The following is a 144,179-nucleotide window of genomic DNA, read 5'->3' on the forward strand; positions in this document are numbered from 1 at the left end:
GTTTTATAAGAGCTGTGGATGGCACATAAATAAATGTGTGTGTTCGGAGAGCGGGGATAGTTTCTCTGAATTTCCCCCAGAGTTCCAGTTGTGTGCGGTTGTTTCCAAAGTGAAACCAATGAAGCAGAAATACTACATTATCCAGGTTTTTTAAAAAAATTAAAATTGTTTACGGATTTCTGCACATGCACCATTTGCCACATGGTTCCCCCTTATGTCTTAACAATGCGTGTTTGTGTTAATAAAACACCTCAAGAAAGTAATCTTGGTGCTTGGGGAAAGGGCCATAGCCCAGTGATAGAGCATCTGCCTTGTATGAAGGTCCCAGGTTTGTTCCTCAGGTAGGATTGAAAAGACTCCTTCTCAGAATGCTGGATAACTTCTGCCTGTCAGTGTGGACACTACTGGGGTAAATGGGCTGATGGTCCTGACTCAACATAAGGCAGCTTCCTATGTGCATGCAGGGATTTCTTAGCCATAGAGGCTAGTGGCGCAGGGAACCACGGCACCACATTCTGGAGGGTACCAGGGAAGAGGTCCGGGGCCCACGTTGGCGGCTCAGTAGGGGTGGTAGCCTGCCCACCGCCAGGGGGAAGGCAGGAGGAGGCGATTGGTGACAGCAAGCTGGACATGCAGTGATCAGCCCTCCATCCCTCCCTCCCTCCCTCTCCAGCTGGTGTGTGCGCCCCACCCGGGAGGCGAGTGTGATCTCCAGCAGCCGCCCCTCCTCTCTGCACAGCAATTGGTCGCCGGAGTGCTTCTCCAGCCTGCCACTGTGCAGGACTGGAGGAGGGCGTGGGGCAGCCGGGAAGGAGCCCGAGGGATCCCCGTGGAAGGGATCCATGCGGAACGCGAGCCGAGATCAGTCCCAACACCTATTCTCCATGCCCAGCGCACGCCTAGCCTTACACCTGGAACGGGATCCTGTGTGGAGAGAGGGGGGCGTGGGGGGCGCCGGAGGGATCCTTGCACCATGGCGCCAGATAGGCTTAAGACGGCCCTGTGTGCATAGAGAATTGTTTCTGTGAGAGGCTTTCCCACTGAAGCTTATATGCTGCAAAACACAGCACAAAGGAGAATTGGGGTGCAATATAATGTCTGATTACACCAATATCACCTTTTTTTGGATGGACTTATTAATGCTCTTGTGTTCCTTTGAAATATAGGGAGGGGGGAATAGGCAAAGAAGCGGAAGAAACCAAGTGCTGTAGCAAACTGCATATTCTTATATTCTAAAATTCAGGTGAAGCAAAACACAGAGTAGAATGAATGCATAGAATTCTGAAGGAATGGCAGAGGGAACTGACTTACACCAAATCAAAGCATTGGCTTATCTAATTCAGTGGTTTTTTTTATTTAAATATATTTTATTAAATTTCCACCATTTCCACATAAAATTCCAACATATTATAACTTTTTTATTGACTTCCCATCCCATTTTCTGCAGGTTTTCGTTCTCGTTTTTTGTTTTTGTTTTTACTACACCTTTGCTGTACTCTATCTTCCCTCCTATATGTCATAACCATAGTACAATAATCTCCAGGGCTTTTTTTCAGCCGTTCTGGCACCTCTCAGGTGGCTTCCGGAATCTCTGAATTGCCAAGGGAGGTGCGCGTGGTGAGTTCTGACACCTCTTTTTCTAGAAAAAATAACACTGATAATCTCTATTTTTTCCCCTGTTGCTCATAGTTGTAATCCTGCTTGCAAATTCAGCATATTATAATTATTTATTTAAATAGTCCAAAGAAAGCTTCTGTTCTTCCATAAAGCAGTCATTGTTAAGTTCTCTTATTTTAGCCGTTAGCTTTGCTGATTAACTCCATGGTATGTATACCAGGGGAACCAACATGATTCCTTCCAATTGCTGCTAGACTCTAACTCCCATCAGCCCCAACCTCTAGCCAGCAGGGATAAAAGGAGTTATAATCCCACAACATCTGGGTGGGAACTCATTGGCTACCTCTGGTCCTTATTGCCTAGAGATGGCTCTCTGAGATTTTATGCAGGAGTCTTAAACAGCCCTACCTGGCAAAGATGGAAACGGGGACTTTTTGCATGCAGAACGTAACTTGGTTGGCACCCTCTACCACTGAGTTACACAGTCTTTGCACCCATGACAATCTGCTCATCTGCCGTGTGTAAGCAATGTACGAAACAGGCACCCTCTCCAGTGAACCACAGCCCAGGTAACATAAATATGCGCAAAGAACAGTCAGAGCTGACAAATCCATTCAGAAACTTTACATGGGAAATTTATTTTCACTTGCTTAATCTGTTTCTTGTGGGTATTCTTCTCGAAATTCCATAGAGACATTCTAGACATATTAGATGCTAATACAGGCCTGGAATAGGAATTAACAGGAAAGAAAGAATAAATATGCATTTAAATAGAACATAATACAGTGTGTATGCTTTTATACAGAATTAATATACGGTATAAACAGCAAAAGTTTGTCATGTCGAAACAGCTTACTGAGACAAGAAAGGGAGAAGTTCGTTGTTGGTCTGAACATCTTTGGAATGTGAATAGCACCTCTAGTGAAAGAAAAAAATCATGGTTGTCAAAAGGTATCCAGCCAATATGTTGAAATAAACAACTTCATCAACAACAGAACAACAATGTGCTGGCATTCAAATTAAAAATAGAACAGTAAATATAGCTACCATGTGTCTTCATATTGCTTTGAAAATATCAAATAGGAATGAGACTATGTTTACAAAGCAGAGTGTGAAAGGAGAGATGATCAAGGTGATTAATTCAGATGAATATCAGGGGCCATAATCCAGAGAATTGCACAACTTAATCTGTGCAAATAGATTTTCATTTTCTTTCTTGAAAAACACACACACACATGTTTTCAAGTAGCAGCCCCCTGCCACTCCCATACGCACCACATACCCAAAGGTTTTGGAGATCCAGGGTGTTTTCAAGGGGAAGTGTTTCTATAAAATATAAATAAAAATGGCAGAATTTCAGGTCTGCACTTGAAAGCCCTAGACAATCTTAAAGCACCCGCCTCTGGACTGTGGTAATGGACTTTCTTTGCATCTTAGAAGCAAGCAGCCATTAATCCATACAGAAATCTGCATACAGATTTGGAAACGCATGGCAGTAACATGAAATATATGGGGGGTGGGACAAACTGCAATCCTGCTATTTAGCTTGGACATTCATGAATATTAAACACTGGAAGCCACATTACTAACCCAGACCAGAACCAACCAAGCCATGATAATGGAATTCAGACAAATCCAGTTGCACTATATTGAACAAGATTAACTTGAATCCAATAGTAACTTCTCTTTCATTTATTTCCTTCCTTCCTTCCTTCCTTCCTTCCTTCCTTCCTTCCTTCCTCCTCAAAGGGGTTACTAAAACACATTTATTTATTTAAGCCGTGCATGAAAAGGGGCTTTTCTCTGCACCCAGCCTGGGTCATCAAGTTATCTAGAGCATGTGTTGATTCACAGAACCATATCTGAGGATCAATCTCCTTTACCCCTTGCTTTCCAGGACAGTGAAACATGTGTGACATTAATCTAATGCTCTCTACCTTATGCCCTGATTCCTAAATTAGCACATCATCACAAAGATCTTTGCATAGTAAGGTATGGAAGCCTATGAAAGTGGCAGGATTCAAGTCCACTGGATGAAAGTTTGGATTGTAGCTTCACCACCTCCACAGTAAGTCTTCACTGCCAAGAATCCAACCCTGAAGCTCTAATGTAGTTCATTTCATCTTTTCAGGAAAGTTAAAGATAGTTCTTCAGTGTATTCCACCCCAGCGGCTGCTAATTTGCAAATCAACCTATCTCTGAGTCTTTGATTAGAACGGAGGCAGGGCAACTTTATGGCTACAGAACATCACATATCCTTGCCTTTTCTGTCCTCATTCTTTTTAGAGGTCACTTTGTTCGGTGATGGTAGCATGGAATTGCTATGAAGGAAGTCCTGCAGCACTGGATTGTGTTTACTGCAATTCAGTTTATCTGTGGACAGCTCCTCAGTGATATGCTGAGATTACTGACATAATGTAGTACTAAAGGAACTCTCTTTGAAAGTTTTTCATCATTACTCTATATGCAATCTATAGTGCTTGTTGAGCTGATGTGGTATAAGGACACAGAATGCTCACAAGCACTCCAAGTGCTCAGAGAACAGACAGGTAGAATATCTGTAGTCTTAGCATTTTAAAGAATTTTTTTTTTTGACTGGGGTTAACATTTCTCATAGGACCTAGGGACAGGGCCAGCTTTTGGGGGTAGGATGAAGACTGGAAAGCCCAAGGTGTCTAAAGAAAAGCTTCAGAATAGGCAACTGTGGCGATCACACAGAGTCCCCGGACCTTTCACAGTCTATTGATCCCTATGCCACCACAGCACTTCGCTGCCACCAACCAGGATCCCCCCCCCCCTGGTAATCACTGTCACAGTCAGGGTTTGGATTTGGACAAAATAATAAGTGTTTATTTTAAACATCAACAAACTTAAAATATTAGTTACATTGGTATATATTTATTCTTATCTCAGCCCTGTCTTGATCCTACACTCACCACTCTACCTCACCACCAACCCTCACAATCACCAACCACCCACCAACCGTCTCTGTCAACTGCCCTTAACCAACTGCCTAACACCAACTGACTAACTCCAACTGCCTTTTTTCAGCTGCCCCTAGCTCCTCCTCCCTCTGTTTATTGGTCTGCCTAGGGTCAGCCACTTAACCCTTTACTTACTCCTGCACATTCATATATTCTCCAGGAAGGGCAAACGCCACAGCAACAAACTGAGAAACAGTTAAGAGAAGGATAAAAGGGCTTGAAGGAAAAGGCAGAAGAGACAGCCAACATGGTGCTCTGCAGATAAGTGTTGCACTCCCAACTTACATCAGTCCCAACTGGCAATGCCAATGATGAGGGATGATGGGAGTTGTAGTCCAACCACTTCACTCATCCCTGTATTTTGGAGAACCACAGGTGTCTACCCACCATCCCAGAGTCACCAGGCCTTATTGCTCCTTCTCCTTGCTGTTACTACCTGTTCACATCCCTTCATTTAGCAAGCAAACAATATGAATGAAATGAAGGCGCAGTAACCGGAGTACACTTTGTTCTTTCTTCAGAGAGGTGGTGTGGATTGAACCCAAAGGGACAGGCAAGTGAATGGGCGCCAGTGATGATGTTAAAGTGTATGAGATGGGCCCGCTTCAGGGGTCAAATTGTGAGTATCTTTTCATACCCCTCAAAAAAAAAAAGTCTAGTACATGACTGCAAACTTCTAGTCTAAATGCTTTACAGTACACTGTTCATTTTTTATTTGCCTGCACATTAGATGCAGAACCACATACGAAATCAGGCTTGTTATTTTCTGTTCAACAAAAACTGCCTTTTCCTAGCGAGACTTCCTGGTGTGCTACCAAACTGGAAGGGCCTGCAGAAAATAACAGGTGCTCTTGAAGCCAAGTAACTACTGAGTAAACACCTGAGTAAGATGTAGGGCTGTTGCAAGGGGACAGACTCCAGACAAATGTGAGCATTTAAAAATAAATTTCAGTGGAATCAACAAGACTTGAAAATGCTTCATGTAGGATTGTCTTGACAATGATATTACTCACTCATCACTGTCATACCACAACTATAAAGAAGGCTATGGGTGAGATCTAATATCCTTACACTCATGGAATGATTTTGATCTAGTGTGTGCCTTCATTAATGGAAGGAAAGAGGAATTTTTTTTTCCTGGCTTGCCCTAATTCCCCACAGCAATTTCCACATCTCCAGCCTTTAGTGGAGGCATTGACTGGATCCCAAGTTCTTCTGTGATTCCATCCTGTGGCATCAGGCTGAAATAGTTTGTGGATTCGGTTTTCATGCTTTCAAAATCCTAATATGCATATGTTTTCATGGCTAAGGCATCCTTCCTTACCCTGAACTTCCAAGAAGCAAGATGGCAAACTCTTGGACCCAGCACAGGCTTATGGTTTGTGGCTGTCACCAAGGGGTCACCAAGCTTTTTGAGCCAGTGGGCACATTTGGAATATTGCGAAAGTACTGTTGGTGGCAGTCACAAAATGGCTGCCACAGGAGCATCACGTAAAATGCCTACCACATCCCAAAGAACAAACAAGAGAGAGGAGACCACAAAATGGTATGGCCTGCCACCTCATCCATTGGGGGAAAAGCACCAACACACACATACACACAGAGGTCTTTATACTCCTCCTCTGTTCAGAACAGAAAGGAGAGTGAGTGTCCACTCCTGGCATCCAATGAAATGTGGGCAAGTTTAAGGGTGTGTGCTCAATGTGAGGCTGAACCAGTGAAACAGGAAATGAGCAGACAAAACAAGCAGTCTCATGTGAGTTGTGTTTTTTGGAGGAGATGTTTAATGTTTTTTAAAGGAAATATTTTGTGGGTGCCGTAGGAGGTGCTGGAAAGCACACTAGTGCCCATGGATGCCATGTTGGCAAACCGATGCAAGACCTCAGGGGCTTGTTTGTTTTCAAAGACAACCCAGAGTACGGTTTGTTCAGAGATAATCTATACAACATATACACACACATTTTTAAAAAGGCAATTCCTTACACTCTGACAGCAGTGAAAATATGCAGCAGTATTTCAGGCCACATTGAATTGTTGAGGCTGGGTAGTACAGCAATGTTATAAAATATTGCAATTCTCTCTTTTAATAAATACTTGAAGTTAAGACTGAAGATGAGAATAATCAAGTAGTGCGTTGCAGAAAAATAATAATTTGTTGAAGTATTTTTCATCTGTTACAAATAAATTTTATTTACCAAACACAATTTTAAAAAAAACATTCCCAGCAGATATGAATGGTAAAGATTACATTCTGATAAAGGAAGGTTTGCAAAGAACCAGGCAACTTTGATTCTTTTGGACTAAGGATTTGTTCTGGTATTCATGTACATTCATGTTAATGTCATTATTTACACATTCCAGTAAAACTAGACATATTGGCTGAGATCCATAGCAGGAAGATATGTGCATGGAACAGAATTGTGCGCAGTGAGGATTTTGCTTACTGTTTTGGCCATAACGTATTCCACTGCAGAAGAGGCAAGCTGTTTTTTTATATGGACCAATGGATTGGCTCTTTAGCAGCGGGAAATGCTGTGGTTAATAATAAAAAAGCAAGCACCAATAGGGCTGCACATGGAGTTTACTTTTGGATCCCAGCCACTGTGTGTAAATTTAGGGGTTGATTCATTAAGAAAATTATGCAGGCATTGTGCTGGTTGCCACAAAATATTCAGACTTGGTCTGTACATGTAGGACCCTGCTTCCATTCCAACTATCTCCTAACAAGGGCTGATGTTAGGACAACAGAGAAACACCTCTTTCTCTGACGATGTAAAGTTGGATATATGGTATCACTTACAGCTAAAAAATTAATAATCAGGCTGGGTGGGCTACTGTTCTTATTTACACAGTTACAGTACACAAAATGGCTGCATATTGTGGACGGAGGTTGGTTGATGACTGCATTGGAAATATATGTTATAGGTTTGAGGTTTTGTACTCATCTTCAGACTTAGAAATAGCAAGAAAGGAGACTCTAGCAGGAAAGAACAGTCACTATGACATAAAAGAAGGGGATGGTGGAAGAAAATGCTTCCAATAGTTCATGACAAAGACAATCCAAGCACCAAAGGGTATGCCATTTTTATCCTACAATGGAGCTCAAGAGAAATACTCAGCTGAGCTCTTTGGGTATTACTAGCAAGAAACTCTCAAAGTTGTGTGGCTCATTCTGCCCTCACCATCAGTGCTGAGACATCTGTGCGTGATTTAGATCTGTGGTCACCCAGGGTCATGTCATGTGGGTTTGCCCAAGTCATGTGGGTTTGCCTCCACCTATAGAGCAGGCCCTTTGCTTCCGAGGTTTTATGTCTCAGCTCTGCGATAGCAAGAAGAATGGCACAAGGATGGGAATTGGTCCAAATATGTGGTCCTTTCACCTTTCATCTAGCATAAGATCTAGGAACCACAAAAAGTTCAGAGCACCCTGAAAGAAGGAAATGTCCATAAATTAAATTGACATAAATGCCCATAAAATAAATTGACAGGAACCAAATATGGAATTTCCCAGAGCTCAAGAATATTCAGAACTTGAATTTGGCTCATGCATGTCTCTAGTTTACAGGAGGAGATGTATTGCATTCTAAGAGAACCAGGGAGGTGTTCATGGCTATTTTTTTCTAGAAAAATAGCACTGATAGGGATCACTTAATCTTAAAATGTTGCTTTAATAGGACTGAACTACACAATGGTCAACTTCATGGCCAGCCTAAACCTTAGGGAAAGTGAGGCAAGTGCCTCAGGCAGCAAATACTGGGGGCAGTTGCCGCTCTTGGCTGTTCCTGCTGAGCTCTCCCAGCTTCTCTGATGTCACATGACCTTTCCTGAGCCCCCTAATCTGGCCTGCTTTCTCAGGTGTGGTTGAGGATGCTATCCCATCGCCAGTGTTGCAATACAATTCAATTGCCATCCAGTACATGGAATGGAGTGGAGGCACCATCTTTCCTTAACCTCAGGTGGAAAAAATCTGTTGGGCCAGCCCTGGCTAACTTACATAAATTAAGTTCTTTTTAAAGAACCACAATATTGTTGTTCTCTAGGAGATCCACATAGTTATCCAGATCCTGGACTACGAGTTCAGCTCTGAGCAGACTGAGATACATGTGCTTTAAGTGCCTTAGGTCTCAAAAAAGGCAGTGGTGCTATGGATCAGCTTTGCATTCTCCCTTTACAGTACGTACAATACCAATGTAAATAAAGACAAGCAAAACAAACATAATGAAATTATTCCAAAACAACAAATAAGATATGCAAAGAAGAGAGCTGGGGCAAATGTGTCACCTTGTTCTCCCCTCATTTTTTTTTAAAACAAAAAACAACCCTTGAGGTGTTAGCATATTTAATATGCTTGAGAATCTGCCAAATAGTCATCTTTTTAGAGGTAAAAAAAGAGAAAGATCTTCAATGAATTTGAAAACATTCCTACTTTTCTGAAAGGAGTGCTGCATAAACAGTGCATACATATTTTATGAATCAAACCCTGAATTTTCACTTCTAAAACATTTGTTCTAAAATATCCACCAGAGAGCTTTGCACCTTCTCTTCCTCATATATTAAACAAACATTGTCTTGAACTACATTCATTGTGAGATTCGTGTGTGGTTTTTAAAAAACAAAACAAAACAAAAAAACAAATTACCATTTTCCTTGCAGGCAGGTAATGTTAAACAACAATGCACTTAATTTATACCATGTGTGTTTAACTATGAATAATGGCTTAATATGGCGAAAAAAGTGGCAAACATCTATAGATATTTATGTGTCACATCAAGCAAAGGAACCCAAGGTATATATGTAAGTAGGTGATGGGTTGGGCTATGCAGATAAGGTTTGGCTTGGTTTTCAAAGGCTGCTAATTGAGTTCTATGGGATAAAATAAATGGCTTACAGCAGGGGTAGGCAAACTAAGGCCTGGGGGCCGGATCCAGACCAATCACCCTCTAAATCTGGCCCGTGGACAGTCCGGGAACCAGCGTGTTTTTACATGAGTAGAATGTGTGCTTTTATTTAAAATGCATCTCTGGGTTATTTGTTGGGCATAGGAATTCATTCTTCTTCTTTTTTTCAACATACAGTCTAGCCCCCGACAAGGTCTGAGGGACAGTGGACCAGCCCCCTGCTGAAAAAGTTTGCCGACCCCTGGCCTACAGCACAGCAGAGTGGAGAGGTGAAACCGGTCCCTCATCCCAAAATCTGGGATCAACAAGGATCATATTGAACCCTTGTCCAAATTATGTCCTTGAAGACACCACTACAATTTTTCTTATGTAAGTGAGTGACTCCTATTCACTCATCTAGGGGGGAAATAAAGCTTTGCATTTTGGGGAAAATATTCCGGTCAAATAAAATCATGGCCGCCAGCTCTGAGAGTGGTTGGCCTATTCACATCTGATAGGGAGTCCATGGATGGTGGTAAAAGATTCATTGTAATCCCAAATAGGACCCCTGCAATACACAACCCTTCACCCTAGTTCCATCTGTCAGAATGAAGAGCATTTTCCTAGTATGGGACTGAAGTCATCCTTGCTTTAAAAAGAAGTCTCATTGGATGTGTAGGATAGTCTGCTGTTCAGTTACGTTGCTGGTATAGCAGATTACAGGTGGAGAGGGGGTATACCATAGGACAACCCCCCCCACACACCTTTGCTCCATCCTGCCTAGTCATTCAAAGGCCCCCAGATTTGTGAACTGATGTTTGCGTGTGATCGGCACTATTTTTCTAGAAAAAAAGGTGCCAGAACTCACCATCAACACCTCCCTCATTCTCTTAGGATGGCAATGGCAACCACCTGAGAGGTGCCATAACTGAGTTCTGGAAAGTTCCAGCTGGGGGGGGGAACCCTGAGTGTGATCCATATTAAAAACAGGGTTGGGTGCTGTTGCTTCCACGGAGCAAAACAAGTTTCTCTTTGTTCCACCCCTCTCCTGGACATATAGGTTAAACTCAATACTAAAGGGGCACAGAATGGAGAGGGCACCCTACTTTTTAGGTTCTTGGTTTAAGCAGCTTGTATTGCATATCTCAAGCACAAGGATTACAGTTCATCTTGTCCATCTTTGAAAGAATGGCTGTCTTTTGCAGGCATAATGGAGGGGGGGAAAGCATACTGTAAATTGGTGGCTCATTTTCTTTTTCTATGGAAAATGTAACAGCATGTCTATATGCAGATCAAATACTGGGTTTCATAGGACCTTATAGATCAGGCATGTCCAACCGGTTGACCACAATCTACCGGTTGATCGTGGGGGCATTACAGGTCGATCATGATCCCCCCCCCAAAAAAAGCTAAACAACTTTGTAGAATCCTCCATCCTCCCCTAAAAAAAGGTCAACAGCTCTTGGCAATGACAATGGTTAGATCACTGCCAGTTTTGTTACACTGGGAGTAGATCGCAGTCTCCTGGGGGTTGGACGTGCCTGTTATAGATGAAAGACTGAAATACAGTTAAAGTGGTGTTCTGCAGGACATAACACTTGACCCCACTATAGTACATAACACACATTTCACCTCATACTCTGCACGAACGCAACATTGACAGTCTTGCTTTGCATTGCCATCATGGTCTTAGAAATGGTGGAAGGATCTGGCCAAATGCACTGTTGACCTGAAAGGGGCTTATGGAAGGGGGTGCATTTGCCAGGCTGAGTTCGGAAATGCAGCTGGGATGAGGCTGAAGACTTCCTTTGCAAAGATTGGCCAACACACCAGCTGCAATACATACTATTTTGACCTGATCTGGTGCTACTTCAATTTCATCAATGCTGGGAAATGTTCTGCATGACCAATAGGTACATTTCTGTGGATGCTGGGCTGAAACAACTGACTAGCTTTGACTCTCCGGACCAAGTTGGTTCATAAGGAACTGATAACCGCCAGAAGATTTATTTGGCCTTCAAATAATTTGATCTACCTACAGAGACGAAAAAGCTTACTGTCTCTGATATTGACAGTGGGGAGAAATCCAGGATGGCTAACTAGGCTGTATGCAGCTCCCACATTTATTTTATCTGGTCCCTGTTAGCCCTATGAATGCCTGAGCACACATGGTCTATAGTAGTAAAGGACTCAGGCTGGATCTACACTGATCCGAAAAATGCTATTAAACACTATAAAGAAGTTACATAGCTCTCAATGCAATTTCCAACTGCCAATGGATCGCTGCTCTGCAGCACCATCTGGTGTCACATTTTTATAACGTATTTTTAACATTATAACCAACCAGTGTAGATTTGCCCTAACTCCTACTTGGCAGGAATTTTGTTAGCGGGGGTCAGTTTTGTGTATCTAAATACACTTTTGAGTCCAGAGTCTCAAGGAAAGAGGTAACTGGGTAAAGTGGCAGTGACAACTACAAATGTAAAACAGATTTCAAACGCGTCTGGAATACAGTGATGAGCACAAGGCAACATGTTGTTCAAAAGTTATACCCTGATCCTAAACGTCTGTGACAGCATATCTATGTATTTGTGATATTGCAACAATGCAGCAGTTGGACACAACCCATCCCAAGTATTATTTTGCAAGTCTTAGGATCAGGCTGTAAATATTTCAGTGTCAAATCTATTACAGCAGAGGGAAATGACCCTTTATTTGCCACAATTAAAACACTTATTGCGCTTAGCAATAAAACCCACCAGTTCTTGCATCTGATTTCGTTTGTCCTTCAAATTCCACATAGTAAAATTTGATCAGAAAGAAAACAGCTTTTGATCCACTGAAAGTTCCCCATGAAAGAGTAATTGGCTTTGTGCGCTTTTTGCTCAGGTAGCTGTTAACAGTAACCTTTCATTTTTAAAATAATGTTTTGACATTGTTTCCTCCTTCTGGCCCAAAACATACCATGCGAAGAGGTCAATAGGCATTGATCAATATCTGAAGGATTAAGACCTTTGTTTTCCATTCCTAGACAACCACCTATTTTTGCATTAGACACAAGTTTGAAGCAGGAATTGTTTGGTTTTTTTTGGAAGACCTTGCCATCCAAGTTCTACCCTGATTCGAGTCAGCATTTGAACGGACTCACTCACACTAAGTTAAAAACAGGAGACCTAATACTTTTGACACCAAAACAAAACACAATATAATGCCTCAATCGTATTCCATCCCTGCACGGAGAACAGAATGGGATCTGGGTCCCCAGAGGACTATAGCATAACCTATTTCCTTGCTGCACTGTGCTACTTCTGCACTGCTGGTGGATACAGACTTTGCATCTGAGGAGCTTCAAGGTGCTAGATGCTTTAGGCAAGGTGCAGAAAGGCTTCATTTAGCTGTGAGTGGTTGGCCATGTTACAGACATCGAAACTGTGAGGGCCAGGCTTTGGCCTTCGTGAATACCAATGAGCAGGAGGGGTCCCAAATGCAGCAGATCTAGCTTACCACTTTTCGAAGCATTCCCTTCTAAAGAGCTCCCCCCAACCCCCCTAGATACAAGAGTTTCACATAATCTAAATGCACCACGGTTACCTTTTCCTGGGGCAGCACAGTGGGAGAGAGAGAAATTATGATGCTGTTCTACGGCAAATCCCTCTGCACCTTCTCTCTCTCTCTCTCTCTCTCCATGGAAGGGGAAGGATTGGGATCTAAGCGACAGATTTTATTTTACGTTCTGCAAACTCCTCCCCCCTTCAGAATTGCGACTGATTATTATTTCTATAAAACCTGGCCTGTACTTTGAAGAAATACTTCTAATGGAAGTTATAAATATGAGTATTTGAACCACATCTTTTTTTTGTGTGTGTGTGTGCGCGCATTAAATATTAGTTTCTCTTTCTGATGGGTTGTCTTGCAGTTTGCTCGATCTGCTGACCGTCTCTTCGCTCTCTTTGTGGGTCAAGGGCTCCACTTCCTTGGAATCTGCATGCTTGAGGGCTCTCTGCCTCTCCTCTTCTGCTCTCTTCTCCTTTGCCAAAAGTCTGTAGTTGATCGCGTTCCCAATAAATAGCCAGATGCTTGCAACGATGACAATGACACCGCAGACAAAATACATATATTTGTAATCTTTCGTTATGTCCACAAGCATACCTGGAAGATAAAAAGAGAATCCCTGCAAATAATACTGGAGATGACACAAATCATTCTCTCATGGCAGACAGAAAGGAAGGTCCGAACGCAACTTTTGCAAGTAGAAATAGTGTTACTTGGCTCAACAGTGCCAGGATTTCTGTGCTAGCACTGACTGTTTCTTGCGAATGGTTCAAGAGTTAAGGCAATCATCATCAATCTGCTGCTCTTATATGTTAAATTTAACATATATTTAAACTCTGCTCATCACTGACTGTAATTTTTGCATTGCATTGCCATTTGACTCTCACCTCATAATGTTCTCCTTTGCATACTTGTTAACTAGGATTTCACTTTAGGCATTTAATGAAGTGAGCCTGAGTACACAATACTAGAATAAATTTTGACAGATTTTTAGGTGTCCCAAGACTCTCTTGTTCCAAGAGGCTAACATAACTACCTCTCTGGAAATGCTTCACTGGTGTAAGGCCCCTTACTTCGAGAACTGCAAGGTTGGAGGTGTGAGTGTGCATGCAGTGAACGAGGAAGAGAACTCACATTAGGAAAGGTGCTGTCTGTTTGCTGAAAAATGACCAATCCAGAACAACACAACTTATTGATTATGAGCTGCTATGAATTGTCCTTTTGACTGTGCATTGGTGTAAAAAGTTCAGAATAAGTAAACTATATAATGGGAGATGGGATCCTTCCCATCTATGGACTGTCAAGGGATTCAACAGAAAGTAATGCTATGTTTGCCACCATTAAATAAAAGTAAATGGCAAGACGGGTGTAAGAGAAGAAGGGCAGAAACTCTGAAAGCGTATATGCCAAAATAAGTTCGGGAATCTTCAATGAGAAACTCGCAGTCTAAGCAGGACGGATCATTACTAACCCAGGAGGTAAATACACCACTAGGTGGCATACTGAGAGCTACAGTAGCCAGTTTCTAATTGAAGAAAGCTCTTTTCGCATGGCAATTAAAGGTCGTGATTCATTTCAATTGCGATAATTCAGTGTTCTGTTCAATGGGTTTTTTTTTAATTTAGACCAGGGCAAGTTAAAATTATATCAATGTGTACACACCTAACTTTGAAAGAAAATAAAAGCCATAAGAATATCTGGTGATCCATTGCTCTTCCTTATACCCATTGAAGGAAATTCAGACAGGACTACCATTGCATTAAAGGACAACAGCATCTCGTGGGATTGCCCACAATAGCATCCTCCGCGTTTGTGATTCCCAGGAACCAGGCATGTACACTGCCTTGGTCTTCATGGTGGAAATGCAGGATAGACCTGTAATACCAACAATAATATTGTAGGGTACAGTAGGAAATGGTAGAAGGAAGGATCTTTGCATATGCTGTGTGGAAGAGAAAGAGAGGCGAGGAAAGGGGAGCCTGTGGAGAAAGTTCACCATGTCCGATAAGACTGTGTGCTGTTTGAAGAAAGCCAGTGGAGAATGGAGGGAGGGGAGAAATCTGTTTGGGATGACAGGTGACCAGAATATATGGATTGCTTGATCGAGAGGTGGGAACTTATGGAAACATGGAAGGAAGCGGGAGGGCGGGTGCAGGGAACCAAAGGGCCAAGGAGAAAGGAATTTTAAAAAACCAAACATTTTCACACAGGATTTAAGGATAGAAGGAAATGTGTGGACAAGGAAACATTAGGTTCCAGAAGGGTAGGATTAGGAAAGCAAATAAATCTGAATGAGGTGGGCATGGAGTTAAATTTCATATATTGACTTGCACCAACCAGCCAAGCTGCTTCTTGCAGGTCTCTTAACAGTTCAAATGCATACATGCCATTTTCTTATTCATGACCATCATCGATATACTCACCTCCCAAAGGAGGGCCTAAAAGAACAGGGCAGCACTCCACAATGGTGACGAGTCCAACAGCGCTGGAAAACCTGCTAGCGCCAACCAAATCCATGAGGGTCTCAAAAAGGACACTGCTCACCATGCCGAAGGCAAGTCCAAAAAGTACTGCGTACACAACCAAGCCTGTGTAGTCTTCGGCCAGAGGGCACATGATGTGGCAGATGCCATTGTACAAAACGGCAAAACTAAAGAAGTACTGGATTTTGGGCCGTATGTATTTGGAGTTTGCGAGCAAGCCCATGGACGGCCTGGCAAACATATCAACAAAAGCCAGGATGGAGAGGAGAAATGCAGCAGAATATTCATCGATCCCCTTGTGCTTGGCATAAGGAGCTAAGAATACAATGGGGGCAAAAAATCCAAGGAACATGATGACGTTTCCAGAGAGATAAATCAGAAACCCTCTGTGTTTGAAGAGGGAGAGATCTAAGTATGTGTTGATGGTTTGCCAAAAGGATTTCTTGTCGTTCTTGTGCAAGGCCGAATCTCCTTTCCCCTTTTCTACGTCTTTTTTGACCGCAGGTGCTGGTGTGGGTCCCACGGGCCTCATAAGAGACCCGGCCACGCAACAGTTCAAAAGGAGCCCTCCCAAAATGAGGAAGCTTCCCTTCCAGCCAAAAGCATTGAAGAGAAACTGATTGAGAGGTGCCAGAGTACTTAGAAACACTGGACTCCCGGCCATGGCCAGTCCGTTAGCAATGGGCCGTTTTTTGTAAAAATACTTGCCAATCATTGTCAAAGCTGGCTGCAAGTTGAATGCCAAGCCCAAACCTGAAAGAAAGAAAGAAAACACACACACACACAAACAAACATGAAAAATAGAGCATTCCCCTAGAATAGTACCAAATTGTCACCTCCCAGGCACCCCATATAGACAACAAGCAGCCAAAATGCCAGCTAGTAATTCTCCAGAAATATTAAAAAGCTGTTGGCGCTGGAAACTGAACGTGAGCATTCATTGCTTCCCATGTGCTTTAATGTCACTGATATGCCACACAAAATTTCTCTCGTTTCCCTCAAATTGCAGTGCAATAAAAGCGAGAGCTCTGTGACGCACGATTCATGTTGCAGACAACGGAGTGACAGAGGAACAATGATATCAAGACCTTGAGCACACTGTTTCTGTATTTTACTAAGCTATAATCCAATTTGCTCCTGGTTCATTTCACAGAAGTTATTAAATGTCACCTTCCCGACGAAAACGGCAAGAGTTTAGAAGGATAAATCCTCTGCCTTTAGCTTTATCCTTTACTTAGGTTTGAATAGGTACACATAAAAACAAGGCTTAAAATGCTTAATGGACATGGGCCGTTACACAGAAAATGACGCCCTCCCACATCATTGCAGGGCCCCGAGGTTTCCCATGGAGGAGAGACTCACGCAAGCATTTCAAATTCCTTGTTTGGTGCTGTGACTTGGAACCTTACAGGAAGAATACAGTGGAATAGGCCTAGCATTACCATCTGCCAATCTGCCTTTAGCAATCTTACAGCTGGGTTACGTTAGTGACCAGAAGGAAGAGTAGCCCTGAATGCATTCACGTCATATTCTCTGAGAAAAGATGTCTTTCCTCTATAGATGTTACTCATCCTATGCGGATAACACTCTTTCTCAGTCTACATCCTGATTCTAAGTCCTCACATACCGGTAGCACAGTGGCTAGCGGGTTTGATTTGAGCTGGAGAGACCTGGGTTCAAATCTCTATATAGTCATGAAACTTGATGGAATGGCTTGAAGAGACCTACTTTCTCTTTGGCTGACCTACCTCACAAAGCTATTGGGAGAATAAGGTGAATGGATTTACCATATTTTTTACGTGCATTAGATGAGGATTTTTGACTCAAAAATCATGTCAAAAAGCTGGATAGTGGTATGGGGCTCAGGGAAGCTGCGAGCTGCCAGCCAGTAGGTTGGCAGGCATGCAACTCACCCCCATGCTGCTGTGGGAGGTGTGCGCTCTAGGGAGTGTTTCCTGCAGTGATGTAGAGGGGAAGCTGCGCGTGCCAGCCAGCTGGTTAGTGGCCCGTGCTGTAGGGACCTTCCCGCCAGGGTGGGGGGGGAAGCAGCTGCCCACTTTGCCAACCCCCAGCAACGGCCCTGCTGGGGTGATGGCACGAGTGCAATTCCCCCCTTAAAAAAAGCTCAACAACTTTGGACCATCTCCTCTCATTTTCATTAAATTTAGTCCCCCAAAATAGAGGGCATCTTATACATCGGGGCGTCTTATACACGGAAAAATGCGGTAAGTCTAGTGGCTGGAATGGTGAAGCTATTCCAAGATGCTCAAGCACAGGCCAGTATCATCGTGACCTGCCAGTTCCTGAATCAGTCTCTGTCTTCAGAAGTCCACTTGTCATGTCTACTCAGTGTATGGCTACTGCTACAGATTTTTATTTTTTTATTTTTTTTTACAGCATACAGGATTGCCTGTCATAACTTGATCCGTGCATCTTTCAGTGAACTTTGCACAGCCAGGTCAGCATGCTGCATCTTTGTGACTCAAGGCTGAAAGAACTGACAGGACATGACAAACGTCAGCCTCAACTTCAGCCTATAGGTTGGTAACAGCATCGTGTTTGAGAGACAACAATTCTATGTGCCGTTTTTTATCTGTGTGTGGTGTCTCATTCACAAATGCAGACCATCGCTTGAGCGTGCAGTCACCATGTGTGCACCAGCCTTAGGCGGTATAACGAAGTCTAGAAAACAAGCCATCTAGAGGCTCTGTTAGGGAGGGTGCTGAACAGCAAACTGTCCGCTGGCTGCATGCGTATGTCTCCAATGCCATCAATACTCTGAACAGGAGTTTAATAGAATGGGCATTCTATTAATAGGGCTTTTGCTGATGTCACAGCATACAAACCAGATCATCATGCTCTTGTAACTGAAGCCCATTTTTGGAAACATTGCATTTAGAGCTTCCTCCTACATTATAGAATTTCCACATAAAACACTACTACACCGTGAATAAACTCATAACGTGGCAAGGGGGAACTGGGGCATTTTGGGTACAGTTGGATTTGTGTTCCTTGCTGTGTACGGTGACATGATTAAAGGCTAAAAGAACCTGTAGAAAAATGGAGTACTGATGACTATAATAAGTGCTGCCATGAGCTAAACAATGCCTGGGCTGTAACTGCAGTGTGGCACAGTAAGAATGGTGCAAAGAATATGTACCACAAGTGGAATTATCATTTAAAAAACTGAAACCCAAGGGCTTTGTCTGGGATAGCAGGTTAATACTTACCTCCAATGACACCTATGCAGATATAAAGCTCTAGGACACTGTTGCAGAATGAAGAGCTAATCATTCCAAATGAAGCCAGGACCCCTCCCGCCATCATGACTGGCCGGCTGCCATATTTGTTCACCAAGATGCTGCTTATGGGGCCTAAATAAAGGGGGAGGGGGAAGAGAAAAATTACTTTCTGAAAGCACAAATGCAATGGAAATAAGGAGCACTTCCCGCGAGGGACAGAAGACCTCACACTCAGCTCGGAAAATATGAAGAAACCTGGTTATTCACATCGGTGCATTTGCAGCAGCCTTCCACTGAATCAGACCAGTTTTAATCCTTACAGAGGTGAACGTGAGAGGTCCAACTGCCCATGTATAACCTATTCAGGGCTGGGCCTGCTGTGCAGTGGAGTGAAGCCACCTACTTCAGCTGCTGTCATAACATGGGCTGGGGAGGAGTGGATAGATGAAAGGAGCAATTGGTGTCCGATGAGCAGGGATGGGAGCAGGTGGATTTTGGAATCAGTTCCTGTTTAAGGGTGGACCTGTCTGATCGGCGCTTTCCAAAACAGTATGTTGAAAACTTTTCTGTCCTGTCTTTCCATAATAGTTAGCTGATTATGGATTTTTAATTTTTTTATATGGGTTTTTTTTTTAACGTGTGGTTTCAGATACAAAATTGTTGAAAACCACTCTGGTATTTTTGTACGACTGGAACAGCAGTGTATGATTGTTTTAATAAACAAATAAATTTGCAAACTAGAACACAGCCACTTTGAAATCCGCACTTCTCTGAATTTTGTGATACAGTTCTCCAGATGAGTGACATGTGTTAAAATGCATAGGCTATAGTAAAGTGCGTGTGCAAACACCTCTGTTAGTGAAAATAACAGAGCAAATGCATGGTATTGGTGAAATGCATGATATTGGTGAAATCACCAATATCATGGGGCCAGAGACAAAAGGGGGCAAGGATTTTATTTCTGTGTAGTATGCAGGTTTCTACACCCATCCAAGGACACATTCCAGCCAGGCAAAATTACCAAAGGAAGGTGCAAAGCATGTGCTGTAGGCTTTGGGTGAGTCTTGTGGGCCAGATGGAGAGGCTGGGGGGGGGGGGCTGCTACACTTTGCCCTTGGGGCTGAAGTTTCCCACTTGAAATATAGGCTGGCAAATGACTCAGCCAATAATACTGCATTCCTTCCACTATTTCTCTTCCTAGTAGGGATGGAAGAAAATTTTGTTTTTTCAACATTCACCACCAAACTGACCTCATTTGCAGCTCCCTGATTAATTCATGGACAAAAATGTAATTATTCTTTGCATTTCATACTTCTCTGAATTGCAGAAGTTCATGTCTCAAAAAATATACCAACATGCATAAAATTGCATATTTTAGGACAAAATATGTTTATAACGTACATGTTGTGATAAAATGGCGAGAACCAACCAAGTCCAATTACCGTATTTTTTGCTCCATAAGACGCACTTTTTTCCTCCTAAAAAGTAAGGGGAAATGCCTGTGCGTCTTATGGAGCGAATGGTGGTCCCTGGAGCTGAATTGCCCAGGGGCCAAAAGAGGATCATGCTTTTTATTTTACAAAGAGAAAAGGGAGTGTTGAAAGGACCCCGCTCAGCAGCTGATCAGCAAGAGATCGGGAGAGAGATAAGAGTCCCTGCTCCCTTTCAGCCCCGCCCTCCTTTGTTGAATGTGCTGCAGAGGGAGGTTGTTTGTTTCCCCAGGACATGTGACTGGCTGATTAGATTATCTGTCTGGAAACTGTAGAAATGGCTCCCTTTCCTCAAGATTTTTCAGAAATGTGAGTTAAACCTCATAAAAATGGGGCTTTTCCTCTTTGCTTTTCCCCCTTTGCAAAAGGAGCTTTGCTTTTCCCCCTTTGCAAAAAAAGCTGCAAAACCTAGCTGATCCTTGGGAAAAAAAACCAGGGCTTTTCCCTTTGCAAAAAAAGCTGCAAAACTTTTAGCTGATCCTAAAAAAAGCCTTTTGCCTTTGCAAAAACAGCTGCAAAACTTTTAGCTGATCCTCAAAAAAAAAAAAAAACCACAAAAAGGGCTTTTAGAGGAGGAAAACCAGAAAAATATTTTTTTTTCTTGTTTCCTCCTCTAAAAATGAGGTGCGCCCTATGGTCCGGTGCGTTCTATGGAGCGAAAAATACGGTACCCATTGATTTCAATGGGTCAACTCTGAGTATGGCTAGTATGCATTTTAAAATGCTTGGGGTGGAAATGCATGGATTAAACTGGAAACCAGATGGAAGGGATTTAAGAATGAACACGTGTGAAAGTGACACAGACTGGAAATAGACTGCTCTGTCCAGCATCTCTTTATATGCTGCTTCACTAAGGTGTATATCATAAACGAAATAATTCTATTTTCATTTATGAACTCTGAAGCTACATAGGCCAATGTAGTACTATTCTGTTGAGATAAGGCTTTTTATGCAGTGGTGTAGACCCACAAATTGTGAAAATCTGTAGTCATAAATCATATTTCTAAGGAAATTCAGTTGCGAGACTTATTTCAGTCTGTTATGCATTGTGATTTTGCTATGTTAAACCATTGTTTCTCACATGAGCAATATACTGTATAGTTTTGAAGGGTTTAAAAATGGAATGTATGTATTAAATCTCAAGACTGAAGGGATGTCAGACACATTTGGGGAATTTTCCCCCACCCCCAAATACGTTCCTTCAGGATCTCACCTGTCTTAGTTTTGTAGGTACTAAATTACCATCCTTAAAGGAAAAAGGAATAAAAAGGAAGCCAAAGCAGCCTAACATTTAAAGCCAGTGCTAAAAACGACTCTGCAATAAAGTGAAATGTCAAGCACCGTATTTGGTTTTTACTGAAAATCTATCTGTATGTTGTCCAAGGTATAAGCTTTCCATTAAAAAAAAACAACCCAATAAAAGAACAAACTTTGCATTTCCAGTGTGAGAAGTTAAGTAAAATATGCTGTAACCTACAGGCGTTTATGGAGGTCTCAGTTTGACAATCTTTAACTTACAGGCCTATCCCGTATGGCAAAAAAGGTATGTTTTAGTCAAATATTCTCCCCTTGTTACTGGAATGCTGTGCTAATAAGGAATCAGTTGCATCTCAAACCCTATGACTTCTTTTTCAGAGTCCAGCACCAAGGGCCTTCTGGCAGTTCCCTCACTGCGAGAAGCAAAGCTACAGGAACCAGACAGAGGGCCTTCTCGGTAGTGGCGCCCGCCCTGTGGAACACCCTCCCATCAGATGTCAAACAGATGAACAACTACCTGACATTTAGAAAACATCTGCAGGCAGCCCTGTTTAGGGAAGTTTTTAATGTGTGACATTTTACTGTTTTTTAATCTTTGTTGAAAGCTGCCCAGAGTGGCTGGGGAAACCCAGATGGATGTGTGGGGTACAAATAATAAATTATTATTATTATTATTATTATTATTATTATTATTATTAAAAATATTTCAAGCATGAGAATATTGGAAGGCAACCTAGCTTTCGAGATGTTGGCCTCTTGTTGAGCAAGAAATGAGTTGGATCCAGCCATGTTAATAGACCCACCGAAGTCAATGGACCCAAGTTAGACATGTCCATTAATTTCAATGGGTCTCCCTTGAGTATGACAAACATTGGACACAACCCAATATTAATCAAGGGTGGAAATAACTTTTTGGTAGTTTTTCACTCTTGACCTCCCCTGCCCCCAATTTCTCCACCATCCCTACATGAAATTTGACAGGCCGCCCACCCCTGTTACAGAACCTGACAAAATCTAGTCGGAACACCTTCCTTAGTCAGCTCGCAGCTGCACCATTCATTTCAAGCAGCTTATACCACTTTAACAGTCATGGCTTTCAGCAAAGAATCCTGGGAACTGTAGTTTGTTAAAGCTGTTGGGAGTTGTTAAGAGAACCCTATTCCCTCACAGAAATAGAATTCCCAGAGCTCCCTAGGAAGAGGGAACGATTGTTAAGCTACTCTGGGAATTGTAACTCCCTGAGGGGGAAAGGGGGTTCCAACTCTCCACAGTCCACACCCTTAACAAACTACGTTGCCCAGGAGTCTTTGAGGGGAAACCATGACTATTGAAGTGCTATAATTGAGCTTGAAGTGTATAATGTAGATATGGTCTCAGTCAACATATTAATCTTCCATTGGGAATTCATCACATAGTCAGATGAGAGGTGGCAGCACCTTCAAAAGGCGAAATGAGTCTTCCCACACTTTTAAACACTATAATAAAATATACAGTAACTTTGGTGGTGGGATACACAAAGGGTTACAAAAACAATAATATTTCACTAAATAAGAAAATGTGGAAAATGTTACCTGCCATATCAAGCCTAATGCTAAAGTTAGCCAGTGAATGAATTACTTAAATGCACTCAGTTTCCATATGTCCTTAAGTGGACTCCCCAGCCACCCACCCTGAAGGAATCTGTGCCTACTTTTTACTTTAAGAGTCTAATATAATGCTACAGCCTCTTGCCTAGATGCCAAGGATATAAATCCAAATACATTGTAGCTACGAGCATGTAATCAAGCCTTTAATGGCCATGCACAAATGCAATTGCACATTTAACATTTTTTTATTATTTGTTAAGTGGTGTCTGCTACATAGCAGCCTGTCTCTTTAATCAACCCCATTTTTCTTTTTTTCTGCAGTCACTGGCATGATGTTCATGCTATTCTCCAAGATATGTCTTTGACGGACCAAGTGAAAAAAGACAACTCTGAAACAAGATGAAGGCTTGCTGCTCTTCAGCTAGGGAAATCTGTTTTAACAGAAGCTAAAGAGAAAATCCTATGCATATCTCTTTTAAAATATATATAGCCTGATTGAACTCCATGGGGTTTACTCCCTGATAGGTAGGTGTTACACTGCAGGCTAAATCAATTTCATGCATATCCTTCATCAGAGTCCTCTCCAGGAAGTGAATGTGTGACAAGGGCAGTAGGGTCATGTGCACAAGACCCACTCCCATTGCTCTCATTCCCACATGGCGCACACTGAACACAAAGGTCTGAAGCGGGCTTCTAACCACATTCCTCTCAACATGGTTAGATGCCTCCACATGATTGGAATGTTGCACTACAGGGTTATTGGTCATGCAGAGACATCTAAGTTCATTCATCCAAACATGCTTAGAAGCCTCCTTCCCACTTAATGCATGGTTGGGGCTGGCATGCGTGGCCTCATACCTCTTATGCCAGATATGAGGAACTTGTGGCCCTCCAGATATCATTGGACTTCAGCTCCCATCAAGCCCAGCCAGCATGGCTAATGATCAAGCATGACAGGAGTTGTAAGCCATCATCCTGAGGCCCTTTTTTGTGCCTCCTCCATGAGAGGTCCAGAGGGCGGCAACATGAGAACAGGCCCTTTCTGTGGTGGCTCCCCACTTGTGGAATGCTCACCCCCGGTAGGCTCTCCTGGTGCCTTCATTACATACCATACGTTTAGGTGCCAGGCGAAAACACTCCCCTTCTCCCAGCCTTTGCCTAAGTAAACAATTTTTCAAACTGTGGGAGGGGGCTATTGTTTGTTACTATGGTATGGATTTTTGTGTTGTTATATTGTAAACTGCTCTGTGGTCCTCAAATGAATAGAAATTTTATTATTATTAACAATAACTGTAGTTCAACAAGATATGGTGGCCACAGGTTCCCCATTCTTGTACTACTCCCTCTCTCTTCTGTTTCATTATGCACCCAAGGAGGACTTAGATTTTCGTGTTTTGTATTTGCAGAGGAAGGACTTTAGGCTCTCAAATTTCAGGGGCGACCTGTGCGATGCTAAAATTTGGTGCCCTCCACTTCTTTCACTCTGTTCTACAGCGCTGTTGTGGCGTCCCCTGCAGCATGGCACCCACTGCAGCTGAACTGGTCGCACAACCTTAAAACCATATTTTTGGGTTGATAGAGATCATCACCTTTGATGTAGAAAAGAGGGTAGTTAATGGTCCATGTGCAGGAAAGCATTTGGAAGAAGAGAAAAGAGAGGGGGGACTGCAACATTTCAATATGATGAGTAGTGCTCATATCTGTTGTGTGTATCTAGTGAATTGAAGGCTTGGGCATGATATGATGCATTTTAAGTCAAGCACAGACAGATATAGGATAAGCAATACAGATTTCTTAAACAATATAAATAAGAATACAGGAAAAAGCAGTACACTTTTTATGTTTTCAGAAGCACAGTTGACATAGAGCATTTCCTTTTCTCCTTGTTTCCCCAAACTACGTAAGATTATGGTAGTGGCAGATAAATTTAAAGAACCCAGAAAGGAATGAAGATTTGTTTGGCATAAAATCCATATCCTGCTGTGCTCTCAGGCAGAAGAACATTTATCAGTACAAAGGTATTAGGTAATAGGTATACTCCATTCATTTGCGAGTCAAAGAGAAGCCAGGATACAAGAACAATTACATACCTACATTTGTCCTATGCATCTCAAAGGCTAAAATCAAACATGTTTAAGTAAGTAAAACGTATCTGTACTTCTCCCAAATAAGCAATACCTTTGAGGGCTGACAGAAAAATTGACACATGCTGAGATGCAGGGCTAGCAATGTAATGTAATAGGCAATATAGGAACAAGTTAGATCATTTGGTCGACATTGGCCAAGATAGTCTATATGTATTGGCAGCAGTTCTGCAGGTACTCAAGTAACACTTGGTGGAGACCTGAGGGATGGAACCTGAGACCTGTAACTGTGTGTCAACAACAGCAGCTTGATGGTAGATGATCCCACCTGCAAAATTCTCTGACATATCAAAGCAGCACAACATCAATAAAGCCGTAAAATGGAACATAATGTTAAAATAACAGTTACAATAAAAAAATATAAAAAGCCAGCAGGCACGAATATCCGCAGAACCACATGCAGGAAATCAATGTGCTTTGTGATCTGAAAGCCGGCATAAATAAAAATGTAATCAGTTGTTGCCTGAAAGGTTTGACTGTGCAGGCCAAGCAGATGGGGGCAGAGGGTGGCACTGAGAATGCCCTGTCTTGTGTCATTACTTTCCTAGTCTCTTCCACAGATGGGGAACATTGCCTGCAGGTTGTAACTCAAGTGCTAGGATCCCAAGTCACTGATAGCTTTTTATGTTATTAGCAAGACCTAGAGTTGGACTTAGCAGCTTTCTGGCAGCCAGGGTAGTACTTCCTGGACTGGAACGATATAATCCTTGCTTGCTACTCCTGGACTACAGCATTCTACACCACCAGCAGCTTCCAAACTATCTTCAGGGGTAGCTCAACACAGAGTGAATTGCACTACTCTATCTGAATTGCACTATTCTATCTGGGATGCTTCAGGCATTGGTTCCTAAAGCCGAGTTAAATTGAGGCAAGCAGTAGGAGTTAGCTCCTTTCTGGTGCCACCTTCTTTGCCTTGATGTTGATTTAATTCTGTGGTGTGCTATAAGGGTAACACACTTATGATTCCAAACAGACTGATAAGTCTATGGATGCACGTATAGCTATATCTATGCTTAATTCAGGCAACTGCTTTATCTCTCCAATATTATTGAGTGCTGCTTTGTGTTCTGGATTGCTTCCAGCACCACTGCCTGCTCAGAGAGGCCCTGATCACCTCTGCTCATTGTTTCCACTGTTTATACAATGGCACTGGAAACACTGAGTGACTATGGATGTTGAAAACACTCACCTGTGCAGTGCCTCCCAGAGGTGGCAACAGGCACCTTTTGTGACATCAAAAGGGGCGGCGTAAATCAAAAACTTAGACGCAAGGAAGGCTGTGCAGCTTTTTGATGTAAGCTCCACTTTGGACAGTGGCTGACTACAGAAACATCAATGCAATCAAGGTGCTGCCCTTGTTTACAATGTTCAAATTGTTCACAGGGTACAGGATGGGAGGCTGCATAGATTTTGGATACACTGTGGGAAAAAATCGTTCCTCTTGCCAATGCACACAGCCCTCTCACTTCTCATTTCAGCCAGTATAAAAGGGAAGGTCCATAGCTCAGTGGCAGAGCATCTGCTTTGCACACAAAAGATTCCTGGTGCAATCTGCAGCATCTCCAGGAAGGACTGGAAGAGTCCCCTTCCAGAAACCCCAGAAAGCCAGTGCTAGTCAGTGCAGATAGTAGTGAGCTAAATAAACCAATGGTCTAACTCAGTATTCAGTACCTTCCTGTGTTCCTTAGAGTTAGGTTTGGGACTTCCACTACCAAGCCTCCATTCAAACTGGCTCCATCAACATTCTTGAAATCCCAAGGGGAGAACTTCTAATTGCACATTATGAATAGTGCCATGACTCTTGCCTCCATATTCTTTTTAATCCCAAACCCAAAGCAGGCTGCAAATATGAGTTAAGGCAGGGACAAACTGCTTTCTCCCACACTCATGGATGGATGTTGGGTCTGTATGGGAAACACATGACAATCCAGATTTTGTGAATTCTAACTTCCAGCCTGGTAGAGGGCCTTCTCGGTAGTGGCGCCCTGCCTGTGGAATGCCCTCCCTTCAGATGTCAAGGTGAAAGAAAAAAATAGACAACTTTTAGAAGGCATCTGAAGGCAGCCCTGTATCAGGTTTTTAATGCTTGATGTTTCATGTTTTTAGATATGCTGTAAGCCACCAGGAGTGGCTGGGGAAACCCAGACAGGTGGGCAGGATAACAACAACAACAACAACAACAATTCCCACTCAGCATGGCCAGTGCTGAGGGATGATGGGAGATGTCAGTCCAACATCTGGAGGCATCAGATGTTGGATCAACATCTGTAGCTTGTCTTTCATGGATGGGCAGAGAGTTTAGAGAAAGATTTATCCAAAAGTCCTCTCTGCCAGTCTCCCCTAACCCTCATCAGCTTCTTTGCTGATTAGAGACATAAACTCAGGTTCTCTGTGCTCCTCTCCAAATCTGTCTACCCATGGATCTCTTTTTCTAACTGAAATATTCTTCCTGAGAAGCAGAAATAGAATCTTCATGCAATATACAACTTTCAAATAGCCTCCTCTACAATGTTTTGGGAAGTGCTAGTTTGTTATTTAAGTGTTAAAATGTGTTGGGGTGAGCATTAAGAAACTCAGTTGCAAATGTAAGGTGCCTGGTGGAATTAATAAATGTTTCCTGTTCAGGAATAGACAGGCTGATTCCCGCCCTCACCGTGCTTAGCATTTAACAGTGATTAATTCAATCCCCCAAGGGCTTCTGTGCTTCTGTGAATCTGAGCGCCATGCAGCCATTCCTGCACTAAAAACGTTCCAGAGGTTTCACCTAAACATTATTGCAGGTGACCCGCACAGTGCAATGCTGCCACAAAAGATTACTCCTTCCGCAAATGAGATGCCAAACCGAGAACGGCTAAGCCCAATCCTTCTCCCCAGTGAAGTGAGAAATGATATAAATTTTTTTAACAATGGAGCCGATAAAAATTTATGCACTTTTCCCGCGCTTAATGAGAGATTCGAGGGGGGCCTTGTCGCTTGCTATACAAATGCCCTTAGTGAAACATTTAAAACTTCCTGCTGAGACCAAGCTTTTGGAAATATTACCCATTAATCTCAGTGGGTGCTCCCTTCCTCTCTGCCATGGATGGTTACTCGTGAAAACCTGAGCTACAATCTGGAAGCATCTTTGGCCGGGTAGTTATGCTGAAGGAAGCAATTTTTTACATTATTTTTTTTTAAAAAAAAGAAATTAACATAAGAATTTGTAGGCTTCTAGATACTGTATCTGAAGAAGTGTGCATGCACACGAAAGCTCATACCAAGAACAAACTCAGTTGGTCTCTAAGGTGCTACTGGAAAGAATTTCCTATTTTGTTTAGGCTTCTAGAGTATGAAGTGGGGGTGGGGAGACCCTAACATTCTTCTCATTCTAAAGAAAGCCTATATCTAATCCCTAGGGAGGACGGTCCATTAGTGGCAATGGGGCACTGCCCCACCTACCTCAGTCTGCCCAGGACTTGCCACTTTGCTTCTACCTTCCATTGGCTCGGCCTCCTCCTCCTCCTGACCTTCCTGTCTTATGCTCCACTGGCCCCAATTGGTACCAACCACTGCTGTGGTTTTTAATGCACCCCCATAAAAAATTTATCCACTGCTTGATTGTGGAAAAACACACACCCTCGGAGTGGTTTACAAAAGGAGTATGTGACATGCCTGAATCCTTGACTTAAGGATTAAATTAAATGCAGCTGGCTCATCGTTCTGTGGCTATTTTTTGAAATGCTAAATAGTGAGCATGGAGGCTGGAAATCAGGTTCAGGACTGCGGCATGCTAGAGTTTCCCTCCCTGCCGTGGTCCTAATGAACATCCCCTTATTATGCTCTTATTAGTTCCCTTAGGGAAGCTTCTATTGGCATCAGTAGGGTTGTTCACACATGACACTAAGCGCAGGTACACTTTGTCTCTACATGTGAACAAATGTTTGTGTGAAGGAGTGAATACACTCACCCACCCAACCATGCATGCATGTACGTACACACACACACACACACTCCTAATGTGTCAGTGTAGAGAACTGAGCTTAATACTGGTGAAATGATAAACTGACAGAAACATATATTGACAAGATTCACCCATGCTTACCTAAGATAAATGAGTACTTCATGATGTGCCTTGAGGGTGAAGCTATTGCTTAAAAGCTACTAAAGCTGGGGCGAAGCTTTCCTGGCTTAGCTATTTCATAGTAGGCCTCCTCAGACATTAGTATTCATATTAAGCCAGAGGTAGGGCACCTCAGGCCCAGAGGTTAGATGAGGACCTCCAAGTTTCTCTCTCAGGTCCTCATGATACTGTCTCCCAAGACACAAGTCCTGCTTTGCACTCTCCCTCCATGTTTTGGCCCAGCTGGAATGTGTGTCTCCAAGTGAATATATATTTTTTAAATGTGCAAACATTATATAGGAATATAGGTGATCCAAAGAGGAGAAAAGAAGCACAGAACAATGTTGTTCTTGTGCCAGCCTAACAATCTTTGTTTTCAAATAGGTTAGAAACGAGACAACAGGGACTGCTGCAGTTCCTTTCATAACTCGATGACATCTAAAGGTTAGCCTTTATTTTTCCTTATTGATAAAAATGACTGGAGGCAAAGCAATAGATAAATGCTTAGGAACACTTGAGAGCTAAAATGGGGGGGGGGGGATAAAGTCCACATGGGCCCAGCCTTCCTGTTTAGAAAGTGGTAACAATAATACGGTGACAGCATTCTTTGCATCCACTCACAAAACAGAACAAAGCAATATTCTGGCATAAACCAGTTTGAAATTAATGTGCATTTACCAGTTCCTATTTTCATTTTGAAAACCTGCAGAAATGGGAGATATGCTTAAGGTATTTGGTGGTGGTGGTGCGTTGTTACAGCGCAATGAGCTTTTATAAGGCCACATCTGTACAGTAGCCTCACATGCTACTGGTTGCACACAGGAATGCAGCACCCCAGGATTTCAAAGTTCTGGACAACTGGAATCTGCCCTAAAATGTTACAATGTAGAGTGCTCCTGTTCCAGTCAGTCATCCCCTCCATTCCATTCCCAATTCTGACATATAAAAGAATATAAGAAACAAGATGCACTTCAGTGATGTGGAACCAGGGGCGGGGGAAGGGGTGCGTGGCAGGGTGTCACCACTGAGGGGGGTGACAAAATTCCAGGCGGCACTCATCGCAGGGTCTGCAGCACGCCCAAGCCATGCATCTGTCCTGGGGGAGACGCAGTGGCTTGGGTGCACGCAGGCTCCGCGCCCAGACAGCCCAGACTGCCTCCCCCCACAGCTGTAGGGCGGCTGAGTGTGAGGAGGCAGGCAGACTCTGGAGGCCCCGCGGTGCACCCTGCCCCTATGGGTGGCTCGCCCCGCCTTTGCCCCACCCCTATGGGTGGCGCACCCCACCCCAGGTGCACAAGTGGCTTCCTCCGCCGCTGTGTGGAACTACCAAAGTTGTGGAGCCAGCACTGAAAAGGCACTTCTGCTGCCCTCCATACTTCATTTCTGCATGCCTTTTTTGGTGGGCGGTGTTGTGGCTGGGCATTGGGCCCTGCAGTGAACTGGCTGGGGGCGGAGACTGACACCCTCCTCATAGCTGGCCAGCTGCTTCACTGGCACTAGGTGGGGCTCCACCCATGGTCGGCCCTGCTGTCCAATCAGCACTGGTAGGAGGTATGTCCGCGGTAACCTTAAACTGTGGCACAGGCGGGGACCATCCTCTCACACCCTTCTGCTGCCCTCCATACTCCATTTAACAAGTGAAACACCAGGAGAACCTCCTCTACTGATCTTAATGCAGAGGCAGGTCCACCCAGATATTTGGGCCCCAGATCGCTCATGGTTCATGTCAACATAAACACCTTGAAGGAACTGGCAACCAGAGCATCTCTTTCAGAATAGAAGTTATATGCAACCCACCCACTACTCCTGCCAACACCTTGGCTATTTTTCTGCTTACAAATAGGATGGATAATTTTTGAGAGTTGATATGCACACAGCTCTAGTATATACAAACTACAGGATTATCAAACGAGGACAACGATCTGGCAAGTTTCAGTTCAGTCGTTGTTCCTTTGTTTCTAATATAGTCTTTGCTGCTACCACATTCAGGAGGGGGAGAACTGTAACTATGGACAAGGACCTTTTGCATTTTTCATTATTAAGGTCAAGTAATTTATTAGTTTCCCATTATCACCAGGCCGTAGCTCCACATACTATGCGGTTGCTTCAGTGCCTGAATTCAGTTAAGCTAAGGGAAGACATGAGATTGCTGGCAACTGTACCCTTGTTTTGCAGCTGCATAATTCTCTCAACTACAGAGGAGTTGTTGCATGTCGATATCCCGATCCCTCCCGTGAAATAAAGACACAAGACACCGTAAAGTAAGGTTGAATGGAGAATAAAGGGCCACAACTTTATTGGTTCCGGATGTTGAGCGGTATTGGCTTTAGGCATTGGATCTAACTAGACTATATCCGACTCCAGTACGTCGTGCTGGCAGTCCAGGAAGGGATAACCACTGTTGGGGTGAGCCCTTGCTGCTGCACATCAGCTAAGGACACACCCCGTGATCACCGATCTGGGGCGTGCCTTAGGCCCTCACCACCCACAGCTTCGGACACGGACACGCCCCCCGGACTCCTTTACGAAGTACCCTTCAGCGCTTGGGGGGAGGTGCTGGCCCGTCCCCCCCCCCCACATCCTGACCTTCCTGACCTTATCCAATGCCTAACCGCCAAACCAAAGTTGTGACGAGTTGCTACGAGGTAGGCGAAAAAACCACAAGGCGGAGCCAATTTGCCAGGTGGAAAAATTCCTACCTGGCCCCTCAACGGCGACCAATCGTGATCCATAGCAAGGTCAATAAAAACCTAACCTAATAAAAAGGGAGGGTGGGAAGGGGAAGCTGGAGAGTCGGGAGCCCAGGAGAAAGAGGACGAGCTCTGGCTGCGTGCCCACTTAAATGGGGTGGGCACGCCCTAGCCGGCTGCGCCGGTTGGCCAGCCAGCTGGGCACCGCACCCAGAGCTCGCCCAATAGTGCCAGGGGATGCTGGCATCCCCTGAGCACGTGTAGGGCTCGTGATTCACTGCAACCCCCCCTCCTCTCTAAGGGCGGAAGGGGCTTTTTCAGGTGACACCTGCAAAACAGAGAAAGCTCACAAGTTTTAGTCCCGATCAGCCCAGTGTCCTGAGGTTGCTGTTTTAAATCTCCAGGATGCTTTATTATATGACCCCTGACTCCAAGGTTAGGGATAATACGGATTCCCTGCAACTGTTAATCAGGTGAGCAGCATTTCTGTATTTAACTATCTCCATAAGAAGGAAGCTTGCACTGCATCCTGCAAATGTAAAGATGGTTTTGCTTTTGACAAAAGGTTCTTGCAAGCTGTGCTCTCATTTTTCCATCCCAGATTTTATGAGACGATAATATTCTTCCTGGTCACCCCCCCTTTTTCCCCCCAGTGGGATAATCTGTGTTGCAATAGAACCACAGGAAGGTGAAAGGAAAATGCAATGTGGAACACTCCCAGGAGATAATAAGGAAGATTTTGGTTTTCTGAAAATACAATTTACATGCAAAAGATAACAGCCATTCCTAGCTTAAGTCTCTCATAAGTGAGCAGGAACTAAGAAGCAGAGATAAGTTTAGCAGCAAATAAGTATTAAAGTGGAGAGCTTAAGCAAGTAGTTATCTAAATAAAGCATTCAGCTCTATCATTGTTCCCTTATTTCTGGTTCCTCGCACTTCCTATTTGGTTTATTTATATTTTCGCCAAGAAGGACAAGATAAAACAATTCAATGTCGCTTCATTTCATTTGTTTGTTTGTTTGTTTGTTTGTTTAAAAGGAAGGATAAATAAAGATTGAGAAGGGGTCCATCAACATTGTTTGAAAGGATTTTAAGCATATGGCTGACAGGGGTATTACTAACTCAGCCAATCAGGTTCTGACAGCTTGATGTACTCAGGCTGTGCAATTGCCGATAATGACAGTAGGCCCAGGAGTCCTGTTAACTTACAGTATTTCCTTACTAGAAAAGCCTGGCATTGTAGCCTAGGCTTTTCTAGTAAGGAAATACATTTATGCCATGCCACCACTGGCAGCCATTTTGTAACTGGTACCCACAGCACACTCTCAAAACCCAAAATGAGCCCACTGATCCGGAAAGGTGGGCAACTCCAGCCTTAAAATTGAATAGTAAACAAGTGGCTTCACAGGTGCTCTTTGGAGCTACCTCCACAAGGATGCCTAAAAGTAAGGGAGATCCAAGGCATGGGTGTCCCTGAACTTCTGGTCTCTGAAGAGCAGAAAGGGCGATTTTGCTTGCCCTCTTATGCAGTGAGGAGGAACAGCCCCTTTGCTGTTCTGCTGATTGGCACAAATTGGCAGAGAAGCTGCTGGGGTTGTGTGTCTCCCTCTTCTTCTTCTTCTTCTCTCTCTGTGTGGTGCATTACTGTGTGTGTGTTTTTGGATGAAGAGAGGCGAAGAGCAAGACTATTGCCTGTTGAGTTTGCATGTGAGGTATTATGCGTATGAGTGTGTGGTCTCTATCTGCGTTGCGGCTTCAGTTGTATACACCGTCTGCCAGTGATTTATATTTGTAGGAAAAATGTAAGCTAGAATCCAGAATGCCATGTGATTCACCTGCCCTACAGTGCCACTCCCCAAAACAAGCAAGCCGTACAGCGGATGGTGCTCATGATTGCTGGCACTCCAATTACATCCAGCGAGTCTTCATTGCAATCACTCCATTGCATTAGAAATGTAAATCTCCATCTGCTTTTAATCAGTGGGCCCCTATAAATGGGTTCTTGTTTATGGCTTGCCTACAAAAATAGCACAATCTGCACATATATTTGTGGAGGATGATTCCACACCCCCCCCCCCACCAAACAATAAATGTCACTTAGCTGACAGATGAAATGTCCTCAACAACAACCAAAGAAGCCCACCCTTATTATGGTACTGTAGCTTCCATTTAATTTACAATTTAATTAATCAATGTGCTGCTTGAAAACAAGGCAATTAGTTAACCTACAAACAAACCTTTAATTAACTGACAGCTTTAGAAGCAGCAATATATATGGCAGTGCAAATACCTTTAACTGCAATTCTGCGCAACCAAAGCAAATGCAAGTCATGCTCTTTTCCGTGTCTGGTTCCAGTGATTATTGGTGCAAGTACTAAACACATGCATGTGGAATTGGCCCTATCACAACCACCTCCCTCTCCCAAGGCCATGCCTCTTACTAGTCATGCTTCAGATCCTCCCGGAGTCTTTATACCTCACTGGGATGTGTGTATGCACCTATGGTGATGCCTCTTGCTCACCTGGAAGATGGTATGGGTGTGTAGAAGCTAACCTAGGGCACAGAAGTAAACTTTACATTTGTCCCACCAACTTCTGCTGCTGGACCGAACTGCCTGCTATGGGGCCACTGGAAAGCTGCCAGAAGGGAATGTGACCCATTGACACTTTGCCACCCTTGGCTCCTTTAGAAGGAAAGGCAGGATATGAATCTAATCAAATAAAAAAAGATACGGTACATTTTTAAAAATGTTCCCAACTGTTGAATTCAATGTCTTTCTGGAATGTACATGGGGTATGATTTTCTTGGCTTTTCCCAAACCATGTAATGTCAGAAGTGTGACCTAGAATGAGTAATAGCCAGCCTTCAACATCATGTTACTTTAATTGAGTTATTTTATGAAGTTTGTTTCAGTATAAAGATATCGAAGCCACAGACAGGACGCAGCCACATGCCTACGCCCTTCTTCAAATACTTGCTTTCGGCACCAAGCAAAGTTCTCGTGGCAAGTTGCTTCTTTCAGCCCTTTGATGTTTGTCATGATTACCTGGCAGTTTTATTTTATTTTTTAACAACTTTTGAAAATTTGTGGTAAAGCACCTTTGGATCTCAATCAAAAGTCCCAATTGGATTCCTGGGTAAATGTGGGGTGATTTCAAGGCACATAAAAAGCAATGGTAGCTGTGTTGGTCTGTAGAAAAACTCCAAAAGGCACAGTGGAACAATGCCTTTATTAGGCTCAAGCAAAATATCACAAAAGCATGGCAGGTTTTTGAGTTTTCCGGAAGTCTACATTAGGCAAGCTGTTCTGCACCAGCACAGAGATCTCTGTTTTTCATGTGCCTTGATGAATACCAAACCTAGCAGTTCAAGGCACAGTCTAAACCTAGAGGACAATGATTTCTCATCAGTTGAAGAGCGACTTCAGATTTTGTGGGCTACATTCCCTCCAGCTATTAGATAACACTACACAATTTGGTTTCAATTGATTCTTTCTACCAGGTACACTATTCAAAATTAATTCCTGGATTCACTAAATTAAAGACTGCCATGTTTACTTCTCTTAACTCTTGTTCTCTTCCTACCATGGGATGAAATGGAGAAGAGAGGAACCATGTACACCACCTTAAGTTACCTGGAAGATAAAGGTGGTCTGTAGATGTGATAATGATAGATAGATAGATGATAGATAGATAGATAGATAGATAGATAGATAGATAGATAGATAGATTCATATATATACACACACACACACAAAGGTAAAGGACCCCTGGATGGTTAAGTCCAGTCAAAGGCAACTTTGGGGTTGTGGCGCTCATCTTGCTTTCAGGCCGAGGCAGCCGGTGTTTGTCCACAGACAGCTTTCTGGGTCATGTGGCCAGCATGACTAAACTGCTTCTGGCACAATGGTCCCTAGTGTGCTTTTGAACTGCTAGGTTGGCAGGAGCTGGGACAGAGCAATGGGAGCTTATTCCGCCGCAGGCATTTGAACTGCCAATCTTCTGATCAGCAAGCCCAAGAGGCTCCGTGGTTTAGACTACAGCACCACATACTTACATACATCATACATAAATTATAATAATAAATTATAAATAATATTACATGGTGTGGAGAAGGTGAATAGTTAAGCATTTCTCCCCTTTAATAATACGGGAATATGGGGCCCTCCAATGAAGCTGAATGGTGGGATATTCAGAACAGACAAATGTACAGCACATAGGCGTATGGAGTTAACTCACACAAAATGTAGCGGCGGTAATCAAATTGATGGCTTTAAAAGAATATTAGACAAGTACATGGAAAACGATGCTCTCACTGGCTTCAAGTCATGGTCACTGTGCTATCTTCAGAATTTGAGGCAGCATGCCTTGAAAGGCCAGTTGCTTTGAAACAGCAGGGGGAGAGGAGAGGGCTATTGTGCTTATGTCCTGCTTGTGTCTACTGGAGAGGGGTGTGGAAGCTGTGACTCTCCAGATGTTGCTGGACTCCACTCCCATCATCCACAACTACTGGCCATGCTGGATGAGACTGACAGCAGTTGGAGTCCAACTACATCTGGAGGATGACAGGTTCTTCATTCCTGCTATAGGCATCTCATTGGCCATTGTGGAAAAACAGGGTGCTGGACTAAATAGTCTGAAATCCTCTTATGCTCTTTGGCAGCTGCGTGAGTGCCTTGTGCATCCCAAACCACAGAAGAAGTCTGTGAATCAGGGTTTAAATTTTTTATTATATAAGGAAACGGGATCAGAGTTAATAACACTTGTGGTTGTTTTTATACTTAGAAGCTAACAGATGCAAGGACAGCTGAAATTAGATGAATAAAACATGTTTTCTCACCATAAAAATAATTCCAAGTTTATTACATCTTGTGAGTGCAAGATCTGGCTGCCAACAGTAGGCTAGCTTAGAGCACCATTCCCTTATCTAAATTAACCATCCAATCATTTAGAACAAATGCTTTAGTAATTTGGATGCACACACACAAAAGTCAGAAAAGAAGATATGACAGGGAGCAGGCAGCACAGCTTGCCAAGCTGTGCTAGAGAGAGAGAAACTGAGGCGCAGATTTTCTTCTAAAAATATGTGCATGGAAAATGAACATTGGGTCAAACAAGTTGTGAACTGCTAATGCCCTGCAAATGACAAAGGATTATGCTTTCCCCCATAAATATATTAATTGCACATGTTGATCACCAAAGGGAACTTGGAAAAGATTAAAAGCCTGATTCTAGCTTCTGTTGAACATTAAGAAGATAAGAACAGCCTGCTGGATCCAGCATCTAGCCCCAGCATTCTGTCCTAACAGTACCAAATAGATGCCAGTCGGAAAATCACAAGGAGGAGCTGAATGCAACAGTATTCTCTCCAGCTGTGGTCCCCAGAAACTGGCATTCAGAGGCATACTGATGGTGGAGGTAGAACACAGCCATCATGGCTAGTAGCCATTGAACACCTTATCCTCCATGAATTTGTCTATCCCCCTTTTAAAGATATTCTGCTGAAAACCTAAGCTAAGGACCAGGGCCTCTGCACAAATACAGTGGTGCCCCGCTAGACGAAAATAATTTGTTCTGCGAGTATTTTCGTCTAGCGGGTTTTTTGTCTAGCGAAGCGGCAATGTAAACCACGGTTTTCGCTAGACAAAAAAAAAGACGGAAAAATTCGTCTTGCGAGGCAGCTCCATAGACTTTTTCGTCTTGCGGGGCAGCCTCCCGCTAGACGAATCTCTTCGTCTAGCGAGTTTTTCGTCTAGCGAGGCATTCGTCTAGCGGGGCACCACTGTACACCACAAGAAGGCCTTTGTATCAAAATAGGAATCAGTGCCACCAGTGGAAGAACATTTCATAAAGGAGATATCTGGGGCACGCAGGGTGAAAAGAAGCCAGGGCTAATACAACAGAGGTATAGCACCAAACTGACCAAACTGTGGGAGGCAGTGGAAGACAGGAGTGTCTGGCATGCTCTGGTTCATGGGGTCACGAAGAGTCAGACACGACTAAACGACTAAACCACAACAACAACATGACACTCTAGACTGACAGCTCCCAGAAGCAAATAGTGAAGCCTTGTAACTGTTGAGAGATATACCAAGGAAGTTTTGAAGGGATAGTGGAAAGAGCTACCAATACTTCACTGTTGTACAAAATGCAACACTAGCAGTTGCCATAAGTAAAGGCCAACCAAAGGCCTATCTAGTCGGGCACCCACCAGTTTCTCCACAATGTTCCACCAGATGCCAACCGAGAGGCAGGACATGAGGGCAATATTCCTTTCCCCCTATGCTCTAGTGTTCAGGAACATGCTGTCTCTGATCCTGGAGGCAGCATGCAGTTGTTCTGTCTAGGAGCCACTGGCAGCCTTATCTTCCATGGATTTCTCTATAAATGAAGCTTCTGCTTGCACGACAACAGCCACATCCCACAAAAGGATCAGGCTGTTAAGAAAGCAACTTTTCCTTCAGTAATACATCTGAAGGTTCACTGAAGATCTACTGTTTGCTCATAAGACCAGGATTCTAGCTACACCAACAGTTCTGCACTGCTTATCTATGCTCAGTGTTGGCATAACATTGGTGCAATGGTGATACAGTTTCATTCTCTGTACATCATTTGGTACAACCGTCAATGCGCTCTGTTCTTATGAGCCAAATAGTAGCTCATACTGTGACTCAGCACTATCATGTTTCCCCAATAGTAGCCATTGACCCTTGGCCTGAAAACAGCTAGCCTATGATTGCTTCAATACACTTTTAAAAACAAACAAGTGGATATTTCATAACTGAGAAACAGTGGCAGATTTCAGCTTCCCAGCACAGCATTCTTGGCACATACCACACAGGCTGTTTCAGTTTAAGATACGTACAACACATTTTACAGAGAGTATTGACAATTTGGAGGAGGGCAACCAGAATGGTGTGGGGTTCTGGAAACCAAGTCCAAAGAGGAATGGCTGGAAAAGCTGGATCTGGAGAAGAGAGCCTAGAGAGGAGAAATTTAAGGGGAGACATGGCAGCTGCCTTCAACTAGCTGATGAGCTGCCACATAGATCCTGCACTGAGCAGGGATGGACTAAATGCCATTGAAGATGCCTTAAAAACCCTAAAATGCTATGCTTTTATAATGTGAGTCTCTCCCAAGATGGTTGCATATATACCTTATGCTGACAATGATGTCTCACAGTCCCTAGCAGTAATTCAACCCTTTCATAAGTACTGTAGGCCAGTGTTTTTCAACCTTTTTTGGGCAAAGGCACACTTGTTTCATGAAAAAAATCATGAGGCACACCACCATTAGAAAATGTTAAAAATTTTAACTCTGTGCCTATATTGACTATATATAAAGTAATTCTCTTGAATTTTTCAATTTTTCCCACGGCACACCAGGCAACATCTCGCGGCACACTAATGTGCTGCGGAACAGTGGTTGAAAAACACTGCTGTAGGCTCCATTTTTTTGGTGTCACATTTTATGGGAACACATCCCGAGTTAGTTTACACACTTTCAAAACGCCCTTAAAACTAATGCAAATGTCAAAGAACAGAGCTTAAACAAATTAAAGGCATGAATACTTTATACAGTGTTTTAAAGAAGCTCCTTCTTATTTATTACTGCCTTTCACAACCTTTTGACATTTATAATAAACTCTCCTTTTCCTGCTTATCATATTTTTTCTTTGAAAATGATATTTATTTATTGAGAAAGCTTTTGACACAATATTGACAATTGAACTTATCTACATTGGTCCTGCAACTTCAGTATTTTAGATTTGTAAAAATGCAGAAGCATCACTTTATAATTTTGGAAGGATAATTTAGCTGTCAGCTTCAGTGCTTCCATTCTACTTCTTTTCCTGAACAATTCTGATCTCTCTCTCTCTCTCTCTCTCTCTCTCTCTCTCTCTCTCTCACACACACACACACACACACACACCATTAAACTAGTTCTGGTGTTTTTGTCTAGGTTTGGCAGCAAAAGTCGCAATTCCTACTTCTTTGTCACCTCCGCCAGCAAATATCAAATTAATTCAGCATGATGTAAAAATGTCTGTCTCTCTGTGTGTAAAAAAAAACAAACCCCAAAAACTTCCAAATGTGAAGTATTCCCTCACGCCCAGGAGACATTTGGAAATTGGGAAGTTGTGTTTTCAAGGGCACACTAAATGAGGTTCTTAAAATTCAAGGCTGTACATATCCTAATAGAGAGTAGAAGTTTGTCCCACACAGCAAAGGACACAAAGGTCACACCAACCAATTTCCCAGTCATTGCCCATTTTGTTTTCTCAAAACCAATGTCTTAACTGAGAAGATACTAGGGAAATAATTTCTGGAGTCTTAGTTAACCATATGAAAAAAAAAAAAAACCTTTTTGTTTTGTTTGTCTTTGTCTTTTCTTTTTTTAAAGGCAGCCATCTGGTGTTTGTGTTACATGGATTTTGCAACTGTCATTTTTGCAGTGCATACCATTTTATCTTCACAGTAATGTTGCTAAAAATGTCTGAATTGCCTTGTTGGATTTGGACCACATAGTTCAGCACTCTGTGTCCAACAATGGCCGCCCCTTGCAGCTTACAATAAAGGGAGAACAGAGGATGGAAATAATTCTCTTCTGCTGTTTGTTCCCAGCATATGTTAACAAAACGTGCGCTGACCTTGAATATGGAAGTTCTGCCACTTCAGTTTGATAAGCCTAGCCTTCTAGAATTGTCTAAAAACATTTTAAAGAACCACTCACGCTAGTGATATCACAATATCCTTTGACAATATGTTCCATAAACTGATAATGCGTTGCTTGTTCGGAACCTGCTGCCAATCACTAGTCTGAGTGCTCATGTTTTGAAGGGCAGGCAATTCCCCTTTATTCATTTTCGCTGCACCATTACTTGCGTTATTATGTGATATTTCCCTTCTCTCTTCTTTTGCAAACTAAACTTTCAACACAGCCTCCCCTCATTATGTACCGAGAGCCTACTGAGTAACATTAGCAAATATTCTGAACACACCAAATGAAATGTTCTTTTTCCAATTAACCTTCAAAATAAACCACAAGAGCTTATCATTGAACTATTTTTTTAGTTGTCCTATGAACAAAACATCAGGAGCTTGCTGCAGTTAGGTAACCATAAAAGGCAGATATTTGTGACAAAGCTGCAACGGTTTCCACTGTAAAATGCAATATGGTATCCAAAGGACATATCAAAGAAGGAAAACTGAATTCTGCAGAAAAGCAGACCACGTAAATCCGCAGGTACTTCCTGTTTGTTTGCAATGTGTTCTGCTTCCAAAAAACATACCATTTAGAATTTTTGGGCTGTGAGATGGCTAATAGAAGGAGAGATGGAAAGGCATGAACTGAAAGGAAGTCCAGAGGTTGGGGGAGAATGAAGATGAAATTCTATCTCTGTCTTCCTTTGGTTCTTGGAACGATCACACACAATCCAGGTGTTCTAGTCGTGAGAACTAGAGGCATGTGACTTTCTTTTCAAATATAGATAAGCTGCATTTCCACAATGGCAATTTGTACCCAAGTTACAGATAGTACAGTACATCTGTGCAACGAATGTATGAATATGGGCAAACAGCTGTGGGCTTTATTTATTTCCCAGTGTTCATACAAATTGAAAAGCAATTCATTCCCATGAAATGATGGGAGATTTAAGTATAAAATTAAAAGCAATATATATATAAAGGTGCACTGATTGTCCTGTGCCATCCCATTGTATATCCAAATCCTGATGATAGCATGCTATTTATTTATTTTTTTACGGGGGAAAGGTACTATTTAGCCCACCATATGAATGAAGGTTTGGAAAGTGTCTGAACTTAATGAGGGAGAAAATGGCAGCAAAATGGCTTTACTTCCTACTTGTCGTTAGACTAATGTTGTGGTCAGGCATGCCTGAGATGACCGAGCTGCCATACTATACCTTTAGTTCAGGGCAACACCCAACAGATAGTAATTGACGATCTTTGTACTGACTTTACTGAGAAAGTCTTGTGGCTTAAAAAAAATAAAAAAGCCCTGGAAACATATATTAAAAACAAGGAAGCTTCCTTCCTTGTTCCACAGAGGAGCGAATCCACAGTGTGCCTAAGGGGCAAAGTGAAATTTTTTATACAAAACTTGATTCATTCAACTTTGCGCATCTTTCCTCTGCTTTCTTTAAGGAGGGGGGCGGGGGCGGGAATGAACACTGTGCTTGACCTAACTGTTGGAATTAACCACGAATCCAGGAGACCATATGGATTTGCCAGATGGCCTGCTATAATTTCATGACATTTATTCGAAGTATGAAGTTAAGTGATAAACATAATTAACATTCCTTTAGCTCCTTCCTGGATGTCTTTTATTAGTTTCATTTTTTCCCCATATATTGAAAGGTAAGTTAATACCTTGTTACCGAAACACAGATGCCTGCTAATTACCTCAGGAGGCTGAAGGCTCCGAAGCAGAGATCCTCAGTCTTAGACTCTCACTTACCCAATGACCCCGCTGTGAAGATTAATAGGCAGAGCGCTAAATCATAATGAGTGTGTCAGATCTCAAATGTTTTTCAGGTTCTTCCTAATTAGCATTAAGAGATACACAGTGTGCCCACAACATTTTCAAGATATCTTCCAGCCTTCGCCATAAACAAGGTACCTGACACGCTATGTTTTTCCTGCTTTCATTCAAGCAATAGTACAACAAATGTTAAAAATCAAACAATCAAATTCGATAGGAAAAGCAACAACCCAAAGGGATAACTCCCTTCTAAACATTATTATAACTCTTTGCCTTTTTTTTCATCCTCTGCCAGTGATTGTTCAATGCTTTATTTATTGGGAAGCTATTTTGTGATGGCTGTGGCTTCAAAGAATGTTTAGCTTTGGCTAGGCTACCTGCTGCTAGCACATTAAAGCCATACAGCAAGATAAGAAAATAACCGCTTCACCGTTTAACTTGTTACTTTTGCTATAGAATGTGGAGCTTGCTCAAAATCCATTTTTATTTTTATTTTTATGCTTGATATTTGTTCTGGACAGGGAGAGAACATTTCTGGGTTTTCTATGTATAGGTTGGAACGAAGTGCTACAAAAAAGACGAATTGTTCTGAAGTTCTCAAGATGTTCTCCTATCCTAAGAGACAGCAACACCAATGGCAAACTGGTCGACCCCAGTGCTAAACCGAGAGGCAGCATGAAATTTATCCATTAGCATCAAGGGTGGTTGCAAGCAAAGTGACCAAGAAGACAGACAGGAAATCAACAGGGTGAAGAGTCAGGGTTCTCGGTCAACCAGAAAAGACGATGCTGATGAAAAATGGAATCAAATTACAGTATTTCTTGAGTTGTTCGATAATGCTATATTTTCCAATAAGGGGGGAAAGTTAAGGTACCCCATGAAACTTAGCAAAGTAGCAAACTGCTAAGTAGCAAATGAATTGGTCATATTTTAAATCAGCCTTCCACAATCTAGTGCACCTCCTAAGTTTTGAACTACAACTCCCATCATCCCCAGCCAGCATGCCAAAACATCCTGAGGACTTCAGGCAGAGTAAGGCTGTTTCAAATCCTAATCATCTTTCATTTTGTTCATTAAAAAAAGCAAAACAAACAGTTGCTCCTATTTTTTGCTACTATTTCAACAGCTGAGGGTCCAAGTCAGTTGCCTGCTCTGTTACTTTATGAAATGCCTTCTATTATCCATTACTTTCTGTTTCAGTGTGACATGTCTATCAGCAGTAAACTTTCCAGGATCACTGTTCCTATTGTTTTTATCAATCCATAAAACTTGATACCCTGTTCCATCTATTGGTTCATGATTGTGCTTTGCTTGATTCATTGATCTCAGCATCTGCTTACAGAAAGCTTTTTGGTAGTCCACCTAGCTCCCCTTTCTTAACTTCTCCATCTCTTACATCAGGGATGGGCAGACTTAACACTTCTGGAATCTATTTTGGGGTTGTTGTTGTTTTCCTAAAACCCTAGGATCTGCCAGGCAGAGTACAAAATACACTTAGATTTTTTTTTAAAAAACTATGACACCAGAAATTATATTAAAGTACTAGATCTAAACTGAGTTCCACAGCCGCTCCAAAGAAAAATCCATACCATATCCTGGCAATTTCCCCTTATTTCCTTGATGTCATTTTGTTCTTACCTCTGTCACACACTAGGGAATCAGAAATCCTTGCTGATCTACTTTAAATCACCCAGCTAACCACTAGTAGATCCTAGTGGGCCTTCTGCCCTCACTTCTGCACTATACCAAGCAGCAAAACCAATTGCACCATTGTTTGAAATGAACACTCATGCATTCAGAGAGTGATAGTTATTGGAAGAGTTTAGGAGAGGAAGCAGAAGAAAACAATATGCGGTTCTTTATGAAAACACATGTGGAGAAGCCATGAACTGCAAAATCATGGAGCAGAACTTTGATTAATATTGTAAGACCATCTGGCAGGCAAAAAAGAAGAAAAGTTAGGTTCTCATATACCTCCTGCATACATGACAGCCAACATGATCGATGATATCCAAGCTATCTGGCTATATGATGTGCCGAAGATCTCCTGTATCTCCTTGAAGAAGACTGTGATGGCTTTAGGGAATGCATAGGAAAATCCAATGGAGATGAAACTGCCAAACACCACGACCCAACCCCATCCACCGTCCGGGGGAGCGTACTGTGTCGTTGTTGCGGGCGGCATTTTTTAATCTTTACAACCAGGCTGCAGCGGGGAATAAAAAAAGAAAGAAAGTTGAAAAGGTTATTGAAATAGCTTCCTCTTTCTTCAGCACACTGTCCATATGTAGTAGCCAATTCAATGCAATAATACAAAACTATTATCCAATGCTTTAGCCAGCAGCAGATTCTCAAGTAAGACTGTCAGTGGATGATGTAGTGCAATTACTCATCTATAAAAGCCAAGGTAGCCTTCAGGGAGGGTGAAAACCTTGGCAAGGGTTACTGGAAAAACCTTATTAGGTATACTGTAGTTTTTCCAGGTCACTGATCCAAGCCACTGAGGTTGTATTTAGCAATTAATCACAGATGGTAAAGTGACATTTTGGGTCTTCTAGTATCAATCTACCCAGCTTCACCATCTTCAGTGAAGTGTGGTTGATTTGCACCATATGTGGGCCTGGCCTATATCTAGCACTTCTATTAAAATGCAAAATAATGCTTGATCTCAGCCTTAAGGGAGCATCACATTTTTAATAGTTATTTTTTAGGTAACATTTTCATGAAAAATAATACTCAAAGTGACTTGCATAGGTAGTAAAACCCCAAGATTAAAACCATTTAAAAGGCATACTGTATATACATACATGCATGCATGCATGCATGCAAAACTGTAAAAGCATTTCCAATATACTGTAAACCAAAGTTCCAAACTTCATTCAGAACTGGCTTGAATTAGACTATATGAAACAACATTTTTGGAAACCCGAAAGGCTTGATGGAAACATTGTTATTTCATTATGTGAATGTGGAAAGTGACCTTTAGTGCTATTAAATCTGAAAATAAAGATCGGTTATATAATGAGTAACAAAACTGGGATAAAAAAGAACTCAATTACACAGCTCCCAATTCCCCATCTGAGTTGCCCACCTCCTTCCCAGCTGCCCTTCCCCCAGAAAACAGTCCCCCTTCCCACTTCCCTCCTTCCACATTCCAGCTGCAACCTTGATATCTGTCCCATAAAGAAGCGATAATCCCAACAAGGGAAGAATGGCAGGCCAAGATGTTGGATTATGCTGAAATGGCAAAACTAATGGGAAGACTCGGGAATCAAGAAGACAAGGGGAAATTTTTATAACTTACTTAGGAGACCATTGTAAGGAAATTAGAACCCTAGCTGGACTACAAGAAACACTTGTAAAGTGATTATAGATAATTTGGGAAAAAATGAAAATTGTGGAGAATGTACTGATATGTAGCTTTAATTTTTGTTTCAAGGACCCGTGTAGGGGAAGGGGGGAAGTCATGAGTTTCAGAGAATCTCATAAAATGATTGCACAAATTGTTTGAGCGTAAACTTGTAATGATAAAAACTAATTCGAAAAAGAGAGATATCTGTCTTCTGCCCTTCCTGCATGCCCATGTCCTTAGGCCTCTTCCTGAGTCTTCCTTAGTGTGGCGGCTCCTCCGCCATCCCTCTCGCAGCTGCTATCACCATCCTACTAACTCGCATGCCTGTCTATCTGCCACCATCACTGCACATTATGACTCCCCACCCACAGACATACACAAGGAACCATCGAGAGGGAAAATGGAAGGTGGAGTGGTGAGCCAGCTTCAGTGTCTGGACACCGCCATGTTGACCGATAGTAAGGAGTGGAAGCCTTTGTTGCTATTGGCAATGTCTGGGGTATTCCGGGAGTGGCTTGTGTAAATCCGGAATGTACCGGTCAAAAGGGGGCAGCTGTGGGGTATGTATTTGTACAGTAAGTGCTTCCTGTTTTAGATATAAGAGGCCAAGGAGGTTAGGGCTGCCTCACCCATGAGGCAAGGTGAGGTGACCTCATTGGCCGGCAGGATCCACAGTGGCAGCAGATCCTGCCTCCAAGGAAAGTATTTCATGCTGTTGTTTCTGAGGTGGCAATGATGGTTGCGGTGCAATCCTTGGAGGCTGAATCTGCCTCCTCCTCGCAGTCCCACCCCCATCGTTTCTTGGAGAATAGGGGGCACTGCTATTCTCCTCCCACCCCTAGGGAGGAATCTTTTTAAAATATAGTTTTATTGATTTCCAATGTATAACTTACAAAAAAGGAGAGAAAATGATACAAAAGCAAAATCCCAACTTGCCCCCTTCCAGGGCGGATCAATCTAGTTAAGTTTGCTGAAGTCCAATCTGTGATTTTGGTAGTTGCCATTCTTCAGATTAGCCAGTAAAGTGTTTTAGAAAAGGAAGCCATATTTCAGCAAAATTGAAATTATGGTGGCTGCCCTCTGGGGTCTTCTAGGGTCTGCATCCACATGGAGTGATTCAGAGCTGGCCCCTTCCTCCTACCCCCCCCCCCCAGGATGGCCTTTGATTCCCCCACTTCAACTGTCGGGTAAGGGTGATTTGCCCCCCCCCCCCAACATTCCCAATGTTGATTTTCACTCCTCACTTGTCCCGCATGGGGTGGGATGGGGGCATTTTGTGCTTCACCTCGGGTGTCTAAGTATCTTGGGCCAGACCTAGAGGAGGTAATGTAAGTGTAGGTCCTTATTTCAGAATGTGCCCCACTTGAATACTCCTGAAAAAGAAAACTAAATGTCAGAAATGGGGGCTCAGTCCTAACCTTCTCCCCACTAAGTTAGTTTTCTATGTTCAGGAGTAGCTCCTCACGTGAGCATCTGGCTGTAGTCTAAAATGGGACCAATTGAGAAAACTAGTCCTTACACACAGCATAGCTATGACAGAGATTCTTAAAAGCATCAGGCTGTTTCTCTCCCCATTGTTGGTGTCCAGATGACTATTAATTTACTCTTGTTTAATCTGTGCTGACAGATACTGTCCATACCTGTCCACACACACACACAAAAGTGTAATGTGGAGTATCATCATGGGTTGAACATGTCCGAAGACCATTGACACGATAATTGCAATTGTTGAGAAAATAACACCATGTAAATCAGTGCACTGGAGCATTCATAGGAACAGAGCCTTCCATCACCAAAGCCTTCTGCAGACTAATGAAGAGATTCTTTTCCCAGTGTATCAACTAGAAAACATGATGAGTCCTGTTTAGTGATATATCAGAGACTCCTTGCCTAATGAGAAAATCACTACCCCAATAACAAACAACAAATAAAGAAGTATAGCTGCTAAATTTCAATATTCTCAATTGAATTATTCTATTTGCAATGGGACTGGAAAGCTCTGATGCAACAGAATACATACAGACAAATCAAGGCTGGGTGTACAATATAATAATAATAATAATAATTATTATTATTATTATTATTATTATTATTATTATTTAAAAGTTGAAAGTCCTACAGAACCTGTTTGATAGAGAAAGTAAAGTGGTTGGGACTGATTCCATCTCCTACTTCCTCTCCCAAACAGCTAGGTAGTATCATTTGGCTTTTTGAAAAGCATTGCATGCACAGATCAGGAAGAGGAAGGGTGCATATAGCACCCTTGGGTATGTGTTGTACCTGATAGCGGCCAGTGAGGTGGTGCAGGTTGGGCTCTATTACTTTTCTGGCTTCCCAACACAGCAGGTTGCTGTTTCATTCTCCTGGTGCTTCATCTGCACCACACCAAGCTCCCACTGACTTGACCTTCTCCCTTGCACTCTTGGTAAGCACCAATGACCTGTTGTGTTGGCAAGCCAGGGGAGCAACAGAGCCCCTTCCACATCAACTCACTGGCCACTACAGGTGGTACCCCATCCAGCTGTAAATAGTCATTCTGATTTCTGCACACATCCTATTGCCCCCTAGCTTGGATTGGCATGAATGGGTGGGTAGATGCAATGGAGTCCAGCTGGATCGGGCCGATAGGTATAACTGAGATCCATATTGAAAATGAGCAAATATGTTTGAACCACAGCAATAGGATTGGTTGACAAAGACAGGCAGCAATGAATACCATACAAAACATTTTAAAAGGATGAAAACTGAAATAACAAGGTCAGAGAAACAGCCATGACAAATAATTCATCTTGATATCATGCACTGTAGATTCTAGTCAATCATGATCAACCTGTTTAGACTGCTTGTCTGCAAATGCTTCATTAATATTCCTCTGCTTGCCAACTGACAAAATCAACTCTCAATACAATAAATAGCTTGTCAGGAGAAACTCTGAAAATACTCGACTCTCTCCCATTTTTTATTTTTATTTTTACAAATTCTCAGTATTTATTGTAGGATAGGCTACAATTCTGATAATATCAAGGGATGGCTCCCCCCCCCCCCGTTTATGTTTAGCAGGGTGCAACTTCTGCAGTTTCTCACCAGCTGATAGAGCTGCAAGAATCACAGTGACTTAAGAATCTATTGAATAAACTTGTTCGACGTGCTTCCAAAGACATGGCAACAATGTACAATGGAGAAAACTGGTGACTGAATCGACTTGAACCCCACTTATCTGAATGCAGGCTCTATCTTGCTTTGTATTTCAAACTGCACATACAACTAGTCCCAGAACCAGGAACCTTTGGTTTTGCATGCAGCTGTCCTATGCGGTCAGCTAAACAAACTGCATCCAGGAACATTTTCCTGGCAAGGACGTAATCTCTGAACTGGCTCTGTACTCAGGTGTACAGGTATTCCTCAGCTCCCTTTCCCCGACTCGGATCACCTCCAACAGCTGCCCATGGCTCAGCCTTGATAACCTCAAGCAAGGGAAACAACCACATGGGGGCGCACTGAAATGAATGAGACTTGAAAGAGCACATCTCCCATTCATTTAGCTGCCCGGAGGATCAGTGATTAAGGGAGCTAAAATAAGCTGAGAAGATGATATGGACACCAATAGCATGGGGACTACTCCTTAAGTTGGCAGAAATGGTTAATATAAGAATAAAGCTGATCAAATGCCATTTTGCTGTTTGACAATTCCCTGGTCCTGCCTACCCGCAAATAAAATAATACAAACCCAAAACTGTCCAGAGTCTTTCCGCCACACTTGCTTTAATAGGGTCAGCTAACCTTTCTCTTTACAGTTCAAACTGCTGGCTTGTCACTACAGTAGAAATCCTGATCCACTTATCAGTCTATTTTAATCATTCTTACTATTCCTTAAATCCCTGTGCCTCACCAGCATTAAGTACACCAAGTTGTATTACAGCAGCTAAGGGCAGTTTATAAGGACTGCCGTCAACATTTAAAGAAAGTAGGGTGTTTAACAAATATTAGCTTGGAATCCCCTTGGGATTTAACAACAGTTTTAAGGCACCAGGAAGTCCTCCAACAGAACTGAATGGGATTTGTGCGACAGACCAAACCATGTAGCTAGCCTGGAAAGGCACAAGAGATCACTAAGCATGTATTGAGTGGTGGGGTGTTTTACCTCAGCATGGCAAACTAAACAAAGTGGCATTTACGTAGTCAAAAAAAATGTGTTTTTTATCCACCTGAAAGTCGGACAATATAAAGAATTCATTTGAAGTACGCAGGGGAAAAAACACCCCTAAAATTACTGGGGCAAAGGAAAATATAAATGCACGGAAGGAAAAAACGTCAGTCTGTACTTTATTTCTGGGGAGGGTGGGGGAAAGGATGTTGAATTGCAAACTTACTATGTGTTTGGTTTGAGAACTAAAGAACTACCTACTAATATATACACACAAATTGCTTTCAACTCCCAAGATGCCTTAATCTTTCACTGTAAAGCCATTGTATGAAACTTTTTTTTAAAAGGCCCCCTTCCTTCTCTTTAACCAAGGAGATTTTTCCTTACGTAGGCCGTATGCAGTCTGAGCAACCACAGTGGGAGAAGGCGGAAGATAAACATTAATCTGGTATTGGGGCATGTGGGACTCTTCTTATGTTCTTATTGAATCCATAGTGTCGCACTTCCAGTCTAGCATCCCTAGAAATTATTAGCATCTTTCTGTGTATGCAGAACATACTTAGCCCATTTTTATTTCAACAAGTATGTCTACCTCCCTGCTTCCTATGCCTTAATACACACACCAGTGGGTCTCTCAGGCCAACTTCACACAAAGAATGAGAGGTATGGGTGATGTTTCATACATGGTTACCTTGTGAATGCCCCCACATGGCCTAATAATAATAATAATAATAATAATAATAATAATAATAATAATAATAGGCTTCTTGGGGCAGCATTGGGAGGAAAATGTAGGAGAGGCTGCTCTTGTATTCTGTTCTCACAATGGCCAACCAGATACCTGTAGGAAGCAGAACATGAGGGCAATAGCCCTCTCCCTCCAATCACTGAAAATTCAAAAGGCTTTGCCCACAACTCATTGTTTGCATGCAGTAGGGGTCACACACTACTCAAAGAACTCTGACAATAAGCATGGGAAATAAACTGTTTCTTAGAATGCACAAGATGCCAGGGCTTAGTTTACTAAATCTAGACCTACTGAAATCTATGGGAGATTTGTCATTGGCAAAAATGGGACCACCATGCACTGGCATCGTCTGAGTTGTAGAGAGGAAGAGGAGTGTAGTGCTCAGCTTTCATACTAGGGCTATGGACCCACTGCCATTTTATTCTGCATCTGGCATGCTGCCGCAGCTGGAAAACTGTGTAAACACAATGTTATCACAATCTGTAACTGTATCTACTATGCCGCTCCTTAGGAAATACTGCATTTTGATACATTTCTCACCCAACGACTTTTGATTCAAATTAATATGAGCACAGTCTGGACCAGGAAGATCCAATTTCAAATCCCCACTCGAGTAAAACTATGGGTGGCTGCAGATCAGTCACTGTGAGGATAATATGGTGTGTGTGTGTGTGTGTGTGTGTGTGTGCGTGCTGCTTTGAGCTCCTTAAAGTAAAACCTGGGTTTAACTTTAATTTTAAAAATATACTTAATAAAATACCTATTGTCATCAAATCACATATGAAACAGTAAGAACAGCTTGATCTACATGTCTTTAAGAAATATTCTGCTGTGAATTTTTTTGAATTTCTTATCATGTCATTAATTGATGCAGTGTTGGTACAAATAAAATTTGCCCTATATACATTTTCTGAGACTATACAGAAAGAATATGTTACCGGTATCGAAACAGGCTCCTTTCTAAGGATATACTCAGTGAGAAAATTACATTCCAGAAAACAGCTGGATGGATGTTGCTAATCTTCTTCTGGCAGTTAACAGTATTATTGCCTAAATTGTTGAATTTCAAATTAATACTGTGCAGAGCTGGTAACTTTGTCAATCCCACTCATCACTTGCCGTGTTTCTGTTTTGGAAGGCGTTAGTCGTTTGGCACATAATAGCATAAATGAGAGCAAATGCTTTTAGATAGTATCACTGCAAGTAATACATTCCACACATCCCTTACTGAAGATCCATTTTCCCCCTCTGAAGATGTAACTTTCATTTTATTAGCTCAAACCACAGCCAACTTGTGCTTGGATTTAATGGGATTTACTCCCATCAAATGTGAATATACTCTCACGTTTTCTTAAAAAAACCAATCCGTTAGCAGTTTCACATTCCCCCACCACCATAAACATGTTGTTGTATAAACCAGCATTTGTGGCCAGGTAAAACAAATGGAGATTGAAAGACTGAAATAACTTAGCATCAATACAGGCTGTTCTACAAAACATCCATAAATAAAAACTCCCCAGCGTTAAGGGCACGACCCAGCCAAAGTTAAGCACCACTGGTTTCGGTGTGAGTGCCAAGGATAAATGCTTAACTGAATTATGGCCAACATTTTTAACTTCAACATTATCAGAGGAGCAGGGGCTAGTTGTAAACAGAAGTGAAGTCTCCCAAACTCCTCCTCACAGCAAGAGGATGGCAAATCTGTCAATGTTGGTTTCCTTCAGTTTCCCATTTCCCCCCAGCATTCAGTTCTCTACATTTCCACATCAGCTTGCAGTTGTTTTTAAAAAGACCTCCTAAAAATTCAACAGCATTTTGTGCAAGCTCCTCCTAATATGCATGCCTTTGTATGCAATTTTGCATAACGTGTGCAATTTCCCTTAAACCTGCCCATTTTTGCAAAGCCAATTATCTGAATATAATGCATGCTTGTATGTTATTTACACAAACAGGTGCATTTTATGCAACGTTCATCCCAGTGCATGTTCACGTCACACACCTGGAGGGAGAACTGCATTGCAAAATTCAGAGACGTGCAAATTTGGAAGGATGGTGTGTTTCAATTCATGTATTGTTTTGCAGAATGAAATCAGAGAATTGTAAGAGACCCAGCAGGTCACCTAGTCCAACCCCCTGCAATGTTAACTGTCATGCTAATTAAATAGATTCTGCTTTAAATGCACACTGAACTGAATTTCAGCCCCAACCTTACTCACAGCCACACGGGAGGATGAGACGGAAGGGGGAGTGCATGAGTCCAAGCCACACGGTTTGTGTCATGTGTGAATGTAAGTTTAGTCATGCTCTGGACACTGATGTCAGAAAAATGAATGTGAAAAGTGAAACTCTGGCCTTAACCAGTTACTTTCAAATTAGCAGAGGAGCAGCAAGGAAAGCAGTTGCAGGACAAACCAGGTGAGTCATATGTTGCAGAAGCATAATAAATTGAAAAGCAAATTCTTTTGGAAAGTGGGACACAGTGAACATCAATCTGTACAATGACTTTGGTGTCAGTTTCAGGAGAGAAATTTAATCAGATCTGTAAGGGAAAGGCATGAGTCATGTTTTTCTCTAGTGACACTCAGATACCTGTTTATCTAACCAGACTACAGCTATCATAGATTTCTTTTAAAATTTCCACTAGAGGTCAATCTATACAGAATATAAAAAATGCCTGCATGTTCTTTCCACCTTATCCCTGGGAACCATGGCATGCTGTATCTTCCCAACAACTCTGTGAAGCAGACTGAATGGAAGGCTAATGATGATTTACACAAGGCTTTCCAGTGAATTTCACGGCTGAGCAAATATTTGATTGAGGTCCTTTCATACCCAAATCTAGCACTGTAACAGTGTTCTGCATTGACTCTCTTAGGCTGAATTCATTTCAGCTGTGCATGTACATCATTTGATTTTGCTACACCTGATTATTGTACTCAATTATAGTCTTATGCAGATTACTGCAATAGTAATAATCAGTGCACATAAAATATTGCAAGATCATGTCTGCTGACCCTGCTACTGATGCGCACAAACTGATTGGGTTTTCTGGACAGAGCTTAAAGAGGGATAAAATGTGTGCACATAGACTCTCCCCACACAAACTCCCCTGAATCCATGCACAAAAATTCATTGGTATGTCTTCCATATGGGTAGGTTCTATGCAAAGGACCTGACCAATCTTTGGAGGTCAGGCAAGAATTATTATCCCACTCTTCAAAGTGATAATCCCCAGACTGTCTGCACTGGAGTGGGCTTGCACTGGAATGAGAACTGAAAGTTGGGTTCACAAACTGCTCCTACTGAAAAAATGTGTTCGTTGTTATGTAAGGCAGAAGGAAAGTTATGCATGGGATGGTTTTGTTATTCCTAGAATCTTCAGAGATGATGAACATGAACTTTTACAAGGATGCTGACCCACACTTTTTCTGTGTACACACACACAAATATAATGGATGTTTTTTTCTCCATTTCTTTTCAACAATGGTAAGGTAGTCAAAATAATTTGTCAAAATTTTTAAAATCCAGGTATTTATGTGCACCACACACAATAGCATGTGCATTAGTGGATAACGGTAGGGGTCTTTTAATACGTAATCCTCAACCCCCTTACTTGCTTAGGAGCAAGCTCCTTTGAAATCAATTGACTTTTTCCTGAGTAGACCTGTATAGGATTGAACTGTCGATTCTGCAGTTGTTTATTTCGACAATGGGGACTATGGCTATGAATAGGTGGAAGATATGTGGTTTTTACTTTCACATATAGTTGCACCCTTGAAAACTGCAGTTTTTAGATCAAAAGCCCAATGCCTTGAAAACTCAGGACTATGCTATGCATAATTGTATAAGCATGAACTGTGCATACACTGTAGTCTGCAACTCCTGCAGCCAACCTGGTGCCAAATGTATTCTCTGTTTTCCTTTGGACCACATCAGTGAGGCCAAGGAGGGGTCTGGTTGCCTGGGCAGCCCAGGACCTCCATATTCACTGTCCAGGCTTGCACCCTGGGAAGGTCACTACAAACACAGCGGTTTGACTTCACCCCCTGGAGGTGTACTCCATTGTCTTTCAAGACACATGGATGCCAACAACAATTGTACTGTATAGGATGTGTAGGGGCAAAAACGACAAAATACATTTCTAACAAAAAGCTATTGTCTTTGGAAAAGTGCATCAGTGTACCATGTATCAATCCCACTGACAAACATATGCAAATATATTTGTAGTTAGTTGTATATATACCTGTGTGCATGTGTATTTAGTTTCTTGGTTTAATTGCTCTGTGGGATTAAACCATAAACTTAGATATAGGAAGCCTACATTATCAACAACAACAAAACTTATCCCCCCCCCCCACAATTAGCATCATGGGTTTATGCTGACCCATTTATTTTATGCAACTGTCAGTAGGAGACTGGAAAGGAAAGAGGATGCAGAAAGTACTTCCATTACAATCCAATTCCAGGGGGGAAAGATAGGCTAAGTGAATAAACACATTCATTTCATTTCCTTGCTGATGATCACAAAAATGTCTTCAAATAACCCAGGATCAGACCATGGTTTATGATCCTGGTCTTATTAATAAGCCATAGATAATACTAACTATGGTTTGTCTGAGTCGGGACTTAACAAAAAACAACAACCCAGCAGTTTGTTGAACACCAAAGGAAAAGCTTCCAATTTCCTCTATACCTTTACACCAGGAAAGGGGACAGGGAGAACACATAAGCCAAAGGATTGGGCACACTGCACTGAATTTACACACGGCACGACATCGAATGAATGATTTCCTCAGGTGTTCTTAAAGTGCAAAACAACTGGCAGAGAATGCAATTTAAATAAATAAACTTGGAAATGTTTTTATTTTTTTTATTTTTTTGAGAGCCATCTTTCTTATCAAAACCACTTCCCCAAGATGCGTTTTGCTGCATGCAGGAAATGTGATGTGTGTCTGCAATGCCATCATGATTTTCCTGCAAAAATTCATTTAGTCTGTGCATTGACCATAATACTTTCCTATTGTTGCACAAATTACCTAGAGTGCCACCTGGAAAGCCTGACATTGTTTTGAAAATGCATGTGGCAATTGTGCTCCCTATAATTAACCAGAGAACTAATAACTAGAGACAATTATCATCATTTGCTATAAATAACTCCTCTGTTAAGCAAAGATAGACACTGACTCCTGCAGTGGTATCGATATCTAACTGCCTCTGCCACTGAGGAAGATGCCAGGCTGGACAGATGGTTTCACTGATTATTTTTCAGATTTGCCAGAATATCTGACGACTTGCATAAATGTTTGATCACATGACCCCAGTCAAACGTTGCGTGTCCATCTGTGTTAATTTCCCCAACACAAACATTAGCATTTTCTTAATGATAAGCATTTGGATGTGGTTGAATTTAGATTTCCAAAGCAATGGATTTTAAATTGTTAGCTGGACCCAAGACCATTCCTTGAAATTGGAAATGCACTGGCAGAGTACTTTAGGGTTTTGAATATTAGTACACGTAGGAGCAGAAGAAGGTGTAACATCAGAAGTGGCTTAACAAGGGTGAGCCACGATGCTCACTTCTTATTAGGTATGCTACTATTGCTTACCAGGAAGGAGCAGGGCGGGGGGGGTGAGGATGCCAGTGTGGTGCAAACACACCAGCAGAGCCAATCCAGCACTCTGTGCAGTGCATTCACCCAGCACCCAGCTGCCTCTCCCCTCCACCTCTTGGTAAACAACAGTGACCCATCTTCCAAGAGCATAGCTTAGCAGCTCCTCCTCGATAAATAGCATAGGGATGTATCCCATGGTGCAGTCCCATGGATGAAACAGACTGCCACTTGAACATCAGAATTTCCTCTCCTCTTCCTTGCAGCAGCACCCACACCCACCATACACCCTCATAATCTGCTCCAGAGTTGGTGGTGGCTTCCCTCAGGCTTATGGTCTAAAATAGGACTGGCCAAAGTGTTGTTGGAGTCCCAGTTTCCATCAGCTCCAGCCAGCACAGCCAATGAGTTGTGGGAATTGTAATCTAGCATCATCTAGAGGGCTACCCCAATTCCAAAAGACATGGGGGCGGGGGAACTGATTGGGAGGGAGGAGTAAGTAAGCAAAGCAAGGTTCTATGGTTATGTACCATTCGAGCAACTTGGATGAAGGATCAGTAAAAGTGAAATATGTGGTTTAACTGGTTAATAAAACCTCTTCATAGTGCTTCATTGTGTAATAAGAAACCATCTGCAGCTCATGAAGTGGTTATGACAACAACTAGTCATATAACTCATTGCTTTGTGGACGAGGGCCAAGATGAAAAACACCAGAGTCATCCAAAGGCTGTCCAGTCTCTAAAAGCCTTTTGGCAAGTGTGAAGCATTCATCCACACTAAACTGTATTATAGCAAGCAATATAAAACCCCTGACCCATCAAAATTCCCCACTAATCTGTGGATACTTCCTAAGAGCTCTTGAATTTCACTCTTGGCACTCAAGTGAACCTCCAAGTTTCAGAGTCAAGGGCACGAAGGGAACTTATTTGAATGCCCTCCATTTCTTTCACAGAAGGGGCAGCAAGCCTTCGCCACCTATCCTTTCCTTCTAACTTTTCCCCTTCCCCTGATGTGTGCACTGACCATGTTCTTGCTGGCTAGGTGTTCTGTGTCAGGGTGAAGGGGCCTACCATGAGTACAATGAATGTTTGTAGAGGCTGTTCCTGGCTGGTAGGAGCCCTGATCTGCTAGTGTGCAGGAACTCCTATGCACATGCTTCCACATACATACCTTATTTTTCTGTGTATAACATTCCCCCACGTATAAGACGACCCCTATTTTTTGGGACCACAACAAAAAAAAATGGGGGGAGACTGCCCAGAGTTATTGAACTTTTTTGGGGGGCACTGCCACAATAGCCCTACAGCCTGCCCACCACTGCAAACTGGTGGCCACCAAACGTCTGCATGCTCGCTGCCAAAAGCCCACCTGCCCACTTGACCAACCACAGCCAATTGCACACACGCCTCGCCGCTGCCATCAACGTCCAATTGCCGCAGCCGCAGCCAATCGTCAGCAGGCCTTGCTGCAGCAACCAATCCTATGCCCAAACACCGCCACCAATCTCCTGCTGGCTGCTGCCCCCAATTTCCTGTCCCCCTCTGCTATCCGTGTATAAGACGACCCGCAATTTTTGCCTATTATTTCTATGGAAAAAGTATTGTCTTATACACGGAAAAATACGGTAATCTATGAAAATCCCTTCACTTAATTGCTGAATTGGCCGTGATTCCTGAACTGCGGGGGGCTGGGCTGGATGACCTGTTAGGACCCTTCCAACTCTGCAATCCCATGATTCCATTACAGTGCAGCCACTGGGGATGTGTGTGTTTAATGTCTGGTGTGCATGTTGGAGTGTAGAGACCATCAAGTGCCATCCTCTCAATGGCATTCAGTGAAAATGCATGAGTGTGGGCCATGTGAACATCCCTGCAGGGTTGCAAAAAGATGTGTTCAGATATGTTCAGGGGTATATGGGTAGGAAAGATAGGTCCAATTTCAGGGCACGTGTGAAGAAAGGGAAAAATGAAGGCTAAATATCCACTCAAATACTTACTCTACTTCAATTTCTATTCCACCCACCCCTAGGGCTCTTCAAGCTCATAACGGCAGTTTAAAGACACCACACAATCAAGACAGCACAATGAAATACCAAATAAAAAGAGATGAAACGCTATATTAAAATGGATCACCCTTACTCCACACCTGCTTAAGCCTGGCTGTGAAAAAATAAAACAAAACTTGCATAAGCAAGATCATTTTGTCTTTGGTGTGTGGCAATGGATGTAGATGAGGCAAGGCTTTACAGCTTGCTCAAACACGACAGATTCGAACAATCCCAAATTGCACATCTCTGCTTGTATGCCTTTGGCCAAACATTCACTTCTTTGAGGGAAGAGAATGGATATACAGGGTTCCCAGCATTAGGAAGGAAGATCTGTTTATATGTTGCACCCACTTCAGGCAGGGTGATCTAAAATTCTGCTACTGCTGTTAGCAAAGCTGCTTCAATAAAGGAGACCAGAGAGTCCAGAGGGAAGAGAAATTCTGGGAGCACTTCACTAAGGAAACTGAACAAAGCACGGTGTGTAGCTTGAGGAGAAAGGCACAGAAGGATTTTGCCTTCTTTAACTCTGGCCTTGTACATACACAGTAGGAAGACATTCAACTAAACACACAAAGGAAAACACCCTCTGAATGACCCAGCTAATCAGGGAACATGCTCCCTCTTCAAATATTAGGCCTCACTGCCTGGTTGCTAAGCAACACCTCCAACACCCCTCTTGTCCAGCTGAATTACTGATAACAGAATTAACCTTTAGGTTACAAACTGAATGATCTCTGCTGTTGCACTTCCAGCCATTTCTTCCAGTCCTGAGCTTCATAGTTAGCATCTCTGGGGTTTCTTTTAATTGCCCTCTCTGCAGTAAAGTTTTAAGACCTACATATTTTTAAGGTTCTTCTTCTTCTTCTTCTTCTTCTTCTTCTTCTTCTTCTTCTTCTTCTTCTTCTTCTTCTTCTTCTTCTTCTTCTTCTTCATGCAGCTTAACACAGATCTATCAACTTTTCCTTGCCTCAATACCTAAATGGAATTTCCGTGTTTAGAGAGAGAGATCGAGCTGACTACCAGTTGCTGAGGGGCAAAAACAGCAGGGAAGGGAAGCATCTGGCTGGTCGCTGTGAGAAACAGGATATTGGACTAGATGGACCTTTGGTCTGACTCAGCAGGGCTCTTTTTATGTACTTCATAGACATGCTTTAATGTGAACAAATTTATTAAGTCTCCCCAGGCCAAGAGAAACATTGGCTTGAGGTGAAAATGGAGCAGCATGCAGCCATTTGCTCATTTGCTAAGCTAAAGCGTACTAAAACATTTCTGAGTATGTCAACCACTTACGGATACGTAAGGATAATTCTAGCCCTTTAAAATTCCAACACTCAGAATGGGGATGTGTTTATCTGAATTCTGCGCAGCTATATAGCGAAGGACACCTCTGTAATTCCCCGTTCTAATGATAATGACATAAATATGAGTGGCTTATCAAAAGCCAGTGGGTTGCTTGATGAAGCTGGCATTTGAATCCAGCCAAAGCAAAGTGCTTTTAAGTCACTTCTATGTCAACGACGCATTTTAAAACATGTCTTTAACTCTTCCATTTACTTCTCTTTCGGCAGACCCACACTCAAGGTTCATGAATTCAATTCCCCCCCCCCCCAAAAAAAATGTACTGGAATACAGAAAGGCCCATTAGACAAGGATTTAGCTAGGAAGTGGTCCTCGCTCCCACATGCCACCACAGTATGAAAACAGAAGCCATTTCTATTATAGTATTTCAAAGCAATGCTAATTCAATAAGGAGAAGGAGCAAAAGAGTGGCACTCTGGCCTCAAAGGAAAATAGGAAGTCCTGCAGCTGGTCATACAGTGGTGTGCAGTGAATTTTTTTGTAGGGGAACAGGGCCAGAGGCTGCAGCTTGCAAGGGTGATTTGGGGCTATATGGATGCGAGGTTGCAATGTTGTGTGTGTGAGCATCGTGCCTCCCTTCCTGAACTAGGCAGAAGCTTCCCAAGGTTTGGGAAGGAGGCACCAGGCGAACATTTATGGGACTAGCCTAGTCCCCCTTGTCCACTGACTGCACACCACTGCCAATAAACTACCAGCGTTGAAAGGCTATGAAACCAGTAGCTGATCTATTTCCAAACTAATTGAAGGTTCAATGTTCTCAGCTGTGTGGCTGCTTCTGATATGGCCCAAATACCGGTATATCTGAGGACGGGATCCTCGTCTCTGACTCATGCTGCATCCTAAGTGAATGCACAGTCTTCTGATTTACTAAAGCTCCTGGTGACTATCCTTGAGCCAGACCTTTTACCAGGGAAACTGAGCTAAATTTGGGACATCAATAGCGTCCCTAGGCCATTGTGGAGTTACACGGAGCCCAGAGGAGGATGGTGTAAAGCAGAAATTTCCAAACTGTGTGTCGTGACACATTACTGTGTGTGCTGCAGTGTGTAGGTGTGTTGCATGAACGTTCCCTGCACTCCTACCGAAGATGGAAAGGGGTTATTTTAACCTCCAGGTGGCTAGTAAAATAGAATTATGATGCATGTCTAAAAGTGTGTCACCAACATGAAAAGTTTGGAACGCGCTGGACTTGATATTTCCTAAAGGCCTGAAGTTTTACCCTGCTAATTGAAGCATTTTTATTTTTATTTTATTTTTTAAAAAGGACATCATAACGGAAAGATGCATCTGCATTAAATGTAGGGAAGGAAATGAGAATAGAGTCTGTTTTGAATGACAGGATGAACTGTCGCTATTTTTTACGAAGGGGGGGGGGGAAGGCATCACCTATACAGGCAAAAGTGACATATCAGGATGCTACCTGCATAAATATTTCTCAGGGCCTTTAATTGCATCTCCCATCCACAGAATCCAGTGTTCTCGACATGCTTCCCTTATTTATAAGAGGTTCTTTATATTTAATATCTGTGCTTCCAACTCAGGGATGCAGCTAGGGGACTCATTGGAAGACACAGATAAAATATCTGACGCCACAGCTGAGCAAGGTCACCTTCATATCCTTGTGACTAAGCGTCACTCGGCCTCATCGACCCTGCAGCCACTTGAGTTCAGTGTGTTAAGTCAGGCAAGGTTCAGGGTTGTATTTAAACAAGATTGGCTAAGCTATGCTATGATAAGAAATAGTAATTGTGGCTTACGGGGGGGGGGGTTAATACTTTAACCAAAAAATCTGTGCTTTTGATATGCAGTTGTTCTGCTCTGCTGTTTTAACTCACAGAAAGATTGCTTTTTTAATGTAACCAAGAAGATGCATGAACATTTCAAAACCTCTGCTGCAGAACTATATACTGTACATTAACAAAAGAAGCTACAGTATGTGATCTGGGTGAACTTTTAAGGAAATAAGCAATGTTTATGGCAGACAGTCCTCAAGTCTCAGTGTTGAAAAGGAAGAATGATATCAGATGCTCAAGGAATAATAGGGTTTCCCCTTTATAAAGGAGGAGAAAGAAAGCATAAAATAAACATCAAATAGGAGAGAGAGAGAGAGAGAGAGAGAGAGAGAGAGAGAGAGAGAGAGAGAGAGAGCAGATTTTATGTTTATGTCAAAGGATAGCAAGTCCTGAGACGAACACGTCCAGTTCTTTTAAATCCATGGAAATATTAAAATCAAATCCATCCTTATTGCATAGTAACCAATTGTATTATTTAATATATATGATGAACCAGATTCACAGGGATACAATGTGATGTGATACGTGGATGTCACATTTGAATCTGTCATAAGGAAATATTCCATTTAAGATTATGAGATGATGCATTTAGATGACATTAATTCTGTCTGATTCAAGCTGTTTGAAATGCTGGAAATGGATAGCGGTCTACAAGGACCTACAGAAATCATACAGTTGCCTCAACTTCAGAACTCTGGTGAAAGATTTTGCTCCTGCTTCAGAGGTAACATGCCTAGAACCATGTCATGGTGGAAGGGCTTTACAACAGCCTGTGTTGCACATGTTGTGTATGCGGTATTTGTGTATATAGAGTTATCCCATCACACCCCATCTTCCCATATGAACCTAGCCAGTCCCTGAGATCATCTTCTGAGGCCCTCCTTCATGTGCCTCCACCTCGATAGGTCCTGAGGGTGGCAACACAAGAACGGGCCTTCTCTGCAGTGGCTCCCCGTCTATGGAATGCTCTCCCCAGGGAAGTTCACCTGGAGCCTTCATTATACACCTTTAGGCGCCAGGCAAAAACATTCTTCTTTAACCAGGCCTTTGGTTGGTCTTATTGACATACAGCACCCTTTTACAGTGTGGCTCTTTTTTGAGGGGGTTATTGGGTTACTGCTTTTGGTTTGATTTTATATGTTGTGGTCTTGTTGTGAACCGCCCTGAGACCTCCGGGTATAGGGCGGTGTATAAGCTGAATAAATAATAATAAATCGCACTTCCACAAGAGTGGGCATGATGTCGAAATGGAATCCCCTTGTCCTGAAGCTGCAGGTTGCCAACAAGGCATGGAGATGGGACAGGGTGTTGGAGGTTATAAGACAAGAAGGAACATTACACCTGCAACTGATGGATCTGATGCCATTGTTCTGTTCTGTTGCAGTCTACTATTCTGACCCTCTCACTTAGTCAGCTGTGAAGCAGAACTGGTCCTCAATCCCCAAAAGGCTCAAAAGCTCATCAATACTTGTTACTTTCCAGGTGCTTTTCAAAATCTTTTGGCTTTAAACCATTTCATTGTTTACTGCAACTCTAAAACCTTGAACATCCATCAATAATCTCTGTCTGTGAAGGCTTGTTAAACTTGATGCTGTTGTTAAAGCTGATAGCATTTTTTAAAAAATGAGGTTAAGGTGTGATATTGTAAAGCAGTATCCAAGGCGGCTAATGACTAGCACCAAAGTCCCACTACTTGCCCAAAGAAAGAACCTGCCCCTTTGTGCAAGTGTTACGGCACAACACTGGTCCCACCACCTTGCATGATGCTTCCCTTGCTTAGCAAAATTAAATGCACAAGAGCCTGCTGCACACAAGCAGTTGTTTTACTTGTTTGTGTGTATAATCTAGAATATTATCTGTTTCACTGCTATGTCTGCATGCCTGATGACAGACTTCTTAAGTATCCCAAAATGTAGAAAAAATAAACTCAGTAGGCAGAGTATTAAATTCTTAATCACAAGGTCATGACCATCACATTGGGTGAAACATTCCTGCATTGCAGGGGATTGGACTAGATGATCCTCATGACCCCATCCAACTCTACAATTCTATGCTTCTATAATTCTGTCAAGAAATAAACAACAGTGTGTTGCTCCATCAGGATGATGATGGCGTCTTCTTTCAGGCACAGGGCTGTGATGGAATTGCAGCAGCAGGTAAACTAGCTTCTTTCATATGTAAACCTGAAGCTGATAAACAGCTACAAGATAAAAAATAATCATAAGAAAATGGTCTACAATGTGTGTGTGTGTACACACACACACACACTATTCAAATTACATGAGGACTGCATTACACTCATTTCCCCTGCTTTCCATCTTTCCCTTTCCTCTACTAATCAGTGTGAAAGTGGAACGGATAACTTCAGCTGATTTTGCAAAGGGCTGGGGCTGAATCTGTGCCAAACAGATGCCCTTTATTTCACAGAAATTCCAACAAAAAATTATAAACAGCAACAACATGTGTGTTCTAGATGGGCTGTTATTCTTCCCAGTTCTTAAGGGACTGTACTGTTTTTAAACCTGACTGTTTCTTTCATGCATGAGATGAAATTTCATAGGCTTTTCCATAAAAAGATGTTTTCTTGTTAGTTTATTCCTACACAACCCTCCTTTAAAGAAAATGTGTGCCTTCAACACTCGTATCAGTACCGAAGTGGAAGAGAAAGAAGAAGCAACAATAGAGATAGGTTCAATTTATCTACTTGGAGGGAACGACATAAAGGGCAAATTGCAAAAAACTACTTCTCAGAAGGTTGCAAAATGACTCCCAAACTTGTCACGACACGTCAGCAATTCGTACAGCATTTGCACATGATGTCAGCATGCCCTGTGGCCTGCGCACATGGCATCCACACATTGCATGGCCCTGGCCCCATCAATCACTGGGGCAAGACGATGTGCTTGGGGTCGAGTATCCTTCTAGATGTGTCGCAGGGGCATAGCAAGTGGGGCGTAGGGGGCAAACCGCCCCATGTTCCATAATGGAGGGGGTCACAAATTATCAAGGAAAAATTACTGCCCTCCTAGGGCAGTTCATAAAAAACTTTTTTTTAAACCTGCTCCAAAGGTGTTATCTTACTATACTAGGGATTATATAGTTATATATGAAATTTCATGAATATCGGTTAATATCTTGACCCTCCTCCACCAAAATAGCTGTTTACTTGGCTGTTTTCCTATGTCGTGAAGGCTGAAATTTCAGTTCAGTGGAGCACTTACTGTTCCCAACCCTAACCCCGTGGAAAGCCATCTAATTAGACTTTAATTTGATTTGGAGATTTTTTAGGAGGTAATTTAATTATTGTTTGATTTTATACCAATGTTACGCATCTGATGTTAGCCACCCTGAGCCCGACTTCAGCTGGGGAGAGCGGGGTATAAATAAAAGTTTTATTATTATTATTATTATTATTATTATTATTATTATTATTATTATTACTTGTTATTATTCCGTTGTAAGAAAATATGAAATAACGTAAAACCATTTTTGCAGGGGGGGGGTCAATGGGGGGGGTGACAAGAAATTTTTCGCACTGGGTACCACCTGACCTTCCTACGCCTCTGATGTGTCGTCAACAACGTAAGAGAAAGAGAAGGTGATTGCCAGGAAATCTGTGCCCCGGAACTGCTTGCATGAGGGCCAAACTACCCTATGAGTTGTTTATTTAAAATAACTATTTAAGCATGTTCTCGAAGCTACTAACATGAGTTTGGCCAAACTGCAAGAGGCAGTGAAGGATAGGCGTGCCTGGCGTGCTCTGGTCCATGGGGTCACGAAGAGTCGGACACGACTGAACGACTGAACAACAATTTAAGCATGCTTTTTATGTGGAAAAAGAAGAAGCCACACAACTCCAATCTAGATGGGGACCCAGCCCTTGTCTCCTACCCAAAATTTCTCCCTTCTACTTGGTCAGGAAACCGGCATAGGCCCCTGGTCTGGATCAGAGAGAGCACATTCCAGATCAGGGCCCCACAAGTGCCGCCCCTTTAGAATAAAAGTGGCTAGTTTCAGTATACTTTTTTTAAAAGCATCCTAATTGTAAAATTTAGTTTTGAATTGAGACTAGACGATGTGTGAAATTGAGCAGAAAGCAGAAGTATAGCTTTTGAAACATTAATGTTGTGTGCCTTTAAAAAAAAAATATGTGTTGGAAAATTCACTTTAGCATGGGAAAATTACAAAGAGGTTGTTTTTGATTCAAAAGCTCACCAGCGCACATTAGACATGTGGGAATGAGACCAAGAAGGCAAGAAATAAAAGATTCAAAACTTGAGAAAGTACAGCTTCTCTTGTGCCTCGGCACATATATTTGATGCAACTCAGTAAAAAGAACCGAGACCACCAAAATTCTGCGTTAACAAACCGAAACAACTTAAGGGGGGGGGGGGAATTCTTCCAAGTTTGACGTGGGAATGGCATTTCACTTTGAAATTAATGTCATAGGGCAATATTAAGAGCGAAAATGCCTCCAAGGCCAAGGCACAATTGGATTTGAATGGCAAAACTGCAGGAGCAGCTCAAACTTATTATTGCAAGATACCTGCAGTGTAGCTGGGTTCTTCTTTATTTATTTCTTTCTTTTTCTTCCTTGGAAACTATCACATGCCTCCCTGTTAGTTCCTGTGATCAAATCCAAAACACTTGGGTAACTGCTTGTAATAAGTAAGCTAATGGCCCCATTTAAATAATAATTTTTTAAAAAAAACAACAACAAGGAAGAAAAGTATGTTAGTTGAATACCTGGCTGAACCACTCTCAGCCAGTTACATCCAGATAAAGGATGGGTGTCATGTGATACTATGCGAAAGCAGAGGAACATTTTCTTTCCTACTTGAAAGCATGTGACAAATACAGCTTCGGGTTTCCAGCACACACACGTTTTTATAGCAACTGTAAAGGACATTGAAAGATTCCCTGTGAAAGTCACAGATGACAAAAGGTGCATACGTTTAAGGGCTTGGCTTGCCCTTCTCTTTTTTTGGGTGGGGGAGGTCACATGATTCAGAAAATGCGTCAGACAAGCAGAGGCATGTGATATGGGACAAAATCCACCTGCCTCTCAAATCCTTTCGAATGTAACAGTCCAGTGTAAATGTGCACCCATGCTGTACGCGAGGCTGCTTTCACAGCCCTTCCTACAGCCTCTCCACACACCCAGAGTCTCTCTTCACCAGCCTGGGCTCAGCAGACCCAATGAAGGCTACTTCCATGGAACACAGGAATCTGCCTTATACAGATTCAGACCCATGTCGACCAGTATCATGTTGACCAGGGGTGGGGGAACCTATGAACCTCCAGATGTTGTTGGATTATAACTTCCAGCAACCCTGCTCACTGGGCCAAGATAGGAGGGGCTGATGGAAGTTAGAGTCAAATCAAATTAAATCAAATACCTTTATTGGCATCGCAATATAAAACGCTTCAAATCACTGGGATGATTAAAAGGACAAGGGGGAAGCTGTCAAGGGTTATAGAGTCACACTGTGGTCGTGTGCACTTAGATATTCTGCTGCACCCAGTCTATCTCCCAAAGGGATGGTTCATTGGGAACCCTTTCAGGTAAAATTGTGGCTAAAAAGGTAGCTACTAGAGCAGTGGTATCTTTGTCCCGATCTGCCAGGAGAAACCTCATTTGATTTCTTCTCGGGGTTGTGGGCTGGAGATCCAACATTTTACTCAGCATCGGTTGGCGAGGTCTGCCATGTAAAGGGCAATCTAAGAGGATGTGGTCCACTGAATCTGGTACTTCTTGGTTGCAGGCACACAAACGGGCTTGATATGGAGTGTGTGAGAAGCTGCCTTTAGTCACTGCAGAAGGGAAGGCATTTAATCTTGTGAGCATAAAGGCTTTTCAGTGGGAAGGGTGTAGTGAATCCTTTAGGTATTTGACACAGGTTCCGTAGGGGGTTGTAATACCTAAGACCTCCGGAGAACAAGACCTTGAAGTATGAGGTAACAAGTGCTGTCTTTTGTGTTCATAGAGCCACTGCTTGATTAATCAGAATACCTATATACTTGAGTATAAGCCGAGTTTTTCAGCACATTTTTTGTGCTGAAAAAGCCACCCTTGGCTTATACTCAAGTGAGGTGGGCGGCAGCGGCGAGAAAGGAGCCCTTTCGGGCTGCTGGTCTCGCCACCACCACCCGCCTCTCACAACAGCAGGGATCGGAGCCGTGGTTGGGAGAGGCGCTCCCTTCTCTTGCGAGTGGCGGCGGGAGGTAGTAGCCCGAAAGGAGCCGTTTCCGGCTGCTCCCTCCTCCTCCTCCGCTGCCGCTGACACACACACATGCACACGCGGCTTATACTCGAGTCAATAAGGTTTCCTGGTTTTTGTAGTAAAATTAGGTGCCTTGGCTTATATTCGGGTCGGCTTATACTCGAGTATATACGGTATGTGATTTTCGCCACATGCTTCAAGGCTCTCGAAAGCAATGCCCAAACTACGCATTTTGTATTGAATTGCTCTATACCATCTGGATGAGAAGCAGTCTTCAAGCATAGAGGTAATGCATAATGCTTCCATTGCAATACATGCACCCACCTCACCACAAACTCTGTAGCTTACATGTTCCAGCTACCCCAAAGGTGTTTGTTTGTTTTTTGCCTTGCATATATATTTTCCCCCCTGCAGAACAAATGTAGTCCTCGTTTTATTGTATCGTTCTTCTTCAGTCACAGCAGCGACTTACAGTACAAGGCTGCAGCTTTTCAAAATAACAGAGGAAGCAACTCAAGAGATTCTTTCTAAAATGCACTTGAGTGGCGGTATTAACTTCTGGGGAGGAAACACAACAGGAAGTCTGTCTGGTTTTATTTTGTTGATTTGTACTGAGGTCCATGTGTGTGTTAAGTTTATATTTATTTTTTCTCTTTTTACAGTGGCTCTATTCTTCCTGGGAGTGCAGGGAAAGCTTCCTCCTTTCTTCATAGCAATCCTATGATAGAGGATAGGACAGACACAGATTATCCCATGGCTGAAGACAATCGGAGCTGGAGTTCAACAATATCTGGAATACCTTCTCTGCTCCTGCTCTAACCAGTATCCCAAACTGCCTCTCTTACGAAGCAGATGTTTGGGCAGAATAAAGTCCAAGCAACGGCACTGGGCCACGATTTACACATGGAACCAGACATTGATTCTCTTTGCCTGGAGGTCACGGTGGTAAGTCTGGACCACTGGGCACAGACTTAAGACCCCACAGTCCCTTCCTTTCCCCAAAAAATATGGTACCACAATGGACAACAGTGCTGGGGGGGGAGAGACAAAAAAAGAAAAGCATTTTAAAGAGTGGACATGGGTCTCCCTCAAGTGTCTCTGAGTTCTCTGTGAGACCAGAGGCAATCTGAAAACTGAAGATGAAATGTTTGGAGCTTTGCTCTGTCTGACCGAAGTACACCCTATTGTAAAAAAGTTATAAAATATTGTGGTGAGGACTGACACTGACTAGTTGGGGGGGGGGGGAATGACTGAACAGAATGAGCAGGGGAAAGGCTTTACTTTTGATATCCGTTGTTCGAAACCCCTGTCAGGTATGACGCAGGCAGCCTACCAACAACCATCATAAAAGGTTTGGGAAGAAAGATTAGAGACAGGAAAAAGTCGCTTCCCCTCAGCCTGGTACAGAAGCATGACATCAAAGGCCAAATTGGGAGGCCTAGCTGACCTTATGAGGCCCCTAGGCCAGATGTTCCCAACGCTGCCTTACTATGTATTGTGGGGAAAGGTGAATCCCCATTCCCACCATTTAAAAGATGCTCAACAGAAGGTGGCTGACTATACCCATGAGTGAATCTGTGCTATGGAAAGGAAGACATCAGAAGATAAATGACAACATGCCTGGATGGAGGAGGAGAAAGCCATGTTTATTGTGAGATGTTGGATCTAGAGGAGGGAAATTGTGCTTTCTGCTTTATTATTTCACTACTGTTGAAAGCATAACGTTTGTTAACTTGATATCCTAAAAATGGAACACAGCTGCCTTCCCTTGATGGCATACTAAGATATCCCTCTGAGATTGTTTGCTCTTATTTTTAAGCCTAATCTTTCATATGCGAAGTTTCTTTCGCTGCGAAGAGTTACCTGCCCCCTTCGCTCTACAAGAGCGGCCTTTCAGAATTACTTTTCGAAAGTTGAGATGGCTCAGCAGTGTACCTCTCTTACCTCCTGGCATCTACTGCCTGTGCCATAAGTGAAGCTCCTGAATTGCCTTTAAAGCGTAGGTGTACCACTGGGCAAAGCTGTCATTGCTAGTAAAGTACTGTTCGAGTCTGTACAGTTTGATTAAATGGGAAATGACTGTTGTCTTCCAACAGCATCTGCCCATTGTTTGAATTAGTCTAACTTAAAATTGGGAGCTGATTATATTTGCCCACATTAACATGTCTCAAGCTGGCACTATTTTTTTTTTGTCAGATCTGCCTAGCCAGATTTGCTCAGGAAAAAAACTGGGCCCTTGAGCCCCAAATTATGTACACTAGCTTGCCATTTCCATTTCATGCCTCTACTGCACAAAGTTATTCAGCTACCCTTCCCAACCAGATGTTACGTACATGCTGCTCATGTAAATCATCCCCTGCCAAGTTCGAAGGGGGATAACGTGGGATCATTTGGGCCAAATGCAATGCTTAAATGGGAATGGCATTTGATGCTTCAGGAAGGAGAGAGATGTACCAGCAGGCAAGCTTTTGTTTTGCTTTGCAAGTCATTCATCTTAGTAGCTTTCACAGGGAAGCAGAAGAAATGGAAAGATGTATCATGGCTGTAGCCTTAAGCACATTGCTCGATTGGGAGCAAGCCTTTTGGACTTAATTCTGAGTAAACATACATAGGATTGCATGGTACAACTGCAATCCTGTACACATGGGAGTAAGTCCCATGGAACAAAATGGGGCTTGTTTATAAAATGTTTAGGATCGCATTGTGAATAATAGTATCTCCATTGCTTAATCTATAGAATATAAATAAACTATAGAACTCGCTCCCGCAGGAGGTAGTAATGACCACTAACTTGGATAGCTTTTAAAGAGACTTAGCCAATTTCACTGAGAATAGGTGATCAATGGCTACTAGCCATTATGGCTATGCTCTGCCTTAGTGGACAGAGGCAGCAAATGCTTCTGAAAACCAGTTGCCGGGGTCCACAAACAGAGAAAGTACTGTACCTCTGTGATCAGGTACTGCTTGTGTTTCCCACGGGCATCTGGTTGGCTACTGTGACAACAGGATGTTTCACTAGATGAGCCGTTAGCATGACCCAGCAGGCTCTTATTATGTTCTTAATTGAACGCAAAATTTTATCTGATGCAATAAAATGTTAAAACTTGTCGTTTCTCAATTTAAAGCTGAGTATATAATCTATCTTGCATAATATACAATTTAAGACACCATGACTCACAAAATGGTGTGTTTTTCCCACTTGTTTAAGGTATACTTGTTTGAGTCACCCGAGCTAGTTATCCATGGACAACCCAGTCTTGTAAATGCATTTACGATGCATTTGGACCAATGGACTTGCCATATGACCAATTTGGGGTTTGCCCAAATTCTGTGTATGTCATGTAGTAAGCATGTGGGCCACTATTTGACCAGGACTCCCAGCCTTTTTAAAAGAGAGAGAGTGTGTGTGTGAGAATCAGAGTCAACTGTAGCCCTTGTAGATCCAAAAATACAAAGCAGTATGTTCAGGTAGTATTCTGTCTAGTCACTAAGCAAGGAGCAAGCTCAATCCTACCTTCCATTATTCTAATGAAGGATGCCACATGTAAGGGAAGCAAAGATGCCAGTGAAGTTTTCCTAAGCCAAGCTTGGAAATAAACAATGTGTCTTGTTAAAAGTCCACTTCCAAACTTGTACTTCACAAGCTCCAAAATTCTACCCTGACTAATATTTTCAAAATCCCCAGACACATCTCTCGTCACTATTCCCTAATCCCCAAAGCTGTTATCAAGCACAATGGGGTGACAGAGAGGGAAGGAAGAGGAGATTCTGTCCCCCACTACTCCCATCACTGCTGTGTTAAGCAAAGGGTGGAGTAATATTAGGGTCTAGCAGGGAGTTGTGTAGATGAGCAAGGTATATCTGACATCCTTGGATTGGCTCTGCAATATTTTCCCAGGTTGTCCTGATTTCTTGGAAGTCCAGAATAATCTTAAATCAAAAGAGAAGTCCTGGAAGGTTCCAAGAGCTTGATAATATCACTAGGAAATATCACTAGTTTTCCTCTTTCATGTGACACTGAGAAGAAGAACTTCCTTCAGCTCACCTGAGTTTTTGGTGGTAAGTGGGAATAACTGCTTAGTGACAATATTCTATAAGTCAGGGATTTATAGACAAGGTCAGGGATAGGCAATGTGTGGCCCTTCAGATGTTGTTGGACTCCAACTTCCATCAGCCCCAGTCAGCAAGATAATGGGAATTGTAGTTCTAGGTGGTTAAGGTTGAGACAGTATATACACTCACTTAGAGATAAGAGCCATTGCAACAGTGCTTAACTCTGTGTGTTACAACTGAACTCTAAGGCTGCAACCCTATACTACTTAACTGAGTGTAAGGCTACACTTCTATGCATGCCTACCTGAGAGTAAAATCCTTAAAATTCAGTGGGATTCATGTTTACTTCTGAAAGGAAAAAGAACATGCTTAAGATTGTGCTGTAAGCCTTATGGAAATCAAACATGGAAATCAACAGATACATGTATGTATGCATAGGACAGCAACTGAAACTTAATTCAGGTGGTGAAGATGACTTTCCATTTCCTTTGGATGAAGGCTAAGCTCTACATGCTAAGGGTAGGCGTTTTGCTTTAGTATTCAACTGGTTATTATTCAAGACTTGGGGGGAAACAAAGACTTCACGCCCTTTGAAACTCTACTTGATTGTTAACTGAGCCAAGAGAAGCTTGTTACATTTCCACTGGACATGTTTCTCTACTGTAGAAATAGATCCTGGTACAGTACGGGCAAATGGTCAACTTCCTCTGCTTGTTTTTGGTGGTTGTCAGGAGCATACGACAACGCAACAGTAAATGTACTTCATGTGAACAATTAACAAACAACATGCCCAATGCATCTTCTTAAATTGAGAAAATTGGCTGGAAGATATAAGGGTGATCAGGCACATAGTATGGCATGGCAGAGGTCAGGCAGCTAAGGGTCAGGACCATGGAGAGCTCTCTGTAGAACAGGAGTCAGGATTGGGCTGGATGCGACTCAGCAGGAAAGGATGAGTGTTGCTCCAGCACTGGTCTACAGCCCTCTGAAGTTTTAGATATTCCTGCAGAGAGAGATGTGGGTGTGCCTTTGCCATCATGGGGAAGCCTACTAGGTAGTTAAAGGGACTGCATTCTAATATGCAGGAGTGTACCCTGGTGAAGATGAAATGCCTTCTGTGGAGTCATAGTTGGAGGAAGAAGCCTCTTTGGACCTGCAGGGAGTTAAAGTGAAGAGTCATCCAAATTTGAGGAGGGGCATAGCTACCGTATCCTGAACCAGAGATAGAAGCTTTATTGTCTGCTGGGGCTCCTCTTACATGGAAGCTTCGATTAATCACTCATCTCCAGTCTTGGAGTTTTCAGTACTCTCCTTTGGGTGAGAGGTATCAGGTTCCTGAACCATGACAAGATCGTAGAGATGGAAAGAATCCCCAAGGTCATCCAAACCAACACCTGCTGGTGCATCCTGATAGCTGATCATCCAGCTTCTACTTAAAAACTTCAAATTAAGGGGAGTCTACCACCTTCCAGAGCAGTCTGTTCCACTGCCAAACATGGTAGCATCAGGTGATCCTAAGGCTTAGTCTAAATCCTTTTGAAATAAAACAATCAAGTTACCCTACATGGCATTTGCCACATCTCCTATGGCATGCATAAGCAAACTTGGCCCTCCAGATGTTTTGGGACTACAACTCCTATCATCCCTAGCTAACAGGATCAGTGGTCAGGGATGATGGGAGTTGTAGTCCCAAAACATCTGGAGGGCCGAGTTTGCCTATGCCTGTTCTATGGTAAGAAAAACTTGATTCCAGGTGAATAGGAAGGAAGGATTTTGTAAACTGGAAGAGAGTTGGTTTCTTTTGATTAGACTATTGTTGCACCACAGGGGACTAAGGAGGCAATCCTATTACCTGGGAGTAAGCCCCATTTAACTCAGTGACAAAATATATATGGATTCAGTTATAAGACAAGTATACATGTGCAACAGGCTTTTATTTCAGTAATAACTGCTTTTTGAAAAAGTTTTGGTGCACTCGTAAACTGTGTACATATATTTATTGGCTGTATTTGAGACCTGCCTCTGGTAAACTCCCTCTTTGCAAATATTTGCTCTAAGGTTCTAGCTGCTGTTCTTGAAAAAAATAAAATAATCTTTTATTGTTTATTTCATACTTACAACATAAAGCTCCCTCCCATACCACCAAATCCAGAACAAATAATTTCATTCCAAACTACTAAAGGTCTGAACTATATTGAGGTTAAGTCAATCATGTGAAGAGCAATTAAAAAGGGTGGGGTAGAAGACCACTGGGGATGGAACTTGTTCTTTGGTGATCTGCCATCATACCCTATACTAATAGGCACTTGGGTTTCCCATCTCTACTCAGAAGTCATACGGAATTCAATGGGGCTTGCTCCCAGGTAAGGATACCCTTAAGGTATCTTTTAAACATCGTCCATTTCTCTCCTTTTTAAAAAACAAAACAAAAACAAAAACATAGTTTCAAATGGATCTTAGTGTTCTTCCACACTACTTTTATTATAATATTTGTAATATAAATAATATTTTGATAATCATTATTCCTTAAGTAATCAGGTAAAAGCCAGGGTCGGGGGTGGGTGGAGGTTCTCCAACATGACAGTCTGGTCCCAAGCAATTGTGTTTATTATGAACACGCACACTGGACCTTGTTTTCTTGGATCTGGTCAGTTCTGTACTCATTGCTGACTTCTCTGCCAAGCCAGCATTAAAATATCAGCTGTACTGAACAAGGTGTCTGGTGAAAACATTTTCCCTGCCTCCCCTATCATGGCACGCACCCTTCCTCATGATTTGCACAGTCTGCTTTTATCTGACCCTTAACCCTAGACATTCCCGTCAGCCAGGCACTCTGCCTCTCTCCTTCAAGCTGGAGGACACAGTCACTCACAAGCAGCCACTGCCAAAGTTCCTTCCACACTCCTCTGGGTTATTGTCAGGTCACAGCTTGACATTGTGGCATGAGGAAACTGCATTGCAACATCTTATGCTTGTGTTAAAAGTGCTTGTTCTCACTGCTTCTCTAATTAAACTCCTTCTAAGTTATCATTCTAAATAACTCTGTTCTCTCTCTTTCCGTTGTTCTTTTAATCTCTTCCATTTGGCATCTTTGTTGTAACTTGCTACCTCATTTCCCCCGCCATTGGACAATGAACAAAAGCTATATAACTTTGCTCAGAGCTGTTCACTTCTGTTATCTGTAGCATCACAGAAACCATTCTAATATTTGTTTGCCATTGTACTAGTGAACCCCTGAAGGGAATGGCATCCTGTATTTTTAATTTTTTGGGCTGGGTTCCCTACTGTTACCCCCTTTAACTGCATCTGCGGCTTCTTCTCCAGTGCTGCTATGGGTTAACATAAGCTTGTAGAGATGTAACACAGGATAAGTTACTGTTGACATCTCTTCTGACACTTCAGATGCTAATCACTCCAAGTATCACCTACACGCAGTGACAAATCACATTGTTGGGTTGTGCATGCACTCTACACCAAAATGGCACACTGCAAATTGTGTGGGTCAGTTATACATCAGGGTATGTCTGCTGTGCTAGTGTAAACACAGCCTTAACATAACTCTACTTGAACTGTAACAATAGCACTCTTCTCTCTCTCTCGCTCTTGCTCTCTCATATTTCCTCTAATCCAGGCATAGGCAAATTTGGCCCTCCAGATGTTTTGGGACTACAACTCCCATCATCCCTAGCTAACAGGACCAGTGGTCAGCGATGATGGGAATTGTAGTCTCAAAACATCTGGAGGGCCAGGTTTGCCTATGCCTGCTCTAATCTTTGCCGTTTTCATCTTGACTTTTTTCTAGCTGTGCAATCAAATATGAGCCCCTGATTGTTGGTCTGAATGTTAGGCCAAGATCTAGAAAGTGTTGAATGGATAGCCAATCCCAAAGAGAATCTTAGCTCCAAAACCTTATGCTATTTGATCCCTTTGACACCCTTCTGATTTAATCATTTCAGCCCTAATGGAAACTGCCGCTTGGATGCGCATTAATGTGCATCCAGGGAATTTCGGTGAGACTTAGGGCAAAACTAAAAGTGACAATGAATGTGAGCTTACTGCCAAGAATATGAACTCCATGAGGAGTTCCACATCATTAGCTTTCTTGCATCTCCCCACAAAAGTCAATGGTATGGAGGAAGGATGGAGAAATGCAGATCATGATGGTATTCCATATTTCCATAACTAGAGGAGAAAGAATGGGGAACTTGATAAAGGTTTGCCATTTTCTGCAGCAACCCCCTGCCCCAGCACATGTACATGATCAAACTTCACACAGTCTTAGTATACACTTGAAGACAAATTCCACAGCCTATATTATACTACTCTTATATGACTGGGACAACTCCAAACAAATTGATTGTGGACTGCAGATTATCGTCCCAGTCCAGATGTGGATGCAGCTCTCAGGTGGCATGTGCATTCCAATCAAAACTGTTGATCTGCTCACATTAAAAATATGTATATACAGGTGAAACTAAAAAAATTAGAATATTGTGGAAAAGTCCATTTATGTAAGCAATTGTTTTCATTAGGTACTGGCGTTTAATATATGAGATAGACTCATGACATGCAAAGCGAGATATGTCAAGCCTTTGCTTGTTATAATTGTGATGATTATGGTGTACAGCTGATGAAAACCCCAAAGTTGAAAATGTTAATTTGGGGTTCTCATCAGCTGTACACCATAATCATCACAATTATAACAAATAAAAGCTTGACATATCTCGCTTTGTATGTCATGAGTTTATCTCACATATTAGTTTCACCTTTTAAGTTGAATTCCTGAAAGGAATGAACCTTTCCATGATATTCTAATTTTTTGAGTTTCACCTGTACGGGTCTTCATCACCCACTGGAATCAATGGGGAAGCCCACCATAGTCTGGGAAACTGGGTCCAGATCAGAGCTCAGTGGCCTATACAAATTCACTGGATTAGGGAGCAACATGTTGCACAAAGAGAAATAACTTACAGGGGAAACATTGTTAACTTCACAGGCATTACTTAGACTTTTGTATTATTAAAATAAGTGTCTCACAGACAAATGAAAGTCACAGTGCCCGCCTTGGAGAATTTACAATGTAATGAGTCTTGAATTTCCAGTCAGATGACCTAACACCAAAAACTGAGGGAGAGGCAAAATTTACACAAAATAATACAATCAAGTGGTCTGTTGTGATTCTACTTAGTATGTGTGTCATGTTGGGTATACATATTCATAGAGCCTGCTGCATTTCTATTTGCCATTCTCCTGGCTTTAGATAATATGCAGCACAACAGACCCTAATAACTTTATTAACACTTTCAGAATGTTACTTTACTCTTCTCCAGCTTTCCCCCACATCAATCAGTCTCAGCTTCCTATAAACTCTAAAGTTTTGCCTGTCAGCTCTCAGGCATTTCCATTCCCATGATCCTGTCTAGGACTATGCATGATGGCAGAAGGCTTGCTTCTTCAAACTCAGGGCCAAACTGCACACTACACTGAATGGTTTGGCCTTGTGTGTTTCTTTTATTTTGCTTTAAAACGATGTAATATAGCAACTGTCAGGATTGAGAGGGTTAAACAGGATCGGGCCTGTGATAGAAAGTTTAAAAACCCTTCCTTCATGGTTCCCCACCCATCCAAACCCCCCCCTCCAAATCTGCTACTTAACCCAGAAGTCAAGCTGCCATAGAAAGAAGTGTAGCTTTGCCGTGGATGCAAATAACAGCTTCAGAAATAGACCATGGTGTGTGAAGGTAAAAGGATGAGCCTGTCACCACCACCAAAATCATGCTGCAATGGGTCCCTCCAGTTACCATTTATCAACTGAAAACAAGCTGGGACAAACTATGAGTTTTAGTGTTATCTGTAGTTTGGTCCTCAGGTCACCATCAAACACTTGAAAAAACAGGGTGTGGATCTTAGTGATAGGCAGCATGTTGAACCTTCATCTGCTCATCACTTCCCACTGTGACATCCTTCCCTCCTGACCCGACCCCAGCATTCAAAGACCAGGAGAAAAGCAGTTTGGGCCTGGAGTTGCTAGAAGAAAGTCAAAGGCTCTAGGCTTTCTAGGGCCTCCATTTGAAACCACCCCATCTTACTTTACCAGTATTTTGCAGCACCCCATGTTGGAAGACGGTGGTCAGCTGCCATCATGTACATTTCCAGTCACAATCATCATCTTAAAGGCCTGGGAGATCTTTTCATGGGCTTGTTGATCATCGTCATTACCCAAATTTAGACCCATGGCTACTGTCAACTCACATGTCGTGTCTCCAAGGAGGAGTGCAAACATACACAGCTCCCCCAAGCTGATCATTTGGGATGCCCCGTGAGAGTAGACTAAGTATGTCACACAAAACCATGAGCTATACTGTGAGTCATACTCAGAGTAGGCCCATTGAAATTCATAGACATTACTCCATTAATTTCAATTAGTCTACTTGGAGCAGAACAGAGCAACTCAATACCCACCCCACAAAAAAAGCCTTTTCTTCTTCATATCAACAAACAACAAACAGTTCAACAGCAAGATAACATTGTTGTTTTTTCTTGTTACAAAGACAACATAATATTCTTTTTCATTCCCTTATTTCTGACACCAAGAACTGCAAATTGCAAAGCTGACCCCATTAAGTACCAACCTTTACCTTAGCCCCAATCTTCATAATTCCTGCACACCGTTGCTTTTTCCAACTGTGAAATGTACTTTTTAGAGGAAGTCTCATATTAATAGCACGTACCTGTTGGATAAGCTTCTCTGCTAACAACTATTTTCCAAGGCTTATTGTACCCACAATCTATGAACAGCGTTATGGGACTTTTCCAATTTTGTGTAATAGCAAGTCTAGCAACAACCTAACATAAAGCGTTCAGAAATAAACCTCAAGTTTCTGCCTGGGTACAATTTATTTAGCTCTCCTTTATTCAGTGAGAGCGAACCGTGTGCTAGAATGTTTCCAAGGTTTATAAATAGAAATTAATAAACCTGCTGAAAGCTCCTCTTGAACTTGTTGGCAGGGAAGGAGCTCTACTAACATGTTAGGAAAGACTTCAGCTGCAATCTCATTGAATGCATTGCTCTTAGTCATCTGGCATTCCAGCCACCACAAGCTTTGACCATCAGTTGACCTGGAGAAGGTCAAGCTGATAAAAGCGAGAAGGGTTGCTATGAGACAGTCATATGTACTACTGAAATATTATTTGAAAACTCTGAACTTCCACTTCTAATTAAGAAGGAACAACTAAGTTACTTGTAGACTTACTCATATTTAGTGGGCACCCATTGAAATCATTTGGACATTTTCTAATTATTTTATTTCCAATTACAGTATTAAGAGGCACAAATGTTCTTCACAATGTGTTCACAAGCCTCTAGTAAACCAAATTTCATATTTCAGTGGCCGGACTGTGCTAGTCTTGAACGCTATTGTTCTTTTCAGAGTGTCCCTGACTTGGAGGCTCAAGATGACATTAAAAATGTCCCAGGGAGTCATTGTAACCTCTCCTAGACAGCCACAGAACACTTCCAGTTGTCCTAGAAGCAGACAAGATGCTGTTTCATCTCTCCCTGGAAATTTTATAATGGCAACAAAAATCCATTACTAAGGAACCTTGGGCATCAATTTCAATTTGTACATATCTCCTTCTCTTCCTTTCCCTCCCAGTACTTTCCTTCATGATCATGGTTTGAGTTACCATGTGTGCGTCATCCTGACCAATCCCAAAAATGCCCTGTCTCAAAGCGAACTGAGAAAACCCTTAAACTGAAATGGCACCTAAATAAATAAATAACAGTAATAATAATCTACTATTTATATCCTGCCCATCTGGCTGGGTTTCCCCAGCCACTCTGGGCAGCTTCCAACAAAATATTAAAATGAAATAGTGTGTCAAACATTAAAAGCTTCCCTAAAACTGATCTCCCCACCTTTCTTTTTCACTATCAGGTTCCCCCCCCCCTCACTCGATACCTAAAATTCTACAAATATGGTTTCATTACTACAAAGGAGGAAAAGAAAGATTAATTGTTGCTAGATTTTGTGAGGGGTTTTTTGGACAATTGTTTGGGGAAAATGTCACTCTAGAAACTCTTACAGAAAGTGTATGCAAGAAGAAAATAGAAAGAAAACACCATTTTTGTTTCCTGGTTTTCTGGGGCAAGATTTCTACTACTTTCATTTGGGGTTAACAAAACTTACATTCTTTTGAAACACTTTCTTTTTTGTTACCCCCTTTCTTATTCTGGGTACATTTTGGCAAAATATAAATGTAATAAATGAAGTCTGAAGAAACCAGTACCAAGAGCGGGAAAATTATAATGCAATTCCCTCAAGTGAAAATGTAGAACAATGCACACTAAAATTAAAATTGCAACAAGCCCATAAAAATCTCTCAGTAACATTTGTCATCTGAGAGCTGGAGGAGCGTTTGTGTCAGAATGAAGGTGTAATGAACTTTAAAAAGCCAGTTATGAGGGCTCTCTCAGTTCTCTCTCTATTCCCTCCCCCCCCCCCCAAGAATAAAATGCCCAGCTACAAGTTGGGAATTATTTGCAGACTAGGTGATAGCAAACTCCCATGCAGCAAATTTTAATGACTATGACCCAAATTTTGAAAGGAAAATGGGGAACTGCAGCTGTGTGAACTGCTCTTTGGTCAATCTGCTCAATGCATAATGGCATTTGAGAATAAAGTGTTTTCTGTATACAAGGTGTTTAAATTTTCCTCATTTTGCACTGACCTTTCATGGTGGATTTTAACGCAGGGGCAACAGTGGTTTGACCAGAAATAACTGAGCAAAGCGTGTCTTTTACCTCTTTCTCAAGCCTTTTTTTGTCTGCATCTGTGTATGTGCTTTGTGTATGTTTATGAACTTCATGGCTGGTGTTCAGTCACCTGGTTGTTGTTGTTTTTAAATACTCCTATTTTCAGCCAACAAACAGGAAGGTGTTTTGTGTACATTTATGTACCGCTTAATAACCAAATTCCTAAGCATGCAAAAAGCATACATAAAAACACAGTAAGGTTATTAAAAAGAGAAAAGTATTTATGCAACATGATAAGCAAAAATACATTAGTAATAACAGATAAGGCATCAATTACATTTCAATGCATAATAAAGCAGAGCAGTGTGATTAACCTTATGAGCAAGGGAAAGCCTGCTTAAATAGATGGGTCTTCAGAAGGTATTTTAAGCTTGCCCCAATTTCTGCCTCACAAAAAGGATGTGGAAGGGCATCCCAATAATAATTGGAAGAGAGCCTGTTTTCATAGCAAACCTCTGATCTGACCCCTGACTTGACAGAACATGGGCCTTCCAGCCTGTGAAATCAATGGGTTGGGGCCTCCTGACATGACTAAGCTATTGACCATGGAAATGTTGACATTCCCTCTCCTTATCACTTGACCTCTCCCTTCCATGCCTGTGTGAAATGGCTCCACTTCCTAAAGTGCCATGAGTTGAGTTGTATCTCTGAAAGCCTCTGGGTCAAAAATTGACTTGTGCTGTGGACAAGAAGGTGCATGCTTCCTTCCTTCATGGTTCTCCATGTATTGGATTGTAACCATGTTCTGGTTTATTGACTTACAGACCCGATTGCCACCTTTTAGGATTCCCTTTGTAAGTGCTGCCTAGTTTATAACATGCAGGCCATGTAGTCTGGGAGGCTGCCTTGAGATACATAGGGGCTCTATCTCCTGTTCTCTCTGATACTTCATATACTGTCCTTTCTTCCTTCAGTTGTTGCCTGCAGTGACATTGGAAGCACCAGAGCTAACAGAGAGGGGGCATATCCCTGGCATATTTGTGGCTACAGTTAGAACTGGATATGGAATAACTGATTGGTTCAAAATTAGAAAAAGGTGTATGACAAGGCTGTATATTGTCTCCCTGCTTGTTTAACTTATATGCAGAATTCATGATGCAAAAGGCTGGACTGGATGAATTCCAAGCCAGAATTAAGATCGCCGGAAGAAATATCAACAACCTCAGATATGCTGATGACACAACCTTGATGGCAGAAAGTGAGGAGGAATTAAAGAACCTTTTAATGGGGGTGAAAGAGGAGAGCGCAAAATATGGTCTGAAGCTCAACATCAAAAAAACTAAGATCATGGCCACTGGTCCCATCACCTCCTGGCAAACAGAAGGGGAAGAAATGGAGGCAGTGAGAGATTTTACTTTCTTGGGTTCCATGATCACTGCAGACGGTGACAGCAGTCACGAAATTAGAAGATGCCTGCTTCTTGGGAGAAAAGCAATGACAAACCTAGACAGCATCTTAAAAGAGCAGAGACATCACTTTGCCGACAATGGTCCGTATAGTTAAAGCTATGGTTTTCCCAGTAGTAATGTATGGAAGTGAGAGCTGGACCATAAAGAAGGCTGATCGCCAAAGAATTGATGCTTTTGAATTATGGTGCTGGAGGAGACTCTTGAGAGTCCCATGGACTGCAAGAAGATCAAACCTATCCATTCTCAAAGAAATCAGCCCTGAGTGTTCACTGGAAGGGCAGATCCTGAAGCTGAGGCTCCAATACTTTGGCCACCTCATGAGAAGAGAAGACACCCTAGAAAAGACCCAGATGTTGGGAAAGATGGAGGGCACAAAGAGAAGAGGGCGACAGAGGATGAGATGGTTGGATAGTGTTGGACACGACTAAACAACTAAACAACAACAAAACCTTCACTGATAGTGTTGATCTGCTATGGCAACCATTTCCCTCTTTCCTTAATCCTCCATGTACGAATGGACATAGATTTTTAACAAAGTTTGTTATAGCTGCAACAGAGACACACTTATTCAAAACTACATAAAAGACCGAAGTAAAAAACTGCCTGTTCACAGTGAACAGTACATTTTCATGAGCATGTCAGTGAAAGCTATGATTTAGGGCGCACACACAGAGAGAAGAATCTGAAGACCATTAGCTATTCTTTGAAGTGGGGAGCTGACTTGTTACTCAAATGCATCCTCTAAAAGCAATAGTTATTTAGAAAATTCAAATTATTTTTATTGGTTCAACCCTGAAGCATTTTCAGTAGGCGAGAGTTACTGCATTTTGAGAACAAGTAAAGAAGTAAGAACCATTGCCTCACATAATAACGTAGCATAAATGGAACCTACAGTTGACAGTTTAAATCCTATCTTTTTCAGCAAAGCCCATTTGATCTCTCTTTCCTCCCTCTCTCCTTCCCTACTGCAATGTTGTCATCTAAAGTAAAAATAATATAATTAACTCAGAAACAACTTGGGTGATTTCTACTTCAGGCTACACAAATAAAAGGAAAGTCAGAACAATGGTATTTTCTTTTAAAGCTTTTCAGTGAGTTTACTTTGTTCTTTTGAAAGCATTCATAATATTATTCCAAATGCTGTTTCCATACTAGATGTTCTCTGCATGTATAGGAAGACAGACTTAATTGTCCAGAATTCCTTTGAAGAAATAAGAAAATGAAGTGCACATATAGTAAGTGAATTCACGGAAGATTTATTTCCAAGATAGTGTGTTTAGGATTATAGGCTTAAATGCAAAATGGAGGCATAAGATTTGGGTAGTTTCAATTTTAAAAAGAACAAACAAGGGAAAGCAGCATTAAGGCTTTAATTCTCTCCTATGATATAGGTTGTTTGCCACTAAATTTATGTCTGATAAAGATCACCCACACTAAACTTAAGCACTGTCATGTTTTAAATGTGACTATATATATCATGATCGGGACGCGGGTGGCGCTGTGGTCTAAACCACAGAGCCCAGGGCTTGCCGATTGGAAGGTCAGAGGTTCAAATCCCTGCATCGGGCTGAGCTCCCATTGCTCGGTCCCTGCTCCTGCCCACCTAGTAGTTCGAAAGCACGTCAAAGTGCAAGTAGATAAATAGGTAACCGCTCCAGCGGGAAGGTAAACGGCGTTTCCGTGCGCTGCTGTGGTTTTGCCAGAAGCGGCTTAGTCATGCTAGCCACATGACCCGGAAGCTGTACACCGGCTCCCCTGTCCAGTAAAGCGAGATGAGCGCCGCAACCCCAGAGTCGTCCGCTACTGGACCTAATAGTCAGGGGTCCCTTTACCTTTACCTATATATATCATGACACGGAAAGATTCTGGGACATATCTAGCCATGTCTTTTTGTGAATGGAAAGGCTCTTTCCATTATGCAAGGGATTCCCAGCCAGCAGAGGTTGCTGCTGGAGAAAAGGAGAGGCGACCTTCATAGATCTCTCCAGACACACACACCCAGGAACAACCTCGGGGATAAAATGGGGCTGCGAGAAGCTGCAGGAATCAGCGAAAAATCACCTTCACTATTCTTCCATCAAAAGTGTTCTATTAGTAAAAGGTAAAGGGTAAAGGGACCCCTAACCATTAGGTCCAGTCAGGGCCGTCTTAAGCTTATCTGGCGCCGTGGTGCAAGGATCCCTCCGGCGCCCCCCACCCCCAGGCGTGGCGGCACGGCATGACGGAGGCAGACGAGGGCAAAGTACAGGGAAGTTAAGAAATGGCATGAGCCACAATGTATTGAGATTCATGTATCTTTGGGCATTAGCCCAAAGGACACCTCCATCTGCGCACCCCCATACAGCATAACCCAACAAAGCCCACCCAGCAATCGAGGTTTTCTTAAGGTAGCCTTGGCTTTGGAGCTATTGGCAAAAGTACACCGTGTTCCTTGGGTCTGCACAGCCAGGTGCAACCTAGTGCCAACCCCCTCCCCCCCCCATCCTACCCACATTGTTGTGTCCATATAAAGGTACAACAGTGGTGTCAGAAGCCAATGCACTGGTAAAGAAACCGGCAGAAAAAGTAAGAGAAAAAGGAAAGCGGTATTACTGGCAGTTTTCCATTGGAAGCGGATCACATGGTTTTGATCTCGGGTCCATGGGGGGGGGGGGTCAGCAGTCTGAGGGTACACCTGAGTGAAATAGGTAGCTGGGACTGGGAGAGCTCGCATCTGGGGGTTGCCGAGGTTGGAGACCACCAGTTCTGCAGAAGTGATCACAGGCATGACTCTTTTGCTGCTGGGGGGGGGGGTGTCCAAGAGCAGAGGGGGCCCAACTTTGGGGATTCTCAACATGGCTGAGCCTTCTCCAAAGGGCCACAAAGGAACAAGCAGAGCTTCAAAAACAAGTGATGGTGGCAATAACTGTTCTTATTTTGAGAGATCCTGAGAGGTAGCTTGGAAAATGTACACTTAGCCATTTAAAAAAAAAAAACTGCCAATGGCTTGCTTCCCAGGGGTCAAGCCCCAATGCAACATAAAAAAAACACAAATCCATCCTTCAAAGAAAAAGAAACCTGGAAGAAACGGCTTGCAATATTGACTTTTGGTATTGGAGGAATGGCTCATGCAGACCCCGATTTCTCTCTTTTCATCAAAGTCAGTTTCCAGAACCTTTTTTTGCTAGGGGAGCGAGCCACAGGGCAGCCAAGCAGGCTCCCCCCCCCCTACGTCTTCCTCCTCCAAACCGATGAATGACCCCAGCTCTCGGCTTCAAAAATAAATAAATAAATAAATGATGCACGCTTAGCACGGAGAATAATAATAAAAAGACACACCAACTTTGCACTAGCCCTCTTTCCAAAAACATAAAAGTAAAGTGTTATAAGAATTTATGGGAATATTACCCATTAAAGGGGTCCGATTCCGGGTGGAATCCTGAACCTCAGCAGGATGTTGTTTGTGAACCCCTGCTGCTGTGGGAATAAAAGCCGCTTGACAGGATTTTATGCTGGGGCTGAGCAAGAGCCCCGCTCGCCGGCGGAGGACTCCCTGCGCCCCCAGTGGCAGCTTCGGGCACTGCAGGGCTCTTTCCGAGCTCTGTTCAGCTCGGCTCTTCCCTGGAGTTCCGGTCTACTTGAACTCAGCCCGGACTCCCAACCAGGCGCCCTCCGGAGCTTGGCGCTCTGGTGCAATGCGCCACTTGCGCCACAGGGTAGAGACGGGTCTGGGTCCAGTCGTGGACGACTCTGGGGTTGTAGAACTCATCTCACTTTATTGGCCAAGGGAGCCAGTGTACAGCTTACGGGGCATGTGGCCAGCATGACTAAGCTGCTTCTGGCGAACCAGAGCAGCGCATGGAAATGCCGTTTACCTTCCCGCCAGAGCGGTGCCTATTTATCTACTTGCACTTTGACGTGCTTTCGAACTGCTAGGTGGGCAGGAGTTCTATTAGTAGAGTTCCACTATTGGCAAGTATGGATCCATATGCCATTTTAAACTTTTTGCTGTCTCTCACATCATTTATGTTGCCCCATTCACTGGGAGCCTGGGGATTCAAAGCAGATGCTCCACTCTATCTGCAACTTAACACTAATCCTTTCTTGCAAAACATGTTATGACATTAACCTACCTATGTGCTTCCCTGGGGGTGCCCTGTGAGCACATAGACAACCTCAGTTTCAAATAGGAATATATTTTTTTCTGCATAAGAATCCCATGCTTTCTCCAGTTCATCCCATCTTGCTTTCCTGTTTGTGTTTCTGCAATTTCTGGATACTCTTGGTTTCCTGATAATTTTTATCTCCTTGCTTCCTTGCATTGTATAAGGAGATCAAAAATGGATTGTCAGACACAATGTCAGTACCATAAAACCAACCACATACTTATTATTCTAGTGTAGTTTTATGGCACAGTGTGCTCTTGCTTATCCCACCCACCTTACATCCCAATGTGTCTGATACTAAGTGGGTCAGGCAAGACGTTTCCTTCCTCTGAGGCTACCCAGGAGGAACTGAAAAATGCTACAAAACTAAGTCTCTTGTTCTCTCTCTCTGGCTGTTTGACAAAACTGGAAGGTATCCTGGCAAATCAATTTGTGTGCTACTTTTAAAGCAACTTTTCAGGAACCCCTAAGAGCATAAGGAATACTAAACACAGACACAGGCTTTGGGGCTCTTATAGGTTTTACTTAAAGGTGAAGGAATATCAATGGCTACTAGCCACAATAGATATGTTCCACCTTCGTTGTGAGAGCTAGTACTGATATGTCTTAGAATACCAATTGCTGGGAATCACAGATGCAGAGAGTGCAGTTGCACTCAAATTCTTCTTGCTGACTACCTTGGTGGACTTTTGGCTTGTTCTAGCAAGCTCATCATACCCTAATACATTCAGGATCACTTAAGAATGTAAGAGGTGCCTGGCTGGATCTGACCAAGATCCTGCAAGAATGCCACTGTCTTAACTGTATCCTTCTATGAATGATCAACAATTTATTTGTAATCTCTAGAAGTCAACATTCACCTGGAGCTGTGGTATCTTTTATTAACTGCTTTGCATCTGAAGAGGACATCTGTTCAAATGGCATGCTCAGTGCTAATATTTTGAAGATTACTCAATAAGGACAGCAGGTCCAACTCTATTAACTTTCTGTCTGTGGTACAAATCTGACTATGTTAGGATTCTCATATACATTCCCAGCCTGTATATGGCCTGGCATCAATAAAGGCTTCTTGGTGGTTGCACCCCAGTTATGGAATATCTCCCCCAAAAAAGGTTTTACTAGCACCTATATTATGTTAAAATATTATGTTATTTTCAAGGCCAAGTGAATTTAACTTTTTTTTATTCAACAAGGCCTTTTAGTTTCAGTTATGTTTTGATTTATTTTATTTTTTTAAATGTCAAGACAGGAAATGCTTTTTCTCTTGCTGGCTTTTCCTGTTAATTTTATGCTAGTCTGTTTTTATGCTGCTTTTTGGTAACATTTTATATTGGATGTTGAGTTTTTGCATTGATACGGCTTTATGGGTGATATTATATTGCTTATATTTCTGTAAACTGCCCAGAGAACCTGGCTCAATGAGAGGTCTTGAAATGAAATAAAGATGATGCATTGAAACACAGTGGATTTCTGGCCAATCTCTTTTGCAGCACCCTCAGAGGCTGTTAGTAAGCATGCTATAATGAAAGTGTATCGTTCGGGCGCCAAAGTGATATGAAATTGTGTGCATCCAAACGAATGCAACTTCTAAAACACCCACCCCTTATCTAAGATAAATGTTTTTGAATAATTTTGTTTGCCTCAGAAGCATACATGGATCTCTGGATTGGGGAAATAATGGTGGTCTTGGCAGAAATCATGTCAGGTGTCTCACCTTGAGATGTAGCTATTTAACAAGCCAATGCATGCTTATAAAAGTTGGACTATTTCATAAAAGATTATTCATTTCTGATGTCCTGCATTATGAGTCTCTTTTTTTTCTTATTCTGCGAAACCATTCAACATCTTTCTTGGATGCTGTTTCAAGCACATCCAGCTCTTTAGTCGGGTCTCTTTTATTGCCACTCGTCCTCATTCCTGTCTCTTTCACTTTATATTTCCACTTTTTGTCCTCACCTTGAAATCCAGCATAAATTTTGCTTTACAGTCAGCGTTTTCTCTTTTTTTCGCTTGCCTAGTCTATCCATTTCCCCCTTTCCATCCAGCATGCATTAATTAAATCCTCCACCCACTCAGTTTCACTTAATGTACAAATACGTTGACTAAATCTAGTCTGGAAGTAGTCTCAATATGCATAACAATGGATAATTTCCCAGATTATTGCCATCTACAGATGTACACACACACAGGCAATGCAATCCTACACGCCTACTCATTTAATTCAATGGAGTTTACTCCCAGGTAAGAGAATTGGATTACACCCTAAGGCTCCATTCCTATATGATCTGGGTTTAAACATCATGAAGATCAATGGAAGTTACTTCTAAGTATGTATGTTTGGGGTTGCACTGTGAAAAGTATACAGTGGTACCTCGGTTTAAGAACAACCCTGTTTACGAACTATTCCGTTCACAAACTTCGCAAAACCAGAAGTAGTGTCCCAGTTTGCGAACTTTACCTCGGGCTAAGAATGGAATCTGAACGGTGGAAGGGCACCAGAAGCACAAAGCCTCATTAGGGAAAGTGCCTCTACCATGTGCTTCTACCATGTGTGGTGGACGTGCCCAAGAGTCAAGGACTTCTGGGAGAAGATATATAATGAGCTCAAAAGAGTGTTTAAATACACTTTTTCTAAGAAACCAGAAGCCTTCCTATTGGGCATAACCAACCATGAGATACGCAGGAAAGATAGAGTGTTTTTTATGTATGCCACAGCCGCAGCTAGGATTTTGATTGCTAAATGTTGGAAAGGTGAGGAGCTCCCTACGGTGGAAGATTGGCAGATGAAGCTGATTGAGTATATGGAACTCGCAGAACTGACCGCGAAGCTCCGAGACCAGAGGGAGGAGACGGTGCAAGAAGATTGGCGGAAATTTAAAGACTATTTAAAACAACGTGAAAAATTGGACATTTGAAGTGAAATCAGTGAATTTAATAGGTGATAGCTATTACAATATTAGGTTGAAGTAGAATGTAAGAAGTGAAGATTGAAGGAAATTTTAGAAGATAATATAAGATAGAAATTTAAGATGATAAGATTAATGTAATAAGATTAGGATATAGTGCTTGAGTTAAGATGTTTTAAGGTTATGATGAAAATTTTGGTGAATGTTTATGGAATTAGTTAAGAAGTTACTAAAGTAAATTCGAATTGAACGCAGAAAAGGGAACGGGGGAAGTCACCCCTAAGAAGAATAGAAATGAAGTTAGAGTAAGTAGTGTTTTGTGTTGTTGTTGTTTTTTTGTTTTTTTTTGTTTGTATGGTTTATTTGGTTGTTTATGTTTAATTTGTATTGTATGTGTTGTTTATTTTATGTTTTTTATGGAAAACTTAATAAAATATTTAAAAAAAAGGGAAAGTGCACCTTGGTTTAAGAACAGTTTCGGTTTAAGAACGGACTTCCAGGAAGGATTAAGTTCGTAAACTGAGGTACCACTGTACTGTCAATTGCTATATTTGTAAAATAATAATAAATCATTTTACATTTAAAATCAAAATACTGCTTTAAGTCATGAAAAGTTGTTCCATGTGTAACTGGTAACATCATACAGCACAACGATGGGCCCTAAATAAATGTTTAATAGTAGGAAAAGTGGTGATTTGAGCAAGTTTCAGCAGTATATAAATTGCTGAAATAAAGAAGCGCCTCTGCTTGCAACATAAAATTCTGAATACTTCTGCCTGACTCTCACAGTTTAAATGAAGTCCCTGACTAATTCATGGAAATCAGCAATGTCTTAATAGGTCATGAAATAAACTAAAGTTCAGCCTAATCTCAGGAATCAACAAATAAGGAAGAAAGCAACCCCCCTGCCTAACTGGTAAATTTTCAAGCTCATTTGTCAAAACTGCAAAATAACCCCAGCCCTTTGTGAATTATGCAGACATTTCATCATTGTAGCAGGCAGAGTTTCATTAATTACTCAAAGGTATTGCCAATTTGATGAAACAGGTAGAGGTTGATTAATTTTTAGAGGGGTTTTTTTTCCTTTTAGCTGCATAAGTGATTAGCTTTCATGAAAATTGCTAGGTTCTCTAATTTAGGCAAAGGCTTTGGTGAACTGATAAATCAGGCAAACACAGTCAGTTGAAAGAAGGAACAAATATATAGATTGATTCCCAAATGAAACCATATCACAAGAATATCTAAAAAATATTTTTTCCTAAAAAAAAAATAAGAACTTGGACAAATTCATAACCAGGCCTTTCACATACTCTTCAAATTATTCATGAAAAGGTTTCCATTATCACCTGTAACACAGTAACATTGTCACATTTGTTATGTTGAAATGACTAGGAATACATCTGATTTTGAAAAGGCTGGGGCTAAAGGTATGTAAACCCATTTGCTCAGGAGTAAGCCCCACTAAATTCAATGGAACTTATGCTCACGTAAGTTTCTACAGAGTTGCAGCCTAAAAGACCTAATATACATGCGATACATGCAGTTAAACAATTACAACAGCATGCTAGCACAATGCAAAACAGCCCATAATAATTTCATTACTGCTAATTATTAATATCCATTATTATGGTCCAACATTGTCTGCTATCTTTAAGTAAAACTGGAAGAGAAAGTGGTGCATTACCTGGTAGGAGACCTCTGTCCAAAGACAATAATTAACTCGCCTGGCTATAGAAACTTTAGTATGAGCATTTAAAGCCCTTTTGTAATCCTGATTGGTCAGTGATAAAGCATGCTGTTTGTTTATTTTAGGCAACCAATTGAAAACTGAAAAGGCATCTCAGACTACTTAGGTGCAGAAGGTTAAGAGGACTTCTTTCTAAACCCTTTAGTGCTACTTCACAGAGATAAGGATTGTTTATTAAAAGCACTAAAGTATTATATTTTTAATGAACGAAACACTACCCTTGATTAGAAGAGTCATAGTCACAATTCTATGATATATATTTGCAGGAGTGACTCAACTATAAAATAATATTCAGTCCAAAAAGCAATGGTACTGCATGTGGAAGTGACAAAGAAAACAATTTTTATAACCTCAGAAATGCAGCAGTAAAATAACAATTATGTTTGCTTATATAAGCAACATGACATCCTCCAGCGTTGCAAGGTCTCAAGCAGGGTAGCATTTATTTGGGGGAATTTAGCAGCTTTTTGGGTCAGACTTTATTAGAAAACTAGACCATCTTTTTTCAGACTAGACTTTGTGCATTAAGAGGATAAGAAGCAAGTCTTATTAAGAGGGCGTGTGTGGATCATTATGTGTGATGGATTTTGATATAATGGAAAGGTGTGCTGGTGTGAGAGCAGCAGAGGTGATTTTTTGCAGGTTCTTCCATCCTGCTACAGCCTCCCTGTGTCCCTTTCATACAACTATCCATGTTGTTTGGAAGGCGCCCTAAACTCTCTGAACAGATGTAGGGGAGGGACACGGCACTGCAGTTAGGAGTTAGCATTTCCCTGCCCTCCCCCCTGACTACTGTCACAGTCCCTGCACAATTTGCGTAGGATAGAAAGCCAATATGCTACTGCACCAAATTTACCATTAGTGTACAAAGCCCCTACACACCTTGGCACTAACATAACTGAAGACTTGCCTTAGTTTCTCGATACCTGCCCATTCACTACAGTCATCCACATCCATGTGGTGCCACAATAAAAGGTTTGTTTTGAGGCTGCTTGGGTTGGGTCCTTCAGCACTGAGGCATCAACCAGCCTTGTGGAAGGCAAGTTAGAAAAGACTAACACAGTATACATGCCATAACATACTAATGCTAATGTTCACTTTTACAGGCTTTCCCAGAAAGATGAAACAAAATAGGAAATTCAGTATCTGAAGAAGTGTGCATGCACACGAAAGCTCATACCAAGAACAAACTCAGTTGGTCTCTAAGGTGCTACTGGAAAGAATTTCCTATTTTGTTTCGACTATGGCAGACCAACACGCCTACCCACCTGTAACCAGAAAGATGAGTTGACTTTTATAATGATTTTGAGTGTACCTATTGATACTAACTGTCTTGTTGGCTGCTTTGTTTTTCACCCAGCAACCTTCATATTTCAGGACACTAGATAAATCCCCTAATATGATGATGGTTATTTTACTAAAATATCCATCTTAACTGTTCATCTTCTAACTTGTTAGTTGTCCCTTTTCTACTAATAAACTGTCCTGGAGGTGAAAAAGGCATTCTGCTTTTATAACACCTCCAGTTTGGTTTTTAAACTGTAACGTTACTTTACTACTGTGAGCATACATTCAAATGAAATCTTACCACCAGGGGAAATGGATTAACAGGACAGGACTAGTTGTTAAGGGGAATTCCTGACAGGCTCGGTCTTGTAGCCTAGGTACTGGCACAAAATTGGGCTTAGAAGCGCAGTGCAGAATGAAGCTTCCTTGCTAACCAGTCTGAATCATCTGGGGAGAGGGAAAGAAGGGAAGACTCCCACTGCACCAAGGCTGTAGTCTTGGCTGGCACCCTCCCTGCTTCTGTGCATCCAGAATCATGCAGTATCTCTGTTCAGAAGCAAGAGTCATTTATACTACCTAGTGTGTACGTGCAAAGTTATGCTGGGCAAAGACAACAGCAGTTTTTTGAGACAGGATCTTTGATTGCAGCCTGCTTGGTGTGGGCTCTGGCTTTCCTCAGGATCTCTGTATCAGAAGAGAGAAGAGATCCATCCATTGTATGTATGCTGCAGTTGAGGGATCAGGGTCTCTCGGTGACTTCAAGACCCCACTTATTTGGGGCCCAGCTGGAAGCTTTTAAGACATCCAGTAGTGACAGAATCCATTTCTGAGCATGGAAATGTCATGGAAAATCTTTCCCCTGAACTTGGGTGGCGAGTGCAACAGAGGCTTGCAAACCTGGGTGAAGAAAACAAAATTCTTGCAATAGAAACTAAAGGAGTGCCGTGATTGAGAAAGAATACCTTTCTCAGCCTCTCATTATTTTTTCAAAAAAGAGGGGAAAAAGGATGCAACTGTCATTGAACAAAGAACTTTTTTAATGAATTATTTGCATAGCTCCAACACATACAGTTGAAGATTGATTAGCTTAGATAACAGCAGCATGCCAGAATTAAGTAATAATAAGACAGGGGTATCAGAATTATTTAATAGCTGCATGCTTGACTGTGTTAAGTAGGACAAAGGTTAAAGCTTAAAAGGTAGAGAACATTTTATTTTTCCAGTGTTATGTGATCATAAGATAAATCTCTTCAGGGCATCCAGTATAATTATTATGATTATAAAAGCAAAGAATTGTCAGGGTGGAAAGAACTATATAAGGAAATCATGTCAGAAATAACACAAAATCACAGCATAGAGCTCAGCGGGCTCCTCTGTTTACAACAATGGACACATTCCTTAACAGTGTTCATTCGTGGAAGTCATTCCCAAGCCCTATTTATGCAAAGTCCTGCTTACCACCTACTAGATACTTAACCTTTGCTCCATATTAAACAAGTGATACCAGAGATGTTATTCCAGCATAATGACCCTGAATTCAACAGGAATCCAGACAGCAGGCCACCACATATTATCAAAACAACATGCCACGGGCCTCTGCAACAGACCTTTAACCCACCCACCCCCTACCCTGAAAGTACTGCAAACCAGTGAACTGCAAGCTGGACAACATCCCTGGATACTGTCAGAGACATGCCCATAACTTTGCATCACAGAGGGCCAGGTATTTTGAGAGGCAAGGCAGAAGGTTTCAGAATCTGCTGTTTAGGCTACAGTTCGAGTCAAAATAACAATATGCAGAATCTGCTGTTTAGGCTACAGTTCGAGTCAAAATAACAATATGCAGCATCTCTTGTCAACCAAAAAGCTCATCATGTTACCCAGACACTGACTGTGTCCTGGCTGAAGTTTTATGTGACTGGCGATAGTCAATAAGAAGGGAGTTTCGATCCAACCAATCAGAAAGATTTCAATGCAGGGTACGGTGTAAGTCCCAGACTGAACTCACAGGTGGGTGAGAAATAAAACAGAAAGACAGAGACAGTCATGAAACAGAAATCTTGGAATATATGTATCTTGCTCAGAGTGTCTTCTATATATTGATATCTCTTTTTAGTGGTCAGAGGCGTCGCTGGGGGGGGCAGGGAGGTGGTCCGCCCTGGGTTCCAGGGGAGGCGGGGTGCCACTCGGCAGCCCCTTCCACAGCGTGCCGCTCCCAGTGCTCCGTAGCAGCCAGTCCTGACATCGGATGCTGCGGGTGCACGTTGGGAGTGGTGCGCTGCTGGAGGGCAAGCCTGGGACGGGCTTGCTCAGGGCCCGCCGGTGGCGCACAGCAGTCCGTAGCAGCACACTGCTGGCAGGCGAGCCCAGGCCGGGCTTGCTCAAGGCCCGGTGGCGGCGAGCAAGCCCATCCCTGGCTCACCCTCCGGCAGCGCGCTGCTCCCAGCATGCAGGCGCATGACGTCATGACGCCCCACCCCCAGGGTGTGCCTCTGCACCACCGCCCAGGTGGCCTAGAGGCTCCCTATGTCCCTGTTAGTGGTGTCTCCAATGACCTGCTGCTCAGTGGAATCAGCTACTTGGTCTGACTTACTGCAACTCAGCACTACAAGTCTTCTGAATGCTAGACTTTGAACGTTCAATCAGTGAACTGTTTCCGTTCATTCATCATCATCATTATTATTTTTAAAAAATGTTGATAAAACTAAAAGGTCCCACAAATGAAAACAGCAGCGGATCTTAAATTTTGCTTTTGTTTTTTAGAAGACAAAAAACTTGTACATTGTTTTTGCACAATTACTTTCAAAAACCGTAAGCAGCAGGCACCATTTTTTTAAAAAAGCTTTCCCCTCCTATGACATACATCAGGGGAAATTTCTTCAAAGCCAGTGCCTGATATGATGTGCCCCTACATCATCTAAAAACAAAGAAAGCCTTTTTCTTCGTCAGACTTATTGTTTCATTCAGATGGAAAATTGGGCAGATAAAACGGATCAAGCAACGGACTGAATTAAATTTATGGAATTAATCCAACTAAGGGACAACAGAAAAACCAACAATAACAGAGAGAGAGAGAGAGAGAGAGAGAGAGAGAGAGAGAACGCAAAATATGAAATTCTTGCACAGAGGCAGCATAATGAATATTTTAAACCCCAAAACCTGGATGCATAAAAAGTTATTTGCCTTGACCTATGGCTGAAAAGATCATAAAGAAGGGATAGATGTGTTTAACATGGAAGGCTATTCCCTAGCTGAGAAGTGGAAATGGTTCTTTTTGATGCTAGGAGTTTGTTTGTTTGTTTGTTTGTTTGTTTGTTTGTTTTGGGTTTTTTGTATTATAATTTGGATCTGATTTGGGAGTTTCCAATGTCTTAGACTATTTTTGCAGATGTCATGCTCCCTATTAATCACCAAACAGTGGTTAATCTAATTGCGTGTCGAGACCCCAAAGCCGCCCCCAGGGGATGAAATAAAAACACCAGGACACAAAATATAAGGTTAATGTTATTGGGCAAAATTTGGCCACAACTTTATTGGTTACAGAATGTGAGCAGTATTGGCTTAGGCATTGAGTGGACCTGACTATATCTGACTCCTGCCCACAGAGCAGGGAGTTCAGTAAGGGTAAACCACTGCTAGGAGGAGCTCCATCAATTCAGACCAACTTGAGTTCCCCCTGGGTTCCCAATGGGGTTGTGGCATGGCCCTAGCCCCGCCCTGGGCTTCGGACAGGATCCACATCCCCGGATTCCTTTAACGAAATACCCTTAAGATTGGAGGGGCAGGCGATGGCCAGGCCTCCCCTCCCCCATCTGTCATGCTCCCTATTAATCACCAAACAGTGGTTAATCTAACTGTTAAACCACAGTTTGGCAATCAAACACAAAAGCACAATCTCTTATCTGGCCCTTATCCACTATGCTACTACACTAGCCAGGCATTTGCCAGAATTGACTCCAAGTAAGAACCATATGAAGCTATTTGAAAATTTTCTCTTCTCAGAGTTGTGGGTTTGAGCCCCAAGCTGGACAAAAATATTCCTACATTGCAGGGGGTTGGACTAGATGATCATTGTGGTCCCTTCCAACTCTACAATTCTATTCTACTACTAAGGTGCGTTTCTTTTGTCTCCTTGCCTCCACTTTTGTCCCTTTATGCTTCTAAGAAAAGTCACGCCAGCAGACATGTTCCCTGACACAAAGGCTCACTCATCCTTAGGCTGCAGGGAGAGACAAAGACATTTGAAATAAGCCCATTTCTCTTCTGGATAGTGAACAGTTTCTGGGGGTTTCCTTGCAGCCAAGGAAGTAGTCAGTCCATTTCTCCCCACAGCAGGATCCAAATAAACACTGTTGCAGGTGAGGAAACAAATAGATGGATTCTCTCCTGGCAGAGTCAAAAGAGCAAAACTGTGTCACCCTTGGTGGTAAGAGTTCAACCAAACACAAGAAGTTCCGTCCTCAGCGGGGCTCATCTCAAGAATTCAAGTCCACCCTTTTAGCAAAACAAATACAAACAGTTCCTTTCTCTGGAAGTTGTTAGAGGCGGGAGGAAGGCTGAAGCCACAAAAGGTTAATGAACTTGGCAGGAGTCGACTAACACAATTGAAATTATCCACTGAAGCAGTGAGAATTGTGAAACCAAGAATCCCAGCTGGCTAGCTCCAGAAAACAGAGTTCTCTTACATCTGAAGAACTACTTGTGGGAAATCCACCCATCCCATCATTTGATCTTGCACAAGGCAAGGCTTTGTATAGTCTTAACCCTGGAAACAAGGCAGGGGTCCCATCTCCTATTTCTGTGTTAACTGTCACAGAAGTGATAAGTATGGGCATTCATCCTCCTGTTCTTTTTCCTTTTTCCTAAATATAGCTGTCCCTTCAGAAGACTGAAAATAAGAGTTTGGGGCCATGCTTGTTTTGTGCAGTTTAAAACCCGTGAACATAATCCAACAGGAAGCTAGATTCCTGTTCATGGCGACAACCCACAATGTGACATCGAAAACAGGCAGTGTGTTCCAAGGGATGCGTCACATTCAGCCATAACACTATTGAACTAGTTCTCCCATGTCAACACCAGGAGTAAGAAGACTTTACGCTTGCTGTTCCTACTTTGCTGTTGTTATTATTACTAGGACTGGGGAAATATCTGGTTTTCAATACTGTAATAGGTCACCAGCTAAATATTGTGATATACTGACATATCATGATGTCTCAACTAAGGACGGAGCTATGTAGAGGCATTGGTTGGCTGCATGGTTTTCCCCGCATTGTGATTTTTGCCAGTGCCTGCTCTTTGTGATTCACGGCCCCCCTGCATGAGGCAGGGGAGAACTGAGCCACCAGAGTTACCAGGGGCTGCAAGAATTGAGAGAAGCATTGGCTGGCTTCACGGTTTTTCCCATGTTGTGATTTTGCATAGCACACATGCGCGCGCGCACACACACACACACGATTCACAATATTTTGCCAGGTCAAAAATTATGAAACTAAAATCACAATATAGACTTCAAACTGGTTTTGGATATCAATTGTACAAAACCTTGGCCCTAATTATTACTAATATTGTTTTTTATTTATTATTGTTACTCCATGCTTGGTTCAACAGCAAGACATTAAAAACTAAATTATTCTGAACCTAGGAATTGGAGGACCAGAACCAAATGATGTCCAACAGCCTTGAACACAAAACACCACTCCTGGTCTTTCCAAGCTCTCTATCAGCTGTATAATTTCGGGCAGGGCAATCATTTTGTTGCTGCTATTGTTAAAAAGCTGGGAGATAGAAACCCTTTCCAATCCGCAGAAAGTCACCCAGGGATATATCAATAACGTTACCCTCTGCCCAACCCCTGTTTTATGTACAACTGTGTGCACACACTGATAAATTCTCCTTTTTTACCACTAAGTAAGATTACAGACAGGGCAAAAACCTCCATCTCCTCACACAAACATTTACTTAGCTCATTCCCCCTGTAAAACATTCAGTGTGTAAACTTTTAAAGGGGTAAAAGGATTAAAAAGAAAACCGCTGAATATTTGGCCAGTGTTTCTTCTACTGGTGTTGCTGAAATGTTGCTAGAGTATTAAGCAAGGCTTTGGAACTGCAATAGATCCTGGGTTCACCTTTTGCTGATAACTTGTCTCCTTTTAGTCAACTTAAGAGCTCCAGACTGTGCTTTAAGGATTCCCACATGAATTAGCTGATGATGTTTCCCAACACTGCAACTATTTCCAATAAGCCTGCTTTACCAGAAATGGTACAAAGAACATTTCTTTATTACTTAATAGAAAACTAGGAGTAGCCTAATATTCCCCTTCAGTACTATAATCCATACCCAGAAGCAATTCCCACTGAGTTCAATTACACCCAGGTAAATGTGCACAGGATACTAGCCCTCAGGTGTGATCTGAGTCAGGCTTAATTTGAAAGAAAGTTCCTTGGAAACCAGCCATGACAGCCATATTCCACCTACATTGTCAGAGGCTCTGAATAGTTGCTGTATGAATTACAGGATGTCAGAGTGCATGTTTCCCACAGCAATCTAGTTGGCCACTGTGAGAACATGGTGCTAAACTGGGGGAGGGGGCCTTTGACCTGCTCCAGCAGCCTCTTCTCATGTCCAACCCTTTATGGGGCTGTGGGTGAAATACATACCCTCCAACATTTCTCTAATGAAAATAGGGATGTCCCATTCCACAATGATAATTTTACTATTTCTACCCAGCTTACTGGGTTGCCCAACCACTCTGGGCAGCTTCCAACATATATAAAAACATAATAAAACATTAAAAAAAATTTAAAAAAACCTTCCCTATACAGGATTGCCTTCGGACAGCTTGGGGGTCGGATAACTCCATACCCTCCAACATTTCTCCAATGAAAATAGGGACATCCTAAGGAAAAGTGAGACATTCCGGGATCAAATCAGATACCAAGACGGCTTCTCCAAATCAGGGAAGTCCCTGGAAAATAGGGACACTTGGAGGGTCTGGAAATATCTCTGCTCTCATAGTAGTGGAGACTCTAAAATATGGCATTGAGTAGTTTAGGTGGCCTTCTTCTTTAGCATGTTAACTATTTTATTTAGATTTGACATAAATGCTCCTTTTAAATCAGCAGGAGTGAAGCAACAACCTGCATTTCACCTCGCAAATCTGATGAGGCTAACTAAAAGATGCCAACCAAACTCACTATTCTCCGCAGTGTGACAGTTATTTTTGGGTTCTTATAAAAGCACCAGGTGTGGGGCAGGTACAGTTGCAACTGCAAAGGAACCCTCGGGAGCTTACAGTGAACGGTGCTGGGAACCTTGCTGGGATTGACTGCATTAAGGAGTTCCTCACAAACGACCCAAGCGCAGCTGAGAAGCAGTTTGGTTTTAAACCACTTCCTCAAATCGCAGGTGTCTGCAGGGGGGGAAATGTATCACACGGAGCAGATGGTTTCAATCCGGGTAAACAGCTGATTGGCAGTTACAACAAGCCCCTCTGAAGGCATGCCCTTTGAAAGCTGTGCCATCAAGAGGTTACTGTGACCACCGATCAGGGGTTACATCAACCTCCTTTGAGCTTTAACAAGTGTCAATCACCGGACATCATTATGACATCAGGTAGCTGACATGTGAGGGTGGAAAAAAGAGGGACCCTATTCCCACCTTTCTTAGGGAGGCGGGTGGCACTGTGGGTTAAACCACAGAGCCTAGGGCTTGCTGATCGGAGGGTTGGCGGTTCGAATCCATGTGACGGGGTGAGCTACCATTGCTCGGTCCCTGCTCCTGCCAACCTAGCAGTTCAAAAGCATGCAGTGCAAGTAGATAAATAGGTACTGCTCCAGTGGGAAGGTAAACGGCGTTTCCGTGCACTGCTCTGGTTCACCAGAAGCAGCTTAGTCATGCTGCCACATGACCCGGAAGCTGTACACCGGCTCCCTCGGCCAGTGAAGCGAGATGAGTGCCACAACCCCATAGTCGTCCGCGACTGGCAGCGCCGTCTTAAGGGGATCGGTCGCCCTGGCACGATGATCCCTCGGCACCCCCGGTGGGCCGCCTCTCCAACCCTCCCCAACCCGTCCCCGCCCCCACCTCCCTCCCGTGCTGGCCACCCATCAGGAGGGGCGGTGGGCGAGCGGGGGATGAGGGGAGTGGCGCTGCAAGCCGGCTGCCCTCCAGAGCCCCAGCTGGAGCACTGGGAAGGGCACGCAAAGCCCCACGCCGCTCCAGCGCCACGCCCCTCATCCCCTGAGGGGCGGCCAGCGTGGGAGGGAGGTGGGGGCGGGGACGGGTTGGGGAGGGGGCGCCCGGTATGCCGGCGGGCTCGCGGGGCGCCCCTGGGGGGCCTGGCACCCTGGTGCACCGTGCCACCCAGCCCCTATGACGAGACGGCTCTGGCGACTGGACCTAATGGTCAGGGGTCCCTTTACCTTTACCTTATTCCCCACCTGTCTTAAAACTTTGGTTCAGTTGCTGTAGGAGAGGGTTTCTCAACGCAATGAATTAGGCAACTTATTTTTTCAAAAAATAAAATAAAAAATCTTTTCTGTTTCACTTTCCCTCCCTATTTGTGCTCAGCATTCATCCTCACCTTGTGCAGGGGGTGTTCTTCCCCCTACTTGCCATTCCCTATTGTCTTTTTCCTTTCATAAGTTTCTGCTCCCCCCTCCCCCCCTTCATTAATGTGCTCATTCATTCGTTCATTCTTTCATTCAGGTTGACAGTGGAGTGAAATGGCTAGTGCCACCATTTCTAAAGTGCTAAGAGTCAGCTTTTAGACAACTTCCTAAGGGACTGGCAGGAGGAACAGAGGAAGGGAAACGAGGACAGGAAATCAACTAGGATACAAGCTGTGCTGTGTTCATTTGCATGGAACAGAGTGACACCCGAACTGATTTATGGCAACGATTAGAATAATAATAGATACCTCCTATTTGACCTTTTTTCATAAATGAAGTTCAAAATACTTTATGAGAAGAGATTAATATTATATGGGGGAGAAAACTGCCATAAGAATCTTGTGATGAGCAGAGCAAAGTATCCAGCCCATTAGAAAGATGGGGTGAATAAGGAATATGTCGCCTGCATTTATCCTCTGGACTAACAACAATTTCAAATGCACTCATCGAACAAAATGCAGAATCCTATTGTTTAGTTGTTTAGTGAATAAATTTGCTTTTCAGGGATGCAGCATTTTAGACAGACACAAAGTGAAAATATATGCACCATATAACGTTACATATATTTCAGTGTCGTTAGCTACAGAAATGCATCCAAGCTTTCTCACTTACTCCACTTGTTAGCAGCACACACACAAATTATCCCCAGTAGACATTTAACTTAAATGTGACCAAGAAACTATTGGATATGTTTGTATTAAATAAACGCATTAAAAGCCTTAAACAATTGCTTCTGGCAAATTATTTTGCAGGCCAAGCACAGTAAGCTTGAGGTTGCTGAGGTAGGGGCATAGGAAGCAATAAACAACATTGCAACCTTTTGGGAGAGGGATCAAACTGGCCACTTTATTAATTACAGATGTAAGTAGGCTTTGGCTATGGCACTGGCTATGCCAGCTTGGTTGCTGGCTGATTATTTCCATCAGGGTCATCCACCAGATAAAGTGCAAGCGTTTTTGTGGGGCAAAAAGTTAGAAGGCAAGTTGTTCGCTGTACTACGTACAATGACAATAAAGTATCTATCTATCTGTCTATCTATCTATCTATCTATCCTGGGTTAAGGATCCCCATATGATGCACATCAAATATGGGTGACCCCTCCAGAGTGCCAAGTGGGGAGTTCCATGGCCCCTTAGCCCCTTTCTGGGCATATGGGCAGAATTCTCCTCCTTGGACTCCATAACCAGGGTGCCCTGATACTTTGATCCTGAGGAGAGGGGGGCATAGCTCCTTCACGCACCCCTAATTAGACTAAGGATGCAACCTTTTCCCACCAAGAAGTTGTGGCAATTGCTGCGAGGTAGGTAAAACCTCTAAACAGGCCCAATTGGTCCGCAGACAAATTCCTCCCTGGCCACAAACATGGCAACTGAGTCACTCCTCAACAAGGTCATAAACACATACACTACCTGCTTACCTTCAAGTGGAGCCAAATTTATACAGAGTGGGAGGATGGGATGTCCAGTGGGACTGTTGGAAGGTGATGCAGCTGGCTTGTATAATCTGGAGATGTGGACCTGGGTAGAAACGGACTTCCCAAGTCCATCTCCAAATTCCCAATCCACTGGCCTCTGATTGGTCAATTTAAAGTCAAAAGAGGTAGGGGAGTCCTCTCACTCCCCACCACTAACTGGAACTGATGACATTGGCCAATCAGTGGGATGAGAAGCTTTTGTCACCTTCACCCACAAGTTGCCCACAGCTGCACCAGTCGACAAGTGCTGCCACTGTCGAGAATGTTCTTTCTGTTTCTGTTTTCTTCACCCACACTATTAGAACTTACAATATGAAGATAAATTTGTACCTAGAAATTTGTACCTAGAAATTTGGTATCTGAAGAAGTGTGCATGCACACGAAAGTTCATACCAAGAACAAACTCAGTTGGTCTCCAAGGTGCTACTGGAAAGAATTTTCTATTTTGTTTCGACTATGGCAGACCAACACGGCTACCCACCTGTAATTTGAACCTAGAAATTATGCTTGTAAGCAACAGTCCAAATAGCAGCTTCTAATTTCTCGAACAGGTTCAATGGGGAAACAATTCATTTCTTGTTCACTGTGATTCTTGACATCATTTGAACAACACCGAAAGAACGGCCAAAAGTACATGCTGTTTTACCAGTCATACCAGAATGATTTTTTTTTTCAGCTACAGAGTTCAGCTTGGTGCTGTCAGACTAACTAAACACCTCCATAAATCTTTCAATTACATAACTATTAACAAATGGTCAAAAGCTTGTTTTTTAAAAAAACAAAAATGGTGGACATACAGTGAAAATTCATGACTTCCCTGTTGTTATGTTTTGTTTTGTTTTCCCAAACAATGAATGTTTGACCAAAAATCCACTGACATAAACGTTTCAGTTTTTTGGTCAAACATTCATTGTTTGGAATTTCAATTCACTTCAATGTGAACTGAATTGAACCAGGTGTTTGGGTAGATAAGCCAGATTACTACATAGTCAAATTCTAAATCCGGCACATGACAAAAGTATCAAAATAATTAGATTATGGCTCAAAATTTAGGCACAGAATCAAACACGGCTGAACGTAAGTAGTTTGATTCTATAATGACTATGTGTAATATCCATTCAGCTAAAACACCAAAGGGCAAAAAAAAAAGAATTTTACTTTTAACACAGAACTACATTATTGAGATTTGCCACTCTCTAAATGCAATATTGCTGAATGCAACATATTTAAAAGTACATACATGCACTTATTAGCATAGATTGTGGATATGAAGTCTGAGAAGAAAAGGGATGGAATAATTATGTAGAGATTTTGTACAATGTCAACTCAATCCTTGCATAAGGAGAATATATTGGTAGTCCAATGCTATTAAAGGTAAAGGGACCCCTGACTGTTAGGTCCAGTCGTGTCCGACTCTGGGGTTGTGGTGCTCATCTCGCTTTACTGGCCGAGGGAGCCGGCGTACAGATTCCGGGACATCTGGCGATGATAACCGCTTTCTCCATGCTTTATTGTCACAAAAAGAAGTTCAATGGGACTGCCTGCTCCACAGCACAGTTGTCAAGCATCGCCAGTGTCTGGCTTTGCTAGGTCTTTCAGAATCCATGGAAAGGGAGCCATGAAGTCCACTACTGACCACTGCAGGACAAGCTTGAAGCAGCGGGGAAACAGTGCAGGATGTTCCAGCCCTACTAGATGGAACTGGGCACTTCTCACATGAGACTGAGCACCTGAATGAGTTCCACATGCCTTAAAGCAGAAAAAAGAGCCATGCAGTCACATCCTGATACAGTGACATCTGGAGCTAGCTCTCCAAAGCTGTATATGAGGCCAGAGGAACACTTGGAAAGCTACTTCAATGGCTAGGTTCCTTTGCCATTTGGGTGCTTTGCAAAGGGCAAATGAAGTAGGAAAATGCATGCAAAAGCAGTGCACCGAAAGACAATTAATGGAGGCCAAATTGTTATGAAGTTTAGGATGTTTGATGCAACATACTTTGTCCTTTCTGCTACCTACATGCTGCACAATAGAGGATGGGTGATAATGGCTAGCTTCTTGGAAGTGCTCAAGTATGCTGAACCATTGACCAAATGAGGTTCAGTCAGATGCATTCGGGTCGGGCAATTCTCTTCCTAAAGTACAGTACCCAGCATGGTGACCTTTCTTGGCTGGCAGTAATAAGAAAAGGTCAGGAATGCATACTTGGTTGGTAACCTGCAGCAGCATTTTTAGCTAGATAAATAAGAAACAGTTTGCAGGGAAACAGAGCCTTTATGAAGAGTGATTTTTGTCTAAACTGCAAAAACAATTGGCTGGATGTGGTGACCTGAAAGGTTAACAAGGCAGCTCGACAAGAACAACCCAAGGGATCCAATTCACACAACAGGATAGGGGGTGGGAATGGACAGAGAAGGCCTAATATTCTTCACATTCTTCTTGCCAGCATTAACCTCGATGAAGAAAGAAAGGAATGTCAGACTTATGACCAATATCAAACACCAGACCCAGGTTATAGAATTATAGGATTCGTTCCCAATTTCAAGCAGGATGCCTACTGATGGACAAAGCATTGTGTGCTTATCAATTTCTTTAGACCTTTCCCTGAGCTTGATGCCACTTGATAATTCCAAATTCCACTAAACATTAGGGTTCAGATTTAGAAGTTGGTGTCTTCCCCTCCTTTGGGCTCCTATGTGGTCTGGCAGAAAATCGTTGGACATAAACATTACTCTTTCTGCTTCAAAGCTTTTTTGAAATGAGAACATGGCATTAGGTAACAATAAACTTGTTGGGGAGGGCTTTTAAAAATAATCACAATAATCTCAGAACAGAAACTTTGGGCCACAATGTGCCCTCATCCCAAAGTTAATGCGAGGCATTTCAGTCTTGCATTGTTGACTGCCTGCCTGCCTGCCAACACTTGACATTAAAAGAAGTTTCTTAGCAGCCGCTAAGGTCTTATGCAATTCATGTTGCTATAAACAGTCACCCGAAACAAATTTAAAATCTACCATTATGAAAAAGCAGATATAACTCTCTCGATCTGCCTAATGCTTTGTTGTGCATGTTTCTGTCCATCCAATTTGCATGGCACTTTATCACGAGGCAATATTTTCACGAGCAAAACTGTTAAGAGCCCCCTGCTGCAGAAAATCTCTGGAGTGGAAGTACTTTGGGGTCAAGCTCGTAAAGACATCAGCTGAGGACGATGTGCAGTCCTCTAACAGTTTTATCTCCCCAGCTCACACTCCTGATCTTCGTCCACTTTCCTGAACAAACCACAAAGACTTACTCTCAAGCAAGCATGCACGGGTTCAAACCGCATGCCTCACCATACAGCTCCATTCCTTTCTAACTAACAAGTCAGCAGAAAAAGGTCTTCAGCACATGGAGTTCCATGGAATCAAGCACTTTTTTGAGTACTAAAGCAACACTTTCTTGCCTGCATCTCCACTTATGTGCAGAGCTGTTTGCAGCCGTGGCACGAACATGAACTTCTAACTGCACCTGCAGGGCACGAGATCAGGCTGATGGTTTAGGGAATATTAAGGAGCTTTCTGAGCACACCTGGGCTTTGCACCTGGGTTTGCGCAGGAAGCAGAGCTCGTAGTTATCCCCGATAAGTTCACTGCCATCCCTACCTAATGCGCACATATTACATCTCGCATGTATTTTTGAACATTATCGTCATCGGTATTCCTTGCTTCTGTACTATACGAGAAATAGCAGTTGCATATTGAATTGTAACTGGCAGTCTGACACACGCGGACAAGTGCTGCTTGCTTTGTTGTGTAAAAGGGGGGAGCCCTGCTTACTTTGAAATACAAGAAGTAATCATGCACTTTGTGGGATGTAGCAGCTGCTCCCAAGAAGACAGCCAAGCAGTAAATCTATTTGACCAACCACCCCGTACACCATTGCACACACCACTGCCTCACTGCTTGGCCTCACGCTTCTATTGAGAAAACACACTGCACCACTGAGTTTGATGTGTGAGCGCCATCCCTTTTGCTATCCCAGCTGTTCTTGAATGATAGCATGTAAGAGCTTTCCCTCCTGAGTGTCAACACTCTGACCTTTTGTGCTCCAAGTAGCATACAGGCTTCTTCAAGTGCCAAATAAGCCTCCTATGCTAAGACTCCCTTTTAGCAGGCTCTGTTGCTTCGTTAAGCCACAGCAGTTACCTGCACTTCAGACATACATCCTATTTCTGTAGCATCAGAACCACACAGTTTGGCTAGCTTTCACCAGTCCTCCACTGACTAACCACTAGGGATGTAGGAGAAGTTCGATTTTGTTTGCATTTTAATGAAAAACTACTTATTCCACATCTCTCAAACCAATATGCAAACCAAATCGCAGCTATGCTTTGAAATTCGCACTTCTCTGAAATTTGCAGTGTAGTTCTCCAACCAAACACTTGTCCACCAAAATGAATATATTAGGAGGGAAAGCACTTGGGAATGCATGCATTAGTGAAAATAACCATTTGAAATGCATTACGTTAGCGGAAATTGCTTGCAAAAATGGGCATATTAGTCAAAGCTGCACACAAAAAATGTGTTTATAAGGAGAAATTCACACTGAAATGCAGAAAAAAATCATGATTATTATTATTATTTAAAGCAAATTACCATGGAATTCTGGATAACTGAATAGTTATGGGGAGGGGCTGAAAAAGTTAGAGAACTGAAATCGACAGATTCATTCATTTCCACTAAGCACACAATACTTTGTATCTCCCTACACTAAAGCAAAAGAGAAGATTAAGATCGGGGGAAATCAAAACACAGCTGCACAATGAAGTAAAATGTAGGGCAGTGTCCAACAAAGTTGTTCCATTAGCACAAGGACTTTGGGTTGCACAACATAACTTCCCCTTTCTCTCCCCTCCCCCCACATTCTCCAAAATCTGTTCAGGGGGTTTCTCTGAACCCTCTACACCAGTTCTGAGGAGGATAGAAGTGAACACAGGGACGGGAGAGGAAGGTGAAGTTCTCCTGTGCAAGCAGAACTCATTGTGTTAGCAGAACTACTTTGTTTGATACCACCCATAGAATTTAGGTCAGAACCATAGTTTCTGATGAGGCAGATGTATTTCTAGAGCAAGCCTGGGAACTGCTTTAGTGTAGTTCCTTTTACCGTGTTTCCCCAAAAATAAAACATACCCATAAAATAAGCCGTAGCAGGATTTCTATGCATTTGTGCAATGTAAGCCATACCTTAAATAAATCAGCCCTGAGTGCTCACTGGAAGGACAGATCCTGAAGTTGAGGCTCCAGTACTTTGGACACCTCATGAGAAGACTCCCTGGAAAAGACCCTGATGTTGGGAAAGATGGAGGGCACAAGGAGAAGGGGACGACAGAGGACGAGATGGTTGGACAGTGTTCTCAAAGCGACTGGCATGAGTTTGGCCAAACTGCGGGAGGCAGTGGAGGATAGGGGTGCCTGGCATGCACTGGTCTATGGGGTCACGAAGAGTCAGACACGACTGAACGACTGAACAACAACAAAGCCATACCCCGAAAATAAGACATAGTGACACGGTGCCTCCCTTAAGACAGCCTGGATAAGTGTGGCTATGCAGGGTACCGACGCGGAGCAGTTAAAATAAGACAAACCCCAAAAATAAGCCATAGTGTGTTTTCCTGAGGGAAAAAAATATATAAGACAGTATCTTCTTTTGGGGGAAACACGGTACTTAACAAAAATATATGGGAAATGGACATAAAGCAGTGCAGGGGGCCTCCGCATGCCATAGGGCAGTAAACTGCCACTCCCTCTGTACATTGGAGACCTTCTAGCTGTTGAAATGAAGCCTACGATAACCCTATCTGTGATTACTGATTGTGAATTGCTAAAGCCTACGATAGCCCTATCTGTGCTTACTGATTGTGAATTGCTAAAGCCCCTCTAGACAATGTAATTTGCCAGCTATAATGCTGCATTCCCCTCTCTGCCTAATCTTGGAATGGAACTTGCTGGTTTGCCTTCAAATACGCATACACTTCTTATCTTCTTCTTTCTCATCCCTAGACTAAATATTTAAGTAGCCCTCTGTAAGACTCCTCGCCATCAATTCTCACTTTTGAGTTCGGAAAGGAGCCATCACTGGGGACACTAATGATTTCTTTGTCTTTGACACACATTCCTCTTCCTCTGGAAAATGAGAAGGAAAAGAAACAAGGGGGAGAGAGGGAAGATGAACATAACATAAGGAGATGGTGGAGGCGATACAAGACAGACAAGAGGATGGGATAAGCAATGGTCCCCTCAATGGCTGCATATGCTCATTTCAAAGTCTACATTCAGGTATAGTTTGCCTAACTGCTTAACCCATCATAAGCCTGCTATGGCCTACTATAAAATAGGATGAGCTTCACGGGAAAGCCCCTATGATACAAAGCTTATCTTCCAGGAACAGAGATAATAAAGGCAGGAGAAGGAAAAGACAACACCGTACAATGAAGTGATACAGAACAATAAAGCAATGGCGAGAGGACTGACAAGAGCCTCACAAAGTATATCTGAAGAAGTGTGCATGCACACGAAAGCTCACACCAAGAACAAACTTAGTTGGTCTCTAAGGTGCTACTGGAAGGAATTTTTTGTTTGTTTGTTTGTTTCGACTATGGCAGACCAACACGGCTACCTACCTCTAAACAGAAGCACAAATGTTACTTTTCAAAATATTCTCAGCTAGGATACTTGCTCTCATGAACACACAATAGCCATTTGTGGCACATTGGAAGTCCAAAGGGAAAAGGAAAATCTGTTTCCCTTCCATACATAAACACTTTTCCATATGATCCCCTGGAAGTGATTCTTACTTGCCTCAGTGGTTGGCCAAGTAGCCTTCTATCATAAGCAGTTGATCTCATCTCATTATGGTCTCCTACAATTCCATTGATATTACATATTTGATCTTTTCCTCCTGGGGTGTGCTGTGCCCACCAGTACATGCTTGTGCATGTAAATGGGAGTCTTAAAAAGGGATATTAAAACATAGTCACTCAAGAGGTAAACATCACTGACTTTAATGGAATTTACTTTCACATACAGTACATGTTGTTAGGACTGAAATCCTAGTGTCCAAAACACACACATGGCTGTGCTTTATCAATATCACGCACCAGCTATTCTCTACAATTTACAAAATTTGCCACATTTGAAACTGCACCCAAAACTAAGAGCTGAAATTTGACCGGATCAATGCTACTCAACACGGCACATACCTTCTCCTTCAGTTCCGGAATGAGAACTTGCAGGAACACATGCAAACAGGTAAAATGTGAAAATGTCTACCCCCGCCCCATTCTTACTTTAATATTCTGTTAGTACCTTAGGCAATTGTCAGCATTTGGCTTCTCGCTGAAGCTAAGTTTATTGTGAGCTTACAACTGTAGCCTGCGAGTTTTCAAACTGTTGGGCAGAGAGCCCAAGTGCACTTGCATAAGAGTTTAGGTGCAGCCTTTGGAGACAACCCAAAAGGCCTTTTGCTCGAGAGAACGATATCATTTTAGACTCATGGCTATTTCCCTGGGACTGTTGCGTCCCAGGACACAACATGGATTAGAAAAAAGATTGTACATGAATAGCACAGCACTGGCACTGAAATCTCAGATTCTTTTTTTATTTTTAAGGGCAAGGTAGATAGCAATTCAGTAACATTTATGGACATGGTGACTTATGTATGTAGGTGTGGGTTTTTTGTGTCTCTTTTTTAATTGATTTTTTTATTTAAAAAATGTATAAAGAAGAAAAGTTACTCCTTAAGATTCGTCTAACACAAATAGCATGCTAAATAACCAATTTGTATATTAATCACTGTGAAGCAAAAGTCTGCAATGGCACATTCTTCTCCCCACATTTGAGTGCCTCTCTGCAAGTCTGTTTTGTAATGCGGGGCCCAGAAAACCACAGGAAGCTCCAGGTGTGTGGACGTCTATGCTGAACCCATGATGCTCTACCTATTGTTGCACTGTAGTAGCAGGGGGGCCAAAACTGCACTGGCTGTTGAGGCCACTGCATACATGGTTGTAGGACTGCAGAACTTGACTCCACACCCCTAACAAGCTTTTTCTTGTCATTTTCTCTACTGAAATGCATGGCAAATGTGACAGGTCTCATTTTAAGGGGGTATTCTGTTCATTACCTTTATCATATGAAGCTTTCATGGATCATTGGACCATCTAGCCTAGGATGAGCTACTTTGTCTGGTGACAAAGGTCACAGCCAGAGTTCGTTCACAGGTTTGCCAAATGGAGTTATTTAACAAGAGATGCCCTTGATTGTTAACTTGAGGGCTGCCATTCTTCTGTATGTAACAAAATAACTGCAACAAATTCAGATTTTTCTTTTAGAAGATCAGCCGACCTTTACCAAACAAAAAGTCTAGATCACCTGTGTCTCTCCAATGTTAATTATATCTTCCTTTTGTATTTTGCTATGCATGGTTATGTTGCATTGTATGGTTTTATTTCTGATCGAGTTCAATGGATGTCAGGACCATTCAGCCCTTGAGGGCACCATCTTGACTTGTGGTGCCCAAGGAATCAGGTGAGATTCATCAGCAGGTTTCACTAGAGGGTCTACTACAGGCAAGGCCAGACCTACTATTAGACAGTGTGAGGAAGCTGCCTCAGGAGGCAAATGCTGGGATGCTGCAGCAAGATGTTAAGAGGAAAGAGCTCCATGTGATCTGCCTTGTGCCCCTAAGCTAGCCTGTTGTCTCAGGTTCAGCAAAGGATGCTGTCCATCACCAGTGCTGAAGATGCAACAGCCAATCTGGCTCACCTTGGTACTAAGAATGGGAATGACTTCTTGTCCTCTGCCTCAGGCAGCAAAATGACTTGGGACTCTTCTGACTACAGGGATGGGGAACCTATGGCCCTGCAGATGTCACTGGACTCCAGCTCCCATCAGCCCCAGCCAGTATGAGCAATTGCCAGGAATGATGGAGACTGGAGTCTAATTGCATCTTAAGGTTCACAGGTTCCCCCACCACTGATGCACCACTTATTGGCCATGGGTCCTGACATAAAACAATGCAATTCAGATGGTTCTGAGAAAACATTTTCTGCTCTAAATACCATTTCTATGTTGCTGTTTCTTTAAAGCCACTGTCTCAGAAACCACTCTGCTTAAATAAATAATTTCCTTATCAATAGCTCTTATATTGAGGTCGTGTGGTTTAAGTTTGAGGAAAGGAAAAAGTGAAGTTGAAATGGAACTGGCTAAACTGGTTTGGTTAAATATTTCTATATTCAGGGCAAGATTGACCACTCCCCCACCCACCCAGTCCAGCGCAGCTACTATATGACGCAATGCTTGTTTTTCATACTTTTGGAACAAAGCACTCCATGCACCTAGAAGTAGGCTCTAGTCCTGGAAAGCTTAAGTAACAACAAATGTATCACGTTTTTAAGGTGTCCCTAGACTCTTACTGGAGTCGACTCCTAAGGCCACCACTATTCAGAGCCTCACATATAAGTCCCAGCAGCAAAGCCACTATGCTGACGGTCCCCTATAAGACAAGGCCTTTCTGACCTTGCAAATGAAATGAATTGAGGATCACACGTCCATGACAAAACCCATCATCCTACGTTAGCTTCCTCCTTTATTGCTTTATCTGTTTACTCAGAAGGAAGCCCCCTCCAGAGCCGTGGAGCCGATCCCCACCCCCACCCCCGCAAAAAAAAAGCGTGCACACGATTTCTTTGGACAGCTCCGGAGCTCTGCAGGCTGCGCGAAACGGAAACTGCCCGGCAAGGTCAAGCTGCCCTGCGGAGGCGCCAGGAATGAATGAGGAGGCTGCATCTGCGAGGAGCCTGGCGTGCCCTTCTCCGGCGTGCGGGCGGACGGCGGTGCCAGCGGCTGCTGCGCCGCGCTCCACGTGGCCTGGCGCCCGCCAGAGCCAACCGGCTGCAGCTTGCCGGCCAAGCCCCCTCTCTCGTGACGGTGACGTCCGCATCCCTCCCTTCGCCGACGGATCGAGTTCTGGCTTCCTTCATCCCCTCGCAAGCCTTTCTGGCCGCCCCGCGCCTCCCATTGGCCGCCGCCGAGGTGGGGCCTTGGAAACCAGGAGACGCGCTGCGCAAAGGAAGGCAATCCACGCGCGCCCCAGCCCGCCTCTGACGCGCCGCCTCCCCGCCCATCGCGAAGAGCATCATCCGGCTCCAGGCGCCTGACCCTTGGAGGATTTGACTACCAAGAAGCAGTGAGGGAGGGGGTAGAGAAAGAAAAGCCAGCCCCACGCAGACCTGACTGCCCAGAAATACACCGCCTGATCCTAGCCACCCCGAGTCCCCTCGCAGCTCCTCAGAGATGAGCTCCAAGACGAGACCCGCGCGCGCACGCGAGCGATGCCGCCGCCGCCGCCCCCCTCCCGCCTTAGCCACCTCCTCCTCCTGCGGCACAAAGGCGCACCACCGACGTAGCGGCACGCGTTTTGCCTACCTACCCACCCACCAACCCGCAGCTCTTGCAAGCCACGGTGCCAAGCCCAGGCAAGCAGCTCCTTCCTTCTCCACCGTGCCAACCCCCACCCCCCATTCAAAATGGCTCCTTTGGGTAGGGGGGTGGGAGAAAGAAGAACCCCTCTCCGAAAAGCAGCAGAACTTGCAGGCGTGCCTTTCCCGCTAGCTAAAGGACTAGAAGGACTGGAACCGGGGAGCAACGTGATGGGGAGGGGGGGAATCGGTTGTTATCGAGCGCGCACACGCAACGTGGTGCAGGGGTGCCAACTTGCATAAAATGTTGGGGGCGCTCAGGTAAGCCCCAGGCCAGCGCACGCGCGCGCGCACCATACCAATGCCCATCCACTTTGGGAGAGGCCCCTCCAATAAATTACAGTAGGCTATGTTGGCTCCTATGTTTTCGGGTGGGGGGGCCTTACGTGGGAGCGTGGAAGTGGCTCTAAGGGATGTACCGTGGTCCGGATGGGCATCTGTCACTCGGGTCTACGTGGGTGAGTGCCATTGCTCTCTCTCTCTCTCCACGGGGTACATCTCTGGAGGTCACTGATCGGACGGGGACAGGCAGGGAGGCGAGCTCCGACCGCGCTCCCCATGCATCCGTCGCTAAGGCCGGCGGTGGCCAAGCCATTCTCATCCACGGGTGCTGGGGGGGGGGGGAAGAGAGGACACCGTGTTCTGCTTGCAACTCAGCGCTGCTCCTTTGGCGGCGGACGCCGTTCATAGTGTGGGTCTCCCGCCCACCCCGCGCCCCTCGCGCCTGCTCTGCCCCCGCTTCCCCAGTGTGTGATGCATCATCCACAGTGTGATCCACTCGTACTTGGGCACCTCCCATCCCAAAGCCAACGCGATCGCGGCGGCGGCGGCAGCAGCAGACCAGGCGCTCTTCTCGTTGCTTAAGCGACACCATTCCTACACAGTTAGCGACACACTCGGGCGGCAGAAGCAGGGACATTCAAACACGAAGCGGCGGAGACAATGGGGCTGGAACAGACGGCGGCCAGCCTGCAGCCCCCTTCTGCCTAGAAACCCGGCCGCCCTGCCCATCTATTTTGTTAATTAAAAAAAAAAAAAGATGAACTGGATGGGTCCGTTTTACGTTACCTGGCTTGGTCTCCCTCTGTGTGTGTGTCTAGTTTGGGTGGGCTGGTCCTAATCTTCCAGCCGCCGCCGCCGCCGGTTCCTGCTCGCTGCCACTGGCTGAATGGGGCGATATTTATTTATTTCCCCATGACGTGGCCTGCAGAGGCCGCCGCCGCCGCTAAAGAAAAGAGGCGGCACGAAAGACGCGGGGCCTTTTGTGCGCCGCGGCCGCCTCAGGCTGAAGTCGCTCGGAGGCCGCGCGCGGGCTGAGGAAGGAGGAGGAGGAGGAGGCTGGCCGTCCCGCTCCGCGACCTGCCCCTGCCTGCTTTTTGTTGCCGCTCCGAAGGGGATTGGTGTCAAGGGCAGCCGGGGAGGCTCGACGAGGAGCCGCTCCCGCCGCCGCCTTCGCCGCCTTCGCCGAGTAGGGCGGAGGCTGCCGGGCGGCGGGGAGGCGCCTGAGCCGCAACATCTCCAAGGCTCCCGGCGGCGGCGGGAGAGAAGAGGCGAGGCGAGGACGCGGCGGGGAAGGCAGGGCCCGGCGGCACGCGAGCGGCCAACGAGCCATGAGCGCGCCTTGAAGGGTTTGGGTGTGGGTGGGTTTTTGGGGGGGGCACACAAATTGCCCCATATGTGGGGGGGGGCAACCATTTGGCAACGCCCTGGACCCTCGGCTAACTTGAATAAAATATTGGGGTAGGGCAGGGCTTGCAGGTAAGCCTTTGACTGGACTTAACCGCCCAGGGGTCCTTTACCTTACCCCACATGGCAGAGGGCACACACGCCCACCATTTGAATGGTGATGCCCATCAACTTGGGGAGGGGTGCATGGGTGTAGCCAGGATTTTTTAAAATTTGTTTGTTTGTTTGTTTGGATTTATATACTGCCCAAAACCGGAGGTCTCAGGGTGGTTCACATAAAAGATCACAATATATACAATTAAAATAAGAACAATCACACACACAAACACACACACACACACACAAAGAGCCACATTTTAAAAGGGTATAGGATGTCAATCAGGTCAACCAAAGGCCTGGTTAAAAAGGAACGTTTTTGCCTGGCACCTAAAGGTGTAGAATGAAGGCACCAGGCAGACTTCCCTGGGGAGAGCATTCCATAGACGGAGAGCCACTGCAAAGAAGGCCAGTTCTTGTGTTGCCACCCTCCACACCTCTTAAGGAGGAGGGGCACGAAGGAGGGCCTCAGAAGATGATTTCAGGGTCCGGGTAGGTTCACATGGGAAGAGGTATACCTTGAGGTATTGTTAGGGAGCAGAACCAAATTGTCTGCAATTGGTAAGTTAGTTAAGTATTTTTTTTATTTACTTGATTGGGGGGCAGCTGCCTCCCCTGCCCATGGGGGTCCAGCACTCAAATGTTTTATGGGGGGCTACCTCGGTCCCCTAGGAGTTGGCTCCTGTGCCTCCAAGTGGCATCAGGCGCAAATGTCCCGTTGAAGTGAATGGGAGTGCCCGCCACCACCAGTACAAATTGTAGCAGCTCAGCAGCACCAACCAGTGATGTCCTCTTCTTTCCTCCCTGGAGTACCCCGTTTTTCTGGACACCCGAGTCAGGGAGAGTTGGTTCCGTGGTGCTCCCTATGGAGAGATCATTCTACAACAGCCACTTCGGCCTCCTTGCTCACTGGCACAGGAAGAGCATCCCACCTCATTCCCTACTACTCCAGCACAACATACCTGTGTAAACACCCTGCAAGCAAAGCAGGATGAGTGCAGTCGTATAACTACCGGTACCCCATAAACTAATCAGAACAAAAGATCAATAAAGACCAGCAAATCAGGATGAATACTAAATAAACAGGAGGAGGAGCCCTCAGAGCAGTTCTCCCTGTTTTCCCCCCTTTATTTTAAACCTATGTGAACTGGAATGTACCTTCTGTTTGAAAATAGTTCTCCTCTGCTTTCCACTCACAGTGACACAGTCCCAGGGACACCTGTTAATAGCTGGGAATACACATTACATGTTGTTGTTGTTGTTGTTGTTGATTTATTTATACCCCACCTTTTTCCCTTACAGGACTCAAAGCAGCTTACAGATAAAAACAAGAATCTCTAAAAAAGAAATAAACAATGAAACAATGGTAGAATTGAAACTATATACATATATAAAATCAGTTTGAAACATACACATAATTACAATCGGCACAGTTCCAGACCTTTCATTTAAAGCAGTCAGTTCCCACAAGCCTGTTGGAAGAAGATCTTCACCTGCTGGCAGAACTACAGCTCCCAGCACCCTTGAAAACTACAATTATTCTTTGGTGGGGTGCTATAAACATATGGTGTGTTTGCAGCCAGAGACTCAGGATGCAACCCTATGCACGCTTTCCTGGGAGTAAGCCCCACTGAACAGGACAGAATGTACTTCCGAGTGAACTTGTGTAGGATTGTGCTGCCAATGGCATGGATCCTATTCACTCAGAAGGAATTCTCCCTGAATTCAGTGGGACTTTTGAAGAAGAATGCGCATGATGAAAACCTTCTTGCATTCTGGAGATTACATTTCTGAAAGGTAAACCATACTTGCGAGAATCCACCTAGTAAGACCTATCGATTTTTCTTACGGTCTAAAAAAGACAATTATTTGATGCGGACCTTCAAGCAAGATGGTATTGCAGGTATATCAGTTTGGTGCTGGCACCTAACAACTCCGGGATTTGTTTCATACCTGCTATTCCATGTGGCTGATCAGGGTATTAATAGGTCAGCACAGGTAGCCCAGTCTAAATAGGACTGGCCAGGCAACGTGCAAAACTATAGATCTTTATGTTTCTTTTTCTGCTGCTACTTTCCAATGCTAAACAAATCTGAGCTGTTTGGATGTAGCGCATACACTGATTTAACCCAGTTTGCTTATATAATGATCAGTTTGATACATAGTGATTATTTGAACCTTGTTTTAAGCACTCTCTTATTTACCATTTCTTATTTTGTTATAATCTATGTCGATACAATAAAAAATACATAGTCCTAGAACTGTAGAGTCGGAAGGGACCACAAGGGTAATCTAGTCTAACCGCCTGCAATGCAAGAATCTTTCGCCCAACGTAGGGCTTGAATCCACAACCTTGAGATTAAAAGTCTCATGCTCTACCGACTGAGCAATGGTCTGTTTCATAGCTACATTTAGCCTTCTCTTTTTCTGTATGAGCAACTAGGGTTCTTGCACAGATTTAATGTGCGCATGTCAAACTAACCCTGTGAGTTATGTTTGGTCACTGGATTTCCATGATTCCACTGCTCTGTTCAGAATCAGACCCAATCTCGCCTTTTCCTAGATGCCTGCTGTGCCCTGCAGATAGTTATCACCTATTCTCTGTCCCAGAGTTAAATTTAATACCAAGTATATTTGAAGGACGCAGGTGGTACTGTGGGTTAAACCACAGAGCCTAGGGTTTGCTGATCAGAAGGTCAGCGGTTCGAATCCCCGTGACGGGGTGAATAACACAAGATGAGCGCTGCAACCCCAGAGTCGGACATGACTGGACCTAATGATCAGGGGTCCCTTTACCTTTTTATATCTGAAGGAGCGTCTCCACCCTCATCGTTCAGCTCCAAGGGCCTTCTGGTGGTTCCCTCACTGTGAGAAGTGAGGTTACAGGGAACCAGGCAGAGGGCCTTCTTGGTAGTGGTGCCTGCCCTGTGGAACACCCTCCCATCAGATGTCAAGGAAATAAACAACTATCTGACTTTTTGAGTATTTTTAATATTCTGTTGGGAGCCGCTGACTTTTAGAAGACATCGGAAGGTAGCCTTGTTTAAGGAAGCTTTTAATACTGGATGAATCATTGTATTTTAATATTCTGCTGGAAGCTGCCCAGATGGCTGGGGAAACCCAGCCAGATGGGTGGGGTATAAATAATAAATTATTATTATTATTATTATTATTATTATTATTATTATTATTATTATTATTATTATTAAATAAAGTGGGGCAACAGGAAGTGTTAAATGCTCCATCATGGTAGGCGTTCAGGAATCAGTATTACACTTTCCATGATTTCCAGGGTCTTTTCACACTGCTGTGAATTCTTGCAGCAGCATTCAGAAATACATGGGAAATATTTACTGTGGTTCACTTTGCCTCTGGAACCCACCTCACATGTTTGGGGCCACATCTAGGATCTAAAGGAGGGCTTATAACTATTGCGCCTGCTATCAGATCTGCTGACGGTCCATGCATTCTGATCTTCCTCACAAAAAGGTGATGTACAAAAGTCGTGTTGAGAATTGAAACTGCCTTTGTCGGTGTACAAGCCCCCTGCAATGTGTCACTGTAAGCAGATGCTTGGAGTCACCTGATGGTAAGGTTATCCTTGGTGCTCATTATTTCACGGCTCGAATCAATCGGCTAGATCCCTATGTTGTATCAGTGCCATCCCACTGATGCCAGTGGGGTAGCAATTGTAACTAAGAATGGAAGTTGGCACGGTTTTTCCACAGAGCTGTTGCTTATGTCCCAAAGTCATACACCGCAGATGGCATGACAAGCATTGGCAGCTGTTTTCCATGGAACAGCTAGCCGTGCACAGTGTATCTCTCTGCAGAAAACAAATGACAAGAACAGAACCACAGATAGTTCTTGGAAAACAGAAAACATGGATACTTGATCTAGACAGAAGCAGTCAAGGTTAAGTGCCATGTTTAACCCAAAGAGGGCAGAGCGGTATACAGTAATGGAAAACATAAAGCGGAACTGTGTTTTGTTTTTAATTGTGTTTTGGAAAGAATTCATGCTAGTTCCTCTTTTTTAGATCTGTAACCAGTTTCCAGCAGCACCACTGCATAGTTCAGCCTGTGGACAGGACAAGCATGTCACAGAAATACATTGCCCTTTCCAATGTGATGGTGTTAATTTATGAAAGCTTCACAGCTCTGAAACTCCAGCATCAACAACTCCAACCGTATTTTGCCCACTTACGTTAATGCTGATAGAAGCAACCAGTTTTTAATAGGAACATTGTGTCATTCCACCATAGTGGTGTATCATACCCGTCAACTGCCCTGGAAAAAACGGGGCACCCTGTTTTCTCCCCATGAGAGCACAATGGTCATTTTGGGCTCCTTGCTCTTGCATGAATTTGGTCCAGGATCTCACCCCTAAATGCTTTTTCGGGTCCTTGATCTCGCACGGCACCCCAAAATGCACATTTTGGGGGGCACTGTGCCCAAACAAGTGCTTTTTCTGGGTCTGCGCTCTTGCACAGGTCATATGACTCACAAGGGATTTGGGGCTGGGAAGAGGGTGTCCCAGATTTGGGCTGCCTCATGTTGGAGGGTATGATCTCATAGTTTGTTTCAGAAGTGCCCTTGCATTGCAGTGTGTTTGAACTAGATCCCTTTGGATCCCTTCCTTCTCTACAATTCTAAGATTCTGCAATATGCCACAGTGTTCATTCCTTAGTATTTGTAACAGCTGTGGAGTATCTTAGGGGAAAGCCTAGACCAAGCAGAGAGCACTAAACTGCAGTTTAAAAAAAGGAAAGCCTTTCTCTGGCTCAGTTTCTTTGAATGCGCAGGGAACTTCCAGTATGTCAGCATACGGGAAAATGCAGTGCTCAGAGCTGAGCACTGCCCTTCATGCTGATGTGAATCTCAGTGGAATGTGGCTACACAAGTGTTATCATGCATGCCTCCTAGATATACTCTTTTGTAATGATAGGCATCAAATTGGTTGTGCTGTGATGTACGGTATTTACATGTAAATTGAAGTCAAGTATGAAGTGTATTATAAAGTTTGCTCATGTACAATGCCAAGGCAAGTGAAGTGGCCGCTCCTGACCCTGGATGCTGGAAAGTGGTGAGGCTTTTGAAATCCTTGCTCCCTGAAATTTGGCTGGTGCCCAATGTAATGGGATTCAGTCACCAGCTCAAAACATGGATCTTTATCCAGGCTATTGAGAATGGTTGCTGGTGGTTAGTAATTGCTGTAATTTTGCTATTGTGTTTTTTTCCTGATTTTATAAATACAGTTGTACCTTGGTTGATGAACGCCTTAGCAGTCAAACGTTTTGGCTCCCGAGTGCTGCAAACCCAGAAGTGAGTGTTCCGGTTTGCTAATGTTCTTTTGGAAGCCAAACGTCCAGCAGGGCTTCCGTGGCTTCTGATTGGAAGCTCCTGCAGCCAATCGGAAGCTGTGCCTTGGAAGTCAAAAGTTTTGGAAGTTGAATGGACTTCCAGAACGGCTTCCGTTCAGCTTCCAATGTATGGGCTGTACAACTATTTTATAAATTACATTTTGCTGTTACCTGCACTGAGTAAGATCCCAAGAGGAAGGATCACACACACACACACACACACACACACACAGAGAGAGAGAGAGAGAGAGAGAGAGAGGTGTACTTCCAACTCACACAGGAGTTACATTCCAGGGGGCCCACAAACATAACTGAAGTCACATAAAGTGGGGGGGAACCCTCAAAACATCCTTTAAATCCCCTCTCTGCTGCTCTCTCCATGGCCAGCATGACTAAGCTGCTTCTGGCAAACCAGAGCAGTGCACGGAAATGCTGTTTACCTTCCCGCCAGAGCGGTAACTATTTATCTACTTGCACTTTGACATGCTTTCAAACTGCTAGGTTGGCAGGAGCAGGGACCGAGCAACGGGAGCTCACCCCGTCACGGGGATTCGAACCACCTACCTTCTGATCGGCAAGCCCTAGGCTCTGTGGTTTAGATCACAGCACCACCTGTGTCCCTCTGTGTGTGTGTGTGTGTGTGTGTGTGATATAAATAAATGATAAATCAATAAACATTAACATTCCAAAATTTAAAACCATTTTTAAAAGCAGCAAAAAATAGTTATTAAATATAACATCCATGAGATTACCTGAATGCAGAGCCCTCACCATCAACAAATGCAAGGTGGTGGGAACATAGCCTTCATGAAATTTATCGGCAACTTTTTAAAAATGTTGATTAGTATAATTAGATATCCTTCCATAAAATCTCAGGTGTGCTTCCTACCTTCCTAGGTTTCTACAGCATATTTATTGATGTAGGCCAGAGGAGAAGAAACTTTTTTCAGTCCGAGGGCTCTTTTTTTTTTCATGGGAACCTTCCAGCGGTCCCATGTCAGTGGTAGAAAGGGCAAGAGGCAACCAGCAGGTGGCTAATAATAATAATAATAATAATAATAATAATAATAATAATAATAATTTATTATTTATACCCCGCCCATCTGGCTGGGTTTCCCCAGCCACTCTGGGCGGCTTCCAGCAGAAGATTAAAATACAATGATTCATCCAGTATTGAAAGCTTCCCTAAACAGGGCTGCCTTCAGATGTCTTCTAAAAGTCCGATAGTTGTTTATTTCTTTGAGATCTGATGGGAGGGCGTTCCACAGGTGGAGCAAGGAATTTGACTCATCTTTGTTCAATACGCTACATTCCAGCCACTCAAAACTAAGAGGTTTCTAAGCCCCTCTTCCCAACCTTTCCACCCAGGAAAACAGAGGCAGCATGACAGTTCAAGGACACATTCCAGTGATGCACAAGTATTTAAGAACATGAAGCAGGACTGGTGAAGATGTGTGTCCTGGGGAGACTCACAAAACCATATTAGAGATACCTAGCAAGCTACATCTGACCTCTGGGTCTGATGTTCCCCACTCCTGATGTGCGTAGTTCCTTTTGCATTGCCAGAGAAGTGTTCATCTTGGACAAGCCTCACTTTATCTATTTTCAAACTTGTCTCGCCCAAATCACCAATTCCCACTCAATCCAGAGCGTTTTGCTGATTCGTTACTTTTTACTAGATAGAATGAGGCCTTCACTCTCACTCCTGTCACTTTGACATGGCAGTATGATCATTATTCCCTGATAACAAATACGATTCTAACAAAATGACCTTGCCTAGGATCATGTTTCTCTCAAATATCATTCAGTTGTGAAATGGGGAGTAAGTGAAAAGATTTGACCCAAATCTTTTGGAGATGCAGAGTTTAAGGCTCTGACAAGTAGGTGGACCAGCTTTTAGAAACAGAGGAAGATGGTTTTGACAAAATCAGTCCGGATCACTGTTATTTGGCAAAGTTGTAGAATTAAACTCCATTCACACATACTAAGAGTAGTATGTGAAAATGAAGCTATGTAGACGTTTCCCTATCAGCGACCCTTTCCTGGGAAGTGGCTCTCTCCACAAATCTAGTGATTCCCCCCCCCCCAGCTGTACCATTGTAAGCTACTGAAAAGCAAGGTACAACACCTTCAGATATTAAGTTATGCTTTGCAAACGTGGCAAATTATTTTCAGATTAAGACTCCTCCTTCTCCATCTTGTTCCTCCCATGTCAGTTTATTCGTACAATTTTCTTTGACTCCAAAAGACTTTGGTATGTTTATTACCTTTCATAAATTCCTGACCACAATCTCCATGATATCCTTGATGTCAACCTGGTAAAATGTGGGCTGGATGGTGCCACTGTTAGGTAGATCAGCTTGTTGAGCAACCATGCCCCCAAAGTGCTCATTAATGGTTCTGTATCAACCTGGAGGCCTTGGGTGGAGTACCACAGGGCTCCGTCTTAGGCTGTGTGCTTTATAAATGACTTGGACAACAAAGCGGAAAGGGGGCTGCTTCTCAAATGTGCAGATGATGTGAAGCTGAGAGGTGTACGTAGCTAGCACCATAAAATACAAGATCGAGATTCACAATTATCTCAACGGATTGGACCTCTGGACTGAAACCAAGAAGATGAAATTGACTGAGATAAATAGAAGGTTCTGCATTTAGGTATCACAAGTCAAAGGCAAAAATATAGGATGGGTGAAGTCTGGCTTGCAACACTAGGGGAACCTGAGCCAGGCATGCAGTGCAGCTGCTAAAATGGTTAAAGAGACTACTTGGCTTCTCCAGCAATGCAAAAGGAACTCCGTATGTTAGGAACGGGGAGCTTCAGACCAAGAGGTCAGATGTAGCTCCTCGGGCTTCTATAATATATAATGTAACACCTCTTCACCAGCCCTGCTCCATGACCTCAAATGCTTTTGCATCACTGGAATCTGTCCTTGAATCACTGGAATCTGTCATGCTGCCTTTGTTTTCCTGGATGGAAATATTGAGAGGACGGGCTTAGGAACCTCTTACTTTTGGGTGGTTGGAGTGTTGCCTACTGAACAAAAATGGGTCACATCTCTTGCTTCACCCACGCATTGACTCTTGTCACACCACACCCACCCACATCTTTTGCATCTTGCCTTGACTTCCATTGACTTAAGATTTGCCATAATGCAGCCCTTGGGTCGAAAAAAGATTCTCCACCCCTGCTCTACATCAATAATGATACATTAGAAACCTAGTAAGGCACACTTCAGATTTTATGGAAGGATGACCATAAAAGTTACTGACGGATTTCTTCCTGCAAGAGGACTACGTTCCCACCACCTTGCCAACATTGTTCATTTGTATTTGGCACAGGTAAGAATATTTGAGCATAAACTATTTTCCGCATCAGGAGGTAAACACATTTTCTTCACCCTGCATGCTAAAACTATAATTTGTTGGCTATAATCTTCATCAAATGCTTAGCTAACCACAGATGGTTCTAATTGTTTTGCAGGATATATTGGCTCAAGTCACCAGACACCAGTGAAATCCATGTTTTCCTGATTGACTCCAATAGTCAATGTTGTTAGTCTCTGAAAGGAAAGAACTGATTGGATTTTGTTTTAAACCCACTTTTTATTATTATTATTATTTTTGAATAAGCAGTTTCTGCTTAATATGGCAGATTTACAAGGAAGGCAATATATAGTTAAGCAAAATCAACGTGAAATTGTGTAGTGCTGCTGCTCATCAGCTAAACCATATCTAATAAAATCTGGCATGATTTAAGTAGGCTACATTAAATTTTACATAGTTTGAGCTCTGGTCATTTGACATCACCATCCATTTCTATAGAAAGCCTAAAGTAAACCTTTGGCGACCAGAAACAAGAATGCAGCCCTTTTTATATGCCAAGTAAACAATCTATTGGGAATACAGCTGCGACTATCACAGCCTCCATACTTCATACAGTCACCCTCCAACTCAGTGAAGATGGCAAGGATGGGGGCAGAGCTAATAGCTCACCCCACACAACAGTCCTCCTCTCATGGTCATTGACCCCATTTCCAAAATGCAACAACCACAGCCCGGTGTCTTCATACTTGTGCTTTATTTTTCATAGAAAGGAAAGAGGGATTCAACATGAGCCTTCACTTTTGACATCATATTGCCGGTACTTTTGCAGGATTGGTGTGGTTTTCTGGTTGCAGCAACATCTGTGCTGCTTCCAAGATTTAGAAATGTCGGAAAGGAAAGGTCAATTTTACTAACCTATTTGAGCAATTGGCAACAACTAGGTTCAATGATGGAAAGTTGTGAACACAGTTCTGATGGCTTCAGAAGTTACATAGCAGGGGTGGCCAATGCCCAAGAGACTGTGATCTACTCACAGTTAAAAACTGGCAGTGATCTACCCCCTTTTTGAGGGTTCAGGTCAAAGTTGTTGAGGTTTTCTTAGGAAGGTGTAAAGCCCTGTTTTTTGGGGGGTGCAGGGCTTTTTTTTGGGGGGGGGAACCAAAGTTGTTTAGCTTCTTTGGGGGGAGCCAGTGATCTACCACAGATGTCCAGTGATCTACCGGTAGATCACGATCTACCTGTTGGATGTGCCTGTTATATAGCATGGGGATATGGACAGCACATTGAGGGGTATGCATGTTACCCGCTTTAGGTGTTCTGGGAAAACAACACACAGACACCCTCTATGCAGGGTCGTCTTAAGCATATCCGGTGCAGTGGTTCAAAGATCCCTCCGGCACCCCCTCCATTTCCCAGAGGTGTTGACCTTTTCCCAAGCCTCTGCGGGGATCGCTCTCCTCCCGCGGAGGTTTGGGAAGGAAGCTGCACGCCCACCAGCCATATGGTTGACGGGGCACAGCTGGCAGCGTGCAGGGAAAGGGGAGGCCGCCGGCAAAGCCACGCAGCTCCCCCACTCACTGGGGTGCCCCTGAGAGGCCAGTGCCCTGGCACAATGTGCCAGTAAGCCCAATAGGAAATACGGCTCTGCCTCCATGAGCTGGAGGGGGACTGTGTGAAGTGGTCAGGCTACTTCTGCCGTCTAAGTTTGAGTACAGTGTTTTCAATGTGTGCCCAGAGAACCTTCATCTGTACATAAGAGAAGAAATGAAATGAAAGAGGAGTTGTTGTTGTTGTTGTTTTTTGCCTACGTTAAACTTTCCGCTTCCTTCGGCAGAGACAAATATTGGACCCCAGTTTGACTATGAAAGCATTTCTCTCCCCCCTCCCTTCTGCATAGAAGTGAAGATGCTGTCTCGCGGCTAAATTAATCACTGCAGAGTTCCCATTCGGCCAGATGTTTCCTGTCCTATTCATCTAGCAAGAGAAGCCTGTTTGTACACACTGCCTGCTCCTGGTGATTTCTTGCAGGTACGCACACCGAAGGCTTATCAAGCATATAGCAGCAGACACTCTGTTGCAAATTATTCCCTTCACTTTGTTCTTTTTGGGATTTAATTGTTTGCATTGCTTTAACTGCTTTTTCACATCCAGACAACAGGAAGGGGATAAAACCAGGCCGGAACAAAAGTTAATAAAACATACACAGCTTTGCTTAAAGCAGCACTTGTTTGGGTCGTTCTCTGTGCATGACAGGGGTTAACCCCAGATGTTGTTGGGACATAGTTCCCTTCATCCCTGGATGCTGGCTGTGTCTAGGAATAGACAAGTCCACCAATTTCAGCTTCTCTTCATTTCTCAACTTTCCAATCTTAAATCCAGTTCTCCACATTTCTACAGCAATTTGCAGATTTGAGTTTTTTAAAATATATATATATTCACCAGCATTCATCGGTACTTTACTTCAAATTTCTCCCAATAAATGCAGTTTTGTGTGCAGATTTGACTAACATACACATTTTCGCAAGCATTTCCCTCCAGTGTGGTTCACTAATAGATGCATTTTTCTGCACATCGCTCAGTGTTTTATTATTTATGTATGTCATGTGGATGTGAGGGTGATCTGGCTGTGACATCTGTCACCCCGTTGATCGCCAGGGTTGATTCGGCTGATCTGGCTGGCTAGGCAGGTGTCCCCTTCCTCCCTCACCGCTTCATGTATGTCCCTCCCGAAACTGCACGCTCGGTGGAAGAGGACGACCATCCCAGATAGAAAGAGTGTACCGTTCTTCGGTCAAGGGTATACAATGTATCTCACATTTTATTCATTAAAGTGTGTACACTGCTTGATTGTAAAAAGCCTCAAAGCGGTTTATAAAAAAAGAATAATACAACCATAGAGTTGGGATGGACCCCGAGGGTCATCTAATCCAACCCTCTGCAATGCAGGAATCTCATCAATGACAGTACTAGAAAGTACTAGATTGTCTAAATATTACTTTGGGGGGAAAGCTAGCATTGTCAGAGGATAATATTATTTTAAGTTACCTACCCACTACATGGAATTTGACAACTGGTCAATGTAAATGGATTCTCTGCACCCTCGCTATGGCTAAAAGACTGATATTGATCCACTGAGAAGATAGATCTATGCCCCCCTTTAATCAATGGATAAAAGACATGACAATTCTTGCATTATATGAACTTATAGACATAGACTGTGTATGGACAAATATTATGATAACTGGAAAGCATTTATAAAAAATATAGGTTATAAATAAATGTATATGTATTAGAATCATAATTTCATTTATATTTCTTTGTCTTAGACAAATATGTATAGAATTGTAGTGTTTTTTATGCAGCTTTTAGTTTCCTTTTCCATTTTTTTCACTTTACTTTGTTTAACTGAAATATTTTCAATATTTATTATTATTATTTTTAAATAAAAAAATTAAAGCATGTAGGGCAAGTGAATGAAAGGCTTCTGGTACCCTTGGGAATGTGCAAGGGAAAATGCTATCCTGCCGGTGATCCTCTTGTTAAATTCCTATATTTGGTATTGCCAAATATAGAAGGTGAGAACAGGGAACTGATATTCCTTGCGAAGTGCATTGGTCTTCTCTGCAAATCCAACACCCCAAAAGGCTGTCATTAATCACAAGCTCTCCATCTCGAAGCTAGTTCATCCCTGAATATGAGAAACCTTTCCATAGACTGGTCAATAAGAGACCTTCCCTGAGTGAGCTCTTTTCTGGTACTTCGAAAGGAAAGTCTTCCTCCTCCTCCTTCCTAGACAGAAACTGAAACTGTGGAAATGAGGAGGGGGAGTGATTTAAGTAAATGTAACCCAAGCAGCCTAAGGGGGGGATGAACATTCACAACTAATTTAGAAAATATAATATTGATTGTCCATTACAACATAAATGTAATGTTTCATAGTCAGTACAAAGCATGAAATAAATTGACTAGGGACGAGGTTGGTAAGTTTCGGCTTGTATTAGCATAATTAATTATGCTTCGTTGCAACACTCCCTCGAGCTCAAGATGGAATGCTTACCTCCATGCATAAAGAATTGTTTTCTTCCCAGCCATACAATTCCTGCAGTATATCACAGAACCGTAAGCAAGAATCAAATGACAGGTCGGATTTTGTTCTTGTAGTATGCTATATATTAATTTACTTGATTGTGCTCCTTTATGTGAAAAGACACTCTTGCGCAAAACCTGCGTTATGGCATTTTAAACAGCCTTTTGCATGCAGAGGAGGATGCAACTTGATCTGCACTTTGCTGGCAAACCTATCCTGTCCTGAGTGTCCAACCACCTTTCAAAATAAAGTAAATAAATACAAAAAACTCAAGAGAACTGAAAAAAGGAGTGCTCTACAGTATCGGATCAATGGCCCGTCTAGTCCAGCATCCTGTTCTCATGGTGGCCAAACAGATCCCTGTGGGAAGCCTGCAAGGAGGACCTGAGCGTGACAACACTCTCTCCACTTGTGGCTTCCAGGAACTGGTATTCAGAAGTATACTGTCTCCCACTACAGAGGAAGAACATAGCCATTGTGCCTAGTAGCTGCTGATAGCCCCCTCCAAAAATTTGTTTCATCCTCTTTTAAAGCCATTGTCAAGGCTCTGGCAAGGCTTCAGGGAATTACGATCCTTCCCTCCCCCAGTGGCAATCCAAAGGCAGATAACCGAAAGGGGCTCTTACCACGTAATTTATTCAGTATTCACAGAGAGTGACAAAGGAACGCTGTCTCTATAACGATGGCGTTGCTCCAAGTAAAGTCCCACCCCTTCTGTCCCCCTTAATCTACGTCACCCCTGTGCAGGCTGGTCAGTGCTTTCTGCCTCTGAGATTTCTGTTCTGCTACTCACACAGCCCGTCTGGTTTTGGGAGAGGGTGGGTCAGGAATGCTTTCAAGAGACACTGAGTCTGGTAACCACCTCTCCCCCAATGCTTCTCCTTCCTCCTGCTCCCCCAAGATATCCCAGCTTTTTCCCTTGTCAGATTCTGAACTATGCCCTTCAGCAAACCACTTCAAAATCTACACTTTCCTTCTCTTCATGGGAAGGTGCAGAGAAAGTGGGTGGCGGCTCCCACCATTCCTCCTTAGTCCAGCCCCTGACAGCTATTCAAGTTGGTGTCTACCACTGCATCTTATTGGAGCAAATGCCATAGTCTTAACTACGTGCTGCGTAAATACGTACTTTTTTTTGTCTGTCCTAAGTCTTCCAGCACACGTAGCTCCAAATTCGGCTATAGATGTTTGTTTCTTTATCTCGGTAATTGTATCCTGCCTTTCAAGGCTCAACCCTTCACATAGCCACTCACAAGACAGGGCCTCGAGGCAACTGGAATATATTATTAAAAGGAGAAGAAAACAAGCACACAACCAGCCTGAAAGGCAGCCCAAGGAAACCACAGAGGCAGGACAGCAGTTGTAGTAGTTAAGACAGCAGTTCTACCCACATTTAGAAGTGAGTCCCTCTAAAAGCCAATAGAACGGCTGAATATACACCTAAAGAATTGCACTGCTCAACTGCAATATAATCTCAACGATTTGCCGGAAAACTCTTTGGCTGCTGGTGGCACATAGATAATGGGAGCTCATTTGGGGAGCTCATTTAAGACCAATGGCTCATTTAGGCCAGCATCTGTTCTCACGGTGGCCGACCAAATGCCTGTGGGGTACCAGCAAGCAGGTTTCAAGCACAAGGACCCTCTCCCCTCCTGTGGCTTCCAGCAACTGGTATTCAGAAGCATTGCTGCCTCCAGTCGTGGAGGGCAGAGCACATCCATCATGGCTAGTAGCCATCAATAGCCCTTTCTTCCTTGAATTTCTCCAATCCCCTTTAAAAGCCACCCAAGTTGGTGGCCTTCACTGCCTCCCTGTGGGAGCGAGGTCCATAGTTTCACAATACGCTGCGTGTGAAGAAGCACTTCTTTTTAACTGCCCTGAATCTTCCAACTCTGAAGGGGTTTGGGGAAACAAATGCTGTTCTAATTACAATTGAAAACAATGAACTATTTATTTAACACACTAGAATTTCAGCTTTCAGTAGGAAGGACAGAGACACTTCAAGTATGGCCTGCAAGGTTTTCAGCCAGGTTCAGTGGTTGTTTCTTTGATGTGTTAAGTATCAGATTGAAAGCAGCGACAGTGCACCAAATCTAAACTCACAAACAGTGTATTTGTGGTGCTCGGTTCACCCTTCCATTAATATATAGGGGAGGGCTTTGTTTTTGTGGCCAGTGTAACATACTCAAGCAACCTAAGTTTTGTTCCTAACATCAATTTATTTTCTGCTGATCAAATAAGGAAGCAAAATACAATAAAGGGTCATTCACCTATTGCATATTTCTTGGAGTCGCCTTTAATTTTTTTGGGGGGGGGGGAGAAATTCTGAGTCATCTTGCATAGTTCTGCTCATAAGTAATGCCATTTGTAAAACTGTTGCCAGATTATGAGGCTTCAGATAATTATATTTAGAAAGATACAGAACATGTTAAACATATATGAAAATGAAAAGTGGGTCTGTATGTTGACATTTCCATGGAACTGGGTGGTGCTGTGGGTTAAACCACAGAGCCTAGGGTTTGCCGATCAGAAGGTCGGTGGTTCGAATCCCTGCGACGGGGTGAGCTCCCATTGCTCAGTCCCAGCTCCTGCCAACCTAGCAGTTCGAAAGCACGAAGTGCAAGTAGATAAATAGGTACCACTCCGGCGGGAAGGTAAATGGTGTTTCCATGCGCTGCTCTGGTTTGCCAGAAGCAGCTTATTCATGCTGGCCATGGAGAGAGCAGCAGAGAGGGCATTTAAAGGATGTTTTGTACGCCGGCTCCCTTGGTCAATAAAGTGAGGTGAGTGCCGCAACCCCAGAGTCATCCGCAACTGGACCTAATGGTCAGGGGTCCCTTTACCTTTACCTAACTCATGGGTTTACTGACTTTCCATCAGTCTTCCTTGATCTTTCCCATTTTGTTATCCCATCTGCATGAGTGTATAACTGGCTGATCAGTTACTGAGTTGCTGTTAACCTTTCCAAGAACCCTGAGGAGATCAGCGCTAAATACGCTTCTCCATTTGAAAACACTTTATCTGGATAGTCACTAATAGGTTCTTTAAAGTTCCTTTCCCCCCATTCATCCTTCTCTCCATCGGGGAGATCAGGCTTCTATGTTCTTCCAGTTCAAATTTCAATAGCCCGTGTTAGCTGGAAACTTTGCTAAAACAGAAAATGAGCCAGATCAGCAGGTGGCTGCTGCTGTTTCTGCTCCCCCCCCCCCGCAACGTCATCTCATAGTTCAGTTACCAAGCTGCAAAATCCCTTTCAAATTGACGGTTGCTTCAAGCCAACAAAAGTAAATTGTAGCAGAGTTTTAGATCACAGGAGAGACTCCCTGAGCCTGAAAGAGAGCTGCGTTGAACAGCTGTGCCTAGTTGTGGCGGGCACTTACCCCTTTGCAAGCACAAAGCATGCTAACTGCAGACAGTAAATTTCAAGGAACGCCATGAACGAGGTGAGTCAAAGGGCTATTGACTATAATCAGTGAAATTTCAACTTGAGGGAAAGCATTCTGCATGGAACGATTGGCAAAGTGGGAGCAATAATTTGCTCCTTACAACTCGGCTTGGCAAAACATTGCCTCCAACAGCTTTCCAGGTAGCTTTTGCTAGCATGCAGTTTGTAGGCAACAAATTTCCTCCCAGGATTTCCAGAAAGTGCAGGATTCGTGATTGATCTGATAGGGCAGTGCTGTGCATTCTGCACACACAGGGGAGACTGCTAATACCAGGAGAGATGAAGCTTTGCTGCTGTAACACAGAAGTTATCATCCAACAATTGCTATTGGGATGAACCCCGTAGACTTGCAAAAAAGAAAGAGAAAAGACTCTGATGGTAAAAGCGAAGTCAGGATTCAAGTGAGACTTACATCATCCCGCTGCAAACAATGGGAGAAGCAGGAACTCACAGATATCTGTAGGTCACCTAGAAAGGATTTATCTAATCCCACCTGTTGAAATGAGCATGGAGGCAGCTGGCCCTATGATATTTGTGAAGGCACACGGATTCAAAGTTCATGTTAGCATAGGAACCTAGGATCATAGGCAGTTGCCTTATAATGAGCCATGCCAGGGGTTCATTTAGCTCAGGACTGTCCACACTAACTGGCAGCAACCCTACAAGATTTCAGGCACAGGTCTTACCCAACCCTACCTAGAAATGTTGCGGATTAGACCTAGGACCTTCTGCATGCAAAGCAAGTGTTTTACTGCTGAGAAATGGCCCTTCCCCACAATTCCCACATTCCTGCATGAATCAAGTAGGCTGCATAAAGTAAGGCAGCAGCTAGTGGCTAGTGCAGAAAAATGGGGGCAGCGGCAAGTTCAGAAAATGGCCACTCACCACATTCCGGGGGGGGGAGGGCAGTGTTTGTGGTCACTCATGCTCCTACCTCGATCCCTGCTGCTTGGCCTCACATGCTTCTCAGGTGTTGTGGGGAAAGTAGGGCTGCAGGTGGCACTGTGGTCTAAACCACTGAGCCTCTTGAGCTTGCTGATCAGAAGGTCAATGGTTCGAATCCGCATGACGGGGTGAGCTCCCATTGCTCTGTCCCAGCTCCTGCCAACCTAGCAGTTCAATAGCACGCCAGTGCAAGTAGATAAATAGGTACCGCTGTGACGGGAAGGTAAATGGCGTTTCTGTGTGCTCTGGTTTCCATCACAGTGTTCCATTGTGCCAGTAGTGGTATAGTCATGCTGGCCACATGACCCAGAAAGCTGTCTGTGGACAAACGCCGGCTCCCTTGGCCTGCAAGCAAGATGAGCGCAGCAACCCCATAGTTACCTTTGATTGGACTTGACCGTCCAGGGGTCCTTTACCTTACCTGTTGGGAATGCCCAATGGCCTCAGAGTTGCAGGGTGGGTTCCTGACAAAAGGGACCCTTCAAACCAGCCAATCAGCAAGGGGGAAAGCACCAGGGCAAAAAGCATAGACCTGTGCCTAGAAACCCAGCAGAAAAGGAAGTCTGGGTGAGCCCTCTGCTGTGCTTTAACCTATGCTCAACCTTATGTATTTGTGCATAATACAGATATTACTAAACACCAAAAAGCCTCCAATGACCTCCCTCTAAAGGAAACCTAACCCAGATAGGCGCTGCAGCACTGGAACTTCTCGTCACTCTGAGAAGCAGAATGAGCAGAGCATTATGCAGATCTCCTCCCTTTCTCTCCATGCCACAGGGAGTCATGTGTGCAAGCCAAAAGTCTGTGTGCTCGCTATGACTCAGAATTAATTGAAAGTGTTCATCTCTGCAAAGCAGCTTAAAGGCTGTCGTTTTATAACACCCAACTTTGCTGAATCATGTCAGGAGTTCGCAGCTACACCACCCTTCATATTTAATTAACCTTAGCATTTTAATGTGGCAATGTGATAGTCTCTGGTGAACCTTCCAAAAGCTTCATCTGAAACAATTCCCTCTTCCCAGCGGATACACGCAGATATTGAAAAGGGACCTTAATTTTGTTTTCACTAACGCCAAGCCCAGTGTCCACCACTGCTAACAAAGGTCCTGCAGAGCAGCAGCAGCCGAAAGGGAAATGCAAGCACTGAACTTCCAAGGAGACTGAATGTACCAACGTCTATGGGCTATTTCCTCCTGCAAGATGGTGAAAACTTAGTCGTCCCAGTGAAAATCAAAGTAGCCGTGGCATTAACCTCACCCCATTAACCCCACCCCACCCCCAGTCCACTGAGAGCCAGTGTGGTGTAGTGGTTAAGAGCTGTAGACTCGTAATCTGGTGAACCGGGTTCGCGTCTCTGCTCTTCCACATGCAGCTGCTGGGTGACCTTGGGCTAGTCACACTTCTTTGAAGTCTCTCAGCCCCACTCACCTCACAGAGTGTTTGTTGTGGGGGAGGAAGGGAAAGGAGAATGTTAGCTGCTTTGAGACTCCTTCGGGTAGTGATAAAGCGGGATATCAAATCCAAACTCTTCTTCTTTGTTTCCCTCTTTGCCAAAGAGTGGAGGGGTTGCATCAGTTCAATGTGCAGCTCAAATTACGATGCAAATAAGGGTGATTTGAGTAATGTTTTCAGGGATCCCACATAATCCAGTGTCACCCTGTCAACTGACGTGCCCCCAAGGCATTGCCCTTTGCCACTTAATATAAAAAGACTGCTGCATCTATTCATTTTTTAACCCCAAGACCAAGCTGATTAGGGAAATGCCCTGAGATTCAGTGGGAAGGGGTGGGGAGGTGGGGAGCACATTTCATTTTGAGCTTTACACTTTAATTACACATATCATTATTTTACCAGGGCACTCCACTCATAGTGATTTGGGGGAGTTGCCTCTGACAAATCATCTCTGAGGGGGATTGCCATATTTTAAGGGGTAGGGCATTAAAAAAAAAATGGGGCACCACCACTGAGAAGACCCCGTCTGCCCAATCATAATCATTGGTGCTATTTTTCTAGAAAAAGAGGGGCTGGGACTCAACTTGAATGCCTCCCTCGTTCTCTTATAATGGCAATGGCATCCACCTGAAAGGTTCCAGAACTGAATTGTGATAAGTTCTGGCTGAAAAAAAAAGTATTGATCACCATCACCAATAAGGCCTTTTTTTGTACGGGAAGAGGTAGTACCTTAAAAGCTGTCTGCTCCTTTATACTCCACATCAGTTACTGAGATCTGCTGATGGAGTTCCCTACACTCTGAGGTTCAGTCGGCCTCCCCTCAGGATCGAGCCTTTAATGTGGCAAACCCTTACCTGCGGAACCCCTTTCCAGGTGAGGTTCTGCAGAACTATCCCTGCTTCTTTCAGATGTCTCTTAAAAACTTTACTTGTTAGGACTTCATAACATGATCCCCGCCCCCCTTTTGACCAACTAGTATCTGTTGCTGTTTTACTGATTTTGTAATTAGATTTTACAGATTTTACAGATACTGGTTTATGGTTGTTGTTTTGCTTTGCTTCTGTTGGATTTTATTTTGTAAACCACCTTGATTTATTTTATGAAAGTGGGGGTTTATAATTATTCAGATCAATGTACAGTTTTACTTTGGTTTTCGAACAGCTTAGTTCTCGAACGTTTTGGCTCCCAAACGCCGCAAACCCGGAAGTGACTGTTCCGGTTTGCGAACTATTTTTGGAAGCCAAACATCCAATGGGGCTTCTGCGGCTTCCGATTGGCTGCAGGAGCTTCCTGCAGCCAATCAGAAGCCGCACTTCGGTTTTGGAAGTCAAATGGACTTCCGGAACAGATTCCGTTCGACTTCCAAGGTACGGCTGCATAAAAGGGCATGGGTGGGGTGGGGGGGCTGAGTTCACTCACTGCAGGGTGGGATTCATGAAGGCTTGGAAGGGGGTAAAGAATTTAATCCACACATTATATGTTTTAAAATGCCCTGTTAGAAATATACTCCACTACATCTTTTGAATTCTGATATTACTGAGGCACAGGATGCAAAGGGCCTGTTGACTGCTCCCTTGCAACATTTTGTGTGTTTCAAATGATACGATGGTATCTACCATTTCTTTTTGTCCCATCGCTCCTCTAGCTATTACTTTTTACGCTGAAACCTTCCATTTCTATTCCTCTGTAAAACTCTTCTTGCTGCATTATGAGTCTTCCCCAAAACTGTCTTGTAAATAGAATGTTCCTATGCTGCCTCAAGGCTGCTGTGGCAATAGCAATCGAAACTGAGTTTGCATGATGATTGGGTTGTACAAACTGGCAGAGTCCACAGACTGGAAAACATAAATCTGGCCAGAACCCTGGATATTTCACAACAAGCCAGAAAAAAAAACAGTCGGGCATCATTCTCATCCATCTCTTATTAATCTATTTAATTTTGGGTTAGCAGAAGCATCATTGCTTTTAAAAATTCACATAAAATTGCACTCTTTACTTCAGTTTGATGCTAGACAAGATCTGCTTTGGCAGGCTGGGAAACCTATGCTGGGGAAATGTTCGTGTGAACTATTACTGTGGCTGAGGGCTTTAGGATATACTTAGGTAAGTATTGAGCAAACCCTATTACCTGAGCCCAAAACAGCTTGGGACCCAAATACCTCGAGATTTTCTGCTGAAATTCTTTTTCAGCTGCCTTCTTCATTGGAAGTGTGCTGTGTAAAACCAAAGTAATTGGCTTCTGGTAGTGCTGGCACCCTAGTTGTCGAATGCCTTCTCTAAAATGTTGCCTACATTGCATGCTTTTTTTCACTGTCAGGTTAAGAGACCTCTGTTTTTGTAGCATCTGAATTTGTGGAAATCTGCAGTCTGCTGTTTGTATGTGACTCTGATTAGTTGGAGGTCAATCGGCTGTTGTCAGACCTTAGTTGGAAAATCATTTCTGGTGTTTGGTATGCATTCAGATCCAATATTATCCATGCCACCTTAGAACACAAATACAGAGAATAATGGTATACGCAGCTTTTTGTAGCTGTAGTACCTGGAGACAGATGATCACCCACAGCGGTGAGCAGAGAAGGAATGACTGCTGAGAGGAGCACAGAGAGAAGAAATGCCATGGTGCATCTGCAGCAGCACAAACGGACACCTTCATCTGCCCCAGCTGCAACAAAACATGTCTCTCCCCTATCCGTCTCTACAGGAGGCGCTGCAACCTTCCAACAGTTTGACTTCAACCGCCAAGGTGCAACTCCTCCATTGAAGAGATGACATGGACTCTTTGGGGAGGAAGGGTGGGATAGATATTTAATATAAACAAACAAACAAACAAACAAACAAACAAGACATGGTACTCAAAATGCACATTAAGGCATAGATCACATCCAGTTTTTGTACAGAGTAGTTTTGAATGTTTGATGTTTTACTGTGCTTCATGTTTTAATTTGTTGGAAGCCACCCAGAATGGCTGGGGCAATCCAGTCAGCTGGGTGGCATATAAATAATAAAATTATTATATTATTAATGACCACATTCGATCCACACTATTGCATGCAATATTAAGAAAAGTGCTTCCTTTTCTATTTATTCCACCCGCATTCAAAATATTTTTAAACATTGTCTAGTAGCTAATTGGAGATTGAATGCAATGAAGCAAGAGATAAGAAGTCATTTCTCTGATAGTTAGCTGGATACTGTGTCCCCCGCTCCCAGTCACTTCCCTTAATAATTTTGTGTAGCAGCATGGACATCCCCTTGTAAAGACCTCTGGCAGTTTGGAACAGCTACTGTCTCTTATTTATGCCTGCCAAGCCTGATCACTTAGCAGCGGGTGATCATTCAATGAGAGTTTATTAACAAGTCTCCTCTTCAGACTGCAGCATGTCGAATCCCTCATTAGAGTGAGGATCTGCCTTTCATCATTAACCTGGAAAGTACCAGTAGAAATAGCCACATACCTCTAACAAATTCAGACTTTCTGAACACTCCCAAATTATTGTTTCTGCAGCATATATGTCACAAAAGCAGGGCTTGTTTTGTTATGGTCTCCCTGGTGTTTTGGTTTCCCTGGTGGTCCTTGCAACCTGTGACTCAGCCAAGCTAAACAAAGAGCTCCAGAGTCCTGATCTGGTCCCCACCCCCAACTCCTTATATAATATATATAATTATATATATATAATGCAACACACACACACACACACACACACACACACACACACACACATATACTCAAAAGGATTTGCTTCTTAAATGAAAATTAGCTTACCAAACTAAACTGTAAGTATTTTAGTTCTCCTGGGTCCTTTCTGATTCGTTAGCAAGTAATACAGCTGACTTGCCCATTGCAAAAGGCTACTGCAATAATAATGCATTACTTTGTACAAGAGGCATTAATTTTCCTGATGGCAGCAGACAATGCAGGCAGAAATATATAAAGAGCTCCTTGTAATGGTAATTAAGGTACAACTGTAGTGCTGAGTCAATGCAAATATCTTGTAAATACCGTTCTTATTGTTAATGAAGTGCATTCTAACAGAGCGAAAAGCCCAGAAATGTTCTTTCCTTGATGAACATGTTAATAGCAGTTACTCAAAGCATCCAGAAATTCCTGTGACTAGGTAACAGCTGGAAACAACTCTAATGAACTGCCGCAGAAATTACTATACCTCACCGCATAGTGACTTACTTTTGATGCATGCGCCGATTTGAAAACCATTCACTTCATGTCTTACAGGGACTTCCCATTACAACATTTTTAATGAACCAATTACATTTGGCCCGTCTGTTTGTGAACAAACCCTCATGTAGATTGCGGTTTAAAACAGCTTTGTGCAGTCATCAAGAGAACTAAAATTCTGTTTCAAAAGCTCCAAAATCTATGCATAAAGATGACGGACATTGTGGCAACTCTGAAACATTTCAGACCCTCCAAGTGTCCCTATTTTCCAGGTTTACAGAAGCCATTCCAGATTCTGATTTGATCCCTGAATGTCGCGCTTTTCCTTAGGACGTCCCTATTTTCATCAGAGAAATGTTGGATAATATGGAGTTATGCAACCCTGAGCCAAGGAGATAAATAACTATACAATATTGGGGGCTGCCCAGAGTGGCTTCGGCAACCCAGTCATATGGGCAAGGTATAAATAATAAAATTGTTGTTGTTGAATAGGAAGTCCTTATCTTCATCAGAGAAATGTTGGAGGGTATTATGACATTTAATGTTTTTAAATGTTTTTACCTTTTTTAAAAAAAGAAGCATTGTTTTGCTGTTTGCCATCTTTTGCACCTTTGGGAGGAAGGCTGGGATAGAAATTTAATTATTCCTTATGGTTGTGTTTTAAGGAGAGGAAATTTCTACCTTAGATTGGGTAAATATTTGTTTCTTGAGACAGATGTGGGGAAGCTGTGGCCCTTCAGATGTTGCTGAATCACAACTCCCTTCATTCCTATTAGCTGTACTCGCTGGGGCTGATGGGAGTTGGAATCCAACAACATCTGGAGGGCCACATGCTCCCTATTCTTCATTTAACACATATAAATCCCACCTTTTTCTGTCATGGAATTTAAGGCAGCATATATGTTTTTTCTCAAGTGGTCACCCATCCAGACACTAACCATGCCCAGGCTTGCTCAGCTTCAGCAAGGAGGTAACGTCATGTGACATCAGACCATATCTTGGGTGAGAAACATGGCATGTTTTACTGTGTGTGGTGGGGGAAGGAAGTAGACAGATGGTTAAAAGATGTTTTAATTCTACGTACTGGAAGATTGTATTCTAGTGTAGTCATAGCTCAGTCCGTGAATCTCAGGGTCATGGGTTGGGCAAAAGATTTCTGCATTGGACTAGATGTCTCTCATGGTCCCTTCCAACTCTACAATTCTGTGATTCTATGCTGATTCTTAAGTATAGATCGGAAGGCATTTCCTGGACTGCCAAAGGGAAAGCATTTGTATAAGAAACAACAACTTCTGGCACCCACGCAAAGAGTTCCAATCATTCAAAATTTGGGGTGGTGGCGAGACATTTCTTTAGCATGGAGACCTGTGTTTGATCTCTGGTGAATACATTCCATTAGCACTTCTGGTTTACACAATGGTTTCACATGAAAAACTGAAAGCTAAAAAGAGGCCCTCGTCAACAAGGAAATGAAGGAGTCACGTGAATCCAGGGCCAGATTGAAATACAAGTTAAGTAAGGAAAAGTTTACAGTAGATCCTCATATTATGAGGACCTTCTAATGAAATGGTTTAAACTTCAAGTTTTATATGATTACATAATAATATAGATTTTGCTAAAGGTATAGGGCCTCTTAAACTTGATGTAGTTTAGGGACTAGGATGTCTTAATCTGTTTGGATCCAGATCAAGTGTAAATCCATGGAGTTGGTAGATAGAAATAGATGGGACTGAAATCATGTAGAAGATTCTGTGGAGGCGAGACACAAGCATGCTGAGAAAGGGGGAAGATATGCAAAATATGCTGTGACAAACAAAAAGCTGTATAGAGGTCTTATGCATGAATCCCAGTACGTCCCAGTACAGCCTGGGTGCCTCTGTGGTCTAAACCACTGAGCCTCTTGGGCTTGTCGATCAGAAGGTTGGTGGTTTGAATCCCCGCAACAAGGTGAGCTCCCATTGCTCTGTCCCAGCTTCTGCCAACATAGCAGATCAAAAGCACACCAGTGCAAGTAAATAAATAGGTACCGCTGCGGCAGGAAGGTAAACAGCATTTCTGTGGGCTCTGGTTTCCATCACTGTGTTCCATAGCACCAGAAGCGGTTTAGTCATGTTGGCCACATGACCTGGAAAGCTGTCTGTGGACAAACGCCGGCTCCCTTGGCCTGAAAGTGAGATGAGTGCCGCAACCCCATAGTCGCCTTTGACTGGACTTAATCGTCCAGGGGTCCTTTACCTTTTACCCTATGCCTGAACCCTAGTAAGTTGCCCACTATTTTTTTCAAGTAGTCCTTGCATGCTCAGACATCAAATGAGTTTTTCACGGGGGAGGCCAAACCCTTTCATTTCCAGTTTGCTTTTTTGCTGAACTAAAATGTGGTTTTAGCAATCTGATTTGTTCCTTTCTCCCCTTTTCTGTTTGTCTTGGCACATGAACACTGATTCTCTCTTTGTTTTGGGTAGCTGGTGAAGAGAGGGGACCTTTCTATCCAGTGAACCTGGAATGTCATTTGATTGAACCAAAAACTGTGCTACTTCAGCAAACATAGTCCAAGTAGGAAAATTATCCCCTCCCCATTCCTAACACCCACCCACCAAGTCTTCTTTGAAATGCAGTCTGAAACATTTAATTTATTTCTGCCTGTTCATAGAACAATTCAGGAATTGAATGACAAGGTTGCTTGTTGAGATTGAGTCTTAATAAAATTCAGATGAATGCTGGTGAGGAAAAATTAAATTATATGACTTGGTGATGCATTCTTCTCTCTTTTCTCCAAGGATTTAGCAATGAGAGCAGTTAAAGGAATTGCAAATTGGTATGTGGGCAGGAACCACAAAATAATATCAACCAATTTCCAGAAAGCTCCTGACTCCCACCAGATATTTAGATTTTCAGTTTCGTAGTAGAAAGCTCCCCAGGATGTCGCTGGCTTTGACTGCATTATTAGACAATCTGCCTTCAAACTCTCTATAGCAAAGCTACAAATAACGTAGTCCATTTGTTCACATTAACAGGGCTTCTCTTCAATTCTCCATAGTTCCATAATTCCGATCTGAAAATGTGTAATGTTTTTAATGATAGAATTTTAAATGTGCCTTGGCTTTTAATTTGTGTGCATAATATACCTTTATGTCTGTAAAACAGAACATCTATCTCTCAGAGGGGACTGCTAGGTAATGGGAAGTGCTTCCAGTGCCACCTATTGGCTAATAGGAATTATGTCCATTGGTAACAAAGCAGGAACATTGTTTCTGGAAAAGAAATCAAATCATAGAATTGTAGAGTTGGAAGGGACACTGAGTATCATCTAGTCCAACCCCCTGCAATCCTAGTATATGCAGCTGTCCCATACGGGGAATGAACCTGCAATCTTGGCATTATCAGCACTACACTCTAATCAACTGAGCTATTCACATATTAGTTAGTTAGTTAGTTAGTTTTGTTTTGTTTTTAAATGTAATTACGGTAATTCCGAGCTCTCAGACAAGGAGAGAAGCTTGTTTTCCCAGATGCAATACAACATAATTCCATACTGGAACTGCATTAGCAGACAATGACCTGAACAATTCTTTGCCGCTATAAGGCCAAGCAAATGCAATGGGATATGGCAACCCAGTTGTGTTTTTTTAACGGCAACATAACAAAAATGAATAGGATTATTTCCAGATGTGCCGTCACCCTTTTGACTGAAGGAAGCCTATTTAGAGTAACCTTGTGAAATTTAATGGAACTACTGTGATGTAAATGGATCATGTATCACAGCCTAAATTAGTTTGGGGCATAGCAGTTTTCAACTCCTTAAAAGTACAACCCTACACATGCCTACTCAGAAATAAATCTCTTTTTTATTTTTATTTTTTTTATTTTTTTTCAGGTTTTAATAAACTTTATTGCGTAAATTCAGAAAAAACAATCCTTAAAATATATACATCCTTTCAACCTAAACAAACAAAGAAAAATAAAGATTTACAAAGCAAGTTTGTTGTGTCATATATAAGAACAAAAATACTTCACAATACATCTGTATGTAAAAAAAATAGTATTACATACAGACTTTAAAAGAAACATAACCTTTGCATTATTTTCTATTACCCTTTAGCGATACATATCCTTGTCTTATTTCTTCAGTCTATTTTTATCTCTTCTTTTCTACTACCTCTTTATTCAAGGCTTCCACTTGTCTTAATCCTGGTAATCATTCTAACTCTCCTTTTACCACTCTGAAATCCTCTCTGAAATCCTATACTCCTATTTCTATTTCATTCTCCTTTCCTTTCCTTCTTTTATTCTTTCCTTTGTTCAAGATACAGAATATCTAGAAATGGAGCCAGCATTTCACCGTGGGGCATTGCTTTTTAAAGTATTCTCCAAACTTTCCCCAGTCTTGTTGGAAATTTTGGTCACTGCATCCTCTAATTTTGTCCGTTAGTTTGGCCAGATCAATATAGTTAAATAATCTTTCTTGCCATTCTTTAATTTCTGGTATTTCTTCCTTTTTCCAATATTGGGCTATTAAAATTCTGGCCGCAGCAGTAGCATAGTGAAATAATTTTTCATCTTGTTTTTTTATTTCTCCATCTATAATTCCCAACAAAAGCAGTTCCGGGTTCTTTTTAATATTGTATTTCATCATTTTTTTTATTTCTTCTAATACCTGGGTCCAGAATTTTTGAATCCTCTCGCAATGCCACCACATGTGTGAAAAGGTCCCCTCTTCCTTGTGACATCTCCAACAAGAGCTGCTTTTAGCTTTATACATTTTGTGTATTTTACTTGGTGTCATATACCAGAAATAAATCTCATTGGGCTTAATTGGGTTTTCTCGGGTAAGGACAGGATTGTTTCACTCTTGGTGTTTATTCACCACACATAGAAAGCTAGGTGTCAGAGAGAAGAATTCTAGCCTAACTTTGCCCCTGATTGATTGATTGATTGTTTGATTGACTGACTGACTGAATGTCTGATTAAATAACACCAGGGTTTCTTCATGTCTAGGAATTAAAGCTGGGGTTTTTGATCCATTGGACTGTTATAAAATTTAGATCAGGTAAAAAAGAAAAGGAGCCTCTGATTATTTGAGAGGTGGTTTTTTGTTTTAAGTAATAGAAGTCTGCCAGTGGCGTGCACCCACTGGTGGAGGAAGCCGCTTGGCCGCCCGGGGTGGCAAACCTGGGGGCACCCAGGAGCGTGGTTTCACTCTGTGGTGTGCATGCACAGTGTTGCTGCTTATGACACATGCATTGTGATGCTGCGCATGCGTGCTGCAGAGCAGTGTGCGCTGCCGGTGGACGAGCCACGGGGCGGGGCGGCTTTGCTCCGTGGATGATTCAGGGCCCACTGGTGGCGCACGCCACTCCAGTGCTGTGGAATGGCATGCGCCGCCGGTGAGCAGGCCCCGGACAGGTCGAAGGGTGGGGTGGCCTCGCTCTGTGGCTTGTTCGCAGGCCGCCGAGTAGGTTTGCGAGTGGGCTGTGGGGCGAGGCTGCCTCTTTCTGCGACTTGCTCAGGGTTTGCTGGCGGTGCATGCTGCTCCGTGGCGGGCATGCACAGCGTCGTGATGCTTGCGTCGTACTCAGCGATGTTGCAAGTGCGCGATGTGGAGCGACGGCACCGGCAAACCCTGGGCAAGCTGTCAGTGTGCTCCTTTTACCAGACAGCGGGGCTCGGCTTGGGTGTCACAGGGCGGGGGGGGCATGCCGAGTGTCGCCCCCCCTCCAGGGTGGAACCAGGGGCACCCTGCCCTCAACGCTCCCACCTTGCTACGCCACTGTGTGCACCATCTTGGAAGCATGCACTCCATGTTTCTCACACACAATTTTTTTTGTTTTGACCACATACTTTCCCCCCACATTGAATCAATTAATTACGTACAATTAGGTTGCAATCCTGTGCTCATTGAACTGGGAGTAACCCCTATAGGGACTTACTTCTGAGCAGGCATGCATAGGATCAGCTGTAGTTTCTGCAATCATATGCCGCTCCTGAAACAATTGTGCTTTTCCTCTCCCATAGGGAACATTACACCACGCAAACCCCCATCTTCAACCTGGCAGTACATTTCGCAGGTATGATTACCACCTCTTTTGCTGCTTATGTGAACTACGCTGTAGGAAGAGGGAGAGGAAAGGGTGTGTGTGTGTGTGTGTGTAGAGTAGCCAGGAAACAGATTAAGCTGCAGTGGGAAGATACAAGTGACTATTTGAAGCATTTTGTTCAGATTATTTTTCAGCATTTGAGTTGGACAGTGTGGCTGACTTTTACTCTTATGCACTAAGGAGATAACAGCGAAATCCACCCAGGCGATTTCTTTTTTTAAAAGCAAAGCTATGTTCCAGTGTAATTACATACAATACCGCAATGCAATTGTTCACAATGTGGTCAGATTCCCTTTCATTCTAGTTAAAATGGCTTCTCACAACCTCTTGAGTCCTACTAGGGCTGCTGGAGCTATTATTTTTTTGCTGAAGTGGCAGGCTGGATAGTACAGTAGGGTAAACCCAGGGGCTATTAGAATGACACCTTGCTAGATATACTGTACACGGCGCACAGTAACTGTGTAAAACACAGATAGTCGGTAGTCCATCTTCCATCAAATGATAGCTAATCCCCTCGGCCGAGGGATAAGATCCCCATGGAACTATTCAGAATAGCGGCAGCTTTATCCAATGTCAAGCAGTGGTTCCTTCTAGGGTAGCGGCAATCTTGTACAAGTGACATCTAATGTTTGCTTCAGGACTGAACAATTATGTCCAATTTTCAAAACAGATGGCCAACAAAGATTTCACATGAAAA

General features: G+C 43.1%; 1 protein-coding gene across 1 annotated transcript; it reads right to left on the reverse strand.

Moving 5' to 3' along the window:
• Window positions 1–13,340: 13,340 nt before the first annotated feature.
• SLC16A7 (solute carrier family 16 member 7) lies at window positions 13,341–114,125 on the reverse strand. The gene is made up of 5 exons (XM_033161753.1): window positions 113,888–114,125; window positions 44,499–44,730; window positions 18,744–18,887; window positions 15,454–16,266; window positions 13,341–13,627 (listed from the first exon to the last, which is right to left on the reverse strand). Exons 2-5 carry the CDS (start codon window positions 44,707–44,709, stop codon window positions 13,356–13,358), a joined length of 1,440 nt encoding a protein of 479 aa, XP_033017644.1. The 5' UTR covers window positions 44,710–44,730; window positions 113,888–114,125; the 3' UTR covers window positions 13,341–13,355.
• Between the last annotated feature and the right edge of the window lie 30,054 nt (window positions 114,126–144,179).

Source organism: Lacerta agilis, chromosome 10 (genome assembly GCF_009819535.1).
Source record: "Lacerta agilis isolate rLacAgi1 chromosome 10, rLacAgi1.pri, whole genome shotgun sequence".
NCBI classification, from domain to species: domain Eukaryota; kingdom Metazoa; phylum Chordata; class Lepidosauria; order Squamata; family Lacertidae; genus Lacerta; species Lacerta agilis.

Coding starts and splice junctions, on each gene's coding strand:
- SLC16A7 (XM_033161753.1), bottom strand. CDS start 44,709: ATGCCGCCCGCAACAACGACACAGTACGCTCCCCCGGACGGTGGATGG. Junction 18,888..44,498: donor GGCTGTCATGTATGCAGGAG/GTATATGAGAAC, acceptor CCCTTTATTTAG/GCCCCATAAGCAGCATCTTG. Junction 13,628..15,453: donor TTTAGGCCCTCCTTTGGGAG/GTGAGTATATCG, acceptor TTTATCTTCCAG/GTATGCTTGTGGACATAACG.